This window comes from Onychomys torridus, chromosome 3, assembly GCF_903995425.1.
Source record: "Onychomys torridus chromosome 3, mOncTor1.1, whole genome shotgun sequence".
NCBI lineage: Eukaryota > Metazoa > Chordata > Mammalia > Rodentia > Cricetidae > Onychomys > Onychomys torridus.
Genome location: NC_050445.1, coordinates 136,832,657 through 136,976,835, shown reverse-complemented (window position 1 = coordinate 136,976,835; position 144,179 = coordinate 136,832,657). Strand labels below are relative to the sequence as shown.

The window sequence follows — 144,179 nt, the reverse complement described above, 5'->3', positions numbered from 1 at the left end:
CATGGTTGTCAATAACTATCCCCTGTGGATCATTTCATTAGATCTGTGTACATTGTTGATGTTGTCTTGGTAAGTCACATATACGCCTAGAAATGCATATACTTTATCAGTCATGTACATGCTTAGAAATTTATTATTTCCTCTAGACTTTACAATTTAGTGGAGTTTAATATTAAGATATTTCCCAACTATCATCCCCCATCCCCATATACTCTTCCTTCTACTGGAGGGCTCCAATGATATTTTGTTTCCCGAAACTAGCGTCATGTTAAAGTCTGCGTCCAGTGTTCTCTAAGGATCTAATTACTGCTTTCTCCTGAGTGTACACTTACCCTGATAAAGGTTTGAGGTCCTTTTAATGAAGAAACATTGACAGAGTACATGTTTGGGGTCACCAGGGTGTTTCCTCAAGGATGTCAGCCTCCCTTCTCTGTACACTGGCTGATGTCTGGGAATTGGCTTTGATGGACTTTATAATTCAGTCTAGAGTTTTATATACTTGACCTGAACTTTTCTGTTTATAAAAATCAAGGGAGGACTCAGTAGGTTTAGTTATATTATTAAATAGCCGATTCAGTGTGTGGGAGTCACATTATTCTGTCCCTGTGACTCTGCTGTTGATTATGATCCCAACACTGTCACAGACTCAATATTTGGAAGCCCTAATTCCCAACATGGTGGTATTGAGAGATGGAGGTCTTTGGGCAAAAATTAGATCATGAGGGTAGAGCTTTCCCACACAATTAGTGTCCTTTCAGAAAAAGCCCAGGGACCTAATTTGAAAACTACATCTGCATTTCAGCAGGTCAACTAGTCACCGAAAGTCATGGAGTGGGAAGGAGCATTTCCTGAAGCTACAGGTCCTGACTCCTGTCCAGCAATGCCATGGGCTGGACCACTGTTCCAGTATGGAATTAGTCCCTCTGTCTTTGGTAAGTTAAAGAGAATCAAACATTACACTTGATACATTATTGCTGCATTTTTTTTTATCATTTTATCATTCCACACTTATTTTCCTTTCCTTGTCTCTCTTCCTTTTGGCCATTTTATTTTATTCATCCTTTGAGAATTTCATATATTTATACAGTATATTTTGATCATATCATCCACCTCATGTTCCCCTCCCAACGTCATGTTCTCCTTCTCCTCCTCCTCTTCTTTTTGATTTTCTTCTTTTATAGTCCCCTGAGTCCAGTCAGAGCTGTCATGTGGGCATGGGGCCGTCCACTGGAGCATGTTGTCCATTTCTTACTTTCTTATATGGTGTTAATGAAAGAGCAGTACTTATATTTTAATCTTTGCTGCCACCCTGTAGTAACCTGGTTATCTTTCATTACTGTGCTGGGGGAAAAAGGAATCAGCTGCTGTGACCAGAACAGGAGCAAACAGGGAACACACACTAAACTACAACAGGATGCATAGAACCTGAGCCCTGCATGCAGCATTGCTCACACGTGTCTCACAACAGCATTCATTCTTTAAATCCCAGTCACCTGCACGTAGCCTAGATTGAATAGTCTCCTATTCCTAATTCCACCTCAAAGTAAGATGCATAATGCCTCTGGAAACACGCTGTTGACCCTGTCTCATTACAGAAGTGGATTCCAGAAGAGAAAAAATTGCATAGGCAGCTAGGTCTAATTTCTATTGTTAAAATCTCTCAGGAGAATTTAATTTTGTTTTAGAACTTATTGTATTGTCCCAACCAATTTTGGTTCCCTAAAAATTAAATAAAAATGCTTTAAGAAGTAGAAGCTTACTTGAGACAGACCAGTTGTGACCTTCCCAACACAGCTCCAGCCGCCATTGTTGTTATCCTACACCGCATCGGTTACACAGCCACTGCCTTTTTTGTTGGGTTTGGTTTTTGTTTGTTTGTTCTTCTGAGATAGAGTTTCTCTGTGTATCCCTGGCTGTCCTGGATCACACCAGGCTGGCCTCAAACACATAGTTCCACCTGCCTCTGCCTCCTGAGAGCTGGGACTTAAAGCATGGGCCACCACCATGAGTCTCATAACCCCTGCTTTTAAATGATCCCACCAGCTTCTACAATAAAATAAACCCTTGATAAATTAATCTCAACCCATATCTCCAGTCTCATAGTGGCATAAATAATCATTGCTGTTGTGTTTTTGTTAAGACAGCCTTTGTTACTGCACCAGTTGTCTGCCACAATCAACTTAGACAGGAGACTTTTCAGGTTGAGTCATTGACTGTTCCTGCTCTTTTAGGTCCTGTGGTGAGGGAGCACAGAGGTCACAGTGCATAACCAACCAAAGCAAAGGTAAGTAATGTACTTACCTCATGGGTATGAAAGAAAAAAGCCAGTGAGCAGGAGCCAGGTCCCACCAGCTCTATGAGGACACCATGAAGTTCTTAAAATTCCCATCACCTCCCAAAAGGCCACATTAGGAACTAAGGCCTTGAGAGGTGGGACCATGTGTTAAAGGCTTGGCCCTCAGCCTGTGGTGTAATTGGGAGGTGGTGGGACTTTTAAAAGGATTGACCAATGGGAGCAAGGAAGGTCACTGGGGGAATTATGTCCTTTTCTTTCTCTCTTTTGAATTCTACCTCTGAAGGTAGCCTTTAAGCCTTGCCACAGTCTTCAGAACAACAGGCTAACTGTAGTGGTTTGGAAGAAAATTGTCCACAAATGGAGTGGCACCATTAGAATGTGTGGCTTTGTTGGAGAAGGTGTGTCACTGTGTCGGTGGGCTTTGAGGCCCCTTTTCTCAAGCTTCACTCACTGTGACAGTCAGTTGACTTCCTGTTGCCTGCAAGATGTAGCACTCTCAGCTCCAGCACCACATCTGCCTGTCATGATGATAATGGACTGACCTTCTGAAACTGTTAGTGAGCCATCCCAATTAAATGTTTTGTTTATAAGAGTTGCTGTGGTCATGGTGTCACTTCACAGCAATAGAAAAAACCCTAATTAAGACACTAACTACTGGTAGGGCTTGAATGTTAAATGCCCCCAAGGGCTCATGTGTTTAAAGATCTGACCATCAGCTGGTGGTTCTCAGGTCAAGTGGATACAGCCTATCATGTCGTTTGGCCATCAGCTGGTGGTTCTCTGGTCAAGGGAATATAGCCTATCATGATGAGGAAAGCACAGTGGTCGGAATGCTTATGTCCAAGATGCAAGAATTTATTAAATGAATTTCTCATTGTTTATGGATCAAGAAACAGAAAAATCTTGACTGGGCTAGAATTGTCAAGCTTCACCCCTACTGCTATCTACGACCTGTATCCAAGAGATTTCACCAACTCACAGAATAGCACCAGCTTGGGACTGACCAATTGCTTTAACACCCAAGCCTGTGGGGGATATTTTGCATTATAACCACAACACCTTCCATTACATAAATCAACAGATTTATCATTATCATTAGGCATTTATTTACCACACATTTTCAGTATTTGTATTGCAGAGGCAAACAAAAATCACCATCTTGAAGGTTCCTGGGTTTGAGGATTCTAGCAATGTCTTGTCCTCAGATATGAATTTCAAGAATTTTGTTTCTCTGTGTATGTGGAGAGAAGAAAGCAGCATGTCAGATGATTCAATTCTAACTGGGTACAGACAGCACGATTTTCTGCAGGAAAGCAAACTGGCCATGGTAGAGAATGGCATCCAGTGGATTTTCTACCATAAGCTACGATATACTTTGGTAAGAAAGTTAGAGGAGTATTCCAGGGTTAGTGTGCCAATCCCAAGGTGTACCATGCTGTGTTTTCACACAGTGAGTGGGTTCTGAGCTCATCTAACAAAAGTTCTGGGTAGTTTTGAAGGGAAAGAGGTCAGAGGAAGGCTTGTGGCAAGGAGTACTAAGAGCTCACCTGAGCTGCAGGGGGCGCTGTATTCAGCAAAAACCATTTCATCTGAAAGACATGGAGAAAAAAATTGAGAATGGGAGTTTGGATGCTAGAGCACTTTGTGAAGCACAGTTGATGTGTTAGGACTGACCAGTTTCCTCCATCAGAACCTGGATGATTGCTGAAAAGTCTTCTCTCTGGGGACATCAGACAAACCAAGCAAAGGAAATATTCCCCTTGAAGCCAGTGGTTGACACCTTTACCCTGGGCTGGCAAGATGGCTCAGTGGGGAAAGGTGCTTGTTGCCATGCTTAGTGACCACAGTGAGTTCAGTCCTCAGGACCCACATGGCAGAGGGCAAGTAACCATTTCTCCTCATTGCCCTTTGACCTCCACAGGCACTGTGGCATGCCATTCTCTTAAGAAATAAATAAGCAAATGTGCAACAACACCAGAATAATTCACCCTATTGAGAATATTGAAGTGTGCTTATTCTACTGTGCTTAAGCAGAATACAGGGAGTGATCCATGGAGACATGTATCCTCTCAGATGCCTTTCTATAGTTCTGATTTTTTTCCTTTAGTATTTCTTGAACTCTTCTATTGTGAAACATTTGGCACAGAAACCCCCCATTTAATTCTCCAGCTCTGGCTTTGCTCTCTCTCTTTGGTTATCAATGACCACTCAGGCTACATTTCTCTCTCATCTTTTTATTCCTACTATAATTCTTTGTGTAATTCTTCATCTTTTCGTTGCTATATTCAGAAGAAGATTTTTGTCTATCTAAGTATAGACACTTCTATGTCAAACGTTTGGTCCCTTGAGTTATTTAGACATGTTTGGTCACATATGATTGTTTGGACAAACAGGTAGGAACAAGAAATCAGTGGCTGAATAAATTGAGATCTTATAAATGTTTGTCATACTCACATTCTTTTATTAAGAGTTTATTTGGCCAGTCTGGCACACATAATGAGTCTATGTATGAAAAATAATTGTTTTAAAACCTGTGTGTTATGATATATACAAGTAATATCTGCATTTTGGAGGCAGAGTCAGGAGGATTGAGAGTGTGAGGTCAGCCTGGGCTGCATATTGAGAAACTGTCTTTAAAAAAGGAAGAAAAGGAAAAAAGAAAAACTTCAAGTTGCTTCCTAATTCCTTGCTCACCTGTCTCATAGTAGTCATAGACTTTCACAATGGCAGGCTGCAGGTTCCTCACTGGGATGTCTTGTTGAATGATGAAGGAAAAGGCCAGTGTCTGATTGGTCACCTGGCAAAGAGAGAAAAGTAATCCAGAATCACATCACAGCAGTGGCCACTGTTTTTCTTCAGCATCACTCAGTCCTTGGTATTTGAGAAACAGTTATGCATGGATAGCATTTAACCTCACAGTCACTGTGTTTATAACTGCTCACATATGTGGACGATGATTGGACTTTAGAGTAGAGACATGAGGAACTGAAGAAGAGGCTCCTGGGAGTATAGGAAACTTTTCTGGCCTATTAAACTATTCCCCAAATCCATATTCCTCCTTAATGTGTGATGTAGGGCTTTGTCCATTGTGAGAGTTAAGACCTTTGACCTGATGACTTGAGACCCAATGAAAAGTCCAAGGAAAGCCAGTAATGTAGAAAGACAATTTCAAGGTTTGTAGATGATGATGATGATGATAATGATGAAGATTGTGTATGTATGCATTCATATACTATTGGAGGCCAAAAGCGGGAATCACATTCTCTGGAACTGGAGTTACAGGCAGTTATGAGTTGGTGTGGGTTCTGGAATTGTTCTCTGGTCTTCTTCAAGAGCAGTAATTGCTCTTAACTGCTGAGCCATGTCTCCAGGCCAGAGAAAGAAAATTTCAAACATCATCTAGTATGACAGAGGAAAGGCGCCTCCCTAAAATACTTCCCAGAGAACTGCTTTTCTTTTGCCTTAAGTTTCCCAAAGACCCATTTAGACATGTCTGAGGAGGCAGGAAGGCTGCTAACCTGACTTACATAGATCAAGGACTGTCCACTTAGACATAGTTAGGGAGGCAGGAAGGACCCTCATCTGACCTACATAAACCAAGGACTGTCCACCTAGACATAGTTGGGGAGTCAGGAACGACCCTCACCTGATCCACATATACTAAGACGTTGCTGTTGCTCACTTCTGTTCTGCTCACGTGCTCTGATCTTTCAAGCTGGAATGAGAGAAAACACCGTGTTACTAAAAAGGCAAAGGCCTTGGGGATGAAGAAGGCAAATGAACTGAGGCATGGAGTATGATAGACAGAGATGTCACCAGTTCCTTAACGTGAGTTGGAGGAGACTTTCCAACAAGAATGAAAATACATGCAGAAGACTGTGAATTCGACTCCAATAGAGGCCAGACAGGATACGACCTGACTTAGTAATCGGTATTTTTGACTTTCGTTAGAAGGTGAAGTGTTCCTGCATTTGATAGTACTCACTTACCTCACATTCTCTGTGCAAGTATCTTTCTGTGTACTCTGCCCTTGATCTTAGCTTTTGTTAATTTTCAAAGTTCTTCAAACACCACATCTACAATTTTGGTGTTTCATAATATTTTCCCCTGAATCATTATTGACAAGCTTCATTATGCCTTAAAAATTATTGTTAGCTAGATTGTGAACTCAATGAACTCAGACTTCTTCCTTATATTAATTCTGCTGGCCACTATCACAATTCATACCTACACTTAGAATTTTATAAATCCAATTTTGTCAAATTAGTACTAATGCTGCTTTGATTCAGGTTGGCATTATTGTGATGATGTTGGCACATTCCTGGTCTGAGGTTACAGAAAATCAAAACATTGTCTACCTACCTTTTTCACTGTTGGTTTCATTGGAATGAAACCAGAAACCATCTTCACATCAACAATCACCATGTTGGAGGATGGACGGCTGCCTGTGTAACTGCAGACCAGAGAATTGAATGGAAGGAGTATTTTTAATACTTTGAATCTTGCCTCTTTTGAGGTTCAGTAGTAATTTTTGATGTGCCCTGAGTGATTTTTCTATACTTTAACATATATGGCCTTTACTGTCAATATAAATAATTCTGAAAACAGACGGAATAACAATATCATCTGTAGAGTTCCTTAAAAATAGAGGGATCCATGGAATGTGCCATCAAGCCAGCATAATATGCTAAGTCCTAGACTATTAAGAGACCTTTTTCAAACAACTAATATGTATGGAACCTGAAAACTGCAGTTGACCTCTGTTTCTGTCTCTGTCCCTTTCTCTCTCTGTCTCTCTGTCTCTCTCTCTCTCTCACACACCCACACCCACACACATACACACCCACCAAAATTGTGGAATACTAGTTTAATGATGCAAAGATTTGCTGCATTCTATTATGTTGCACTTGTGTAACTCTGTAAAGCTGCATTACTTTGTCTGCCTGAAAACCTGATTGGACTAATAAAGAGGGGAATGGCCAATAGCTAAGCAGGAGGGAGGGATAGGTGGGGCTGGTGGGCAGAGAGAGCATATAGGAGGAGAAGTCTAGGCTTGAGAATAAGAGTGAGGGACAAGAAAAGCGGAGGAGGAGGAGGACTCGAGCCAGGGACCAAGCCACCAGCCACATAGCCAGCCACTGAATAAGAAGGAAAGCAAGATTTACAGAATAAAGAAAGGTAAAAAACCCAGGGACAAAAAATTGTTAAGGAGAAATGGGATGATTTAAGTGAAGTTAGAAAGAAGCCAAGCTGAGGCTGCGCATTCATAAAGTAAGAATAAGTCTCCATGTATTTATTTGGCAGCAGGGTGGAAGACCCCCAAAGAGTAAAAAACAAAACAAAACAAAACAAAACAAACAAACAACAACAACAACAAAACAAAACAAAAGCTACATTCCATCACACTGTGGTGAAACAAGATCATAAGTTACACTGTGGATGTCTACTTTCCAGGTAAGACCCTTCAGTTTTCGCAGTTAGAACCCATTGCTGGTTATATTTATACGAAGCTTTTGACTAGTGTCAGAAGAACAGAATATGTTTTTTTTTTCCCTCTAGAAAAATGGAATCTTAAAGGACCAGGAAGGCTTGCCTTTGTTGGTGAAGAACAGGCCACATTGTAGTATCATGGAAAAAAATAATCTATTATTTTACTATGATAGTGGGTAAGAAAGGAACCCCAAAGGTAGACTAATTAGAGATTATAATTCTACAATTCTTCATTGTTTGCCTTGCTGGAGTCAAGTATTCATTTTTTGACAAAGCAAAATCCTAATGAAGAGCCTTGTTATAGATATCTCTGAACCCATTCTGTGAAGAGTTCTAGGAAGACACCACTGTAGTAGCCAAGAGAGAGACAGAGGCTCATACCTGATTTCTAGTGAGATCTGGAAGCTGTTGTGGCCTTCGGGGTTATCACAAGTCAGAGGTACTGTCTGTACCCGCAGAGTGAATGCAGACTCCTGTTTCTCCAAGTGCACGTTGTATCTTAGCGTTGTCTGACAAGTAGTGAATAGAAATAATTTACCTCCATTGCACTGGATCCTTGGATGGATTTCTCCCAATTTGAACATAATGTGTGCAGGTAGACAGAGGGAAACTTTCCATTTGGGGGAAGGAGGGTCCCAGCTATTTATTCACAACTTCCCCAGAATCTTACCTGAGCATACACGCATCCTTCCCCTGACACATTGATGTCATAGTCTCCTGGGATGTCTGGTAGTGGGACCTGCTGTAGTAATAGGTGATTTCTGTTGTCTACTTGGAACTTTCTGGAAAATGTCCCTGAAGATTGGATGGTCACCAGAGGAGTTTTCTGGCTTCTGACAAAAGTAATTGTTTCATACTTGGACAAAGCATGAAGAGCCACCACCGTGTCCTGTGAGGGATGAGTGTGAAAGTTAATGATAGCTCAGGCTCTTCTCAAATCTGTGACAAAAGTGTCATGAGGTTCTCTCTCTAGTTATTTGATCTCCAGACTTTAATTTAGGAAATGTTAGCAAACCAAAACCATCCACATAATTTCCTTCCTTACACAGAGCACCCTTGCATATGCAAATTCCCCAAACCAGTACAAAGAATAAATACAACTTAGATTTTCCTCCTAGCATATTCTGGTTTTCTTCCTTTGTCCTTGATTCCCGAGAAGATGCCCAGCATCTTTCAACAAAATCACGTTCTTGCTCTCATCACCAAACTCTCTTCCGCACTGATGAACTCTGAAGAGACATCAACATGGTCGCCAAGTGCCAGTCACAATCCAATCTTATCAAATAAAGTAAAACTGTGATCTAGTGCAGCCCTTCCTCGCCTTGCTCCTGGGTAGCACACTCTGAGGGGATGTACTCCACGCTCTAGAGAGGATCTCTGCCACAGGATCCCTCCTTATCCCAAGTCAGCTCCAGACGCTATCCTGACTGCAGAGCTCAACAAGAGAACAGAAATGTGCAGTGAGGGTTGTACTGTTATTTCAGTGCAGACTACCTGTTGAGGTGAAAGAGAGGAAGAATTGAGTGCAAAGCAGGGTGACTAGGGTCATGGAAGGCTCCTGTTTGTACCTTATTCTCCTTCAGAGGGAACTGACCTCCTCACTATCCCTCTCTGGAGAGTAACTCTGCCATATATGTCCTGAATACCAGGAGCATCATTTATAGACACTATGGTAGGTGTATATTTTTGGAAAGTATCACCTCATGAATTATACTGACTAGCTGATAAAGCAAATGGTGTACATTCTTGATTGGTTCCAGCTATTGAGAGATAAAGCAGGGCAGCAGGAGTTTCTACTAGCTTGGGGAAAACCTGAGGGCAATTTTTCTACACATAAGATTAAAAGAGTTTGTCAGGAGAGAGGAAAAGGTCGTACCTATGGGCCATAGCATGATAAAGATGTCAGTTTAATTTAAGTACCATCTCTTAGGTATTCTACGTGCTATTATAGTTAGAGATTGTGTATAGGATTCTGTGCACTTGAGGGTTTTTGCCATTGTTTTCTATAAAAGTTTGGGTCTGCGGTAGAGTTCTTAGCAACATAAGCCGGTTTCACTAAATGTGGTATGAAGAGAATTATTGTGTCTGAACATAGGAACTAGAAGAATTTATATGGAATGTACCATCCCTCATTTCCTATAGACTTAAAATACCCATGAGTAACATGTCCTTGTTTTTTCTCCTTTTTTCTTATCCTGCATCTCTTGTTCAAATCCCTTCACTGCATCGACTCTTAAGGAAGGTCACCGACCTGTGTGGAAGAGAAGCCACCACGGGAATTCTGCTGCTTCGTGATCCACTTCACGATGCGCACTGCCAGTGATAGGTCCTCAGGGGCTGGGGCTGGCTGGGCAGTGAGGAGAGCAAGGAGGATATAGGCATTCATCTCCACTTCAGCAGAGGGAGCCTGTGGTTTGTACAGATACCTCTCGGATTTCCTGGGTTTTTGAGCTCTTTCCCAATGGATGGAGTTGTCTTAGGGTAAAAATAGAGAAATAACTAGATGGGGGAGAAGCCAATAAATGACCGTATGTCTCTATCTAGAAAGAAGGAAATAGAAGGTTGCTGTAGTTTTCAAAGTTTTCACTCACAATATCCCCAGATTTATTATTACCAGTAAAAAAATCTGCTGTTGCTGTGATACTGTACAACTGAGAAAGATATGAAGACAGAAATTCCTAAGGTATTAACTAAACTACACCCTAAGTGATGCTCCAGCAGATTTGGTGAGAAGACAAGAGCAGACTTGATTGTTTCATTCATTAATTCCCTCACACCCTACAAAACATCACTTGTTCAGTGTTCAGTCCAAATGACTCAGGGAAGTTTCCCATTGGCTTCAGAACTGCAGTTGAAGGAGCAAAACCTTGAAACATCATTTCTTTTTTCCTGTTCTTTATAGTCTTTATAGACAGGTTTATGTGTATCAGAGAGGAAAGTTAAGTTTAGGTACATGTACCTTTGTTACAGTAGTTGGTATTGTGTGCATTCTACTGTAATATTACATTTGTTGATTTGGGTCATACCTGGAGAAAGTACTGAAGAGAAGTGTTTGTGTACAGAAGAAAGGCTAATTTCCTAATGTATCAGTCCAAGGAGAAACCTCAGTGTGCCATAGAGACAGAACTAAAATGTAATATTGTTTCCACACACTGTATACTCCTCTGTTTCCTGTCACTGGAACTGGTTAGAGACGAACACAATAACACACATCTGTACCTTCTTTTACAGCTTCAGTGTCAAGTGATTTTAGGATTTCATTTCTCTTGTCCTGGTTCCCTGCCAGAGCAAAAGCATAGGCCAGCAGTGCCTTGGTGTACACAAAGTTGCCATTTCCACTGTGCTCTATTGTCTTCCAGGATGACTCCAGGCAGGTCAGTGCTTTGGAGACAACAGGTTCCTGTTGGCAGAACAATGAATCCTGAGCAATATGAAAAAGTGTCCTAGCAGGCCTTGGAAGAACCATGGAGGATGTAGACATTTATGGTTTTCAAATGAATCCTTCCATTCCCCTCCACTCTTCTTTTTTTCTTTCTCCCTTCCTCTCTCCTTCCCTCCCTCCTTTCCTTCTATCTTCCTATCTTCTGTCATTGATCAACTGTCTATCTGTTTTCCATCTTTGGGAGCCATTCCTTTTCATAAAGTATATTCCAATTAAATATAGACTAATAAGTAAACAGTATTAGAGGCCATGTTTTTGGCTTGATTTTTGGAGCATATCCAAGATTTCATCGAGCAGGCAGATGCTCATTAATGGAATATTATAAATGCAAAAATATTGTTAAAATGCAACACGCCATCTGGCTTTAGAGAGGATAGGAAACACAAACTTTACACTAGTTTGGGAAGCTAGAGAAGCAATGTGGCACCTACTGTGTCTGGGAGTGAACTCTCCAGAAGGGCAATGGTTATATAGGCAGACAGAGTCACTTCATCTTCTACTCCACCCTGTAAACAAAAGGAATGAATTAGGTAAAGTATACAACAAACAATCCATCAAATATGTCTTCCCTGCTTATAGTTAATCCTTCATATTCAATGGAAGTTCTCACTACAGCCCCATTATGAAAAAGTACATCCCTAGGTTAAAGGGTTGTTCATCCCAGTGGTAAGGAGTATTGCCTGACTTTCAGATGTTATTATTAGGTCACCATGCTTATAAGTAGTTCCAAATACGTCACCTTCATGGCATTGTGGAACAGCGCTCCAGAGCTCCTGAAACAGCCATTGTCCTGCTGCTGCTGGGAGAGCCAGGTGAAGGCGTGGGTGATGTGTGTTTCATCGATGAAGATGAAGGCTCGAGCTTGGGCAAAAGACTTGAGCACAAAGGCTGTGAGCCTGATGGGGAGGGAGAGTGGGGAGATGAAGGCTTTTGTTCTGATGCAGGACCTTCACACAGGGGTTTCTGGGGGTCTAGGGGTCTGGATCACACTCATGAGTAATCAGTCTAAGCATCTCTGAGCGCATGAAGCTGACAGTGTCTCTTGCTCTTTCAAAGTAGTCTTCCATCCCTGGTCCTCTTGGATGTGGACAATGCATTGTGGTCCAGCTGCTTCCTGCTCTGCTCCTCATTGCTTCTCCATCACTCACTCTCCTGTTTTCCTAACACCTGCACCCTTAGCCTTCTGATGATTTTCTCTTGTAGATCAGAAAAAAACCTTCTCTTCTAAAATACCTGCCACATGTTTTCTGCCTCAAAATGTACATTTCTCTCCTTGGCTTACTTCCTGTTTCTATTGGTTTCTATGTCATTTTTCACCTGTAATGTCTGTGTGTTTTATCTCAAGAACACATTTTTATGCAATGCAAGGCCATATGAAGAGTGGTATCAGTTTTTAGAGACTCTGTTATGAACTTCTTTTGATGCTCAGCAATACATAGCTAGGTATTTACTGATGAAAGCTCCTATGGAGGAATGGAAAAGCCAGCATACTGAATTGAGTAAAACAGGTGGTACAGATTCAAGGCAGATGAGCCTTGAGACAATTTCAGTTCTGTTCTTAGTATTCCCGATACCTCAAACATGTGTGTCTCAAGCCCTGGCATCAGCTGTATCCCATGACATTAGATACATGTACAGTTGCCATGAGGACCAAGAGTGGAGCAAGCCTGACACATAGTGGACTTCTCTTACCAAGTGCTTCCTTCACTCTTGCCGCCTTGATCCCCGAAGGCACTGTAGGAGCCATCCTTGTGTTTGTAGTTCAGCTCCCTCTGGTAGCCTGGAATGGAAGGCTTTGGGTGTGTTTTGAAGAAACTGATGCTCAGAGAAGGACAGGATGTCAGTCTGAAGCCACAGAGGCCCTCACACTCTCTGGCTTAGAGGACTGACCAACTGAGGACCCTGCTCAGCTTTCCCCCTCCAGTGCTAAGCCCATTACTAGAGAGACCATTCACAAGAACAAAGTGGAGTTTCTAAGCCTTACTGACCAGTATTGAGGTAGCCGATGGCCTTTGACTTGGTCTTCTCAGTCAGCTGTTGGGTCTCATTCAGATATTTCAGTACATAGATGTTAGGAGCAAAAAGCACCATGTTCTGCTCCCCACAGCCAAAGGGCATTTCAAGAAGATTTTGTGTATTTTTTATGGCTGTACTCAAGATACCACCTGGAAGCGAGAGATGTAACATTATATGGTGATATTTTATTTGTACTGAAATGTGATATTATTTGTATGTTAATAAATAAAGTTGCCTGAGGGTCAGATCTAATAGCAATCCATAGGAGAAGCTGGGCGGTGGTAGTGCACGCCTTCCATCCCAGCACTTGTGAGGTAGAGCCAGGAGGATCTCTGTGTGTTCAAGGGTACAGCCAGCATGGGGACACACACTTTTAATCTCAATACCAACCTTAGAAGATCTGGAGGTCTGTATAGACAGTCAGTGACGAGGAGGTTATGTGGTTGGGTTTCAACCAATGAGAAGGTAGAACAGAAAGTCAATAAAAAGAACAGACACACAGGAAGCAGGCCTCTTTCTGAGGGGAAGGACGACAGTGACAGCTAAGGATAAGAAAGGCAGCTCTCAGCTATTTCTCTGACCTCTTGGGATTTTAACTCTGTAATTGGCTCTGTGTTTCTTATTTAATAAGACTGTTATCTACAGCATCAGATAGAACAGCCGTTATCATCAAGAACAAAATAACATCTCTAATAGAATCACTTCCCAATGATGTGAAGGAAGTTCAAGGGTGAGGTGTGCTGGGAACGCAGTGGCTATTGAGGGGTTAGAGATGGAAGAATGATATCAAAAAGTTCAAGTGTAGTAGTTCAAAAACTACACTTGGAATCACGGTGGGGATCAGGCAGTGGTAGTGACTATTGTCCCAAGTCCTCTAGGGACGGAATGACTCACCCAACACAGAGAAATGGGCTCTGGCTGAATCTTTCACTACTGTTGATGGGAGCATCAGGGACAATTTTTCAGATATGCCAGCATCTTAATAAACAAAACAAACAGTCACATGATTATTTCAGTACTCAGAACTTCTAAAATGCCCTGAGGCCAGTCGCTTAGAACTGTGTCTTAAGCTTTGACTTCTTTCCTCTCTAGAAAAGCGATCTTGTTGTAAATATCACAAATCCACATTTCCTGGTACTACTGGCTTGCCAAGCTGTATTGCATTTGCTGTCATCACTGATTGTATTGAAGCAAAGCATCTCCAAAAGGAATTTTGAGGCTCCTATTGATGCCTTACTAGATTATTTAATAAACACAGGAAAATAATTTTATTGGTTGAACTTTGGTTTAGGTATAATCTGCTTTGAGGTTTTTGTTTGTTTGTTTGTTTGCTTTGTTTTGTTTTTTTTTGTATGTGAACTTTGACATAAATTAGTGTTTTCTGAAAACAGGGATCTCCATTGAGAAAATGCCTCCATAAAATCAGTCTGTAGGCAGGTCTTGGGCCATTTTCTTTTTAATGATCGATGTGGCAGGGCCTAGCCCAGTGTGGGTGGTCCTCATCAGAGCAGGTGGTCCTGTCAGGTGTATAAGAAAGCAAACTGAGCAAGTCAGGGAAGACAAGCCAGAAAGCAGCACTCCCCAATAACTCTGCTTCAGTTCCTGCCTGCAGGTTCCTGTCCTCACTTCCCTCATGATGGACTGTATCTGTGTAAGATGAAATAAACCTCTCCTCTACAAGGTGCTTTTGGTCATGGTGTTTTATCTTAGCTATGGAAACCTAAAATAAGGCAATGTTTGAATAAACCTCCAACATGTCAGAATAAGTAAATGGATACATTCTGAGATGGCCTTTGTTATTCCTGGTTCCCCCTGATTGGCCTTAGGAGGTTTCACTGATCACTCCCATGCTGCTGTCATGGAAGTCTTTCGTATGGCAGGGGTGATGGCCAGATTGCCTTGTAAGAAATAAATATTAGGAGAACCAGAATTGATCAATGGGAAGAATAGGGTTTTTGTTACCTTGTCCTTTGTTTTTAAAAATTGATCTCCAGTAACCCTGTTCATGAACTTTCTTTCATGGAAAACATTTAAAGGATTTAGCATTATATGATAATTTTCTTCTACACACTTTATTAGTTACTGTTATATTAGTTTATCTCTTTTACAAATAAATTTGCTTTATTTCATCTCTTTTGTTAACTTTTCATATAATAATGGATTTTACATTAAATTTAAACTATTATTCCAATTTCTTTATTCTTTTGACAAATATATTTTGGACAAGCACTCCTCCACTCACTGGTGCAGGTGCTGGACATGTGGTCATTCCTATGAGTGGACAGTCTCTGCCTTTGTGCTTGTCCCTCACAGGGGACAGCAAGCTCCCTTTGTGTGACACATTGCTATATTCCTTTTGCAATAGTGTGTCCAGTGAGGAGCATGGATGAAAAGAACAAGTCATTGAAACAACTATTAAAGAAAAATGTTTTGTTTAATACACATCATGATTTAGCTTGGCTTATGTATGGAATTTATTTGGCCATAGAAACCTCTGTTTTTATTTATAACCTCATATAAAAGAAACGTTGTCCTTCCTAAGATGTTTTCTGTATTCTTTCTTTCTTTCTTTCTTTCTTTCTTTCTTTCTTTCTTCCTTCCTTCCTTCCTTTCTTTCTTTCTTTCTTTCTTTCTTTCTTTCTTTTCTTTTCTTTTCTTTTTTCTTTCTTTCTTTCTTTTTTTTAAGGAAAATTTTGATGGTATTCTCTTCTTAGCTATAACTTTCTAAGTACTGAGATTAGCTGGAGGAGAAGGTTCTGTGTTCTAGAAAAGGGCTACAGTGACCTCTAAAGTCCTAGCAGAAGCATGACTGCACTCTTGGTAGCTTCATCAGGTGAGTAATGATCTTGATAATTTGTGTGACTCAATTTGGTGATTTATTTTAGTGGCTATAAGGTATACAGTATCCTGATGTTCTTTAATTATTTTTTTCAGTTATTTTACATACCAACCATAGTTTCCCCTCCCTCCTCTTTTTCAGTTCCTTCCACCAAACTCCTGTCTACCCCCCAGCCACTCCTCATTCAGAAAGGGGCAGGCCTCCCATGGGAGTCAACAAAGCATGGCACATCAAGGTGAGACAGGAACAAGCCCCTTTCCTGGCATCAAGCCTGGGCAAGACATCCCATGGGGAATAGGGTCCAAATAGCCAGCTCGTGCACCAGGGACAGGTCCTGATCCCACTGCAAGGGGGAAAAACAGACCAAGCTACTCAACTATCCTGGTTTTCTTAGAGAAATATTGTAAGAGATCCAAGTAGATGATGTAAGTTATTATCTTATTACTGTTCTAAAGGACACTCACCTGAGGCACAGAGCAGTGAACTGAAGGTATGTTCTTTCTTAATTCCTTCGGGCTGGGACAAAAAGATAGAAAGTCCAGACTCAATAAATTACTGAGTGTGTAAACATAAAGATGTTCGAGACATTTTTTTATTTTTATTTTTTGGCGAGGTGAGACAGCTTTTCTTCTTTAGGAGCCAGAACTGGAATTAGATGGTCTAACTTTCCACTGTTTCAGGAATGGCATAAACATTTGAGAATTTGAGGATGCCAGGTCAAAATGAAGGTGACAAGGAAAGATAATAAAGACAAAATACAGGATCAGAAGAAAGAGGTCAAGCTTAGGAAGATAAACTGGCATAGGCCATCCCCTCCAGGCTCCAGTAAAGAGATTAGGAAGAGGAAAGAAGACAGAACACACTGATTTAAAGTATGAGCTTGCCATTTGCTATGAGATAGAGTCAATCTTGCACCATTCTCAGCACATGTCAATCATGAGATGTCACTCACCTCCACTATCAGGACTTTGACAACTGTGTCCTTCTTCCCAGTTTCAGGAACAGTGGCCACCTCAGAACCACAAGGCTCTGGGGACTGCCGTGCTTCCGCAGTCACAGAGAAATTCACATTCCCTGAAACATATGGCCCATAGAGCTGAGCTCAGATGTGCCAGGAACTCGGCACCCTACAAACCCCAAGATCTGCAAAGTATCCTCAGTTCTATGAGTAGTTCAAGGGTTTTGTCCTGTGTTTAAGAAGGTGGTAAGCATGGGCCAGAAGTAGCCATGACCCAGAGCTTGAGGGTCCAATGAGAAGAAAGTAACTAAAGAAACCTTTTTGCATTCAGTCTTTCTGCACAGTGTCCCCTTACAGAGTCTTCACTCACCTAAGGATTTGGGAGTTACCAACCAGGATGTGGTGTGCCTCCCATTGGCACAGAGGCAGTAAGAATCTTCATCTTTTGCCACTGGGACAGCTGTGAAGTCAGGGGAGTCTTCCAGCAGCACACTGACCTGTGGCCCCACATGGCAGAGAAATAACAAAGATGTCACCCCAGGAGGACTACATATTATGTGTGGATGAAGGTAGGTGGAAGGGTGTGGAGGGGATTTGTGTTAAAAAGAGAGTAGGAGCTTTTGAAATTCATGTGCCTAGAATGTCACATAAGGTGATACAGAAGGCTTGCATGTATTTCATATGCACATACATGCCTAGAGTTTTACTTAGCTATCATCTATGTATTGTCTAAAAACATAATTAGATGGTTAATTATAAGTTTATTTTTATTTGCTTTATTTTAATGGGAAAGATGTATTTATTGTACTATATTGTTATCTACTGTGTGTTGTTGGTATACATCTAACAAAGAAAATTCACTATAGAACATTTTGCCATTTTATCCCAACAACACCCTAATATATCTTTGTGGACCATATTTTTTTATTGTATTTAGAGGCCACACAGGACATCCTGTATCTGTCAGTACAGTTTGTACTATTTCAACAATGGCAAAATCACCTAATACATTTTATGTAGTATCCTTATTGTTAAACTACTCTTTGTTGTATTTGTAACTAGAGTCTGGCAATTTTTTAAGCCTTTAGAACCATTGTTGATTGGGCCCAATACAATCCCTTTATTCCTTTATTCCTTCTTTTCATTTAATTCTTAGTTAAAGTTTATACACTCTAATTTCCCTCTTCCCTGGTCATGCTTTATTCAGAAAGGTCTTCACCTGGATGCATGTAGGGAGGTAGTTCAGCACGGTGGCCTTGAGTGTGAAGGCTTCTCCACGGATCACAGAGTAGGGCATCGTGAGCTCCACAAAGAAGGGCTGGAAGGCTTGGAGAGACACCGCAGGGGAGAGGCCAAGTCCAGTTTCACTGGAAAGGCAGAGGGCTCCAGCCTTCCACTCAGTGATGGTGTCAGGGACTGTCACATCCACTTCAGCTACTCCTGATGAGCTGAGAGAGTGAGAATGTGAGGTACAGAAAGTGAGCACACGAATTAGTTATTTCTGAGATGGTCACTATGAGTATGATCTAATGTTATCACCAAGGAGTGTGACTTCAGGCCACTCCTTTGGGTTTTTTAAAAGACTTACAGGAAGTGAACAGTGTAAACAGGACTCCAGGTGGAAGAATAAGTGTTTTTTTGAAGCCTTGTTTACTCAGTTCAAATCATGGCCTCATGACACTTCCAAGTCTTTGTGTTACTGGAAATTTGAACATAGATTTGAAGTTGTCTCTGAACTCCCATTTCTAAAATACCATAGGACAATTTTATGACTTATATGGTCCACTCTATGTACAGTCTAGTAGTCTACTCCATGTAGGACCGCCTTACTTCCTACTTAATATGGCATTCCTGAATGGTTCTAAGCATCAGAAAGTATGTGATAAATTTTTGTATGAATTTTCTAGGAGTGATAGAAATAAATGTATTTTATAATTGATGGGTTGATATGTAATGGTCTTTTAAATTGGTCATTTCCATTGTTAATGATAGATATTAATTAGAAAACAACTAGAAAACAAAGAAATAAAATTTTCATACCCAGCCCGAATTTTACAAATGGAAATTACTTACTTTACTGTGACTAAATCCCAGATCCAGGTTTCAGGGAAGTATTTTCTAATGGTCTCAGTAGGTGGATCTTCACGTGGTGGATCTTTACTAGGTGGTGGATCTTTACGTGTTGGTATGCTTTTGATTTCTTTATGTTCTCTGTTAGTCCCATCATCATATGCCTTAGCAGGCACTATGTGGTTACAATAGAAGAAATGGACATACTTCTGAGTACAATGGAAACAATGTACAGGTTAAATGTAGCTTAATTTTCAGTTTCTTCTTGACTGTTAAATGCTATCAAAATGACACTGGAAATGATACATTGAATCTCTCACTTTGTGGGAGAGTGGGTAACATCTTTGCCAAAAATAGAAATTATGAAATCCTGGAGAAAACATCACCTAGTGTTGTTTGAGTTGTAATGAAGCACAGTGCATGTTTTTTTGGTTAGTCAGTGAATGCTTACAAATATAACGTTTCCCATAGGAGGATTAAAGATTCATAATACTATCTCTGAGGCAACAGATCCTGTGGCTACAATGAGCATCACTCTAGCCCAGAGCTGAGTGATGGCTACATTATCAGGAGAGACATTCTTGGAATGCTTTTCTTTCTCTAGATATCTAGATTTATAAAATGAATGCAATATTTTCATAGTTTCCATTTATATAAAAACTGAAAGAGGTATAGGTACAAACTCTTGGATAAAAAATACATACAATAGAGAAGTCTTTATCAAGGTTGTGTTTTGTTTTTTGTTTTATTTTGGTTTGTTTTTTGGGGGGGGTAATGCAAAGTAACTTTATAACTCAAGAATTATAACACTGGCTTAGGTTTATACTAGCAAGAAATGCAAGATTTGAAGGTGGTGACAGAGGGTCTGTGCCCTTCTCTTTCCAAGAACAAGTATACGTGCAGATTTAGTTAGGGCTTTATCTAAGTATTTCCAAACTGAATCTCAACTTTGGAAACCTGTCCCAATATTAAACACATAGACACACAGACAGCTTCATTTCCACAGGTCCTTCTCTGTAAAGACCACAACCTCTAACTTGTGTTTCTATTTACCTTTAGTTATTTGGTATTTTCTATCAAGTAAGTTCTTCAGTCATTGCCTTAAGCATCTACAGGGATAGTTGCCCAATTTATCCACAGTCTAGAGTACTCATAGTGCCTTAGGTCCTGTTGCTTGTGGTGATATTTTTATCATTATTCAAATCAGTATGAGAAAAATTAATACAGTCCAGTTAGAATTATGTTTCATTTTATGTTAACACACATTTATAATTAAATTTTACTATTTAGAATATAAATAATAATGAAGAGAGGGATTCATGATTTCAAGTTATATTGCAGAGGTATAGTAATAAAACCAGCATGGTACTGGCACAAAAATAGACATATAGATCAATGGAACAAAATACAAGTTCCAAACACAGATCATCTGATAGTTTACATAAATGCCAAAACACACACTAGAGGAAAGACAGCATTTTCAGCAAATGATGCTCTGAAAACTGGCTGCTCGATACAGAAGAATGAAAATAGACCTACATCAATGACCCCACACAAAATCGACTCCAAATGGGTCAAGAACCTCAACATGAAACCTTAAACTGCTATAAAGGAAACATAAGCAGTAACTCTACAAAATAGATGTGCAGGAAAGGAGTTTTTAAATAAGACCCATTCACTTAGAAATTAAGGTCAATAATTGACAAATGGGACTTCACAAAACTAAAATGTTTCTACACAGCTAAGGAAACAATCAATAGAGTGAAATGGAAGCCCACAGAGTGGGAGAGAATCTTTGCTGCCTGTACACATGATAGAGGATAAGTATCCAGAGTATATAAAGAACTAAAAAACAAAGGGTCAGGAAAACAGCCCAACTTACAAATGGGATCTAAACAGAATTTTCAAAAGAAATAAACATGGCTAAGAAATATCTTTAAAAAGTGTCCATCATGCTGGTAACTCAGGAAATCTAAATTAAAACAACTTGGAGATTTCATCTCACCCCAGTCAGATTAGTCAACAAGATAACTGACAACCACCTGGAGAGGAACGGGAAAGGGAAACTCTCTTGCTGATGGTGGGGATGCAAACTGGAGCAGCCAGTCTGGAAGTGGCTTCCATGAAGGAAGAGGGAAAGGTTACACATGGTTGGTATTTGATGAAGAGAGAGTGAGTGTGACCTTTGACCTGAGTGCTTTGCTTTTCCCATCCTCCCCTCTATCTGCAATGCCTGGTTTTTTCCTTCTCTTCTTTGTCTCTAATACACAGGAAATTCTCTTCACCTCTCTGACATGTCTACAAAAGTTCTCCACACTTCTCACAATGATTCTCTATTACACTATTGCACTTTGTCTTATCTGTCTCCTTAACATTGAAGGAAGGGCCTCCAATCTCTAACTTCCTTGTAGTACCAGCATACATTTGGACACATTTTGCTGAGGTAAATTTGAGCTATTTTTCTAGTATTTGGATATTATACATGCTCTCCAATTGTATTTTAGCACCCTTGATAAAAAATTCACATTTATTTTATTCTTAAAATACATGCTAATTTGCTATTTTTACCTTGCATTGGAAGAATCTTTTCATCTTCAGGACATACTTTAGGATATTTGATCTTCAAGTTGGTGAATGCCTTTAAGCCCATGTCCTGGAAAGAAAATTAGCACTCAAGAAAAATATCTCAAAATTCTGAAAAAACTCAATGTTTATAAAAATTATTGTAACTGATTCATATATAGGTTCACATGTTCAAGCAGAATCCCTATCCAAATTGTATTTTTCATACTCTTTAGAGAGTGTGGTAAGGAACACAGAATTCATAGTGAGGCATATGTGCTGGTCTTCTTTCTGATACAAAGCCCTGTGGTTTAAAAAAGTCACTTACAGCCATGCACAGTGGTGCACGCCTTTAATCCTAGTACTTGGAAGGCAGAGGCAGGTGGATCATTGTTGAGAGATATTTGATATCACTGTGTAAAGATCTGTCACTGTGATTGGTTTAATAAAAAGTTAAATGGCTAATAGCTAGGCAGGGAGAATGGGCAGGGGACTTTCTGGCAGGGAGAGCAAGTAGGAAGAGGAATTTAGATTGGGGTGAGGGGGAGAGAGAGAAAGTGAGTCCAGGGTCTAGTTAGATAGAGGAAGCAGGAAAGTAGCACATATAGAAGGAAATAAAGGTCAAAAGCCCAAGGCAAAATGCAGATGAATAGAAACAGGTTAAATTAATATATAAGAGCTAGTGGGACTGACCTAAACTAAGGCTGAACATTTATGATTAATAATAAGCTCCATGTCTTTACTTGGGAGCTGGCTGGTGGGACAGAGAAAAACTTGCTACAAATTTCTGTGAGTTCTAGGCCAGCCTGATCTAAAGAGTGAGTGCCAGAAAAGCCAGAGATACATAGTGACAATCTGTTTCAAAAAACTAGAATTAAAGAGAAAATGCCATTCATCTACTCTGTGCCTAGACTGGTCACTTTCCAAGATGCAGATTTTATAATGCTCAGGATTGAATTCATGGACCCGCAAGGCGGTTAGTCTGCTAGTTATTCACATCCCTGGCCTGACTCTAAAATTCTTTACCAATATAGCATTTCATGAAACCTAAATAATTCCTAGAGCATCCTGTTAATGGGTGGCACTGCTTACCTCCACGTAACTGTAGACATCCCTCTCTTCTGGTCGTAAGAGTGGGAGTCCACCCTTATCGCTAACCAACCAACATGGTTGCATGTCTTCAGGTAGTTGGTGTGAACCTGGGATGGAGCTGCTGGGCTGCACATCTGGCAGGTTGTATATCTGTGAGAAACAGGAGACAACGGAAGCTCTTTCTTGGGTGTTCTTGGAAGATTCTCACAGAAAGAAAAGAATCAGTGTGATCACTGCAAATCATTTCTCAACTGTTCAATGGTCCCCAAACAAGGTCTTCTGAATATTTTCTGTTGAAGAGTGCTTTATTCTAAAATTGTTCACAATATTTAGAAAAAGGCTAAAAATACTTCACATATTTTTAAAAAAGTATGAATGTAAATACTGCATATTATATTTGAGAATGATGTAATTTTAATATAATTTAATATAAAACATCAAACAGAAATATATTTACACTACATAAACCATTCAATAAATATAAAACATAGGTTGTGTATTTCAGCTTACTGATAAAAACAAACAAACAAACAAAACCAAAATTGTGTTAGTCAGTATAAATAGCCTGAAGAGATCTGAATGAGATTTCTCTACATATTTCTTTCCTAAGATTCAGGGGAAAAAATTCAAAACAAAGCAAACAAATCCAAGCCACCTTTGACAGAAGGATGCATTCAACCCTCCAAACTGTAGTGCGTGGAATTAGAAAGACAGAGAGAGACTGCAGGTCATGTGTTCAAATGGACACACATCATGCTTTAGGGGACACAGGAGAAGCTGATGATGTACAAGCAAGTTTGCCAGACTGCACCCGACCCAGCCTGGGCACTGGAGGTCAGGAGTCCACAGAAGGCAAGGCTAGGGGAATGAGTGAGGAAGACAGGAAGCAAAGTCTCCTCAACCCAGGATGCTGAACCTGGGACTCTGAGACATGAACGTGTTCTTGGGATGGGCGGTGACTGGGTAACAAAGCTCACGAACTGACTTTTGCCTTTGGTGGCTCCCTCTGAGAGAACATACTGGCTTGCTCTAAAGTAGCAACACGGCCAGTCATGTGACAGATAGCATCACCCAAGCTCAGACCACAGAGCCAGCTTAAGTTCCCAATGAATTGATTTGTAATTTTTCTACAGATTTCCAGTGTTAATGACAGAAACCAACATGATCAAAGATAGGAGCGTTAGGGAAAGAATGATAATTAGACACCAAATAATAAAACAAAAAAACCTCCAAAGTACAAAGAAATAAAATAAACAAACAAAAACTATAAAATTCTCACAGAGGTAGGGCACATTATGTATCCATGCAGCTAACTCAAGGCTTTTCCAAATATAGAGCAGGAAAAAATAGGTTTTGACATAAAGCTAATTTGCAACAAAATATTTCAAAATATGTCAGGTACATCTGAAGGAAATGCTCAGAAAACAGAAAACCCAAGGGTGACTGGAGTAAAAGAAAGACAATGTGAGATGATTTCCTCAAGACACTCACTATCTGCCTAACAAGAGCAATAGACTGAGAGAGAAGTCAGAAGTGAAAAAATCTTAGAAAAGAAGCAAATTAACCTCTCCATCAAGGTTTTTAACTTATAATCCCCATGATCACAAGGGACTGTGAATTTAGGAATCTGGATATTTGGGTAGGAAAATTCATATCCTCACTTTCTTAGGCATCTAACAGATATTTAACATTGCTTGACTTATGTATCAATAAGCAGCCACATACACACCTATTAGGTAGATTATGACTTTTGATCAATATCAGAGCTGTTTTCACATTATATTTGTGTTATTCAGGTAGCCTGAAATGCTGTCTGCATCATTATTCATCAGGACTTGAGTGGATTAACAAATGGCAAGCTTGACCCACATGGCTGAACAGGGCAACCTTTGCAAATGGGTACTCAAGAACCTCCTGCTTCTGGACAGGGAACTCCTATTTTCTCAGTGCAGAGGCCCTGTCTGGAGGTGGGCTCCACTGTTCCCTATCTATGCCTGGTTGACAACCAGTGTGTGGAAAGATGTGAGTTAAGATGGATCATAGTAAACATAGGAGTGTTTATGTGATCGCTGCTTCAGCCCTTTCTGTTTTTAATTTGCTTGATGATGATTTGTATTGATATTGTAGCTTAATTAGGCTGTTATTTCATACAGGGTATAGCTTTTTTTTTTCAATTCTTCTCTCTGGTATTCTTACATATTTTATCTCATGCATTTAAAAACAGTATGTCAGAAATGATACACAGGCTCCCCAGGACACAGTAAGAGCCCACGGCCTCACCTGCTTGTGAATATTCTGGATATCAGATATAAATAAAAGATCTTAAAAATTCCAGAGAGAAAACATGGAACAAATAGAATGATGCAGAATTAGTGACATTGAGCATCTTAGCACTAACTCAGGAAGATATGAATCCACACACCCAATGTCTCCAGACTTCTGAGGGAACACGATTTCTCAGCTGATGATTTGCCCCATTTCAAAGTATTAATTATCGATGTAGTTACAGACACTGATAGCTGCAAAAGAAGTTTGTCACTGACTCCCTCTTTCTCAGGACAGCACTAGCACATGCTGAGTGCCCCAAGGGAGCAGCAACCTGAACAGAAGTCCAGAAGTCAGCAAACAGTGAACCAAACGTGGGGAATTTTGAAGGGACTCCTCAAACTGGAGTGAATCCCTGTGTTTCAGAAGTCAGCCAGGTGATAGCAGGGTGACAGAAGGCAGGGTGACAGAGGGCTCTGTGGGGACAGCAGCAGAAAACAAAAGAGAGGAAATATGACCCCAGCTCACTATCCGACTTAAAAATGAAGCACATGTGTTGGTTATAGAAATGAAAACTGTCTAAGGATTTCACACAGTAATCATATTGATTTGTAGGCAAGGTGAAGACCGGAAGGGTCTGCACAATCAGCTTTCATATGCTGCTGTGTAATAAGAAGAATGAACAGATGATGCCAATAATGAACAAAGGCCAATACTTTCAAAGAGTAATAGAGAATGTGGAATGAAATAGTAAACAAGTAGCTGTAATCATTGAAAGTACAAGCAGCCAAAGCATGGCTAGGGCAGGGTGGTGGGAGGAAGGGAACTCTGTTCATGATTTTTCTTACAACTCTCTGGGCAGTGCATGTGTTTGTTTGTTTGTTAACTAATTGCTTGTATTTGTCGGCTAAAACATTAGCTCAAGAAATCTCTTATTTAATGGATTGGGGAAAAGTTGAAATCTAAAAGAAGCTTTCCTAAGCATTTTTTCATGTGCATCAAAACACTCATCATTAAAACTAAGCTAAAAACTGGTTTAACTTACACATTAGTTGAAGATAATAATAATTCCCATCATTATCTGGACTAAAGATTACTGTTTTTAAATTTAAATTCCTTAAGCACCTTACATCCATTTTAAAATATGCTATTAGCCAGTGGCAATAATAATTTTTAAAACTATTATAGTGATCATGTAATATTTCCTAGTAAACATCATTCTTAATATGATAAGAAGAGTTTAGCTCTTGTTAACTTGGCTGAGACTCCAGTAAATAGTTTATGCTTGGAGTTACGCTACTGAGAATTTTTAGAACAAGTTGAGAACCTCCTTGTACTCTGCTTTTAAATTTTAAAGCATTCTGTCTTTTTCTGATTTGGGGAACTCTTGAGATGTACAAGATTCCATTCATATAAACCATTTCATTTGGCTCCCCAGACAGCGTCTCTCTGAAAAGCTCCATCCTGAGCGTGTTAGGGGACAAGCCACTCCTGGGGTAGGAGAGGCGCAGTAAGGACACAGAGGGCCTGGGTCACACACAAGCTTCACAACTCACTGAGTGCTTGACTTCAGGCTTTGTCTTGAGTTTATTGGCTGAGTTTTTGGAGCTGTTCTTCGGGAATATATAATGAAGAGCTCTGTTAATGACGTCTTTAGCATTAAATGAAGTATTTTTAAGTTAAAGAGCCCTAGTGTCTGAATGATTACTACTTTCTTAGAACCAGTGTCTCAGAGCCTCAGCACTGGCCTTTCTTGGAAAGAGGATGATGGGAACTCACCCAGGAAGGGGAAAGCTCAGCTTCAGGCCTCAGGAGCAGCACACTTTGGTCCACAGCTCTTAGGCCACAGAGGGACTGAGGAGAAGCTGTGACATGCAGATGGGCCTGTGAGGCGGGAAGACTTTGGGCTGGGGTGAAGGTCAGGTCCACCTGCGGGAAGGGAAATCAAGCTTAGCCAGCTTCCTGCTCTTGCAGCCAAGAAGCCTACCACGCGAGTCACCCTGTAACTCTGCATGCACATCTGTTTACCAGATTATGACCGTGAGAACTCAGCCGAGGCTCTTTGCTTCCTTTTCACCACTGGGATTGAGTTAGGAAGACAGGAGATGTGTCAATCCAACTCTGAAGCCACAAACGACTAACCCAGCTCCCTGAAAGTCTTACAAATGGCTCATTTTTTGGTATGTGAGTGTGGTGTAGTGCACACTTGTGTGCAGGTACATGTTTTCATGCACTCAGCAGAGGCCAGAGGAGGGTGTGTGTGCCCTGCTGTCACTGTCTATCTTATAGACTTGAGACTGTTTCTCCTGAACCTGGAGCTAAACTGGCAGGTGGAAAGTTCCAGCCATTCTCCTGCCTCTGGCCTGCACAGCAGTGGGGTTGTAAAAGCTGCCAGTCATGCCTGGCTTTTCACATGAGTGCTGGGATCTATGATACAGCACACATTTAACAGTGTTGTATCATAACATTTAATAACAGCAAGGCTCTCTTATCTATGTGTCCTTATCACACATAGAAAAACATAATGAAAAATAAGAAGGAAACTAAATACACTAACCATTGATAGCCTGGATTCTATTACTGGTCTTGAATGAAATGATGTGACATGAGGGTCTATGAGATGGCTCAGTGGGTAAAGGCACCTGCTATTGACCTCATGACCTGACCTTGGTCTCTTGGACTCATGTTGGAGGAGACAGCCATGTGAACATTGTTCTCTTTCCCCCACATGTGTGCATTCATGTGCACATGCACCTGGCATAAATATATTAATATTTAAGTTACAGGACTTGGAACTCGCTAGCCAGTTATTAAGTGTTCAGGTCCCCTCTCTCCCTCCACTTCCTTGCTTTCTTTCTTGTCACCCTCCAGCCATTTTGGGGGTTTGTGAACAGAAATCTGGCACTCTCATGCTGTCTGTATCTTTGCCACTGAGGCACACACCAATTACTGGGGTTAGTTTATCTGTATCCTTAAGACTTTTTTTTCTCTTTTCCAATAGAAATTTTAAGAAATAAATCACTCACTTTGTTGAGAAGACACTTTTCAACTTCAAATTTTGCAGAATCTGCAACCACTTCTCCATCAGGCAAGATGGTATAGATGAGTATTTTAGCCTCAGGAGCCATGCTGAAATCCACAGGGATTTCCAGGGCAAAGCTGCCTTTCACTGGAACTGAAGGGAATGGAAAGAGACAGTTTGGGTCAGAATATTGACAGAAAACCACAAATAATTAAACACAGGGTGTGGGTGGACTGTATGTGGAAGACCTTCTTACATCTAGGCTGTTGTGTGGTTAATTGTTTGTATGCTAATGATCTCAGGAGATTATGGGACACTCACAGCAAGATACTTTCATCCAAGATGTTCACCATGGAAAGTTATATTGGTGATTTATAGTTAATCACATACTAATCTCTTATCTCTATTACATTTTAACATTCCAAACAGCATCTGTTAGATACTCCTGTTATAAAAGTGAGTGAAACAACCTTGACTAATGTTTTATTTATTATTTAGATAAGAGGGAGAAAAATATAGATGATAACCTGGTACTCAGAGAGCTGATATTTAATGATTATCTCAGAGGAGTAAGCTACATTTGAAAACAATAAGCACATCTTTGTAGTCAATAAAATGCTCACAGTATTTACATTTTTTGAGAGAAAATTATGCAATTTTAGAAGTCTCTTAGATTATTTCTGGTGTACCTGAGGTGATTCATAAACCTCAAGATGAGTGCTATGATTCCTGTTTAATGTTTATAGAAGAACTAACTGGATATTTTATTAAGTAGCCAAATAGTTTTTATAATTGACAAGGAAGCCCTTCTTCAGTAAGTTTGTTAAGCATCTAACAAGTACGTACCACTTTTAGAAATCACTTGCAAGACTTCTATGAAACTACATATTTAAATTTATGTTTTTCATGCAGTCAGTACTGTAATGGAGATAAATGGATACTAAATAGTTAAATTATAGAAAATTTATTTGTATGTGGTAAATGATCTTTGGAAAGGAAGATGTGAAGTAGATGAATACTGAGAATACCAGGATCCAGTGGTAACTTGGGGTTTTAATAGGAGCGGGTGGAAGAGGCCCCATTAAGAGAGTGACAGTTGAGCCAAGTAGAATGGAGCATTGTCAACAGGATAGGACAGAGTGATTTCATTCCTTAAGTCACAGCAGCTATTGATTCCTGCCCAAGACCTTTGCAACATCAAGCCCATCAAAATTCCAGCATGGATGGGGAGGGTTTCATGGAGACCCAGTCTTAGCTAAGGAGCTGTTGACAGTTGATGGCTGCTGAGGGGAAGATGAGTCAGATTTCTTCAGGGATGCAGGCCCTGGTAAACTTCCCATGTTTCAGTGGATGGCCCCATATTACATGTACGTATTGTTAGCACTAACTGAACTCAATCAGTTAAAAAAAAAGGATGGGAATTAGGGAAGGGGCCTGGTAGAGGTAGTCAGGGAGGAGTTTGAGGAGATTAATGAGGAGTAGGTATGACTGAAATATTTTGTACATGAAGAAAGAGTGCATCTTCAACCAATGGTGCTGGCATAACTGGATGTTGGCATGTAGAAGAACACAAATAGACCCATATCAGTCATCCTGCATAAAACTCAAGTTCAAGTGAATTAAAGACCTCAACATAAATGCAGTTACACTGAACTTGATAGAAGAGAAAGTGGGAAGTAGCCTTGAACACGTTGGTGTGGGTGGTTGTCTGTGCCATGCCCTGAAGCAGAGGCTCTACTGAGGCAACAGGTAGCTACTAGGTACCTGCTCCTTGGGCTTTCCCTGGATGGTAACCTTAAGACCTGGGATGCACGTACATGTGTGCGCTCTTTTCCCTTTGCTACCTTATGGTCTTGGATCCTGGTGTGGATGAGTGCAGAGCTTCCAAAGAACAGTAATGAACTGTTCTTCACCTTTCCAGGATCCTGCTGTAATCACTATTTCTTGTATTGTGTGTTTCCTGTATCAGGAGTTAACACCTCAACAAATTCCTATAATCATTAAACTATTTTTGTGCATTGGTAGTGATTTAATCACATTAAGGCAATTCCTGAATAGAACACCAGTGAAAGCAGACACTACCATCAATAATTAATAAATTAGACCTCATGAAACTGAAATCTTCTGTAAGACAGGAACATGATCAGTAGGGCAAAACAGCCAGCTATGGAGTGGATAAAGCTTTTCACCAACTCCACATCCAACAAATGGCTGATCTCCAAAATATATAAAGAATTCCAGAAACTAGACATCAAAAAATTAAACAATTGAATTAAAAAATTGCATACAGATCTAAACAGAGAATTCTCAACAGAAGAATCTCAAATGGCCAAGAAACACTTAAACAATTTTTCAACATCCTTAGTCATCAGGGACAGGCAAATCAAAATGACTTTGAGACTCCATCTTATACCTGTAAGAATGGTTACAATCAAAAACACGAATGACATCTTATGCTGGAGAGGATATGGAGTAAGAGGAGGTCATGGCCAAGGGCAGAATCACTCCTCCATTGCTAGTGGGATTGCAAACTTGTACAGCCACTTTGGAAATCAATATGTTTTTTTTTTCTCAGAAAACTGGGAATTGATCTACCTCAGGACCCAGTTATATCACTCTTGGGCATATACCCAAAGGATGCTCAACCATTCTACAAGGACACATGCTCAACTATGTTCATAACAACTTTCTACGTAATACCCAGATCTTGGAAACAACCTAGATGTCCCTCAACTGACAAATAGATAAAGAAAATGTTGTACATTTAAACAGTGGAGTATTACTCAGCTGTTAAAAACAATGACATCAAAAAAATTGAAAGTAAATGGATGAAACAAGAAAAAAATCATCCCGAGTGAGGTAACCCAGACCCAGAATGACAAATATGGCATGTATTCACTCATAAGTGGATATTTACTGTAAAGCATAGGATAACCATGCTATAATGCACAGACATAGAATGGCTAGGTAACAAGGAGGGCCCAAAGGAGGAGGGATACATGGATTTCCCTGGGAAGAGGAAATAGAAAAGATCTTTCAGGTGGACTGGGGCTGGTGAGAATGGGAACTTGAGGGATCATGTTGGAAGGTGGAGATTACTGTAAGAGATGACTGAAAAGGGGACATATTTTAGAGTCAGGTAAAAACCTGATACAAAGAAAATTCCCAGGAATCTACAAGGATGATCCCATTTAAGACTTCTAGCAATAGTTGATATGTATCCTGAACTGGCTTTCTCTTGTAATCAGATTGGTTATTACCCCAATGGTCATCAGAGAGTCTTCATTTAGTAACTGATGTAAACAGATGCAGAGATCCACAACCAAACATTTGGCTGAGCTCAGGGAATCCTGCTCAAGAGAGGGAGGAAGGATTGTAGGAGCCAGAGGGCTTAAGGAAATCACAAGACCACAAACCACAGAACCAACTAATCTGACTCATAGGAACTCACAGAGTCTGGACCAATAACTAGGGATCCTGTGTGGGCCCAACCTAGTCCCTCTACACATATGCGAGAGTTGTATAGTTTGGTTTAGCTGTAAGACTCCTAACAAAAGGAGCATTGACTGTCCCTAATGCTTTGGCTGGCTCTTGGAAACCTATTTCTCATACTGGATTGCCTTGCCCAGCCTTAAGACAGGGAGAGGAACTTAGTCTTACCACAATTTGATGTACATGCTTTTTTAAATAGCCATGTGAGGCCTGTTTAACAGACAGAGGAGGAGTGGATTAGGGAATGGGTTGAGGGAGTGGGAGGAGAGGAGGGAGGAGAAACAGCAGTCAGGATGCAAAATAAATTAAAAAATACATTGTACAAATATATGTAACTTACAAAGAATAAGTAAAATGTCTTTAAAAATAAAAACAAAGGACTGGAGAGATAGCTCAGAAGTTAAGATCACTTGATGCTCTCATAGTGGACCAAGCTTGATTTCCAGCACCCATATCAGGCTGCTCAGAAGTCTATAACCCCAGCTTCAGGGGATCTGATATCATGACTTTGAGGGCACCAACACTGATATGCACATCCTTACACACACACACACACACACACACACACACACACACACACACGCACACACACAATTTAAAAAAAATAAAAATGAATCAAATTGATGTACCTAGAGTGTTTTAAAGACCAAGGATGGAACCCTTCATTTTTTTTTTTTTTGGATGGACACTAAGATAACACATTTTGCCTTGTTGGTGATAATCTGTGTGTGAATGCATAGATTCATCACTTGGAATATTTTGTGTTTTCATGTGTTACATCTTCAAAACAGATAGTTCCTCATGTTGAATGATACCTAGTTTATAAGTCTGAGACTTTTCCATCCTGAAGTTATGGTATGAGTGATAACCTACATTAGATGGCAGAACCTTGACTTCCTGCTGTGGAGAGTGTTTGCCATGACATACAACCATCATGGCATCCTTAGTTGCTCAGTGGTGAGACCTCACTGGTGAGTATATGGGGAACTCAGTTGGAGATGTGTTACTAGGCAGATGGGAAATACTCACATTCTCCTGGTTCCATGTGGTGAGTGTGGCTTCCAGTCTGGATAATTCTGCCCTTGGCCATGACCTACAATAGAAAGTGTTTTCCAAGCTTACATCTATATTTTACAAGGCTTTCTTGTAACTGACCTATCTATTGTTTGAGACCCAGACAGAAATACCCAGCCTAGAACCCAACATGTCAGAAGGAGAGACATGGTCAGGAGATGAATGACTCTTTGTCGTTGTCAACATGGTGGTAGAACTCACCAGGTAATAAAAGATAAGCTCTCCCATCACTCTTAAGATCGGCCCCTGCAGAATGAAATGTGCCCGAACCGTGTGATTCTGACTGCAGAGCCAGACCCCGGCCTCTGTCTCCAGGTGGACGTAGCTCCTGCTGAAGGAGTACACACTGTGAGCCACATGATGTATCTCTGCATGCTCTTCTGCTGTACAAGGGTGATGGATACATGAATTTTCCTCCTTGTGGTAGACCTGGAGAAACAATAAATTTTGTCATTAGTCATCAATACCAAAGCAAAGTGGATATATGAATATAATTTAAAACAATTAAAAATTCCTGTAGTGATATTTTATCTATGCTGAAATGTCATGATATTTGATTGGTTTGTTAATAAATAAAGTTTGCCTGGAAATCAGAGGAAATAGCAAGCCATTTTATGTGAACACAAAGGTCAGGCAGCAGTAACACACGCCCTTAATCCTATCACTTAGCAGAAGGTCTCTGTGTGTTCAAGGACACATTAGGGAACAGAGCCAAGCATGGTGACACATGCCTTTAATCCCAATATAAACCATAGAGACCTGAAGGTCTGTATAGACAGGCAGTGACAACAAAGTGAGGTATCTGTGCTAAGATGGCCAATGAGAGGGAAGAACAGCAAGGCAATAAAGGTGTGGGTAGACAGGAAGTGGCTCACATTTGGAAGCTGCATCATGGTGAGGTAAGGTTGGCTGGTGGCTATTCCTATATCCCTCATCTCTAGGGCTTTCATCCCATATTTGGCTCCTTGTTTTTTTTTTAAATCAATTCTTTAAAAATATTTTCATTTTATAATTAACTTAATTTCACATATCAGCCACAGAATCCCTCATCCTCTCTCCTCCCACCCCCCAGCCCCCCCCCCAAGCTCAGCTCCCATTCCGACCTCCTCCAAGACAATGTCTCCCCTGGGGAGTCAGTCCAGTTTGGTAAACTCAGGCCCTCTGGATAAGTAAGACAGTTGATTAGCTTGAACTGTTTGGCTCAGTGTTTTTTATTTAATAAGATTGCTTAGAAATTTGTCTACAAATACCCACTATACCCCCATTTCCAATGAACAGAAAAGGGAAAATATACTGAAGTTAGACACTTTGGTTAAAAAACAGAGGGAAGAGCCTCTTGGCCTGGTGGTCTCACCGAGGACAGCCACAGGTCTACCCCAGGCCTCTAGACTTGGGGCAGGAAGAAATCAACCATGAGCCTGCTGGGCACCAACCATTATGGTGAGCGAATACAAGGTGGGGAAATAGGAGAGAGAGAGAGAGAGAGAGAGAGAGAGAGAGAGAGAGAGAGAGAGAGAGAGAGGCAGAATGAATCGTGTGCTAGGGAGAGAGGCAGATCTGAAGAGGGCAGTGAGGAACAGGCTGATGTAGATGGCCTGCTTGCCACACAGGGCCTTGGTGTTGTTCCTGCCTGGGCTGCTGCCAAAGGCCATGAACTTGGTCCATGGTCCTGATGCAGCCTTGTGGGTCTGTATTGTTGTCCATGGTGTCTGTTACCACTGAGGGTCCTGAGGATGGGCCAAGCCACCACCTGTGACCATGTTCACAACCAAGGGATGTGCCCCCTGTAGGAGCCATGCCAATCAAAGAGGCCTATGCTACCACCCTGGAGTATTGAGCCAGACTGCTGCTAGGGCCCATGTCTGGGTCTGTAACCCAGCTGTGGCCTGAATCTGAGTGGATGACTATGGTTCCCATTGTCCAGGATGGCTATGCAGAGCCCTACAGTCTGGGTCAACTCCTGAGGCCATGTTAATCTTTGAAGGTCAAGCTGTTGCTGGGGTCCTAAGACTTGGGTGGCCTGTGCTGCCACCCAAGGCCATGGTATCAAACTGTGGGTATGGGGCATATCTAGGTCTGTGACCCTACCAGAGCCTGAGTCTGTGTTGATGTCCATGGCTCCTGTTACCATTGAAGCCTGAGTAGATGCCAGAGGGATTGCCTGCCACCCGGGGACATGCTGGTGTTTGAGGGCTACACTGCCACTGGGGACATGGTGATCTGGGTGATCTGCAATGTCAACTAGGGCTATGGTGACATCTGGGCCAAGAATGCTGTCAAGGACCATGTCTGGGTCAGTGGTGAAACCACAGCTGGGGTCTGTATTGATTTATGTGGCCTGTTATCACCTAAGGCCATTTTAGTGTCCAAGGACTGAGCCTCTGATTTGGCCATGAAGATCTGAGAAACCCTTGCTGCCACCCTGGGCCATGCTGTTGTCTGGACCTGGGCTGCTGCTAAGAGTCTTGTCTGGAACTGTGGCCCTGCTGCAGCCACAGTCCATGGCTCCTGTTATCACTGATAGCAGTGGGGATAGGCTTGCACACAATCGGCCCAGCCCCTCCTCGGCTACACCACTAGGGAGAACTAGCGCTGGCCCTCACTGACTGCAGCACTCAAGAGAAGGAATGGGCCTTGTACCTCCCCAGGGCATACAGTAGAACTGTCCCTGCTGGTGAGGGCGTGGGAGATCTGGTCCTGAAGATGTCAGAGTGGGAGAGCTAGCCTCATGGTCTGTCATGTGGTGGCATGGGGAAGGGAGAGATACCCACCTGCCCCTCTTCACTCACTTCTCACCACCTACTGAGGCAAGAAAAGCTGGTCCTGGGGTCATGAAAGTGGGAGAGCTGATCCTGCCCCTCATCAGAGACAGCATTTGGGTGAGTGGTCCCTGTACCTAGCCCTGGCAGCACACACAAGAGAGATGACCTTGTTGGCGGGGTGCAGAGGTGACCCAGGTCTGTGGATGTGAGATCAGAACAGCCCAACACCCTCCTGCTGAGAGCTGCTAGTAGCAATGGCTTTACCTGAAGCCATGGGTGTATACAGCAGGTAAAAAAACTGTATAAATCAGGTTGACCCACCAGATGCAGTGAATGCTTACAAGGTGTGTGGACTATAGGCTGCATTGTGTGAGTCACTGGGCAAGACTACATCTTCTACACTGATAGGATTTTGTTTTTTGGTGGTTTTTTTTTTGTTTTGTTTTACTTTTACATTTTTAGGTTTTTTTTGGGGGTGGGTATTGCAAGGTCAGAGGGCAGAAGTGAGGGGATTAGGAGATGAGTGGGATTGGGATACATGATGTAACATCCACTAAGAACCTATAAAAAATTTCTTTTAATGAGAAAAGAAATAGAGATAAATTGGTTACTAAAACAGCAAAAAGGGAGTCTGGGGAAAGGAAAGAGAAGCAAGATCAGAAAGAAAGGATGGGAGGCCCAAGGATGAGAAAGAAAGTCAGGGAACAACAGACTAGAAATCTGAAGTGTGTGATGTGAATGGAAAGAAGACTATTGGGGGCAGAAGTGTAAGAGTGGGAGAAGTTCAGGGAGATGGAGAGATAATTGGGGAGGAGGGTCGAGAAAATATGTATAAGAATGACATAGCGAAACCTGTTACTTTCTATGCTAATTAAAATCAAATAAAAACAACAAACTCAGAGGAGGAGGAGGGAGAAAGAAGTGGGGTGGGCAGGAAGGTGAGAAGGAAGGAAAATCTGAAGTAAAACCAGGAAAGTATAAATAAAACTAATTCTCCTGACTTAGGTAGAGATGAATCTTTTCTAAGGCCTTATTTCTAGGATCCACCAGGAATCTGAGGAAAAGAGAGTACAGTGATGTGACTTGTTCCATCTGAGACCCAGTCAAGCAGATCAAGGTCAAGGACAGGCCATCAGAAGAGCAAGGAAGACGGCCATCAGAAGAGCAAGGAAGACAGCCATCAGAAGAGTGAGTCCCAGCCTGAGTTACCAGCTTAGCTAAGACATTTTCAGAAGCACTGCAGGGCTGACTTCAAGTCACTGAGTCTATGTATGTGCTTATGTTGGGTTGGGGGGGGCTGTTAAGCAATGACAGTGTGATCTCAACAGGTAAACCTATCTTCTGACTAGCTGAGTTTCTCCTTACATCAGAGGAACCCTTTCTCTCTCTCTCTCTCTCTCTCTCTCTCTCTCTCTCTCTCTCTCTCTCTCTCTCTGTATGCCTTCCAAAGCAGGAACTAGTATAGCATCAATCATATTCAGTTACACATTAACTGTCTCTTGTTTGATAGGCACAGCATATTTGGATAATGAATTTGAGAATACACAGCACCTCTTCTTGACTGAATTGATAAAAAATATACTTTTAATCATTTTTGCTTGAAGGTCCTGACTTAAAATATATAGAAGACAAACAAAATAAGACAGACTATGAAAATATTGTATTTAAAAGAATGTATTCATAATGTGTGCACTTATTTCTTTAGCCCTTCACTCATACATTTATCAATGATCAAAACCTTTATTTGTTTTTCCCTAAAATAAGAAAGTTTGGCATGGGAATATTTTTTCATGAAGGTACACATTATTGAGTTCAAGCTGTTAGAAAGCTTCACCCCGTGTCTTATGCTCTCATTTCTGACTTACTTTGATAGTGAGGGAAGACCCCTCGATGTTGGTGGTGTTGATGGAGAACTCCGCCAGGCCATGCTGATCAGTGGTAGTAACATTGGTGTAGTCAAGTTCATGTGCTTTGATGAAGACTTGCTCATTTGGCATGGGAGCTCCTTTGATATCCACTAGGCGGACCTAAATTGAACAAGGAAGAAAAGCATAGTGTAGGTATAATGATACCATACAGAATAGAAGAGAAAACCTGTTTCAATGTTATATAATATCACAAAAGATGCACCAACTAATTTGGTATGCAAAAAATTATTTTACAAACATCTAACACTTTAAGATCTATACCAGTAAGACTGGTAGTGCCGTGAAAACCAGAGGCTGAAGGTGTCATAGTCTTAATATGACTCCATAAAAGATTTTGATACTTAGCTGCTATTCACAGGAAACCATCAAATTCCTTGTATGAAGTAAGGGAGGTAGAGGCACTGACACAGTCAAAATAAAACCTAGTTAGGTCCCTGAGGCTAACGGAGAGTGGGGGTTGGTCATGAACATGCTGCATCTCTGGCTTCATTGTGGAAACACAGTGACACTTTGGGGTTTAAGACAGTAAGTAGTTCAAGGACAGTAGTTATAAATAAAATTTTGTTCCATATGCTTTAGGTTTGGGGCTTCTTGATAACTTTTTAAGTTCTCAGTTTAGCTCTGGGAATTTAACTCATGCACTTGAGCATGTGAAGTATGAAGTCTACCACTATGCTAAATTCTTGTATTGCAATGGCTGATGTCAGAGAAGTTTAACACAGAGCAGAATGGCCTAGGTTGTGATATCACAATACAGCCCAACAATCTATGAATTAAAAAATACTTTACTTTCACTATGAATGGAATTCCGCTTTTAAAGTGTGAATCTGCTTTCACAAATATGAGTTTGGTTGTGCTTCTTTCAAATTTAGATGTCCCAGATCCCATGAACTTGAATCCTGAAAAAGAAAACAGAAACAATATTGAAAGTCAAAGACAGAGAAGAATCGCTTGTTTTCTACATCCTGTTTCTGTTCTGTTCAAACCACCATTGACATGAACAGGTGTGAATTTTCACAGCTTCTTTTTCTATATTCTCAGGTTACTCACGTACCTGTCCCTTCTTCTATAATCGTTGCCATCACAAAAAGACGCTGGACTTCATAATATCTTTCCTTTAATTGAAACACAGCGATGTTCGCTTCTTGTGTGGTGCAGCCATTGTTGTCTAGCTGTTATGCAAGACAAAAATAAGGTAATATGGCATACTGTTCAGATTGAACATGGTCAACTCAAAGCCACACATGAGGACTTCTTTGAGAAAAATGAGTGCTTGCCCTATACAGCATGAAATTCTGGTCATAAGCATGGGACTCAACTCACACACTGAGCTGATGTGTGCCATGATCATGAGGCAGTCACAAAGTTGCGTTGGCTTAGTCATCCATCAAAATGATGGTTAAATTTATAGATGCATAAGGATTATTAAGTAAATTCACAATTATAATGTAATCAGTGCCACTAGGACTAATAGAAACCACAGGCTTGGATGTAGCCCATTGGTACATTTCACTAGTAGACATGAAACTGTTGGCTTGATACCAAGTTCCAGTAAATGGATAAAGTGAAATCTATTTCCAGAGTGTAATGGGGGCTTAGGAGCTACCTCTGTGTGGTTCTGTGAATGAGAAAAGTCTTCATAAGAAAGAACTGACATTATTCTGAAATGTGAAAGAGAAGAGTCCCCAGAATCACATTACTTTGTTTTTAATTCAGTTTTACCTTCACAGCTTACTTTACACTGTTTGCCATTCTCTTTTGAGGCTGATGGCTGGCATCGTAGTGTGCATTATTTTATTTAAACTGTGTTGCTCTATCATCTTTGGTTTTCTGGTGTTATTGCATTTTGTTTTGTTTGTTTTATTTATTTTCTGAATGCTAGAGGTGAATGAGCTGTTAAGTGGAAACTGCTTCCTAAGAACTACAAGAGGGTATGACTCCTTACTCTAAATCCCAGAAATCTGAAATTGTGCTGGTGCTAGACAAATAATTTAATTGTCTGGCTTTGGAAATGGCTAGTGACCTCAAAGAGGATTCAGACAAGCAGATGAAGGTATTAATGTTATCAATTCATGACAAGAATAAGAAAGTCAGTAACAGATGACATGGTTAATAAAAGATAAATAGCATGTGAATTAACCAGAACATCAAAAAAATCATAGGAAATAAATAAATAAATACCAACAAATAGACTTAAATATAAAGGATTTTAACTCTCTTAAAAAGAGACATGGGGCAACTAATTAGACTACAAAAATGAAAGGATAGTGTGGTAGATTGAATTTACTTGGCCTCCATAAGCTCATAGGGAGTGGCACTATTGGGAGGTATGGCTTTGTCAAGCCACACCCACTATTGTTGACCACTTCCTGTTGCCTGCACTAGATGTAGAAATCTCAGCTATCTCTCAAGCACTATGTCTGCTTGCATGCTGCCAGGCCCCTCCATGAAGATAATGGGCTGAACCTCTGAACTGTAAGCCACCCAATTAAATGTTTTCCTTTATAGGAGTTGTCATGGTCATGGTGTCTCTTCACAGAAAAAAAAAAACCAAAACCAAACAAACCAAAAACAACCCCTAACTAATGAGATAGGAAAGGATAGTTCAAGAAAATCCAAAGCTGATAAGAAGGACAAGTATCAATATTTATATTTGATAAAATAGCCTTTGTTGAAAGTTAGTTACAGGAAATAAAAACATCACTACCTATTAGTGAATGGAAATAACCAAAAAAAGAATATTGAATAAACATGTCAATGCATCCAATTTCATGAAAGAAATAATACTAATAAAAGGATACATAGGTTCAGATGCAATAATAATGGGTGTCTTAAGTACTACACACTCATTAATTGCCCATCTGGACAAAAAATAATAATTTCCAGAGTGTTATATGAGATTTTCATCTGAATTTAAAATTTCCATCTGTAAGAAGGCTCACTAATACTCAGGATGTGTACAAGGCTAACAAGTCTCAGAAGTTTCTAAAACTGGTAAGATTATAAGGTGACAAATAGGCTAAAAGAATTCATGTTCACCAAAACTAGCCATACAGAGAATACTAGAAACAATACTTTGGACTGAGGAGGAGAAGAAGCACAGTAAGAGGCTACAGAAAGAAAAAAAATAATGTTATAATAATAGAAACATGAGATAGGATTAAATACAAATAGCAACAAAATAATAAAGTGACAGTAACCAACACACACCTTTCAGAGATAACTTTAAATATTAATGGCCTCAACTCTCCAACCAAAAGACACAGGATAGTTGAATGGGTAACAAAATCAGTATTTTTGTTGTTTACAAGAAACTCATTTTATCTTCAAGGATAGGTATAACCTTACAGTGAAAGGATGGAAAAAGTATTCGAAGCAAATGACCAGAAAGCAAGCAGGCATTGATATTCTGATATCTAACACAATTGATTTAAAACCAAAATTAATCAGAAGAGATAAAGAGGAACTCTTTCTTCTTATCAAGAGGACAATTAATTGAGAAGACACTACAATTCTAAACATATATGAACCAAACTCTAGCACACACACCTTCATAAAAAGCATACTACTACACTTCAAGACACAGATGAAACCAATTCAGTAATTATAGAATTATAATTGGTTTCAAAACCCTAATTTCTCCAATAGAGCTTCTGGACAGTATCATCAGAATTAAATGACATCATACATTAAATGAAGCTAATATATATCTTTAGAATACTCCACCTAAATACCAAAGAATATTTATTCTTTGAATTAACAAATGGAAATTTCTCTGAAATAGACAAAATATTGGGACACAAAACAAATCTGAACAAATATAATTGATGAAAATTGAAATAACCTAGTGTGTCCTATCTGACCACAATGCAATAATACTTAGAATCAACAACAAAAGAATTTCTAGAAATTACACAAAGTCATGGAAATTAAACAGCCCAATACTGAATAATTAATGAATCAAATAACAAATCAAGAAAGGAAAAAATTATAAACCCTGATATTAAGTGAAAATGAAAACACATCACAACAAAACCTCTGGAATCCATTCAGAGCAGTCCCAAGAGGGACATTTATAAGTCTGAGTATTGATATAAGAAAGAAAAGAAATAACACAAATAAATGACTCAATGACACAAGTCAAGGATTTGGAAAAAGAAAAATCAAGTCAAACTCAATATTAGTAATGGGAAGAAATAATAAAGACTGGAACAGAAATGAGTGGAACAGAAATAAAGAATACAAAGAATCAATGAGTCCAAGAGATGGTTATTTAAGAAGATAAGATCAACAGATCTTTGGCACAATTCACCAAAGAAAGAAAGAAATTACCCAAATTGAGTGAATCAGAAATTTACGATGAAACATTACACAGACATTAAAGTAATTTGTGATATTATAAATAAATACTTTAAAAACCTATACTGCATTAATTATTTAGCAAACCTAAAACACATAGACAAATTTCTACATTCATCCAAACACAAATGTTAAACCAACAAGAAATGGACAACTTCAACAGTCACATAGACTCTAGAGGGCAAAGCCACCATCATCATTTTCCTAAACCAATATAGTTCCTTATTATAATCCAAAGACTTATCCTTACAGATAAGCATAGATCTCACCACCCATCAAATAATCTTATTTTTCAATATATAGTGCCCATATAGAGATTCACAACTTACCCACTTGCAGAGAATAAATGTCTATGATGTGCTCAACCCCACCTGACATATCTCCAACATAACCACTGTGTCAAAGGACCAGGAAAAATCATGGAACAAAGATCAGAAAGATTATAAAGGACCAGAATGCCTCTTGAAAAATAGTGCTATCCAGATACAACAGGGAAAACACATGCATAAAAATCTCAAGAATGTGACTTCCTAAACAAGACTTACATAATGGTAACACCAGTTAACACACCATGTGGAGGATGGGGTAATTTCATAAAGCCCCATTCCAAGATTAAGAGCTACAGGTGATCAATGGCTGCTGAGAGAGAAAACCATTCTTCTCCAAGGAGTCTGTTGTTAGGTTATTTAATCCAGCATGTTCATCGTTATGTACATGTTCATAGCAGCAATACTAAATGGACTCAACAGGTTGATTATGCACACACACTCACACACACACACACACACTCATACACAATTAATTTAAAGTATAACAATAATAGTTCCAGAATAAGAGGTCATGAATTTCAGAAAGAGTTGAGGGAGACATGGGAGGCGTTGGAGAGGAGGAAAGAGAGGCATAAATGACAACCACATTTACCATGAAATGCTCAAAAATATTTAAAAGTTAAGAAAAATGTATATAAAAATGTAAAATATGTAAAACCAATAAAACGAACTCATTCCATGGCTAATGATGTGATTTGAAGAAACAGTTTGCAAAAGCAATACAAACCTCTCAAAATACATGAAAAATAAATTTAACATCCTTAGATACTGGAAAATGCAACCCTGAAACTAGAGTTCTTTCTCACCATAGACAGAGTGGCTACTGTAAAGAAAGCAAAAATCAGTGCTGGTGAGGTTGTGAGGAGAAGACCCTCATTGTGGGAGTCTCTGTAAACACCAGGACCACCAGAGTAACAAACTGTGTGAGGCAAAAGAAAAAATCCAGTTTAACATGACTCAGTAGTCCCTGTTGGCTCAAACTGCTAGAGCCTGATACTGGACAGTTTATTATAGACATATTTAAACACAGTACAAATTTGGAAAAAAGTTTCCCAATGAAATCAACTAAATCCCATGTACAAACAAGAAAGCTTGAAACATGTTTACAATGAAACTCTTTACAAAGTACATGGGACCTCTTCCATAAAGATGGGTTCTATCGACTGAAAAAGAATGCTCAAGATAAGGGTCTGGGGAGAGTGAAGGAGGTAAACATAAAAGTCTGTGGAGTCAAGTGTGACCTGCCCTACAGGTGACACAGAGGTCACCTAGGCTCTGCTCATTTCTTAAGTATGTGTGACATCTCCCATTAAGATGGGTTCTATTGAAAAACACTGCTCAGCTAAGGGTCTGTGGAAAATGAGTGATATAAACGTAAGAGTCTGTGGGAGTGAGGAGTGGCCTGGCCCTACAGATAGCCCAGAGGTCACCTGGGTGTTCTAAAGTACTGTGACATCACCCATAAGGGAGGGTTCTATAGACTGAGAAATAAGACTCAAGATAAGGATCTAGAAAGGAAGAGTCTCGCATAAATGTAGTAGTCTGGCAGATTCAGGTGTGTCCTGGCCATACAGATAACACAGATCACCAGAATGTTAACTACATCCATTCCCAGCTTTCTGGGTGGAAAACTGGTATACACCTCCTCCACTGAGGAGACAACCCTGCATGTTCTAACATTCCTGGTTTCCCTAATGCTTATCTATGAGCACAAGGACCTTGTATTCTCTACACCTCAGGCACTGGGTGAACCTACAACCTAGTACAGCCACTGCCATGTTGGTATAAATGCTCCTCATAGATTACAAGGTCAAAGTACCATATGATCATCTGTCAGGAATACATAAAAGGAATCTGTGTCAGTACACCAAGACATGTGTCCACAGGCATGCTGGTCATTTATGGGACTCACAATCTAATGAGCCCATCAACTGATGAATGGATAATCAAAATTGAGTCAGAGAATGTTATGGGCATGGAGAGTGTCACCTTTCATAAGAATGCCAGACTCAGACACACATCAGGGCACGGTTTCTGTCATGTGTAAGGGTAAAACAGAAACATTGCCAAGTAGATGTTGTTCCATTTGGGAAGAGGAAGGGCCTGGCAGGAGAATGGATAGAGAGAATAGGGCAGGTAGTGGAGGAGACAATCAAGACATGATACGTGTGTGTGAGTACACTGTAAAGACGCCTGTTGTTTTGTGCAATTTACTCCCATTCTCTATGAGCCAATTATGTTTCAAAGACTAGTCTATAAGTCACAAAAGTAGTGAGTGATATATAGGAAGAGCAGGACAAAGGAATGAGGACCCAAGAGAGCAGATGTGGCAATGGGACTAGGAAATATGGTTAAAATACATGATACCCATGTATGAAAATATCATAAAACTATTACTTTGTACTATGAATATATAATAAAATTAAATTTAGTGGCCAAATTTGGCTGTAAACTTGTTGAAATATTCCTTTAATAACAGTAGGTCCCAGGACTATCACTTTTGTTAGTGTGTGTGGCGGGCCATGCTGGGGATTGTACACATGCCTGGCTTGTGTTCCACCACAGAGCTACACCACACAGACCCAAAGTCCCAGAACATCCTCTTTTCAGTACCTGGGTGTGCATTTCCTCTCAGCTTTGCTATCTGTATTTCTGTGATAGTTAACCCTCAATATTAAAAATGGGATTTTGAGCAGTTTTTACTCACCTGGTAACTGACTGGTATGCATGCACCCTCTCCCTTTCCACTAGAATCCTGGTAGTCACAGCATATGTGCATCTTTACCTGTCCTGGTAAAGGCTTCCCATAGGTATAGCTGTTACAAGACAAATTCAGAAAGTCCAAGGGTCATCCTAAAGCAGAGACCCACAGTCGTCCCACCCATAGTCCACACTGTCAATCTGTAATAGTAGATTAGCTCTGTGTATTTTCACAATGACAGCAAATAGGGCCCATTACCATTGCTTGGCATGTTCTCACTAGGTATACTAATAATTTAGCCATATTAAGAACCATCGGAAGACAATATTTTCTCCTCTTCATAGTTCTGAAATGATTAAGTGACCCAATCTGAATCCTCAGTTACTAAATGATGGGGCTTGATGAATGGAGACCATGGTGAAAAGACTCAGGACTATTCTAACTGACCTACTCAGTCTTTTGCCTTCTTCCTATTCATTTTCTCTTGAGCATGTTTATTTTAATGACAAGCATATGTGAGCTAAGGTGTGTCTCTTCAGTTTGATTCAGGCACATTTGCAAATTCCTTCTAGCACGATTTGACCTACTGCAGTTCCAGACTTTAATAGCAACTTAGTTGCTGTGACACAGGATCCACATTTATCCAGTACAGAAATGCAAACAGAGAAGTGAGATGTTTAAAAGTTAAACTTAGGCAGCAGTGGCTGGAACAACAGCCAGACTGGGAGCCCTTGTTTCTCTGTTCTTTCTGTCAACCCATAACAGGTCAGCAGAATGCTGTGTTTAGTGCCTGTGTTCTCTTCTCATGGGTCAGGGGATCTTTGTAGGTTCCTTCCTTTTCCCAAAGGCAGGAACTCTCTACTGCCTCATACAATTGATTTATCACTGGTGTCATCAGGATGAAGATCATCAACACAGGCAATGAATGATCAATCAGTAATGGATGCAGAGCAATGGGGACGTGAGGAAAAAATGGGCACCATAGGGGAACATTCTAGGAGGAAGGACAACCTTAGCATTAGATATTCTACAATGACATGTTATCCCAGGTAGCTTTTGTGTCCAAGTACATTCTGAAGGATAGAAGATTAAACACAGGTAACTCACACTCCACACACAGTCACATTTATTTTTTCATCTTGCACAGTGATGACCTTTGGGACCTTTACTTGAACTTCAAACCTGGGAAGCACTATTGGGAGAGAGAGAGGAGAAATTTAGGTGGAAAATTACTTTTCTAGTTGTCTAAACAATCAGCCTCTGCCAAGAAATGGTGACTTCACATTAGTAAGGTTACCTCCCTCCCTCCAGTAATGTTAGAATGTTGAGTGGTGATAGATTGTATCAGAATATAAAAACCACAGAGTTATCTACTTAAATAAGAAAACCCAAATAATTTACTTGTGAAAATCCCAGAAATTTCTGACAGTTCCAGGTTGCTAGGTGGATAGCCATAGTTAGAGTCAGATGAATCCTAGCCTTTCCATTGAACTCAACATGTTCAAAACAGTTTTTCCTATGATAACCAGAAACTTACAAGATCTACTTTCCCTTTTCAATCTTCCCAAGCCATACCGAATTCCTCCACGGTGAAGGAGTGCTCTGTCTTCAGTCCTGATTTTTTCACTATCACTATCTTGTAGAGGCCCCGAATAGGCTCTGATGACAGGCTGAAGGACAGCTGCTTTAGCCCATGCTCTGTGTTAATATCCCGCCACTGCATAATTCGATTCGTCTTTGGATCCTGTGAGACAGGTTGAAAATTTTGTAAGTAAATAGAGTTTTAATTACATCAACACATCTAAGACCACGTGTTCATGATGGAAACATTAGGGTAGGGAATGTGATATAATGAAGCAACTATCCACAATGGTGGAAGGCTGCTGACCCACAGTCCTGCTACAACATTCCAACATCAAGTTGCTTTCAGCAGATTGATTTCTCTCTGAACATGAAACAGTTAAGTTTCTTACCTCAATGTAAGCCAGAGGAAACTGGAATGAAAGAGAAAACAGTGTTAGTTTAGAACAGTGGTTCTCAACCTGGGGGTCATGATCACTTTGGCAAAGCTTTATCTCCAACAGTATTTACATGATGATTCATAACAATAACAAAATTGTAGTTATGAAATAATAATGAAAATAATTTATGGGGATGCATCCTGAGCCTTTACAGTATGGAGATTACAGAATTTATTGTTCAAATCAGGAATATTTTTAGTGTGAAATAGGGTTACAAGTTTTAAATATATCCAGCCAAAATGTTTAACTTGGGGTAGTCCTGGGAAGCTATATATATATCCCCAGTCTACCCAAGGCACTGCTTCCCATTCCTCATCTAATGAGATACAAAGGCATTAGCACATGAACTCAATCTACACCTCCTGAATGTAGTTCAACAGAGCAAGCCACTGTCTAACCAGTGCCCAGAAATGCAAAGAAAGAAAGGAATCAACAGCTGCTTTGCTCTAAGAGCTGCCGCTGACTAAGGCGAGGGCTGCATGTTCAGAGGTTTTACAGGCAAAGTGTTTCTGATCCAGCAGATGAGGAATACAGTAAAGACAGACAGTGACAAGGTCATTTAAGGTTCTGTAATAACTGAGCTGTCTGAAGAGGCGAATTTCCTTCAGGTTGAGGAAAACATAACAATTTCCAGCAGTGGAAGAGAGAGCAAGCAGTGTAAGTTGTAAGGGAATTTTAGTGAGATTGAACTTGTTTCTGAAAGTCTAGAAAAATAAATCATGATAGTTGATTATGAAACTGTGGTACATGTGTACACCATGAAAGTTTATTCAGCTATGACAAATGGAATCACAAAATTTGTAAGCAAATGAATAAAACTCGTAGAAATTATAATGGTAAGCCAGGCTCAGAAAGATAACTGCTGTTTGTTCTTTCTCATGTGTGGCTCCTCACTCCAAACCTGGAGTACTTGTGGAGTCAAGGTACCTAGAAGAGGACCACTGAGTTGGAATCCCTCAGGGCAAGGGGCACAGCATGACATAGAGGATTTCAATGCACAGGTGTACCTTTGGGGAACAGAACATTTATTGGGGATAAGGGTGTGGGATGGGAGAGACAAGAGGGAAGGATGGGAAGGTTAATCCACACTGAGGATCTGTGAAAAAGCCACGTGGAAGCTTACTGCTTTCTAAGCCTATTAAGAAGCATAAGTTATAAAGACAGTCAGAGGAAGATGTACTGCACGTCTAGATAATGCTGCTCCTGAAGGCCAAGGGTCACTAAACAAATGTCCCAGTTCTAGGCATGAGATAGCGCCTTATAAGTTGCTGGCCAGTTAGGCCCTAGACCCCCCAAAGCAATACAGAATCTTGAAGCTCTTCTTGATTGCACACAATAACTAGTTGATAATATTCTATTGTGGAAGACACCACACACCTTGGTGGAAGGGTGTAGAGAAATCAAGCTGGTGCTCTTCTAACACCCCCTGCTGACCAGCTTTCATAACGCCACAAGGTGCTGTGCAGATTGCTGCAGGAGAGGAGATGCCAATGGTCTCATCCAGCTGAGAACCCTAGGATGTCTAACACCAACCTGCCATGCGGGATGTGCCCATTGGTGCAAGAGTGGCACAACTTTTATGGGGGTAGAAAACTGTTCTCTGATTGAATTTGAATCCTGTTCTGTAAAACAGAATTCATACTGGGTGCTGAAAACCCGTCAACAACCCGTGACTGTGGAAGTCTTAGTTTACGTGGATAGATGACCTGTTTGTTTAAGTAAATTGTCATGGTACCAAGTTGCCTTTCTAATTTATGCAAATAGTCACGGACAAATACTACACGCAGCTTGAATGAGGGAGGCTTCTCTTGGCATTGTAACCTGTGTTGATGAGACTAGGCTCTCCTCATTTTCATCTGATCTCTCCTTTTGTGCCTTACTTCCTCATCTTTTGAACTAAGTGGGTTTCACAACAGAAGCTTATCCTTTCTGTTCTTTTCAAGTGCCATGTCTTCATGTGTCATCGACTTTCACCTCCAAATACTGAAGATGAGGGTGCAGACACTGCCCTTTTGGAAACAACTACTGAGGTTTCAGTTTACAATATGAGTATGAAGCAAGAAAAGGAAGAGCCACCTGCTGACTTAACAGACTTTAAAGGCATCAGCTGAGCCAGGCGACAGTGGTGCACATCTGTAATCCCAGCACTCAGGAGGTAGAGGCAGGAGGATTTCTGTGTGTTTAAGGCCAGCCTGGTCTACATAGACAGTTTCAAGACAGAGAGAATTACATGGAGAAATCATGTTTGTCTGTTTTCTTTCTTTCTTTCTTTCTTTCTTTCTTTCTTTCTTTCTTTCTTTCTTTCCTTACTTATTCATTCATTCATTCATTTATTTACTTACTTATTTATTTATTTATTTATTTATTTATTTATTTATTTTATAAAAGTCAGTTGACACTGCAGAGTAAGTACAGTTGTGAAAAAGGAAATTTTCACAAAAGTCCTATGTAGTGGGTAGCCATTCCAGCCTTGGCCTGGAAGTTCCAACCCCCAGTGAGGCTTCGGTAATGGTCACACCTACAAGGCGGGGCTGAGAGAGGCTGTTGAAGGCCCAGGATCCAAATGATAAGGATCCCTGGTGCCTGGACCCTGGACGCTGGAGGTAGACTGAGCAGAGTTCTCCTGAGAACACTGCCGGACTGTGCCATACCTTTGCCAGACCCTACAACCTACCTATCCCTTCATTTGTAAGTTATGCCACAAAATAAACCTCCCTTTTAACTATGTGGAGTGGCCTTATTAATTTCAACAATTTCTTGCGCCCAACATGGGGCAAATTCCAAAGGCCTGGGCGGCTCCCACCCCCAGCCTCCTCCCCAGCTAGCTGGTACCTAAACTTGCCTACAAAGTTCCATATAACCAGGGAACGCCTACAAGTTCCATTCCCAAAAAGGGGAGCAGCTAGTCCAGTCTCAGTTCCCTAGCTTAGCCCCCAGACCAGCGAAAACCCACTGTGACTGAGGCCTTCCCACTTCTCCCTGATTGCCAACTCCCCGCCATCTTGGCTCCTGCCTTCAGCAGCTGCCAGCCAAGGTCGCCAGCAGGCCCTGCTTTGGAGCTATACCAACGCCTCCTGCTGGCTGAAAAGTGCTACTGCGCCTCCCCAAACCATGGAAAGGTAAGCTAGGTGAACAAGTGTCTTATTTCAAGTAAAAGTACTTGATAATTTTACACCTTAAAACTGACTAACAAATTTTGAGATTTTGAGTAATTCTTGTAATATGGCTGAAACATTACCTCATAAAAATTTAAAAATCTTTTTGCATGTATGATGAATGACATTTTTTCTGGAAATATATGACCTCCCTAAGGCATATCTGGCCTGCACTATTTTGTTATAGTTACAACTTAGTATATATATATATATATATATATATATATATATATATATATATATATATATATAATCTTGGATAGAATATATGAAGTATTAGACTCAGGTTCTTTAGGATTGGACACATTTTGAGTGATCTTTGTAACATGCTACCTACCCATGCTCTAGACTTCCCTGGATTTTAGTATGTGTTTCTTGCTTGATATTGTTTGCATTGATTGTAGTTCCAACTTATCTAGGTCATTATCCCTCATTACTCCTAGACAATATTTGATAACCAATTCTTTGTATATAGTCTTGTATTAGGTTAGAACCTTCTTATTTAGACAAAAGGGGAAGATGTAGTGGGTAGCCATTCCAGCCTTGGCCTGGAAGTTCCAACCCCTACTGAGGCTTTTGTAATGGTCACACTTACAAGGTGGGGCCTAGAGAGGACGCTGAAGACCCAGGATCCAAATGAGAAGGATCTCTTGGTGCCCGGAACCTGGATGCTGGAGGTAGACCAAGCAGAGTTCTCCAGAGAACACCACCAAACTGTGCCATACCTTTGCCAGACCCTACAACCTACCTATCCCTTCATTTGAAAGTTATGCCACAAAATAAACTTATCTTTTAACTTCGTGGAGTGGCCTTAATAATTTCACCAATAGTCCCACATGTGATTTCTTATAATATCATCCTGGATGACCTAGTCTACATGGCCAGAAAAGGAAACTAAACTATAAAACCTGTGAGTAAAGAAGGAGAATTGTTTCTATCAGCTGAGGAACTAATACTTAGACCATCCCTGGGAGGTAAACAGACAGGAAGAGAAGCCACAGACAGATAATAGAAACAGTGAAATCCTGGCTTCTTCCTCACACTCCTGACCCATGACGTAGGCCTAAAGGCCACAGGAGGGCTCCCCCTCTAATACTAGGGCACCTCTGCAATGGACCAGCCTGATACATTCAAGGACAAGACCAAGATGAGGTCACCTGCATTTGTATCTGCCTCTCTGTCTTTGTTCTAGCTGATCAACCCAAATTTAGTGAACGCAGACCCCTCAAATATCCTCAAAGACCCTAGCCCTCAGGGAAAGGCAGGGCTCCCCAATCCCCCTCTGCAGAGGGTCCTCCCACGCATGTGCCTGCTGTGTGTGTTTTCTCAACTCTAATAAAAGCTTTTCTTTATTGTCTGACTCTGTCTGCTCTGCTCAAGATGTTTCCTGCCTTTTAATTCTTTAACTTTCAAGGAAATGACCCTACAATGTAGTAGCAAGATCAGTTTATAACTGGCACAAAAACCATTGAAATCTAAGATAAATCATTTTGACTAAGGAATTCAGCAAGATCAACATGATAAAAAGTAATGGGGTACTTAGAAAAAAATCTTGATTGCATTGAAAATGAAGACAACAAATTATAAATTCTATAAACACCAGTCATTAATGAAAATAATGATTTGGGGGAATAAGTCAAATAAGAAATTCAATAGACCTAAGAAGAACATTGCAAACCATTATGTAATTCATAAAAGGAAATCTAAAATAATGGTTAGATACATGTGCAATAGACAGAAACATTTGTCATTTAATGATTTATGCTCTTTCCAATCAATATATATGTTATTAATATTTCAATCACATTTCCAAGAATGATTGTAGAAATGCAACCTGATAGTAAAATTTAAATAAAACATTCAGGGGTAGTCGTTGAAATACTGAAGCATGGATTAATTCAAGGAAGTGAATTTAACCTAAATAAAAATGAAAGTGCTGTTATCCTTATGAAACCAGGAGGTAAAAGACAGGAGGGAGAGGCAGTTGGTAAAATGCTAGCTGCTCAAGCAGAAAGACCCAGGTTCCATTTGCAGAATCCACACAAAAAGTGGGTACATGTACTCACTGTAGTCCCGGCTGGAAAGCACAGCTGTCACCAGATGACTGACCAGGCTGCCAACCTGATCATCAAGCACCATGCCAGCCAGAGACTCTGACTCAAAACCCATGATGTTTTGCACCCAAGAAATGAAATCTAAGATTGTTTTCTGGCTAGCACATTCATGCGTGCACACACACACGCACACACACACACACACACACATATGCACACACATATGCACACAGAATGAACATGTATTACACAGAGACACACAAAGTGCTTGCAAGTGAATGAACAGTCTGCACTGGAAATTTTAGTGTCATCAGCCAACAGAGATAGGTAAAAGGGATGAAGAGATTGCCCTGCAGAACCATACACATGTGTGTATATATAATGAAAGAGGGAACTAGAAAAAAAATCATCCTGAGTAAGCAACACAGACTCAGAAACACAAACATGACATGTACTCACTTATAAACAAATGTTAGCTGCTAAGTTAAAGATAAGCACACCACAATCCACAGACTCAGAGAGGCTAAGTAGCAAGGAGTGCTTTAGGAAGGATGCATGAATCTCCCTTGGAAGATTTTACAGGTGGACTGGGGGCCAGTGGGGATGGGAACAGGAGGGATCAGATAGGGAGCGAGGGATGGAGAAAGAGATAGCTGGAACAGGGAGTATTAGAGATCCATGTAAACCTAGTGCAGTGGAAACTTCCTGGAACCTATGGGGGTGATCCTACTGAGGTCTCTTTCTAATGACATATATGGAGTCTGAACTGGTCATCTTCTATAAGGAGGCAAGGCTCCCATTTGTGGGACAGGGACACCTACCCAAACACTAAACCTTCTATCTACAACTTGTCCTGCCTGAAAGATGTGCTGAGGCAATGGTGGCTCAGAGCTTGTGAGAATGGCCAACAAATGACTAACAACAAATGAAAGCAAATGGTCTAACTCAAGGGCAAAGCTACTAGAGGCAGCCCATGGCCCACATTGTCTCGATGACCAGTAACTGGAAGCCAAAGAGAGACCTAGGGTAGAACCAATCAAGACCGATGTCCCCAACCAAAACAAACAAATAAATAAATAAGCAAATAAATAAATAAATCCAAATGATATTCTACTATACTCACAAGATTGGTGCCTAGCCAATTGTCATCAGAGAGGCTTCCTCTGGCAGCTGATGGGAACAGATACAGAGATCCACAGCCAAACTTTAGGCAGAACTCAGGGAACCCCACAAAAAGGGGAGGAAGAATGGTAGGAGCCAGAGGGGTCAAGGACACCAGGAGAACATGGCCAACAGAATCAACTAAGCAGGGCTCATAGTGGCTCACAGAGACTGAAGGGGAAATCATAGAACCTGTGATTTCTGTGGTCTGAGCTAGGTCCACTGCATGCATGCAGTGGTTATTTGCTTGCAGTTTTTGTGGGACTCCTAACAGTGGGAATGTGCATATCTCTGACTAATTTGCCTGCTCTTGGGACACTTTCCTTTCTACTGGGTTGTCTCATCCAGCCATGATAGGAAGGTTTGTGCCTGGTCTTATTGCATCTTGTTATGCCATATATGGTTGATATTCCAGGGATGCCTGCTCTTTTCTGAAGGGACATGAATCTAGATGAGGGAGGGAGACTGGGAGGAGTGGAGGGAGTGGAAGCTATGGTCATGATGTACTGTGTGTGAGAACAATAAAAAAGATAAAATATCCTTGATAGAATTATACAACAGATTATTGTGATAAGATAGAATCTTTACTCGCCACCAAATGATGTCTATTGTAAATTGTTATCTGTAAAGAGCACATTAAATAAAATAGGATCACTATTTTATTTTTTGTTTTAAATTTCAGCTAGTTCTTTGAGAGTTTTGAACAGTGTTTTCTGATGAAAACTTCCCCTAACTCATCCCAGATCTACCTCCCTTCCTTACCCAACTGTCTTAGTGTTTTTTCTCTCTCTTCTTTTTCACCAATTAACTCCAATATATGCTGCCCATATATTCTTGGATATGTGGGCTTCCACTGGAGTGTAGTTGACTTACCTGTATCTATACACTAAAGAAAACTGAAATTTGCCCAGTAGCTATCAGTTAGCAATAGTGCCTCAGTTAAGGGTGGGATTTCATGTACATCTCCCCTGTCCATGCTAAGGTTTGGTCTGGCTTGGTCTTGCATGGGCTTGTGCATATGTGTGGCTGGCATGCTGAGTCTAGAGGACTGTCTCCTTTTGTTCATTCACTACCTCTGGCTCTTACAGTCATTCCTTCCTCTCTGACACAATAATATATGTTCCTTGGTTGGAGAGGATATTATTTAAATGTCTAGTTTGGGCGTTCACATTCTACAGTTAAGCTGCTGATGACTGGAACCATCACTACTGGCTAAGTTTCACCAAGCAGGAAGGTGCTATCCACACTACCAGAATTGCCAGTATCATCAATCTCACCCAGCTGTGAACACTATCAACCGTGAGAACCACTGGTCTGGCAAGACACGCCCACTGTGCAATAGTAGCACAAATGTCATGGAAGTAATCAACCACTCTCTGACTGGATTTAGGTCCTACTACACAAGATGAAATCCACATTAGACATCATTATAGGGCCCAGAGTCTGTGGCTAAACATGCCATAGGTCCTAGAGGAGAACCCATTATTATTCTGCTTCTAAAGGACATAGTGTTAAACCTACTAATATTGTTGTATCTTTATACTTATAGATCAAATATTCTCTCAGCAATTGTCAGAGAAGCCTCTACTTGCAGTAGAGTGTGATTAGTACAGACACCCTGCTGTGGATATCACTCTGTATGCTGTGAGTGTGTTGCTTGATTTGGTTGATAAATAAAACACTGATTGCCCAGTAGCCAGGCAGGAAGCATAGTATAGGCAGGTTTAAGTAAAGAGGAGAATTCTGGAAACAGGAAGGTGGAGTCAGGAGTCATCAGCCACACAGAGGAAGTAAGATGTAAAAGTACCAATAAGCCACAAGCCACATGGCAACTTACAGATTAATAGAAATGTGTTAATTTAATATTTAAGAAGTCAATTGCAAGAATCCTGCCACGGCCATACAGTTTCTAAGTAATATAAGTCTCTGTGTGTTTACTTGGCTCTGAGCAGCTGCAGGAGCAGGGTAAACACAAGAAAACTCCAGCTACAACACCCACCACTTGCTGAATTGCAAAGGACAAGAGACTCTGGAATGCTATTTTATTCTTAATAGAGTCCATTTAGGGAAGAATCTAAATATTAAATACAAGGCAATATGTGAGAAATGGACTTCTTAAGGATGGCTTGAAGTAACAGAAACTACAAAAGAAATGACTGAAAAACATGATCAAGCCCAAAGTTTTATACAGTAACAGTCTTCATGAAGTTTAAAGAAACCCAGAGACACTTAGCCAGTAATGGATTGCAAGATATAAGGAAGACATAGCATGGCCAATGGTAACTGAGCAAGGGCTATAAATAGTCAAATGAACAGAGTAGAGAACAAAACCAACCTCATACTTTAGCAAGGGGCTAGAAATGAGACTATTCCAGTCACATTATGTCTTCACAACCCCCACTAATACCCACATGTAAAAGACTCACCAACTCATTCAGGGGGCGTAGGTTTTTATCCATAGAGACAATCCGAAACTTGACTGGAGAAAAAGAGAGAGAATTTTCTAATGAGGTCCAGATACCCAGGCCTTCTCTGTGCCATGTTCAGAATGGCTTCTTCATTCCATAGCCCGTTATGGAGCTTCTTACCTGACTGTCCTGATTTGTACACGGGTTTGTCTGTCTGGACAAAGACAACACTTTCTTGGTTCTTCACCAGTACCATACTCGTTTTGTTGAATTCATGTGTTGGTCCTTTGATGTGGACAGAGAGGGACACCTTCTCATCCGAAGCTGAGACTCTGGGGAGCTGAGGATGAGAGGAACACAAAACCTTTCACCATGACCCTTTGAAGTTCTTAGATTTCCTTTTTACCTCCTGTACTTCCACACTATAGGAAAGAGATTGGGGTCCATCAGTTTCTGTTTAGGTATTATGTGAGGAGGGTATGTCAGGAACAAAGTATGAAAAGAAAAACACAACATTTCATATGAGTCAATGGAAGCCACAAAGACACAGTCATTTTTATGGAGTAAATATTATCTTGATGGAAAATTAGATAGAACTCTAGAACTTAGGTAGAGTGGAAACTAACATATTGATAGTGGTAGGAATTTCATCTTGAGGATAGGTACAGAAGAGGAAACCCAGCAGGATGTCAATTACACATAGGAAATTCTGTGTAGCTGGAGTGCTAACTGAAAGTTTATAACTTACTAGCAGCAACTACTACACAGTGGCAAAATCCTTCTTTCTCTGGGTACTAGGGTCTTTGAAGATCTTCAGTGGGAAAGTAGCACATGCACAAGCATTGGCTCTTCCTATTTTGGGGTGGGATAATCTATGCTATTTGTTTATTGGGTAAATGTTCTAAGTGTCTATTGTTTTGAAGTAGTAGCTGTGTTTCTAGATTAATCTCTTAGAAATATGTAAGTATATTACATATGCATCTACACACATGTGCACATAAATATAGAAAACAGATGGGTCAGGCATCTAGTACTCACAGTGAAGGAGTCACAGTGGAAATAGTCCTGGTCAACCACAAACTCATTGGACAGACTTCTGGTTCCCCAGCTAGACTGCAAGGAGGCCCTGACAGTCACTGTCTCATTCAGATCGTACAGATGGAAGCAGATTTTCTCAGGGGACTCAGTGTAGAGCAGGGAAGGGACCAGCACCATGTACTTCCTGGAAAGGGAAAGTTGAGACCAGCTGGGGACAGATATCCTTGTCCATGGCTGTAGTTTCAATTCAGAGCAGCATGATTCACAAATGCTATACCAGATCAAATACCAAAGAATATCTGCAGGAATTGTTCTCTACATTTTTCTGGCATTAGAGTTTTTTTTTTTTTTTTGTATCCAAACTGTCCCAAAATCTAATCTGTCACCACTACATCACATAATAGAAAAAAATCAAAAGAATGCTTTTATTTTTATCACTTTAAATATATTTTTCTTATCAAAAAATGACAAGGAAAGTCACTCAACAATATAATGCTGATAATGTGGTTATTCTGGCACCAAATGACAAGTTCTACTTGCAGTTTAATCCAAGGTCTGTGATCCTAACAAGAGTGTTGTTTTCAGACACAAACATCCATAGAGTTGCAGTGTGCTTGAATCCTTATACATCCCAAGGTTAAACTATAGGATACACATTTCCAACACAAAGCAGGGAGGAAGAAAGTGCCAACAATGTAGATATTTATCTTCAAAGAGATTAAATGGTTTCAACACATAAAAATGTCTCTGACCACTGGGATTTTAGATATTAGTGGTACAGTCAAAAGAGGAATGCTATTCTAAATTACATCACACCTCAGTTTAGTAATTGCTTAAGAATTGGAAAAATGATAACATAGAATCATGTAATACTAAAGTTGAAAAGCATACATGTAATTATCATATGTTAATTGAAAAACAAAAAGATATAGAGAGGTTTTTGGGAGAAGGGACTGTGAAAGGAAATGGGTGATTTTGATTTGAAGTGGAACAACATGGCCTTGGTGGTACTCACGGTTGTCCAGGTGATAAGGAAGCAGATGTCAGGAAGGCAAGAAGAACTGAAATCAGACATTGTAGAGCCTGCCTGTCCTTCCACATGGTGTAGGAAGAAAGGACAAGGGGACAGGGCCCACGGTGTCCTCTTCTTTAATACAGTTTCCAGAGATGCCCCCAATCCACAGAGCTTTATTTATGAGTGCACTGTGTAAACAGGAAGCTCCGCCCTAGGTGTCCAAACAGACAAGTGGAATTTTGCAAGAGTTTTCTGTTAGTGTCACTGTAGTACAACTCAGCACAACTCAAATAAGTTGCAACAGTCTCAGGAACGGTGCCAGAGTATCTTGGGTGGTGCTGATCAAGGATCAAGGGCAAAGAATCTACTTAGTTTGAGTTAGAGCAGACTTTCTCAGTCTTCCTACTACCCTCCTGTAAATCTTTGCAGTGGTGTCTGTGCTGTGATTGTGTGACATTTGATACCTCACTGCTTCTAGTCACCTGGAATCTAGCAGCACTCCCTGGGAGGTGACACCTCACTTTCTCTCTTTCCTCATGTGAGAGTCACTAGAGTAGTCCAGGTTGGAGATTTTCAGTTCTCCTGTCTAGTTATTCAAGTATCTACCTTCATGGGTGTTGTGTGTAAAAGGGGGACTGTGGATACTGGGCAAGCTAGAAAACTCACCTACTACAAGTAAACATGCCCGTCCCTTCTATGTTAGAACAGTACTTCACCAAGCTCCTCTACAGGTACAGTTGAGAAGTCTTAGATCTATGGTCTTCTAGGAAGCCAAAAATACCTCTGTGCAACAAAAGGTAATTGCTTTAAATGATTTAAATACATCAATACTTTGTATACAACTGACTTTCTTTGGAAGGATATTAAGGTTTGAGTTGGGAAATACATTAGCATTTCTATTCTAGATCATGGGACTGTTTATTTTTGCAAAGAACTTATGGCATTGGCTTGAGAGGTAGGAATATCATAAGCTAGAACAACTATAATCTTGAGGCATTAAGTAAAAAGAAAGAACATTGAATCCTCTTGTACACTGTAAAGATTTGTCACTTGAATTGGTTTAATATAATGTGGATTGATCTCTAGCCAGGCAGGGAGTATGGGTGGGGTGACCAAACTAAGAATGATGGGAAGCAGAAGGGCTGAGTCAGAAGATGCCAGCTGAGGTAGAGGGAGCAGAAGATGATTTGCCATGCTAATAAAGGTACCACCATGTGGCAGCGCATAAATAAGAAATATGAATTAACTTAAAATATAAGAGCAAGTTAGTAATAAGCCTGAGCTATTGGTCAAGAATTTACAGTCAATACAAGCCTCATAGTGGTTATTTTGGAATAGGTGGTTGGGACAAGAAACTTCCAATTATAGAACATGCTGAAAAGGGGATGTAGGAGAAGCATAGAAAGGTTGAAAGAGAAATAATAATTTTGTATTTCATTGATTGACCTCTGAACACCAATTAATCATCAATAGGAAGCCTCAGCAACTACTGAACTGATCCTTTTTGTCCAAATTCCACTGAAACAATAACTTCAGTTTTTCACCTTCACTTCCTGGTCTTTGTTTTGGAGCATGACAATGAATGGCTTTCGATTCCTCAGATGATGCTAGACGCAGCAGATATGGAAATATCAATGGGTACTAACAATGCAGGATAATATCAGATGGCAGGGCTTGTCTGAGATCATGCATAACCCAGGCTCAGAACTCACAGATGACTTCTTGTTACAGACAGACAGGCTACAATGATTTGATTGAAGTTTCAAGTCAGAGAAAAAGTGGGCTACAGAACTGAGACTTAAAAAAGCCTGTGAAGAGGCCTGGAGACCAGGAAAGCATTGACATGTCTTAAATGGAAGTTTTTCATTGGAATATTTATGCTGCAATAAAGCTAAGCTTAAATGAAGAGGGAAGGAACTTGGAGTAAAACCTAACATGACTTAAATAATGAAAGGATATAAAAGCTTTTCTGTTGAGCATGATAACTTATATGGTGTCTTGAGGATGACTGGAGTAGTTATCTAGACATGCTGTGATGGTGTTTCAAACAGAGAGACTAGGAGTTAGACAGACTCCCTGGTAGGTAGACAGATAGGGAGATGGGTTTTCACTAGGAAATAAAGGTGGCAAACGTCCAAGATGACTGACATCTTCCTTACTGTGATGGTTGAATAAGAATGGCCCCATAAGCTCATATGTTCTAGAGCTTTGTCACCAGAGAGTGAACTGTTTAAAAGGAGTAGAAAGTGTGACCTTGTTAGAGGAATGTGCCACTGGAGGTGGGTTTGAGGTTTCAAAAACTTATGACACCAGAATCTCCTCTCTTTGCCTGTCTGTCTGTCTGTCTGTGTCTCTCTCTCTGTCTCTGTCTCTCTCTCTCTCTGCCTATGGATCAGGATGTAGCTTTCAGTTACTTCTCCAATATCATGCCTCATTCATGTGGCCATGTTCCTTGCAATTATGTTAATAGCCTAAACTTCTGAAACTGTAAGCAATAAATGGATACCAGGGATTGGGATACATCTGTGATTAGCCTGGCCATGCCGAGTTGGCATAATGTAAACATTGGGACTTTAGACTAGAGAAGTGGTTGAACAATTTAAGTGGAGCTTACTGGGATACCATAATAGGAACATGTGCTGAGGGCAATGTAAATTATGGCACTCTAGGTTAAGAAGTTCCAGTGGGGAAGAATATTAGTAAGTGACCTAGAGACCATTCTTGTGATATTTTGGAAAAGAATAAGGCTGCTTTTTGTCTCTGTCTCTAAAATCTGCCTGAGGCTAAGTTTAAGCGTTTTGAATTAATGGTGTTGGCAAAGGATATTTTAAGATAGCCTAGTATTGACTCTGTCATGTGGTGAACAGTAATTACTCTTATGCAGACCTGTCATGAAAAGGAGAAAGCTGGACAAAGAGAAAATACTTTGAGGAGAAGAAGAGCGCCAAGGAATGTAATGGAACAAAATCCAGTGCTCAAGGAGAAAAAAAAAATCACAGAAAACCTGGTGCTAAACAGTATAAGGGGACTAGTGACTTCAGGGCAGTACCCTGCCCAGTTAAACTTCCAACCAGTGAAAAGGAATTAAAGAAAACCTTAAGCAGTGAAAGAAGCTATAACAACAGAAAACAGATGCAAACAGAAGTGAAAGAAGGGACCCAAGTGCCTTGATTCTCATCAAGCAGCAGAATCTGGTAGCATCAGTCACACGGTTTGATCTCTAGAGTCAAGAATACAAGAAAGAGGCTGTAGAATCTTCCTCCATGGCTAAAGAGAGCCACTAAGTCCAGGCATGTGTCAGGGGTGTCCCTGCATGGATGCCTAGAGAGGCCATTGTGTGAAGCTGTGAAGGCAAAGCCTGGATTGCCTTGGAGACACCTGTTACAGAGTTCAAATACACTTGGAAAAGACCAAAGACTTGATTCAAATTATCAGTAAATGAATTGAGTAATTACTGCCAGCCAGTCAACAACCTTTAACTCAAATCTAAGACATGTTATACAGATCTGTCTAGAGGAAGGGTTCTTAAAGGTGCACAACACAACTGTCTCAATTGTGTGAAGTGTGAAGCTGAGGGAGAAAATGCTTTTCCTCCCCTCAGCTTTAAAACCTCTCTCTAGCACCCTGTGTATGCTGATAAAGGAGCCCTATCACTTGATGGTACATATCCAAAAGTGGATTTTAAAAACTAGTGTAATTGATTAATTACCTCATAGCATTTTTACAAGGTTAGGGAAGGGGCAATGAGTCAGAGTTGCTGGAAGCTCATCTTTTAGAAAATTAGAATGGGTTCTAGCATGAAGTGAAATTTCCCTCTTTTAGAAATTTAGAATGTGCTCCTAGTTCAAAACGAGTTTTATTTAGCCATGACAAACCAGGATGTTGGTGATGTCAGAGTCATGGGTACCTGGCAAGGAGAGGTGCACACCTGATGTGAAACTAGCCCAAGACAGAAGTGTGTTGTCATCAATAAAGCTGAAATGGGTTGGAGACCTGAAGAGCACATTGACATCACACATGGAGATTCAGAATTTGGAGATGGTCCTCCTGGTTTTTGGTTGTACTTTGGTTGAGTATTTCCTCACAGTGCCCCCTCCCTCTCTTTTGGAATCACAGTGTGTATTCTGTGCCATTGTATGTTGGAAGTATGTGGTCGGCTTTTTGATTTTCATTTTGGGAGGATAACAGTCAAGAGATTTCCTTGAATCTCAGAGGAGACTTTGGACTTTTAAACAGTGTTGGGATTGTGATAGATTATGGGGACCTTTGAAATTTCACGGAATGCATTGTTGCATTATGATATGACTACAAGTCTACGGAGGCCAAGGAGTAGAAATGTGGTGGTTTAATAAGTAAGAATGGTCCCTGTAGTCCCATATATTTGAATGATTAATCACCAGCCACTATTTGAAAGGATAAAATGGATTAGGAGGTGTGGTCTGTTGGAGGAAGAGTGTCACTGGGGTGGGCTTTGAGGTTTCAAAACCCCATGCCAGGCCCAGATGTGCCCCACCTCCTGTGTGTGTGTGTGTGTGTATGTGTGTGTGTGTGTGTGTGTCTGTCTGTCTCTGCATTTGTCTTCCGGTCTGCCTATGTATCATGATGGAGCAATCATCTATTGCTCCAACACCTGCTTGTGCGCTGCCCTGCTTCTCTCCATGATAATAAGGGACTAAGCCTGTGAAACTGTAATCAAGATCCTCATTAAGTGATTTCATTGATAAGAGTCGCCTTGGTCATGGCGTCTCTTCACAGCAATAGAACAGTGACTAAGACACTAGCCTTTGACTTTCAACCTTGATGTCTGAGCTAAGATCTCGTACTGAAAAAACAAAAACCCTCAAAGAACACATCTCAGAATCAGAGAATGGCACCGTCTGCCTGCCTGAATCTAAGAATGTTGTACATCTAACACCTATAAAAGTGAAGTCCCCCACCTTGTTGCAGCTGCCCACAGATGGCCCACTTTATATTCTGGGAAGTATATTCCAATCACTCTTCTCATTAATGTGACAAACACCTGAGAACAGCAGCATGAGTAGGGTTCTTTTGGCTCACATTGAGGGCACAGTCTGTAAAATGAGAATCCGCACCCAACTGCTGCCATTGACCATCCTTCTCCTCTCACAGGTATCACCAGGCTGAATCCTGTCTTGAAATCAAAGATAAGAAGGGAGCCAGGCTCTGCCATGCAGGCCCTGATTCCTGTCTTCAGAACTCTCACTGTGCTGTCTGTCTCTGCTGTTGGGCTTTCACTCTCCTCAGAGCTTCTGCAGTGTCATTCACTGTCTGTCTGTCTGTCCATGGTGTCATTAACTCTTTCACTAAACTCCCACCGGCCCCCACAATCCACTTTAGTGACCCCCTTGAGTCTGTATCTGAGAACTTTCAGTTTATCATGGAGGGGAGGCCTAGGGGCAGGAGGGGGCGGGGCTTATCCCATTGTCTCTGTAGCCAGAGCAGGCAGAGAGCAAGGAGTGCTGGTGCTCAGCTGGCTCTCTCTGTATTATTAGTCCAGGATTGCAGCCCTGGGTTGACGCCACAGCACATCAACAACAGTCTTTCCACCTTACACCCACACCATCTCTTTTGGGTAATTCTGGGCAGATGACCAGTAAATTTACTTTGCAAATTCCCTTCACAGTACCACCTAGACTTTTGTTTAATAGTGTGGCTCAGGAGACTTGTGCAGCCTCAAAAGGGCCTATTTTGCTCTTCTTCCCAGGAGGGAGCAATCCTTGAAGCATGTCCTAGTGAGGACATAATAGGAAGGAAATTCTAGACAGATTAGTGGAGCCATGGTGGCATGACAAGGACTATCTGATGTGGAACATGCAGCTTTGACCAAATGTGGTTTTCTTCCCCTTTGGTTTTGGTTTTTACACTGATTTGTGGAATCACACCATGGCATATATACGGAGGTCAGAGGACAACTTGAAGGAGTAAGTTCTCTTCTTTCTTGGGGGTCCTGGATATTGAATCTGGGTCATCAGGCTTGCTAGCTAGCACCATTTCACTGTTAGATGCAATGTGCTGCCTGAAGTCCTAAAATGACAGTTTGTGTTCAGGGCAGGGTGGACTCTGACCTGGTAAACACATGGATTGCTAGTGGATAAACAAAAGTCTGAAATCAACACTTCTTAGAAACGTGTGCAGAGAGTTTCTGTATTTCAGAAGGAACCATTACTTCCCTTATCTTCACATATATGACCAGATGTCAAAACTACAGCTTGAAGCCCTGTCCACTACAGGATAACTGGACACCCTGGATCCTCAATAGAACAGCATCTCAGGTCTCTATTTTTTAAAGTTGTTCATGGGGTATCCAGGAGGAAGAGCATATAAAAAGCCTCTAGACACTTGAGGTTGATGAACACCACCCTGGTATCCTCACGTGTAAGAGAGCCTGCATGCATACTCTTGTAAAGAGATATAGTCAGTGTCAACTTGTATCTTTTCAATTCCCAGGAGTGTTTTCCTACAATTTGCTTTCAAATATTCTCATGAAAACAAAGACTTTATAAGGCTAGTTTGTAACTTATGATTATACAGCATACTTCTGCATGGTGGTATAACAGGCAAGCACCATGACACCATTCCCATCCCACCTGATGGACTTTACCTGGCAGTATCAGAGTTAGGACTGTGTGTCACTGGATATGTACTGGTGGCTTTGGTGTGAGCATGTGGCCCCTCGTGGTCCCTCCATGGTGGAGGACATCCAGGGATATGACTCTCCTGCCAGACAGATGGTCTCTCCCAGCTCTCCTATGGACTCCACATGTCTGCCTTGTAGATGTAACCGGCTTGTTAAATAAGAAAGACAGAACCAATTGCAGAGTTAAAAACCACGAGGTCAGAGCAAGAGTGGAAAACCTCACCCTTCACTGCTTCTGCTGTTCTTCCTCTCTCATCTCATTCAGCTCTGCAAACAGAGGAGAAATTATTTCCAATAAGCCCACAGAGGAAGGCCTTGTTGGGATTTTTTCTTTTCTTTTCAAATATAGTGGCTGAAATATCCATTCTTGAGATTTCTTTGGACTCCTTTTATAAGATTTGAGGATCATTTTGGTGATGAAAAAAAATCTTCATGGCATGCAGCTCAGAACGAGGCTCTCCCCCTTTTCTAGTTCTGTAGCTGCTGTGCCCAGGGACCAGATGTCTGCCTTCTGATCTTAGTGACCTCTGGGTACCACCTAAAAAGATGTGTCCAAGAAAGTTTTTCTTCTATCTAAGTATCTGCCAGATGACCAGCCATTTCCAAATTTTTCACTTCATTTCTTTGTTCAGACAGCAGAACATTGACCACTTTTAAGACTTCTATGGATTTTCTCTTGTAAACATAATCATGTCCTTTAGGTATTTCTCTTAATGTGGTAGCAATATGATCTAGAGACCAATTTGTATAGATCCTCCATCAAGATATTTCACTACAAACTAGTATCCTCCAGATGGAATCCATTTATGTAAACGACTTCACTGTGAGCACAGTGATTTCTTTTGCAACGTTCTCTGTCTCACCTTTAACTTCTTTCAGTTAAGAATTGTTAGCAATTACTTTCAGACTCCTGTCCTCAGTATTTTTTACCTCTTTCCTGAAAGCCTCTTGTCAGTTTTTCTCTAGCTGTTGAGAAGTTCCTTGGGGTCTGCTTTTAGGTTCTGTATGGCCTGCACTGAGAAGGAAACTCTGGAGTTCAGAATAGCCACTTCCTGGTCACAGATGGCCAGGCCACAGCAGATGGAAATCTGCACAGCTGCTTGCAGCTCTGGAGCAGCAGTGTTGACTGATGTCTGAGGTCATCACACACCAGGAACCCTGGCCAGCAGCGTTCTGTGGTGGAGGTGGGACTGTGTCTCCACATACCAGGCTAAGGAGAATTGAAGGGATATGGGGCCTTGTGTGCACCCCAGCACTGCTGTGCTCTGTTTGAGTGAGGTGGTTCTGCTTACTCTGGCCCCCTGGAGCTGGAATGGGCATGCAGAACTGGCCACACTACTGATCTGATAGAAACAGCCAGGAAAACCCATGCCACCACATGATCACTGCAACCATTTTCTATTGCTGTTCTTATTCAACACACTACTAGAAATTTAATGCAGAATAATTAGACAATAAAAAAAGAATTGAAGAAGTTAAATGACCCCTATTTGTAGATGCAATGCTTCTACACAAATAAAAGCCATTGAACTCTACTGAGTCAATTAGAACAGATAGATCTATTAAATAAGTAGCTTTTCAAAATACTCCTAGCTCACTGAGAAAGAAATAGAAAGTCAGTCACAGTCATAAAGCTACAATAAATTCCTAGGAATAAACATTGCCAAGAACATAACGTCCCCCTGAAATGAGAACTATATGACACTGAAGAAGGAAACTGAAGAAGACACTGAGGGAGGAAAGGCTTCCCATGTTCATGGATTGGGAGCGATAAGAGTTTTAAATAGGTGCTATGGGAGGGAGACTAATTTTTCTTGGGGAGCCATTGGAGAGTCACTATGCTCCAGTAGATAGCCCCACACCCATGCTCTTACAGGCGACCTTAGTTACATTAAATGGATCATTAAAAATAAAGGGGAGACATGATAGTAGGAGGATATTTGTTGAGAAGGGGAAGGGTGTAGGAATGAATAGGAGATGATATTAGCTTAGCAATATTTCTCAAATGTGGTCAAGCTTTCCTTCGTGGGACCACTAGGTCCCAGTAATGATATGTACACTTATTATTCATTATGGAAACTTGGCCTTTAGCTTAGACTTGTTTCCAAGTAGCTCTTATATCTTAATTAGCCCATATTTTTAATCTACGTTCTGACACATGGCTCAGTTACCTCTCTACAGTACAACATGTCTGACTTTTCCCAAGTCTGCTGGCAAAATTCACACACCTAGATTCCTGCACCTCTTCCTCTTTCTGCCCAAAATTCCTCCTATCTTCTCCTGCCTAGCTATTGGCCATTCAGCTCTTTATTAAACCAATCAGAAGGTGCCTATGCAAAGACAGATCTTTACAGTGTACAAAACAATTGTCACACAACCATGGGGGGGGCTTTGATATGGTTAAAACATTATATACACATATGATATGTCAGATAATAAGTTAAACATATTAAAAAATCCAACTACCCAACAGTATTTCAGATCATGATTCTTTTGGAAATACCATTGACATATATATATATATATATATATATATATATATATATATATATATATATATATATATATAAAAATAACATTCTTCACAGAATTAGAAAGAATAACCAAGCCCCAAAACTCATGTGAAAGCACAAAGACCTCCAATAAGCAAATATATTTTGAGCAAAACCAGTAAATTTAGAGGCATTATAATGCTGACTTCAGGACAATACAGAACCACATAAACAAAACCAGAATGATAAAAATGGAACTGAAGTCTCAGACATAATGCCAACAGCTTTCAACAAACTTAATTTAATAAACTAATTTAATTTAATAAAGTTTGAAAGTGTACTTTGCATTAAGGACAGTCTCTTTAATTAATGAATGCAGGGAGGAAAGCTGGATATCCACATGCAGAATACTGAAGTGACTTCTCCCACCCTGGAAAGAAATCAAACAAACTGCACCAAAGATTTGAATGAAGGACCTGAAAGTTAGAATCTGCTGGAGGGAATCATTGAAGAGAACACTTCAAGGCAGAATTCCTGCAGCCCAGAAGCAGGGGACACAGAAACAGGTGACCAATGGGAGAACATGAGACTGAAGAGCTGCACAGAAAGGAGACAGGCATCAGGGTGGAGACCGCCTACAGGTGGGAGAAAATCTTTGCCAGTTGTCCATTCCAGAGAGGAGGAGCATCCTGAGTGTAGAAAGGAACGGACAGCAGCAATAACAAACCAGCCAGAGTCATCCAATCAATAATGGAGAAATGACCTGAATAGATACCTTCTCAAAAGAACAAATATGAATGGCCAAAAGTAAGTGAAAATATGCTCAATAACTCTTAGCCACCTTGGAATTGCAAAGCAAATCTATGATGATATTCCATTTCACTATAATTATAATGACAATCACTAAAATAAACAACCCCAAAGTGTACACAAACTACTGAGGTTGTGAAGAAGTGGGAGCCCTTGTAACTTATTGGGGAAAATATAAAGCAGTATAGTCATGTGTATGGAAAACAGCACAGATGTCCCCTGTGCCCCCTTATCCACTTATTAGAACTCCCATGAGATCTAGGTAACCCACTCCTGGGTGTATATATATGTGAATGGAATGAAGTCATCATTCCAGAACACTTCACATCCATGTCTATTATTGCATTTTTAAAAACGTTTTTAAATTTATCACACACACACACACACACACACACACACACACACACACACACACCAGGGCTGTTCAGCCATGAAACCCTGTGACTTGCAGGAAAACTGGTAAAACTGAAGGTGATGATGTAAAGTGCAATAAGCCAGATGCAGAAACACAACAGTGATGTGTTTCCTTACATCTGTGGAAGACAAAGAAAAATCAATAGGTGGCCGGCAATGGAAGAGGGACTCTAGTAGCCCTAAAAAGAAGTTTGCAGAGGGGGTAGAGAAGTAAGGAAGGAGGGTAGAAAGAGCATGATTGGGTAGGATGCTATTAATTTGTACAATGAACATGCATTTACAATTACAATTAGAGGCCACAGAAAGCAATTGACCTGTAACATGGACATTTGTGTAAGTATACCCTGTAATGTTTGTACAAGGATAAAATCAAAGCCAGTCATGTTCTCATAGTCTGTCCCCATCTCTAAGTGACACATGATTATTTTACTTCATTTTTCGTTGATACTTATACATGAATTTATTTCTTGAGTTTTCTTTAAAAAATGCTTTGTCCCTTATTGGAGAGCAGTTGGACATAGTGGGGTCAGCACCATGTTGGGTTCACTAAGGTAGTCTTTATGGGAGGGACTGGAAATATAGCTCAGTGATAGCACATGGAGGTCACGGGTTCAATTCTTATCCTGCAAAACAAAACAAAAGTCTCCAAACTAAGGACAAAACCACAAGCCATCAAAACAAACAAACAAAGAAATAAACCTGTTGCAAAATGGTTAATATCTATAAAACTATCTGTAGGCCAGCATTGCCTAGTTCCTTGAAAGGTCATAATGATATTATGCTGTGTTCATCATTATTAAAATGGCCCTATTTCATTTTGTTTTGTCACTCTGCAGTGAGTCTAGGTGTATCCCTAGGCTGGTCTCTTGGCCTCAAGATAGTCTCCTACCTCAGCCTTCATGTAAGTGAGAGTATAATCCTGTGCCACTATGCCCGGCTGCCTTGTTAATCTTTTATGTGGCTGGATTGAGGGCATTTTATGGCTTTACAATATCTTTGTCTCTCAGTATAGGCTTAGATACTTTCCTCTTGTGCCTGTACAAAGAGGTATTTTAGGACTCAATTTTCCAAGATGTAGTTTTCGTATATTTTTAGTGCTTGTACATTGCTAAGTTGTTCTCTGTAAATCAAGCTCATACCAGCAATGAGAGGGAATTCATTTTCTGTCCACCTGCTTATACACAGTTTAAAAATATTTTATTTTATTTTTAAACACACACACACATTCAAGTTTCAAAAAACTTCCCCTGGAATACCCCTCCACCGTTGGTGGGAGTGCAAATTTATACAGCCACTTAGGAAATCACTATGGCAGTTTCTCAGAAAATTGGGAATCAATCTACCTCAAGACTCTGTGATACCACTCTTGGGCATATACCCAAAGGATGCTCAATCATACCACAAGGACACTTGCTCAACTATGTTCATAGTAGCATTATTCTTAGGAGCCGGAATGTGGAAACAACCCAGATGCCCCTCAACCAAAGAATGGCTAAAGAAAATATGGTACATATACACAATGGAGTATTACTCAGCTGTAAAAAACAATGACATCATGAAATTTGCAGAAAAATGGATGTAACTAGAAAAAAAATCCTCCCAAGGGAGGTAAACCTGACCCAGAAAAACAAACAAAGTATGGATTCACTCATAAGTGGACAGTAGATGTAAAGCAAAACACAGCCAGGCTAGAGCCCACAGCTCTAGAGAAATTAGGTAACAAGGAGGACCTTAAGAGGGACACCCATGGATCACCCTGGGAAACACTGGGGTGGGAGGTAAAGTGGGGCGGGAATGGGGATGGTAACATGAGGGATCAGATTGGCTGAGTTGTGAAAGAGATGGAGAGGGAGAGCAACAAAGGAGATATTTGATAGAGGGAGCCATTATGGGGTTAGGGAGAAACCTGATGTGAGGAAAACTCCCTGGAATCCACAAGGATGACCCCAGCTAAGACTCCTAGCAGTAGTGGAGAGGGTACCTGATCATACTAATTAAATTCCCACTAACAGTGCAGAGAGTCACATTTCCTCCACCTCCTCACCAACATCCATCGCATTTATTTTTTCACAGTAGTCATTAAACCTTGGAGCGTAACATTCTAGTTATATTTTTGATTTCCATTTCCTTAATGAGTGAACATGGTGAACATTTTCTCACATAATCTAAAAATTGCTCTATTAATTTTTGTGTTTATTAATGGGATTGTTGGGTACTTTGCTGTTGATTATGATCCCTGAACTGTCACAGACTCATTGGTTGTGAGCCTTCAATATTTGGAAGTCCTAATTCCCAACATGGTGGTATAGAGAGATGGAGGCCTTTGGGTGATTATTAGGTCATGGGGGAAGAGCTTTCACCACATAATTAGTGTCCTTTTTATTTTATAATTTAATTTAATTTTACATATTAGCCACGGATTCCCCTGTCCTCCCTCCTCCCGCACCTCCCCACCTTGTACTCCCAGGACACACCCCATTCCCATCTCCTCTATGGCAAGGACTCCCCTGGGGATTCAGCTCAGCCTGGTAGATTCACTTGAGGCAGCTGAGGCAGGTCCAGTCCCCTCCTCCCTATACTCAGGCTGAGCACACTGCCCCTTCATAGGCCCCAGGTTCCAAACATCCAGCTCATGCACTAAGGACAGGTCCTGGTTCCACTGCCTAGGGGGTCTCCCATACAGTTCAAGCTAGTCAACTGTCTCATTTCCAGAGGACCTGATCCAGTTGGCGCACCTCAGCTATTGGTTCATGGTTTATGTGTTTCCACTAGTTTGGCTATTTGTCCCTGTTGTTTTTCCAATCATGGTCTCAACAATTCTCACTCATACAATCACTCCTCTCTCTCTGATTGGACTTCTTCTGATTGGCCCTGGATCTCTGCATCTGCTTCCATCAGTCATTGGATGAGAGTTCTACCATGACTGCTGTGGGATGTTCTGTAAGTTACATGTGGTGTGTTGCTCAGATTGTGTAATAAATAAAACACTGATTGGCCAGTAGCCAGGCAGGAAGTATAGGTGGGACAAAGAGAAGATAATTGGGGGAAGAGAAAGCAGAGGTGGAGAGACCTGCCAGCCGTTGCCATGACAAGGAAGATGTAAGGTACCAGTAAGCCACAAGCCTCGTGGCAAAGTATAGATTAATAGAAATGGGTTGATTTAAGATAGAAGAAGTAGATAACAATAAGCCTGCCACAGCCATACAGTTTATAAGTAATATAAGCGTCTGAGTGATTATTTTATGTGTGGCTTGTGGGACTTCAGGGGCTGGAGGGACTTGGAGAGAAGCTCTCCAGCTACACAGGACAGTTAGTGTGTTTGGCCATCCGCTCACCAGAGCAGGTCAGTTCGGGCTTTCCCTCCACCATTGCCATTAGTCTATTGTGAAAGTCTCTTTGTGGATTTCTAAGGTCAAAAACACTGAAGACAGCTTATGCTGGAGAGGATGTGGAGCATGGGGAACTCTCTTCCACTGTTATTGGGAATGAAAGCTTGTACAGCCACTTTGGAAATCAACATGGTGCTTTCTTAGAAAATTGGGAATCAATCTTCCCCAAGACCCAGCTATAGCTCTCTTGGGCATATTCCCAAGGAATGCTCAATCATACTACAAGGGCACTTGCTCAGCTATGTCCATAGCCCCATTATTTGCAATAGCCAGAACCTGGAAACAACCGAGATGCCCTTCAACTGAAGAATGGATAAATAAAATGTGGTACATATACACAATGGAGAACTACTCAGCAGAGAAAAACAATGACATCATGAGGTTTGCAGGCAAATGGATGGATCTAGAAAATATCATCCTGAGTGAGGTAACCCAGAGTCAGAAAGATAAACATAGTATGTACTCACTGATAGGTGGATATTAGATTTAAAACAAAGGGTGACTAGACTTCTACTCACAACTCCAGGGAGGCTACCTAAAAAAGAGGACCAAAAAAGACACAGGGATCGCCCAATGACTGAGAAATGGATGAGATCTACATGAGCAACCTGGACATGAGGGGTGATAATGAATGGCAAGGGTCAAGGGAAAGAAAGCTTAGGGGAGCAGGAGACCCCTTCTGGATCAAGAACAGAGAGGGAGAACAAGGAAAACGAGACCATGATAAATGAAGACCCCTTGGGAATAGGAAGAAGCAAAGTGCTAGAGAGGTCCCCAGAAATCCACAAAGATTCCTTCACTATAGTGTCCTTACAGAAAAAGCCCAGGGACCTAATTTGAAAACTATGTCTGCATTTCAGCAGACTAGTCACCAAAAGTCATGGAGTGGGAAGGAGAATTTCCTGGAGCAACAAGCCCTGACTCCTGTCCAGCAATGCCATGGGCTGGACCACTGTTCCAGTATGGAATTAGTCATTCTGTCTTTGTTAAGTTAAATAGAATCAAACATTACACTCGATACATTATTGCTGTATTTTTTATCATTTTATCATTCCACACTTATTTTCCTTTCCTTGTCTCTCTTCCTTTTGGCCATTTTATTTTATTCATTTTTTGAGAATTTCATATATTTATACAATATAGTTTGATCATATCATCCACCTCATGTTCCTCTCCTAACATCATCTTCTCCTTCTCCTCTTCCTTCTCTTCCTTTAGATTTTCCTCTTCTATAGTCCACTGAGTCCAGTCAGAGCTGTCATGTGGGCATGGGACTGTCCACTGGAGCATGTTGTCCATTTCTTACTTTCTTATATGGTGTTAATGAAAGAGCAGTACTTACATTTTGACCTTTGCTGCCACCCTGTGGTAACCTGGTTATCTTTCATTACTGTGCTGGGGGAAAAAGGAATCAGCTACTGTGACCAGAACAGGAGCAAACAGGGCACACACACTAAACTACAACAGGATGCACAGAACCTGAGCCATGCATGCAGCATTGCTCACACGTGTCTCACAACAGCATTCATTCTTTAAATCCCAGTCACCTGCACATAGCCTAGATTGAATAGTCTCCTATTCCTAATTCCACCTCAAAGTAAGATGCATAATGACTCTAGAAACATGCTGTTGACCCTGTCTCATTACAGAAGTGGAGTCCAGAAGAGAAAAAATTGCATAGGCAGCTGGGTCTGATTTCCAGAGAAGTTCTCATTGTTAAAATCTCTCAGTAGAATTTCATTTTGTTCTAGAACTTCTTGTACTGCCCCAAACAAGTTTAGCTTTCCCTACAAATTAAATAAAAATGTTTTAAGAAGTAGAAGTTTACTTGAGACAGAACTGTTGTGACCATCCCAACACAGCTCCAGCCGCCATTGTTGTTATCCTACACCTAATCGGTTACACAGCCACTGCCTTTTGGCCTTTTGTTGTTGGGTTTGTTTTGGTTTGTTTGTTTGGGTATTTTTTTTTTTTTTTTGGAGCTGAGGATCAAACCCAGGGCCTTGAGCTTGCTAGGCAAGCACTCTACAACTGAGCTAAATCACCAACCCTTGTTTGTTTGTTTTGAGACAGGGTTTCTCTATGCAGCCCAAGCTGTCCTGGAATTCACTCTGTAGATCTTGTGAGTCTCAAACTCACAGAGATCCTCCTGCCTCTGCCTTCTGAGTGCTGGGATTAAAGGTTGATGCCACAGTCTCCCGGCCCATATTTATTTCTCTTTTCACCCTACAGGTCCTTTGCGTATCCATCATGGCTTCCTCATTACTGTTTTATGGGATTCCTGACTGTGTGAACAAGTGGGACTCTGTTTCTCATGCTTTTCCTTGGCTCACTTCCTTCTGTTTGTTTTCTCTTATTCTGATGTGTTGGTTTTGCTTTATCACCCTATCATATTATATTATATATTACAATTATCCCTTAGAAGGCTGCTCGTTTTCTTTTTTTGTTTCTTTTCGTTTTTTGAAGTATCTCTACGGACCAGGCTGGCCTGGAACTCACAGAGATCTGCTTCCCTCTGTCTCCTGACAGATGGGATGAAAGTTGCGCACCATTACTGCCTGCCTGCTGTTTGTTTTCTAATGAGAGACAGAAATGAGGTGGATGCAGGTGGGAGAGGAGGTTTCTGGGGCAGCAGGGGGACTGGGAGAAGTAGAGAGAGGGCAAAGAGTAATCAGTATATATTATGTGAGGCAAAATCAATTTCTATTTTCAATAAAACAGGAAAAAAATTACAAAAAAGAAGAAAATGCTGGTCAAATATTCTACCATGGAGCTATAATCCCTGCCTTTTGATGCTTTAAGACACTGTCTGCTTATGAAGCCCAGGGTCACCTGGAACTTGCTAGACAGCCTAGGTTGCTCTTAAATTTGCAATCCTCTTGCCTCGCCCTCCAGAAATGCTCTGAATGCAGGCTTGAATCACCACTTCTTGCTTGGTTAATAGTCTTGGTTCACTAGCATACCCAAGGTGATTTTCCTTATGGAGGAAAGGTTGCCATGTGCTAATCTTCATCCTCTGAGGGTCTGTAATATTGAGCAATTGTAAAGGGTTCCCCATTTTCACAACACATGTTCTTCTGTTCGAACGTCATTTCTGGTCATTGCAAACGTGGGGTACAGAGCAAGGCTCTAAATGAGCATGAAGTAAATTTGGATTAAGTGAAGAAAGAATCAAAGACAGAGACTCTCTAGAAGCATGCATTTATTTTTCACACTTGTTCAGTATTTGTATTGCAGAGGCAACAAAAACCACCATCTTGAAGGTTCCTGGGTTTGAGGATTCTAGCAATGTTTTGTCCTCAGATATGAGTTTCAAGAATTTTGTTTCTCTGTGTATGTGGAGAGAAGAAAACAGCACATCAGATGATTCAATTCTAACTGGGTATGGACAGCATGTTTTTCTGCAGGAAAGCAAACTGTCCATGGTAGAGAATGGGATCCAGTGGATTTTCTACCATAAGCTACGAGATACTTTGTTAAGGAAGTTAAGGAGTATTCCAGGGTTAGTGTGCCAATCCCGGGTGTACCATGCTGTGTTTTCACACAGTGAGAGGGTTCTGAGCTCATCTAACATAAGTTCTGGGTAGTTTTGAAGGAAAAGAGGTCAGAGGAAGGCTTGTGGCAAGGAGTACTAAGAGCTCACCTGAGCTGCAGGGGGCGCTGTATTCAGCAAAAACCATTTCATCTGAAAGATATGAAAAAAAAATGAGAATGGGAGTTTGGATGCTAGAGCACTTTGTGAAGCACAGTTGATGTATTAGGACTGACCAGTTTCCTCCATCAGAACCTGGATGATTGCTGAAAATTCTTCTCTCTGGGGACATCAGACAAACCAAGCAAAGGAAATATTCCCCTTGAAGCCAGTGGTTGACACCTTTACCCTGGGCTGGCAAGATGGCTCAGTGGGGAAAGGCGCTTGTTGCCATGCTTAGTGACCACAGTGAGTTCAGTCCTCAGGACCCACATGGCAGAGGGCGAGTGACCATTTCTCCTCATGGCCCTCTGACCTTCACAGGCACCGTGGCATGCCATTCTCTTAAGAAATAAATAAGCAAATGTGCAACAACACCAGAATAATTGACCCTATTGAGAATATTGAAGTGTGCTTATTCTTTATGCTTAAGCAGAATACAGGGAGTGATCCATGGAGACATGTATCCTCTCAGATGCCTTTCTATAGTTCTGATTTTTTTCCTTCAGTATTTCTTGAACTCTTCTATTGTGAAACATTTGGCACAGAAACCCCCCATTAAATTCTCCAGCTCTGGCTTTGCTCTCTCTCTTTGGTCATCAATGACCACTCAGGCTCCAATGCTCTCTCATCTTTTTTTCCTACTATAATTCTTTGTGTAATTCTTCATCTTTGCGTTGCTGTATTCAGAAGAAGATTTTTGTCTATCTAAGTATAGACACTTCTATGTCAGACGTTTGGTCCCTTGAGTTATTTAGACATGTTTGGTCACATATGATTGTTTGGACAAACAGGTAGGAATAAGACTTTAGTGGTTGAATAAACTGAGATCTTATAAATGTATGTCATACCCACATTCTTTTATTAAGAGCAGATTTGCCTATTCAGGCCTATATAATGTCTCAATGTCCAAAAAATAATTGTTTTAAACACTGGGTGTGATGGTATATACAAGTAATATCTCCATTTGGAGCCTGAGTCAGGAGGATTGAGAGTTTGAGGTCAGCCTGGGCTGCATATTGAGAAACTGTCTTTAAAAAAGGAAGAAAGGAAAAAAGAAAAACTTCAAGTTGCATCCTAATCCCTTGCTCACCTGTCTCATAGTAGTCATAGACTTTCACAATGGCAGGCTGCAGGTTTTTCACTGGGATGTCTTGTTGAATGACAAAGGAAAAGGCCAGTGTCTGATTGGTCACCTGGCAAAGGGAGAAAAATAATCCAGAATCACAGTAGTGGCCAATGTTTTACTTCAGCATCACTCAGTCCTTGGTATTTGAGAAACAGTTATGCATGGATAGCATTTAACCTCACAGTCACTGTATTCGTAACTGCTCAAATATGTGGATGGTGATATGGATTTAGAGTAGAGACGTGAGGAACTGAAGTAGAGGCTCCTGGGAGTATAGGAAACTTTTCTAGTCTGTTAAACTATTCCAAAAATCCATATTCCTCCTTAATGTGTGATGTAGAGCTTTGTCCATTGTGAGAGTTAAGCCCTTTGACCTGCTGACTTGGGAGCCTATGGTAAGTCCCAGGAAAGCCAGCAATGCAGAAATAGAATGTAAAGGTTTGTATTATTATTATTATTATTATTATTATTATTATTATTATTATGTATGCATGTATATACTAGTGGAGGCCAAAAGAGGGAATCAGATCTCCTGGAACTGGAGCTACAGGCAGTTCTGAATTGGTGTGAGTTCTAGGAAGTGAACTCTGATCTTCTTCAAGAGCAGTAAGTGCTCTTAATGTTGAGCCATGTCCAAGGCCAGAGAAAGAAAATGTAAAATATCATCTAGTATGAGCTGAGGGAAGGTGCCCCCCTAAAACACTTCCTTTAGAGTTGATCTTCTCCTGCCTTATGTTTCTCACAAAGACCCACCTAGACAAGTCTGGGGAGGCAGGAAGGACCCTTATTTGAACTACATAGACCAAGGACTGTCCACCTAGACATAGTTAGGGACGCAGGAAGGACTCTCACCTGACCTACATAGATCAAGAACAGTCCACTTAGACATAGTTAGGAGGGCAGGAAGGACCCTCACCTGACCTACATAAACTAAGGACTGTCCACTAGACATAGTTGGGGACTCAGGAACGACCCTCACCTGATCCACATATAATAAGACGTTGCTGTTGCTCACTTCTGTTCTGCTCACATGTTCTGATCTTTCAAGCTGGAATGAGAGAAAACACCGTGTTACTAAAAAGGCCAAGGCCTTGGGGATGAAGAAGGCAAATGAACTGAGGCATGGAGTATGATAGACAGAGATGTCACCAGTTCATTAACGTGAGTTGGAAGAGCCTTTCCAAGAATGAAAATACATGCAGAAGACTGTGAATTCTACTCCTCTAGAGGCCAGACAGGATACGACCTGACTTAGTAATTGGTATTTTTGACTTTTGTTGGAAGGTGAAGTGGTCCTGCATTCATAGTACTCACTTACCTCACATTCTCTGTGCAAGTATCTTCTGTGTACTCTGCCGTTGATCTTAGCTTGTTGTTAATTTTCGAAGTTCTTCAAACACCACATCTACAATTTTGGTATTTCATAATATTTTCCCTGAATCATTATTGACCATGTTCATTAGGCTTTAAAAATTATTGATAGCTAGATTGTGAACTCAATGAACTCAGACTTCTTTCTGATATTTCTTCTGCTGGCTGCTATCACAGTCCACACCTATACTTAGAATTATATAAGTCCAGTTTTGTTAAATTAGTACTAATGCTGCTTTGGTTCAGGATGGCATTATTACAATGATGTTGGCACATTCCTGGTCTGGTGTTACAGAAAATCCAAACATCTGGTCTACCTACCTTTTTCACTGTTGGTTTCATTCCAATGAAACCAGAAACCATCTTCACATCAACAATCACCATGTTGGAGGATGGACGGCTGCCTGTGTAACTGCAGACCAGAGATGGGAATGGAAGGAGTATTTTTAATACTTTGAATCTTGCCTCCTTGGAGCTCGATCAGCAATTCCTGATATGCCCTGTGTGATTTTTCCATACCTTAAAATATATGGCCTTTACGGTCAATATAAATAATTCTGAAAATAGATTGCATAACAATGTCAACTGGGAGTTCATTAAAAATAGGAGGATCCATGGGGTATACTGGCCAGCCCTCATAGTCTTATTAACAAGCCTGGGGCAGTAAGAGACCTTATCTCAAAAACCTAATATACTTGGAACTGAACACTGGGAGCTGAGCTTGTCCTATTTCTGTTCTTGTCGATGTGTCTGTCTCCTTCTGTATCTCTGTATTTCTCTCTCTCTGTGTTCTCTTTCTCTCTGTCCCTTTGTTCTGTTGTGTCTGTCTGTCTGTCTGTCTCTCTTTCACATACACAAACAGACACACACACAGACATGTAGTAGGAATCTTAAAGAGTTCTTATTAATAAGAACAAACCTGAGGCCAGTTATTGGGGTGAATGATGGAAGATCAGAGAAGCAGAACAAGCCACAGCTATCTCACCTTGCTAGTTCCTCAGGTGATCCTGTTTCCTCAGACTGTAAGCTTCTGAGTCCTCCTCCACATGAATCTCAGCTGAACTGTGGAGCTTAAACTAACTACATGCTTTTTTTCCTCCTTAGTTCCTGGTCCTCACGCCTTATATACCTTTTTCTTTCTGCCCCGACTCCCTGGAATTAAAGGCGTGGGTCACCATGCTTAGCTGTTTCTAAAGTGGCCTTGAACTCAGAGATCCACCTGGCTCTGCCTCCCAAGTGCTGGGATTAAAGGTGTGTACCACCACCGCCCAACTTCTGTTATGGCTTACTCTTCCCATTTTCTAGCCACCATTTCTGGCTCTGTTCTAGTGGCTGTCTGTTCTCTGACCCCAGATATGTTTATTTCGGGGAACACACAATATATCAGGGAACATAATACCCACCACACAGACACACACAGACACACCACCGTTGTGGAATATTAATTTAATGATGCAAAGGTGTGTTGCATTCTTTTATGCCGCATGAGTTTAACTCTGTAAAACTGTGTTACTTTGTCCACCTAAAGCACCTGATTGGACTAATAAAGAGGGGAATGGCCAATGGCTAGGCAGGAGAGAGGGATAGGCGGGGCAGGCAGGCAGAGAGAACATACAGGAGGAGAAATCTAGGCTCAAGAAGAAGAGTTAGGGGCAAGAAAAGTAGGAGAGGATAACCGGCACCAGGGACCAAGCCACCAACCACAGAGCCAGCCATGGAATAAGAAGGAAAGCAAGAACTACAGAATAAAGAAAGGTAAAATGTCTAGGGACAAAACATAGTTAAAGATTAATGGGATGATTTAAGTGAAGTTAGAAAAGCTGTTTAGAAACAAGCCAAGCTAAGGATGGACATTCATAAAATAAGAATAAGTCTCCATTATTTATTTGGGAGCAGTGTGGTAGGCCCCCAACGAGTACAAAAACAAGCTACTGTAGTGAATCAAGATAATAGGTCACACTGTGGATGTCTACATTCCAGGTAAGATCCCTTCAGTTTTTGCAGTTAGAACCCATTACTGGTTATATTTATATGAAACTTTTGACTAGTGTCAGAAGAACAGAATATCTTTTTTTCCCCTCTAGAAAAATAGAATCTCAAAAGACCAGGAAGACTTGCCTTTGTTGGTGAAGAAGAATAGGCCACATTAAAGTATCATAGAATAAAGAATAATCTATTATTTTACTATGATAGTGGGTAAGAAAGGAACCCAAAAAGTAGACTACCTGGAGACTGAAATTCTACAATTCTGTTGTTTACTTTGTTGATGTCAAGTATGTTTGTTTTTGACAGAGCAAAATCCTAATGAAAAGCCTTGCTTTAGATATCTCTGAACCCATTCTGGGAAGTTCTAGAAAGACACCACTGTAGTAGCCAAGAGAGAGACAGAGGCTCATACCTGATTTCTAGTGAGATCTGGAAGCTGTTGTGGCCTTTGGGGTTATCACAAGTCAGAGGTACTGTCTGTACCCGCAGAGTGAATGCAGACTCCTGTTTCTCCAAGTGCACATTGTATCTTAGCGTTGTCTGACAAGTAGTGAACAGAAATACTTTACCTCCATTGCACTGGATCCTTGGATCGATTTCTCCCAATTTGAACATAATATGTGCAGGTAGACAGAGGGAAACTTTCCATTTGGGGGAAGGAGGGTCCCAGCTATTTATTCACAACTTCCCCAGAATCTTACCTGAGCATACACACATCCTTCCCCTGACACATTGATGTCATAGTCTCCTGGGATGTCTGGTAGTGGGATCTGCTGCAGCAACAGGCGATTACTGTCCTCTATTTGGAACTCTCTAGAAAATGTCCCTGAAGATTGGATGGTCACCAGAGGTGTTTTCTGACTTCTGGCAAAAGTAATTGCTCCATACATGGACAAAGCATGAAGAGCCACCACAGTGTCCTGTGAGGGTGAGTGTGAAAGTTCAGGAGAGCATCAGTGAGGAAGGGCTCAGGCTCTTCCCGAGGCTGTGACAAAAGTGTCATGAGGTTTTGTCTCTAGTTATTTGATCTCTAGACTTTAATTTAGGAAATATTTCAGAACCAAAAATATCCACTTAATTTCTCTCCTTACACAGAGCACCCTGGCATATGCACATCCCCCCAAACCAGTACAATGAATAAATACAACTTAGATTTTCCTCCTAGCGTTTACAGTTTCTCTTCCTTTATCCTTGATTCCCGTGAAGATGCCCAGCATCTTTCAACAAAATCACGTTCTTGCTCTCATCACCAAACTCTCTTCTGCACTGATGAACTCAAGAGACATCAGCATCATGGCCAAGTGCCAGTCACAATCCAATCTTATCACATAAAGGAAAACTCTGATCTAGTGCAGCACTTCCTCACTTTGCACCTGGGTAGCACACTCTGAGGGGATGTACTCCACACTCTAGAGAGGATCTCTGCCACAGGATCCCTCCTTATCCCAAGTCAGCTCCAGATGCTATCCTAAATGCAGAGCCCAACAAGAGAACAGAAACATGCAGTGAGGGTTGTACTGTCATTTCAGTGCAGACTGCCTCCTGAGGTGAAAGAGAGGAAGAATTGAGTGCAAAGCAGGGTGGCTAAGGTCATGGAAGGCTCCTGTTTGTACTTTATTCTCCTTCAGAGGAACTGACCTCCTCACTATGCCTCTCTGGAGAGTAACTCTGCCATATATGCACTGAATACCAGGAGCATCATTTATAGACACTATGGTAGATGTATATTTTGGAAAACATCACCTCATGAGAATTATACTGACAAGCTGATAAAGCAAATGATGTACAGCTTTGATGGTTTCCAGCTGTCATGAGATAAAGCAGGGCTGCAGGAGTTCTCCTAGCTTGGGGGAAAACCTGAGGGAATCTCTGCACACATAAGATGAGGAGAGTCTGTCAGGAGAAGGGGAATGGCCTCACCTAAGAGAAGCAGGATGATAAAGATGCAGTTGGGTCCAAGTAGCATCTCTTAGGTATTCTATGAGTTATTCTAGGGTGAGGGATTATATAAACATTCTGAACATTCCAGGGCTTTTTTCCATTGTTTTCTATCAAGGTTTGGTTCTCAGTCAGATGTCCTCAGCAACTTAGGCCTGTTTCACTAAATGTGGTAGGAAGAGAATTCTTGTGTCTGAATATAGGAACTAGGAATATTTATTGTATAATTTATCATCCCCCACTTACTATAGACTCAAATTTTGCATGAGTAACATGTCCTTCTTTTTTCCCCTCCTCTTCCCCTTTTTCTTATCCTGCATCTCTTGTTCAAATCCGCTCACTGCATCGACTCTGAAGGAAGATCACCGACCTGTGTGGAAGAGAAGCCACCATGGGAATTCTGCTGCTTCGTGATCCACTTCACGATGCGCACTGCCAATGACAGGTCCTCAGGGCCTGGGGCTGGCTGGGCAGTGAGGAGAGCGAGGAGGACATAGGCATTCATCTCCACTTCAGCAGAGGGAGCCTGTGGTTTGTACAGATACCTCTCAGATTTCCTGGGTTTCTGAGGTCTTTCCCAATGGACAGAGTTGTCTTAGGGTAAAAATAGAGAAATAACTAGATGGGTGAGTAGCCAATGAATGACTGTATATCTCTATCTAGAAAGAAGGAAATAGAAGAAGTTTGTAGCAGGTTTTAAAGTTTTCACTCACAATATCCCCAGATTTATTAACAGTAAAAAATCTGCTGTTGCTGTGATACTGTACAACTGAGAAAGATATGAAGACAAAAATTCCTGAGGTATTAAAAAACTACACCTTCAGTGATGCTCCAGCAGATTTGGTGAGAAGACAAGAGCAGACTTGATTCTTTCTTTCATTAATTCCCTCACACCCTACAAAACATCACTTGTTCAGTGTTCAGTCCAAATGACTCAGGGAAGTTTCCCATTGGCTTCAGAATTGCAGTTGAAAGAGCAAAACCTTGAAACATCGTTTGTTTTTTCCTGTTCTTTATAATCTTGGCTCCTCCTGACAGGTATATGTGTTTCAGAGAGGAAAGTTAAATTTTAGCTACATTTCCCTTTTTAATGGTAGGTTGAACTTTGTGCATTCTACTCTGATAATACATTTGTTGATTTGGGTCATACCTGGAGAAAGTACTGAAGAGAAGTGTTTGTGTACATAAGAAAGGCTCATTTCCTAATGTGTCAGTCCAAGGAGAAACCTCAGTGTGCCATAGAGACGGAACTAAAATGTAATATTGTTTCCACACACTGTATACTCCTCTGTTTCCCGTCACTGGAACTGGTTAGAGACGAACACAATAACACACATCCCTACCTTCTTTTACAGCTTCAGTATCAAGTGATTTTAGGATTTCATTTCTCTTGTCCTGGTTCCCTGCCAGAGCAAAAGCATAGGCCAGCAGTGCCTTGGTGTACACAAAGTTGCCATTTCCACTGTGCTCTATTGTCTTCCAGGATGACTCCAGGCAGGTCAGCGCTTTGGAGACAACAGGTTCCTGTTGGCAGAACAATGAATCCTGAGCAATGTGAAAAAGTGTGCTAGCAGGCCTTGGAAGAACCATGGAGGATGTAGACATGTATGCTTTTCAAATGAATCCTTCCATTCCCCTCCACTCTTCTTTTTTCTTTCTCCCTTTCTCTCTCCTTCCCTCCATCCTTTCCTTCTTTCTTCCTATCTTCTGTCATTGAACATATATCTATCCTTTATCTTTTGGGATACATTTCTTTTATAAACTATATTCCATTTAAATACAGACTAATAAAGACAGTATTAAAGGACATGTTTTTAACTTGATTTTTGGAACGTAGTCAGGATTTCATTGACCAGGTGGATGCTCATTAATGGAATATTACAAATGCAAAAATCTTGTTGAAAAGAAAGCTGCCATCTGGCTTTAGAGAGGATAGGAAGCCACAAACTTTATACTAGTTTGGGAAGAAGGAGAAGCAATGTGTCACCTACTGTGTCTGGGAGTGAACTCTCCAGAAGGGCAATGGTTATATAGGCAGACAGAGTCACTTCATCTTCTATTCCACCCTGTAAACAAAAGGAATAAAATAGATAAAGTATACAGCAAGCAATCCACTAAATATGTCTTCCCTGCTTATAATCAATCCTCTGTATTTAATGGAATTTCTCATTTATATCCCCATTATGAAAAAGTATATTGTCAGCCTAAAGGCTTTTTTGTCCCAGTGGTGAGTAGTAACGCCTGACTTTCAGATGTTATTATTACGTCATCATGCTTATAAGTAGTTCAGAATAGGTCACCTTCATGGCATTGTTGAACAGCGATCCAGAGCTCCTGAAACAGCCATTGTCCTGCTGCTGCTGGGAGAGCCAGGTGAAGGCGTGGGTGATGTGTGTTTCATCGATGAAGATGAAGGCTCGAGCTTGGGCAAAAGACTTGAGCACAAAGGCTGTGAGCCTGATGGGGAGGGAGAGTGGGGAGATGAAGGCTTTTGTTCTGATGCAGGACCTTCACACAGGGGTTTCTGGGGGTCTGGACCACACTCATGAGTGATCAGTCTAAGAGTCTCTGAGCGCATGAAGCTGACAGTGTCTCTTGCTCTTTCAAAGTAGTCTTCCATCCCTGGTCCTGTTGGATGTGGACACTCCAGTGTGGTCCAGCTGCTTCCTGCTCTGTTCCTCATTGCTTCTCCATCACTCACTCTCCTGTTTCCCTAACACCTGCTCCCTCATCTTAGCCTTTTACCCCGTTCAATGAATTTCTTTTGTAGATCAGAAAAACCTTCTAGCCTAAAACCCTTGCCATGTGTTTTCTACATCAAAATGTACATACCTCCCCTTCCTTACTTCCCGTTTCTATGTCATTTGGCACCTGTAAAGTCTGTGTGTTTTATCCCAAGAACACATTCTTATGCAATGCAAGCCCACATGAAGAATCAGCTTTTTAAGACTCAGTTATGAGCATCTTTGGATGCTCAGGAAAATGTAGCTGGGTATATACTGATGAAAGCTCCTGTGGAGGAATGGAAGAGCCAGCATATTGAATTGAGTAAAACAGGTGGTACAGATTCAAGGCAGATGAGCCTTGACACAATTTCAGTTCTGTACTTAGGATTCCCGCTACCTCAAACATGTGTGTCTCAAGCCCTGGCATCAGCTGTATCCCATGACATTAGATACATGTAGAGCTGCCATGAGGACCGAGTGGAGCAAACCTGACACATAGTGGACTTCTCTTACCAAGTGCTTCCTTCACTCTTGTCGCCTTGATCCCCGAAGGCACTGTAGGAGCCATCCTTGTGTTTGTAGTTCAGCTCCCTCTGGTAGCCTGGAATGGAAGGCTTTGGGTGTGTTTTGAAGAAACTGATGCTCAGAGAAGGACAGGATGTCAGTCTGAAGCCACAGAGGCCCTCACATACTCTGGCTTACAGGACTGACCAACTGGGGACCCTGCTCAGCTTTCCCCCTCCAGTGCTAAGCCCATTACTAGAGAGACCATTCACAAGAACAAAGTGGAGTTTCTAAGCCTTACTGACCAGCATTGAGGTAGCCGATGGCCTTTGACTTGATCTTCTCAGTCAGCTGTTGGGTCTCATTCAGATATTTCAGTACATAGATGTTAGGAGCAAAAAGCACCATGTTCTGCTCCCCACAGCCAAAGGGCATTTGGAGAAGATTTTGTGTGTTTTCTATGGCTGAACTCAAGATATCACCTGCAAGTGTGAGATGTAACATCAGACCAAACAGCCGTTATCATCAAGAACAAAATAACATCTTTAATAGAATCACTTCCCAATGATGTGAAGGAATTTCAAGGGTGAGGTGTGCTGGGAACGCAGTGGCTATTGAGGGGTTAGAGATGGAAGAATGATGTCAAAGTGTTCAAGTGTAATATTTCAGAAGCTACACTTGGAATCATGGTAGGGATCGTGCAGTGGTAGTGACTATTGTCTCAATTCCTCCAGGGAAGGAATGACTCACCCAACACAGAGAAATGGGCTCTGGCTGAATCTTTCACTACTGCTGATGGGAGCATCAGGGACAATTTTTCAGATATGCCGGCATCTTAATAAACAAAACAAACAGGTACATGATTATTTCAGTACTCAGAACTTCTAAAATACCCTGAGGCCAGTCGCTTAGAACTGTGTCTTAAGCTTTGACTTCTTGCCTCTCTAGAACAGAGATCTTGTTGTAACTATCACAAATCCACACTTCCTGGTACTACTGGCTTGCCAAGCTGTATTGTATTTCCTGTTATTACTGATGGTATTGAAGCAAAGCATCTCCCAAAGGAACTTCTGAGTCTCCTATTGATGCCTTACTTGATTATTTAATAAACATATGAGAATATGTTTATTGATTGAAGATTGGTTTAAGTATACTCTGCTTTGAGGGTTTTTTTTTTTTTGTGGTTTGATTTGTTTTATGCATGTGTGAACTTTGACATTAGTTAGTGTTTTATAGGAATAGGGATCCCAATTGAGAAAATGCCTCCATAAAATCATCCTGTAGGCAGGTCTTGGGGAATTTTCTTTTTATGATTGATGTGGCAGGGCCTAGCCCAGTGTGGGTGGTCCTCATCAGAGCAGGTGGTCTTGTCAGGTGTAAAGAAAGCTAACTGAGCAAGTCAGGGGAGACAAGCCAGCAAGCAGCACTCCTCCCCAGTTCTGCTTCAGTGCCTGCCTGCAGGTTCCTGTCCTCACTCCCCTCATGATGGACTGTGTCTGTGTAAGATGAATAAACCTCTCCTCTCCAAGGTGCTTTTGGTCATGGTGTTTTATCTCAGCAGTGAAAACCTAAAATAAGACAATGTGTGAATAAACCTCCAGTAGGTCATATAAGTAAATGGATACATTCTGAGATGGCCTTTGTTATTCCTGGTTCCCTCTGAGTGGCCTAGGAGGTTTCACTGATCACTCCCATGCTACTGTCATGGAATGCTTTCCTATGGCAGGGGTGATGGCCAGATTGCCTTGTAATAAGTAAGTATCAGGACAACCAGAAATGTCCGATGGGAAGAATAGTGTTTTTGTTATCTTGTTCTTGGTTTTTAAAAATTAATCTCCAGTAACACCGTTCATGCACTTCCTACCATGGAAAACATTTAAAGGACTTTAGAATTACATGATGATTTTCTTCTACACACTGTATTAGTCACTGTTACATTAGTTTATTTCTTTTACAGAGAAATTTGCTTTATTTCATCTCTTTTGCTAATTTCCATATGATAATGGATTGTACATTAAATTGAAGCTATTGTTCCAGTTTCACCTATTCTTTGGACAAATACATCTTGGACAAGCACTCCTCCACTCACTGGTGCAGGTGCTGGTCATGTGGTCATTCCTGTGAGTGGACAGTCTTGCCTCTGTGCTTGTCCCTCACAGGGGACAGCAAGCTCCCCTTCTGTGACACTTTGCTATATTCCTTTTGCAATAGTGTGTCCAGTGAGGAGCATGGATGAAAGAACAAGTCATAGAGACAACTATTAAATAAAATATTATGTTTGGTCCACATCATTATTTAGCTTGCCTTATGTATGGAATTTATTCAGCCATAAAATCCTTTGTTTTTATTTACAATAGAATATAAAAGAAATATGGGCCTTCCCAAGATATTTTTTGTATTTTTATTTTTCTTTAGGTAAATTTTGGTTGTATTCTCTTCTTAGCTATAACTTTCTAAATACTGAGACTGGCTGGATGAGAAGGTTCTGTGTTTTAGAGAAAAGGGCTACAGGGACCTCTGAAGTCCTAGGCAGAAGCGTGACTGTACTCTTGGTAGCTTCATCAGGTGAGTAATGATCTTGGTAATTTGTGTGACTCAATTTGGTGATTTATGTTAGTGGTAATAAGAAATGCAGTATCCTGTTTTTCTTTAATTAATTTTTTTCTTTTATTTTACATATCAACCACAGTTTCCCCTCCCTATTCTTTTTCAGTTCTTTCCACCAACCTCCTGTCTACCCTCCAGCCATTCCTCCCTCATTCAGAAAGGGGCCGGGCTCCCTTGGGTGTCAACAAAGCATAGTATGTCAAGGTGAGACAGGAACAAGCCCCTTCCCTGGCATCAAGGCTGGGCAAGGCATCCCATGGGGAATAGGGTGCAAATAGCCAGCTCATGCACCAGGTACAGGTCCTAATCCCACTGCTAGGGGCCTCATAAACAGACCAAGCTACTCAACTATCCTGGTTTTCTTAGAGAAACATAGTAAGAGATCCAAGTAGATGATGTAAGTTATTATCTTATTACTATTTTAAAGGATTCTCACCTGAGGCACAGAGCAGTGAACTGAAGGTATGTTCTTTCTTGATTCCTTCGGGCTTGGACAAAAAGATAGAAAGTTCAGACTTGAGAAATTACTGAATGTACAAACACAAAGATGTTAGCGACATTTTATTTTATTTTATTTATTTTTTTGGTGGAGACACCTTCTCTACCTTTGGACCCTGGACTGGTATTAGATCATCTAACTTTCCACCATATCAGGAATGGCATAAACATTTGAGAAGTTAGGCATGCCAGGTCAAAAAGAGGACAACAAGGAAAGATAATAAAGACAAAATATAAGATCAGAAGAAGGAGGTCAAGTGTAAGAAAATAAACTGGCATAGCCCATCCCCTCCAGGCTCCAGTAAAGAGAATAGGAACAGGAAAGAACACAGAATACACTGGTTTAAAAGCGCGAGCTTGCCACTTGCTGTGAGATATCCTAAGATTACACGTTATTATCTTCTATTTTTAATCTAAACACAGTCAACCTCGATCCTTTCTTATCATACTGTCAATCAAGAGAGGTCACTCACCTCCACTATCAGGACTTTGACAACTGTGTCCTTCTTCCCAGTTTCAGGAACAGTGGCCACCTCAGAACCACAAGGCTCTGGGGACTGTTGTGCTTCCGCAGTCACAGAGAAATTCACATTACCTGGAACACATGGCCCACAGAGCTGAGCTCAGATGTGCCAGGATCTTGGCACCCTACAAACCCCAAGATCTGCAAAGTATCCTCAAGTTCTATGAGCAGCAGTTCACTGGTTTGTCCTATGTTTAAGAAGGTGGTAAGCATGAGCCAGAAGTAGCCATGACCCAGAGCTTGAGGGTCCAATGAGAAGAAAGTAACTAAAGAAACCTTCCTGCATTCAGTCTTTCTGCACAGAGTCCCCTTACAGAGTCTTCACTCACCTAAGGATTTGGGAGTTACCAACCAGGATGTGGTGTGCCTCCCATTGGCACAGAGGCAGTAAGAGTCTTCCTCTTTTGCCACTGGGACAGCTGTGAAATCAGGGGAGTCTTCCAGCAGCACACTGACCTGTGGCCCCACATGGCAGAGAAATATCAAAGATGTCACCCCAGGAGGACAACATATTATGTGTAGATGGAAGTAGGTGAAAGGATGTGGAGGGGATTTGTGTTAAAAAGAGAGTAGGAGCTTTTGGAACTCATGTGCCTAGAATGTCACATAAGGTGACACAGAAGGCTTGTATGTATTTCATATATGCACATACATACATGCCTAGAATTTTATTTATCTATCATCTATGTATTATCTACACAAATAAGTAGAGAAAAAATTATAAATTTATCTATTGATATTTGGTTTATTTTGATGGCAAAGATGTATTTACTGTACTATATTGTTATCTACTGTGTGTTGTTGGTATACATCTACCTGTAACAAAAGAAAATCCATTGTAGAACATTTTGCTGCTTTATCCCAACAACAGCCTAATATGTCTTTGTGGACCATATCTTTTGATTGTACCCAGAGGCCACAGAGAATATCCTGTGTCTGTCAGTACAGTATATACTATTTCAATAATGGCAAAATCACCTAATACATTTTATGTAGTGTCCTTATTGTTAAATAACTCTTAGTTGTATGTGTAGCTAGAGTCTGGGCTTTTTTTTAAAGCGTTTAGAACCAGTGTTGATGGTTCCAATACAACCCTTTCCTCCCTTTATTTCTTCTTTTCATTTAATTCTTAGTTAAAGTTTATACACTCTAATTTTCCTCTTCCCTGGTCATGCTTTATTCAGAAAGGTCCTCACCCGGATGCATGTAGGGAGGTAGTTCAGCACGGTGGCCTTGAGTGTGAAGGCTTCTCCACGGATCACAGAGTAGGGCATTGTGAGCTCCACAAAGAAGGGCTGGAAGGCTTGGAGAGACACTGCAGGGGAGAGGCCAAGTCCAGTGTCACTGGACAGGCAGAGGGCTCCAGCCTTCCACTCAGTGATGGTGTCAGGGACTGTCACATCCACTTCAGCTACTCCTGTTGAGCTGGGAGAGTGAGAAAGTGAGGTACAGAAACTGAGCACATGAATTAGTTATTTCTGAGATGGTCACTATGAGTGTGATCTAATGCTATCACCAAGGAGAGTGACTTCAAGTCATCACTTAGAGTTTTTTAAATGAGTTATAGGAAGTAAACAGTGTAAACATTACTGCATGTGGAAGAATAACTGTTTTTGTTTTTGTTTTTTTTTTTTTTGAAGCCTTGTTTACCCCACTCAATTCATGGCCTCATGACACTTCGAAGTCTGTGTGTTAGTGGAAATTTGAACATAGATTTGAAGTTGTTTCTGAACTCCCATCTCTAAAATACCATATGACAATTTTATGACTTATATGGTCCACTCCATGTACAGTCTAGTAGTCTACTCCAAGTAGGACTGCCTTACTTCCTACCTAATATGGCATTCCTGAATGGTTCTAAGCATCAGAAAGTATGTGATAAATTTTTGTGTGAATTTTCTAGGAGTGATGGAAATAAATGTATTTTACAATTGATGGGTTGATATGTAATGGTCTTCTAAATTAGTCATTTCCATTATTTATGATAGAAATTAATTAGAAAATTACTAGAAAACAAAGAAATAAAATTTTCATACCCAGTCTGAATCTTACAAATAGAAATTACTTACTTTACTGTGACTAAATCCCAGATCCAGGTTTCAGGAAAGTATTTTCTAATGGTCTCAGTAGGTGGATCTTCATGTGATGGATCTTTACTTGGTCGTAGATCTTCATGAGAAATTGTTTTCACAGTTTTTTCAAGTTCTCTGTCAGTCCCATCATCATATGCCTTAGCAGGCACTATGAGGTTACAATAGAAGAAATGGACATACTTCTGAGTACAATGGGAATCAACATACAGGGTAAATGTACCTTAATTTTCAGTTTCTTCTTGACTGTTAAATGCTATCAAAATGACACTGGAAATGATACATTGAACCTCTCACTTTGGGGGACAGTGGTAACATCCCTGTCAAAAACAGAAATTATGAAATCCTGGAGAAAATATCACCTAATGTAGTTTGAGTTGTAATGAAGCACGGGTGCATATTTTCTTGGGTTGGATAGTCAGGGAATGCTTACAAATATAACGTTCCCAGTAGGAGGATTGAAGATCCATAATACTACCTCCCAGGCAACAGATCCTGTGGTTACAATGAGCATCACTCTAGACCAGAGCTGAGTGATGGCCACATTATCAGCAGATATTCTTGGAATGGTTCTCTTTCTCTAGATATCTAGAGTTGTAGGATTAATGCAATTTTTCATAGGTTTCCATTTATATAAAAACTGAAAGAGGTTTAGGTACAAACTCTTGGAACAGACATACATACAATAGAAAAGTCCATATCAAGGTTGTGGTTTTTTTTTTTTGTTTGTTTGTTTTTTGGTGATGCAAAGAAACTTTATAACTCAAGAATTATAGCATTGGCTTGGGGTTATACTGGCAAGAAATGCAAGATTTGAAGGTGGCGACAGAGGGTCTGTGCTCTGCTTTTCCAAGAACAAGTATACATCAGATTTAGTTAGGGCTTCATCTAAGTATTTCCCAACTTAATCCCCAATATTAAATACATAGACACACAGACAGCCTCATTTCTAGAGGTCCCTCTCTGTGATGACATCAAACTCACACCTGTACCTCTATTTGCCTTTAATTATTTGGTGTTTTCAATCAAGTAAGTTCTTCGTTTAAAGCCTAAGGATACAAGGAGAGTTGCCCTATTTATCCACAGACTAGAGTAGTCACTGTGTTAGGTCCTGTTGCTTGTGGTGATATTTCTATACTTTTCAAATAAGTAAGGGGAAAGTTAATAGTCTGTAAGGATTCTATCCTTAATTATGTCACCAGCCTGCAACGGCGTCCCAGCCGGGCAGGCCCTCTGAGTGTTCCTTTTCTCTTTTCTGAACTCTCTCCTTCCATTCTCTTCCCTCCATGCAGTCTCTCTGTTTCTCTCTCCCTCTCACCCTCTCTCTCCCAATAAAGCTCTAGAAAGGTAACTATAGCTCTGGACTCCCCTCCAGCACTCTTCTCCATTGGCATGGCCGCCACGAGTGCCACCACCAACACAGTCCAGTCAGAATTATGTTTTATTTTATGTTAACACACATAAAAATAAATTTTAGTATTTAGAATATGGATAATAATGAAGATACGGATTCATGATTTCAAGTTATATTGCAAGGTATAGTAATAAAACCAATATGGTACCACCACAAAAATAGACATGTAGATCAATGGAACAAAATTCAAGATCCAAACATGAGCTCGTCTGATAGTTGACACAGATGCAAAACAAACAAACAAACAAACTACACACAGTAGAGGAAAGACAGCATTTTCAGCAAATGAAGCCCTGAATACTGGCCGCTCCCATATAGAAGAACGAAAATAGACCTACATCAATGACCCCACACAAAATCGACTCCAAATGGGTCAAGGACCTCAACATGAAACCTTAAACTGCTATAAAGGAAACATAAGCAGTAACTCTACAAAATAGATGTGCAGGAAAGGAGTTTTTAAATAAGACCCATTCACTTAGAAATTAAGGTCAATAATTGACAAATGGGACTTCACAAAACTAAAATGTTTCTACACTGCTAAAGAAACAATTAATAGAGTGAAATGGAAGTCCACAGAGTGGGAGAGAATCTTTGCTGCCTGTACACATGATAGAGGGTAAATATCCAGACTATATAAAGAACTAAAAAACAAAGGGTCAGGAAAACAGCCCAACTTACAAATGGGATCTAAACAGAATTTTCAAAAGAAATAAACATGGCTAAGAAATATCTTTAAAAAGTGTTCATCATGCTGGTAACTCAGGAAATCTAAGTTAAAATAACTTTGAGATTTCATCTCACCCCAGTCACATTAGTCAACAAGACAACTGACAACCACCTGAGAACGGGAAAGGGAAACTCTCTCTTGCTGATGGTGGGAATGCAAACTGGTGCAGCCACTCTGGAAGTGGCTCCCACGAAGGAAGAGGGAAAGGTTACACGTGGTTGGTATTTGATGAAGAGAGAGTGAGTGTGACCTTTGACCTGAGTGCTTTGCTTTTCCCATCCTCTCCTCTATCTGCAATGCCTGGTTTTTTCCTTCTCTTCTTCATCTCTAATACACAGGAAATTCTCTTCACCTCTCTGACATGTCTACAAAAGTTCTTCACACTTCTCACAATGATTCTCTATTACACTATTGCACTTTTTCTTATCTGTCTCTTTAACATTGAAGGACGAGCCTCCAATCTCTAACTTTTTTATATTACCAGCATACTTTTGGACATATATTGCTCAGGGAAGTTTGGCTCCTTCTCTTTTATTGGATACTATACATGCTCTCCAGTTACACTTTATCACATTTGGTAAACAATTCACATTTGTTTTATTCTGAAAATAAAAGCTGATTTGTTATTTTACCTGCGATTGGAGGAAATATACCATATAAAATACATAGTCTAGGATGTTTGATCTTCAAGTTGGTGAATGCCTTTAAGCCCATGTCCTGGAAAGAAAATGAGTAATCAAGAAAAATATCTCAAAATTCTGAAAAAACTCAATGTGTATGAAAATTATAGTAACTAATTCAGATACAGGTTCACATGTTCAATTAGAATTCCTATTCAAATTGTATTTTCATACTCTTTAGATAGTGTTGTGAGGTACACAGTATTCATAGTGAGGCATACGTGCTGGTCTTCTTTCTGATACAAAGCCCTGTTATTTTTAAATGTCACTTATAGCCTCACACAAGTGCTGCATACATTTAATCCTAGGACTTTGGAAGCAGAGGCTGGTAGATCTCTGTTGTGAGATACTTGATAGTACTGTGTAAAGATATGTCACTGTGACTGGTTTAATACAAAGTTAAATGGCCAATAGCTAGCCAGGGAGAATAGGCAGGACTTTCAGGAAGGGAGGGCAAGTAGGAAGAGGAATTTAAAATGGGGTGAGGGGAGGGGAGAGAAAGAGAAAGAGATGCCAGGTTCCAGCTAGCCAGGGGAAGCAGGAAAGTAGCACGTACAGAAGGAAATAAAGGTCAAAAGCCCCAAGGCAAAGTGTAGGTGAATAGAAACAGGTTAAATTAAGATATAAGAGCTAGTGGGAGAAGCCTAAGCTAGGGCTGAACATTCATACTTAATAATAATCTCTGTGTCTTTACTTTCTCTGGGGGACAGAAAAAGACTTGTTTCAAATCATGTGAGTTTGAGGCCAGCCTGGTCTACAGAATGAGTGCCAGCACTGCCAGAGCTACACCGTGACAATCTGTTTCAAAAAACTGGAATTAAGAAAGTGTCATCCATCCACTCTGTGCCTAGACTGGTCACTTTCCAAGATGCAGATTTTATAATGCTTGGGATTGAATCCATGAACCCGCAAGGTGGTTAGTCTGTGATTCATATTCCTGGTCTGACTCTAAAATTCTTTACCAATATAGCATTTCATGAAATCTAAATAATTCCTAGAGCATCCTGTTAATGGGTGGCACTGCTTACCTCCACGTAACTGTGGACATCCCTCTCTTCTGGTCGTAAGAGTGGGAGTCCACCCTTATCCCCACCAAACCAACACGGGTATTTGTCTCCATCTGGGATGGAGCTGCTGGGCTGCACATCTGGCAGATTGTATATCTGTGTAAAACAGGAGACAAGGGAGATTCTTTCTTGGGTATTCTTGGAAGATTCTCACAGAAAGAAAATAATCAGTGTGATCACTGCAAATCATTTCTCAGTTTCTCAATGATCCCCTAACAGAGTTTTCTGAATATTTTCTGTTGAAGAGCACTTTATTCTGAAAGTGTTCACAGTATTTAGAAAAAGGCTAAAAATACTTCACATATTTAAACAATAAGTATGAACATAAATCCTGCATATTATATTTGACAATGATGTAATTTTAATGTAATTTAATAGAAAACATCAAACACTTAGAAATATGTTTATACTACATAAACCATTCAATAAATATAAAATACAAGGCTGTATATTTCTGCCTACTGGTAGGTACACTATAAAAACAAACAAAACAAAAATTGAGTTGGTCAGTGTGCAAATAGCCTGTAGAGATCTGAATGAAGAATTCTCTACATATTTTATTTCTTAAAATTCAGGGGAAAAATTTCAAAACAAAACAAACAAACCCAAGCTACCTCCCTCTTTGACAGAAGGATGTATTCAACCCTCCATACTGCAGTGCATGGAATTAGAAAGAGGGAGAGATACCGCAGGTCACGTGTCCAAATGGAAGCTGTCATGATTAGCAGCCACAGGAAAGCTGACAATGTACAAGCAAGTTTGCCAGACTGCACCCAACCCAGCCTGGGCACTGGAGGTCAGGAGTTCACAGAAGGCAAGGCTAGGGGAATGAGTGAGGAAGACAGGAAACAAAGTCTCCTCAACCCAGGATGCTGAACCTGGGACTCTGAGACATGAACATGTTCTTGGGATGGGCGGTGACTGGGTAACAAAGCTCACGAACTGACTTTTGCCTTTGGTGGCTCCCTCTGAGAGAACATACTGGCTTGCTCTAAAGTAGCAACACGGCCAGTCATGTGACAGATAGCATCACCCAAGCCCAGACCACAGAGCCAGCTTAAGTTCCCAATGAATCGACTTGTAATTCTTCTACAGATTTCCAGTGTTAATGACAGAAACCAACATGAGCAAAGATAGGAGAGTTGAGGAAAGAATGATAATTAGACACCAAATAATAAAACAAAAAACCTCCAAAGGACAAAGAAATAAAATAAACAAACAAAAAGTATAAAATTCTCACAGAGGTAGGGTACATTGTATCCATACAGCTAACTCAAGACTTTTTCAAATCTAGAGCAGGAAATAATAGGTTTTGACATAAAGCTAATTTGCAACAAAATATTTCAAAATATGTCAGGTACATCTGAAGGAAATGCTCAGAAAACAGAAAACCCAAGGGCGACTGGAGTAAAAGAAAGACAGCGTTAGACGATTTCCTCAAGACACTCACCATCTGCCTAACAAGAGCAATAGACTGAGAGAGAAATCAGAAGTGAAAAAACCTTAGAAAAGAAGCAAATTAACCTCTCCATCAAGGTTTTTAACTTGGAATCCCCATGATCACAAGGGACTGAGAATTTAGAAATCTGGATATTTGGGTAGGAAAATTCATATCCTACTTTCTTAGGCATATTATAGAAATGTAACATTGCCTGACTTATAAATCAAAAAGTAGCACATACACATGTATTAGCAAAATTATGACTTTGTCCTGATGCAATATCAGAGATGTTTTCACATTATATTTGGATTATTCAGGTAGCCTGAAATTCTGTTTGCATCATTATTTGTCAGGACTTGAGTGGATTAAAAAATGGCCAGCTTGATCCACATGGCTGAACAGGGCAACCTTTACACAATGGGTACTCAGGAACCTTCAGCTTCTGAAGGGGGAACTCCTATTTTTTCAGTGCAGAGGCTGCACCTGAAGGTGGGCTCCACTGTTCCCTTCCATACTTGGTTGACAACCAGTGTGTGGAAAGATGTGAGTTAAGATGGATCATAGTAAACATAGCAGTGTTTATGCGATCTCTGCTTCAGCCCTTTCTGGTTTTAACTTGCTTGATGATGATTTGTATTGTTATTGTAGCTTATTTAGACTGTTATTTCATACAGGGCATAGTTTTTTTCCATTTCTTTCTGGTATTCTTACATATTTTATCTCATGCATTTAAAAACAGTATGTCAGAAATGATACACAGGCTCCCCAGGACACAGTAAGAGCCCACGGCCTCACCTGCTTGTGAATATTCTGGATATCAGATATAAATAAAAGATCTTAAAAATTCCAGAGAGAAAACATGGAACAAATAGAATGATGCAGAATTAATGGTATTGAGCATCTTAGCACTAACTCAGGAAGATATGAATCCACACACCCAATGTCTCCAGACTTCTGAGGGAACACGATTTCTCAGCTGATGATTTGCCCCATTTCAAAGAATTAATTGTGATGTAATTACAGACACTGATAGCTGCAAAAGAAGTTTGCCACTGACCCCCTCTTTCTCACAACAGCACTAGCACATGCTGAGTGCCCCAAGGGAGCAGCAACCTGAACAGAAGTCCAGAAGTCAGCAAACAGTGAACCAAATGTGGGGAATTTTGAAGGGACTCCCCAAACTGGAGTGAACCCCTGTGTTTCAGAAGTCAGCCAGGTGAGAGCAGGGTGACAGAAGGCAGGATGACAGAGGGCTCTGTGGGGACAGCAGCAGAACTGAGCACTGCCACAGATGCTAGAGAACTGAAGTCTAGTGAGGAGGACGATGGCCTTGAAGTAAATATAAGAAGGAACAATTAAGTGTCAGGACAGAGGAAAACAAATGAGAGGAAATATGACCCCAGCTCACTATCCGACTTAAAAATGAAGCACATGTGTTGGTTATAGAAATGAAAACTGTCTAAGGATTTCACACAGTAATCATATAGATTTGTAGGCAAGGTGAAGACCGGAAGGGTCTGCACAATCAGCTTTCATATGCTGCTTTATAATAAGAAGAATGAACAGATGATGTTAAAAATGAACAAAGGCCAATACTTTCAAAGACTAATAGAGAATGTGGAATAAAATAGTAAAAAATAGCTGTAATCATTGAAAGTTCAAGCAGCCAAAGCATGGCTAGGGCAGGGTGGTGGGAGGAAGGAAACTCTGTTCATGATTTTTGTTATATATCTTTGGGCAGTACATGAGTTTGTTTGTTTGTTAACAAATTGCCTGTATTTGTCGGCTAAAACAATTGCTCAAGAAATCTCTTATTTAATGGATTTGGGAAAAGTCAAAATCTAAAAGGAAAACATATTGATCATATACTTTCCTAAGCATTTTCTGCATGTGCATCAAAAACATTCATCATTAAAACTAAATTAAATGCTGTTTTAACTTACACATTAGTTGAAAACTGGGTAGATCCTAGCATTATCTGGAATAAAATTTACTATTTTTAAATTGCATTGGCACCTTACATACATTTTAAAATATGCTATTAGCCAGTGGCAATAACAATTTTTAAAATGTATTACAGTGTAGTTGGAGAGCTTCTTTCCAGGTGCCACCAAGGCCCTGCAGTCCCACAAGCCACATATAAAATAATCTTATGGACACTTATATTTTTTAAACTGCTTGGCCATTAGCTCAGGCCTACGATTGTCTAGCTCTTACTCTTATATTCAGCCCATTTCTATTAATCTATACTTTGCCATGTGGCTTGTGGCTTACCAGTACCTTATGTTTTTTCTCTCATGGCGGTGGCTGGCGATGTCTCTCCTCCAGCCTTCCACCTCCCAGAATTCTCTTCTCTCTTGTCCTGCCTATACTTCCTGCCTGGCCACTGGCCAAACAGCATTTTTATTTATACAGAGCGATATCCACAGCATTACAGTGCTCATGTAATTTTTTCCTAATAAACATCATTCTTAATGTGATAGGAAGAAGAGCTTTGCTCTCCTTAACGTGGCTGAGACTCAAGTTTATGGTTTGAGATAGGCTACTGAGAATTTTCAAAACGAATTGAGAACCTCCTTGTACTCAGCTTTTAAATTTTAAAGCATTCTGTCTTTTTCTTATTTGAGGAACTCTTGAGATGTACAAGATTCCATTCATATAAACCATTTCATTTGGCTCCCTAGACAGCGTCTCTCTGAAAAGCTCCATCCTGAGCGTGTTAGGGGACAAGCTACTCCTGGGGTAGGAGAGGCACAGTAAGGACACAGAGGGCCTGGGTCACACACAAGCTTCACAACTCACTGAGTGCTTGACTTCAGGCTTTGTCTTGAGTTTATTGGCTGAGTTTTTGGAGCTGTTCTCCGGAATATATAATGAAGAGTTCCGTTAGTGACATCTTTAGCATTAAATGAAGTATTTTTAAGTTAAAGAGCTCTAGTGTCTGAATGATTACTACTTTTTAGAACCAGTGTCTCAGAGCCTCAGCACTGGCCCTTCTTGGAAAGAGGATGATGGGAACTCACCCAGGAAGGGGAGAGCTCAGCTTCAGGCCTCAGGAGCAGCATACTTTGGTCCACGGCTCTTAGGCCACAGAGGGACTGAGGAGAAGCTGTGACATGCAGATGGGCCTGTGAGGCGGGAAGACTTTGGGCTGGGGTGAAGGTCAGGTCCACCTGCGGGAAGGGAAATCAAGCTTAGCCAGACTCCTGCTCTTGCAGCCAAGAAGCCTACCACACAAGTCACCCTGTAACTCTGCATGCACATCTGTTTACCAGATTATGACCGTGAGAACTCAGCTGGGCTCTTTGCTTCCTTTTCACCACTGGGATTGAGTTAGGAAGACAGATGTGTCAGTCCAACTCTGAAGCCACAAAGGACTATTCCAGCTCCCTGAAAGTCTTGTTAATAGCTCATTTTTGGTATGTGAGTGTGGTGTAGTGCACACGTGTGTGCAGGTACATGTATTCATGCACCCAGCAGAGGCCAGAGGAGGGTGTGTGCGCCCTGCTGTCACTGTCTATCTTATAGACTTGAGACTGTCTCTCCTGAACCTGGAGCTAAACTGGCAGGTGGGAAGTTCCAGCAATTCTCCTGCCTCTGGCCTGCACACCAGTGGGGTTGCAAAAGCTGCCAATCATGTCTGGCTTTTTACATGAGAGCTGGGATCTATGATACAGCACACATTTAACAGTGTTGTATCATAACATTTAATAACAGCAAGGCTCTCTTATCTATGTGTCCTTGTCACACACATAGAAAAACATAATGAAAAATAAGAAGGAAACTAAATACACTAACCATTGATAGCCTGGATTCTATTACTGGTCTTGAATGAAATGATGTGACATGAGGGTCTATGAGATGGCTCAGTGGGTAAAGGCACCTGCTGTTGACCTCATGACCTGACCTCCTGGACTCATGTTGGAGGAGACAGCCATGTGAACATTGTTCCCTTCCCCCACATGTGTGCATTCATGTGCACATGCACCTGGCATAAATATATTAATATTTAAGTTACAGGACTTGGAACTCGCTAGCCAGTTATTAAGCGTTCAGGTCCCCTCTCTCCCTCCACTTCCTTGCTTTCTTTCTCGTCACCCTCCAGCCATTTTGGGGGTTTGTGAACAGAAATCTGGCACTGGTGTTGGTTATATTTTTTGCCACTGAGGCACACACCAATTACCAGGGTTAGTTTATATGAAATCTGTTTCCTTAAGCCATTTTTTGTCTTTTCCTTTAGAAATTTTAAGAAATACAACACTCACTTTGTTGAGAAGACACTTTTCAATTTCAAATTTTGCAGAATCTGCAACCACTTCTCCATCAGGCAAGATGCTGTAGATGAGTATTTTAGCCTCAGGAGCCATGCTGAAGTCCACAGGGATCTCCAGGGCAAAGTCGCCTTTAACTGGAACTGAAGGGAATTGTAAGAGACAGTTATGGGCCAGAATATTGTCTGGAAAACCCAAATAACTAAACACGGGGTGTGGGTGGACTGTATGTGGAAGAACTTACATCTGGGCTGTTCTGTGATTAATTGTTTGCATGCTAATGATCTCAGGATGGTATGGCATGTTCACAGCAAGATACTTTCTTCCAAGATGTTCACCATGGAAAGTTATATTGGTGATTTATAGCTAATCACATACTAACCTCTTATCTCTATTACATCTTAACATCCCAAACAGCATCTGTTAGATACTCCTGTTATAAAAATGGGTGAAACAACCTTGGCTAATCTTTCATTTATTATTTAGATAGGAGGAAGAAAAATACAGATGACAATCTGGTACTCAGGGAGCTGACAATTGATGATTATCCCAGAGGAGAATGCTACATTTGAAAACAATAAGCACATCTTTGTAGTCAATAAAATGCTCACAGTATTTACATTTCTTGAGAGAAAATTATGCAGTTTTAGAAGTCTCTTATATTGTTTCTGGTGAACCTGAGGTGATTCACAAACCTTCTGAAGATGAGTGCTATGATTCCTGTTTAATGTTTATAGAAGAACTAACTGGATATTTTATTAAATAGCTAAATAGTTTTTTTTTAATTGACAAAGAAGCCCTTCTTGAGTAAGTTTATTGAGCATCTAGCAAGTCCCTTACACTTCTAGAAATCACTTGTAAGATTTCTGTGAAACTACATATTTAAGTTTATGTGATTCATGTAGTTGATACTGCACTGATGATTAATGGACAATAAATAGGTAAATTATAGAAAATATATTTGCATGCGGTAAATGATCTTTGGAAAGGAAAGATGTCAAGAAGTTGAATACTGAGAACACCAGGATCCAGTGGTCACTTGGGTTTTAATAGGAGCAGGTGGAAGAGGCCCCATTAAGAGAGTGACAGCTGAGCCAAGTAGAATGGAGCATTGTCATCAGAACAGGACAGAGTGATTCCAGATCTTTCTTTTTCTTTTCTTTTTTTTTTAAAGTGGGTAATAGGGATTTATTAAGATATAATTTGAGGAAATACACTCACAAATACAGAACCAAGTAAACAGTTGAAGTCGTTCTCTATTCTGTGTAGCAGAAATTTTAAAAGTTCTTATTAATAAAAACAAACCAGTGTAGTTGGAGAGTTTCTCTCCAGCCCCCGCCAAGCCCTATTAGTCCAACAACCCACTTATAAAATAAACACACAGACATTTATATTATTTAAACTGCTTGGCCCTTAGCTCAGGCCTACCATTGTCTAGCTCTTACTCTTATATTTAGCCCATTTCTGTTAGTCTATACTTTGCCATGTGGCTTGTGGCTTACTGGTGTCTTTACATGTTGCTTCTCATGGCAGCAGCTGGCAGTGTGTCCTCCCAGACTTCCTGTTCCCAACCTTCTCCTCTTCCTTGTTCCGCCTACCCTATCCTTCCTGTCTGGCTACTGGCCAATCAGCACTTTATTTATACAGAGTGATATCCACAGCAAACCGGAGCCCAGTTATTTGGATGAATGTTGGAAGATCAGAGAAGCAGAACAAACCACAGCTATCTCACCTTGCTAGTTCCTCAGCTGATCCTGTTTTCCTCAGACTGGAAACTTCTGTGTCCTCATCCAGACTGGGTCTCAGCTGAACTGCTGCTTGAAAGCCTGAGTGCTTAACCAGCCAAATGCTTAACCAGCTAAATGCTTCTAGTTTCTGGTCTTAACGCCTTACACATCTTTCCCTTTCTGCCGTCACTCCCTGGAATCAAAGGCTTGCTTTCTGGGATTAAAGGCAAGTGTCTCCATGCTGGCTGTATCATTGAACACACAGAGATCTGCCTAGCTCTGCCTCCCAAGTGCTGGGATTAAAGGCGTGCACCACCACCACCCAGCTTTTGCTATGGCTTGCTCTAATCCATTTTCAGGCCACCATTATTGGCTCTGTATCTGGTGGCTGTCTGTTCTCTGACCCGAGATAAATTTATTAGGGTACACAATATTTTGGGGAACACAATTCTGACTAGGAGTGAATCTACCTGGCAGTCTAATCATGCCAGGAAGCAGGAAGCAGGTGTCTCATGACAACTCTGTTTTTCTTTTTAAAGAGGAGAGAGATGCTCAGTGGTAAAGAGCACTGACTGATGTTCCAGAGGACCCAGGTTCACTCCAGGATAAAAGAAAAGGAAACATATGACCCCTCTCTCCTCTCATTTTAAGAGGTCTCCTAGGAAGGTGAGAAGCACTGCCTCCTTCAGGCCATATACCCCAAGGTCGTGTGTGGAGCAAATACCACTGCATCCATTTATCCATTGATGAGCATCTAGTTTTGAAGATGAAAGAAGACTGATATATCTCAAAGCATAAAAGTGGCCTCAAGAAGCTGAGAATCTCCTCAGCTAATAGAAAAGAGACAGAGGTTTTCATCTTTCAATGTAAAAAGACCAAATTCTTGCAAAAACTGCAATAAACAGGGAGTGATTTCATTTCTTAAGTCACGCAGCAGCTGTGATTATTGCTCAAGAACTTTGCAACATCAAGCCCATCAAAATTCCACCATAGATGGGAAGGGGTTCATGGAGACCCAAACTTAGCTAAGGAGCTGTTGACAGTTGATGGCTGCTGAGGGGAAGATGTGTCAGATTTTTTCAGGGTTACAGGCCCTGGTAGACTTCCCATGTTTCAGTGGATGGCCCCATACCACATGCACATATGGGTATCACTAACTGAACTTAATCAGCTTTAAAAAAGGACAGAAAGGAGGGAAGGGGCCTGGTGAAGGTAGTTGGGGAGGAGTTGGAGGAGATTAATAAGGAGTAGGTATGAGTGAAATATTTTGAACATGGAAAAAAGAATGCATCTTCAACCAATGGTGCTGGCATAGCTGGATGTTGGCATGTAGAAGAACACAAATAGACCCATATCAGTCATCCTGCATAAAACTCAAGTTCAAGTGAATTAAAGACCTCAACATAAGTGCAGTTACACTGAATCTAATAGAAAAGAAAGTGGGAAGTAGCCTTGAACACACTGGCACAGGAGACAATATAGTAGGTGGTTGTCTGTGCCATGCCATGAAGCACTGGCCCTAGAGAGGCAGCAGGTAGTTGCTAGGTACCTGCCCCTTGAGCTTTGACTGGACAGGTACCCTTAAGACCTGGGGCGCTTGTACATATATGCACTCTCTTCCCTTTGCTACCTCATGGTATTGGATGCTGGTGTGCATCAGGGCAGAGCTCTCTGCAGAACAGCAATGAACCAAGCCTCACTATTCCAGGATCCTGCTATAATCCCAATTTCCTGTATTGTGAGTTTCCCGTGTCATGAGTTAACACCCCCAATACATTCATATAATCATTAAGCTATTTTGTGGATTGGTAGTGATTTAATCACATTAAGACAACTTCCTGAATAGAACACCAGTAGAACAGACACTAAGATCAATAATTAATAAATTGGACCTCTTGAAACTGAAAGCTTCTGTAAGACAATGGACATGATCAGTAGGACAAACAGCCACCTTTGGAATAGAAAAAGATCTTCAAGAATTCCACATCCAACAAAAGACTGATCTCCAATATACATAAAGAATTCCAGAAAGTAGACTTCAAAAAATATAATTCAATTTAAAAATAGGGTACAGATCTAAACAGAGATTTCTCAACAGAAGATTCTTAAATGGCAGAGAAACACTTAAAGAATTTTTCAACAACTTTAGTCATCAGGGAAAGACAAATCAAAATAACTTTGGGATTCCATCTTATACCTGTCAGAATGGCTAAGATCAAAACCACAAATGACATCTTATGCTGGAGAGGATATGGAACAAGAGAAACACTCCTCCATTGCTAGTGGGAGTGCAAACTTATAAAGCCACTTGGTTTTTATAAAAAATCAATATGGTTTTTTCTCTGAAAACTGGGAATTGATCTACCTCAGGACCCAGTCATATCACTCTTGGGCATATACCCAAAGGATGCTCAACAATACTACATGGACACTTGCTCAACTATATTCCTAACAACTTTATCCATAATACTCGGATCTTGGAAACAACCTAGATGCCCATCAAACAAAGAATAGATAAAGAAAGGTTGTACATTCACACAATGGAGTATTACTCAGCTGTTTAAAAACAGTGACATCAAGAAATTTGAAAGTAAATGGATGAAACTAGAAAAAAAAAATCATCCCGAGTGAGGTAACCCAGACCCAGAATGACAAATATGGTATGTATTCACTCATAAGTGGATATTTACTGTAAAGCATAGGATAACCATGCTATAATGCACAGACACAGAGAGGCTAGGTAGCAAGGAGGGCCCAAAGGAGGATGGGATACATGGATTTCCCTGGGAAGAGGAAATAGGAAAGATCTTGCCAGTGGACTGGGGCAGGTGGGGATGGGAACTTGAGGGATCATGTTGGGAGGTGGATGGAGGGAGAGTACTGAAAGAGATGACTGGAAAGGGGGCATATTTTAGAGTCAGGTAGGAACCTGATGCAAAGGAAATTCCCAGGAAGCTACAAGAATGACCCCAGGTAAGACTTCTAGAAAGGTAGAAATGTAACCTGAACTGGCTTTCTCTTATAATCGGATTGCCGACAACCCTAATGGTTATCAGAGAATGTTTGTGGTACTATTGTGTTCCCCAAAATATTGTGCACTCTAATAAACTTATCTGGGGTCAGAGACAGAACAGCCAGTAGATACAGAGGCTACAAAATGGTGGCACTCACACCTAATCCTGTTACTTAGGAGGTAGAAATCCTTCTGGATCTCTGTGAGTTCAAGGCCACATTGGAAACAGCCGGGCATGGTGATACATGTCTTTAATCACAGAAAGCAAGTCTTTAACTCCAGGGAGTGATGGTAGAAAGCAGAAAGGTATATAAGGTGTGAGGGCCAGAAACTAGAAGCATTTGGCTGGTTAAGCTTTCAGGCTTTGAGCAGAGCAGTTCAGCTGAGATTCATTTGGATGAGGACTCAGAGGCTTGCATTCTGAGGAAACAGGATCAGCTGAGAAACTGGTGAGGTGAGGAAACTAGGGTTTGTTCTACTTCTCTGATCTTCCAACATTCAACCCAATACCTAGTTCAGGTCTGATTTTATTAACTAGACCATTTAAGATTCCTGCTACAAATCTTCATTTAGTAACTGATGGAAACAGATGCAGAGATCCACAACCAAACATTAGGCTGAACTCCGGGAATCCCACTGAAGAAAGGGAGGAACTGTAGGAGCCAGAGAGCTCAAGGGCATCACAAGAACACAATCCACAGAATCAACTAACCTGACTCATAGAAACTCACAGAGTCTGGACCAATAACTAGGGATCCTGTGTGGGCCCAACCTAGTCCCTCTACACATATGCGACAGTTGTATAGTTTGGTTTAGTTCTAAGCCTCCTTACAAAAGGAACATTGACTGTCCCTAATGCTTTGGCTGGCTCTTGGAAACCTGTTCCTCATACTGGATTGCCTTGCCCAGCCTTAACATAAGGGGAGGAACTTAGTCTTACCACAGTTTAATGTGCCATGCTTTTTTAATAGCCATGTGAGTCCTGTTTAACAGACACAGGAGGAGTGGATTGGGGAGTGGGAGTAGAGAACGGGAGAAGAGGAGGGAGGAAAAACTGCAGTCAGAATGTAAAATAAATAAATAAATTAAAAATACATTGCAAAAATACATGAAACTTTCAAATAATAAATGAAATGTCTTTAAAAATAAAAACAAAGGACTGGAGAGATAGCTCAGAAGTTAAGATCACTTGATGCTCTTGTAGAGGACCAAGTTTGATTTACAGCACTCACATCAGGCTGCTCAGAAGTCTATAACTCCAGCTTAAGGGGATCTGATGCCTTGACTTTGAGGGCACCAGCATTGACATGCACATACTTATACACACACACACACACACACACACACACACACACACACACAATTTTAAAAAATAAAAATGAATCAAATGAATCAAATTGATGTACCTAGAGTGTTTTAAAGACCAAGGATGGAACCCTTCATATTTTTTTTGGATGGACACTAAGATAACACATTTTTGCCTTGTTGATGATAATCTGTGTGTGAATGCATAGATTCATTACTTGGAGTCTTTTGTGTTTTCAGGCATTACATCTTCAGAACAGAGAGTTCCCCATGTTGAATGATACCCAGTTTGGAAGTCTGAGACTTTTTCATCCTGAAGGTCCTGGTATGAGTGATAACCTACATTAGATGGCAGAACCTTGACTTCCTGCTGTGGAGAGTGTTTATGGTGACACACAAGCACCATGGCATCCTTAGTTGCTCAGTGGTGAGACCTCACTGGTGAGTACGTTGGGAACTCAGTTGGAGATGTGCTACTGTGTGGGCAGAAAACACTCACATTCTCCTGGCTCCATGCGGTGAGTGTGGCTTCCAGTCTGGATAATTCTGCCCTTGGCCATGACCTAAAATAGAAAGTGTTTTCCAAGCTTACATCTACATTTTACAAAGCTTTCTTGTAATTGACAAATCTATTGTTTGAGACCCAGACAGAAATACCCAGCCTAGAACCCAACATGTCAGAAGGAGAGACATGGTTAGGAGATGAATGACTCTTTGTAGTTGTCAACGTGGAGGCAGAACTCACCAGGTAATAAAAGATAAGCTCTCCCATAACTCTTAAGAGCGGCCCCTGCAGAATGAAATGTGCCCGAACCGTGTGATTCTGACTGCAGAGCCAGACCCCGGCCTCTGTCTCCAGGTGGACGTAGCTCCTGCTGAAGGAGTACACACTGTGAGCCACATGATGTATCTCTGCATGCTCTTCTGCTGTACAAGGGTGATGGATACATGAATTTTCCTCTTTGTGGTAGACCTGGAGAAACACAAATTTTGTCATTAATCTTTGTTGTTGTTGTTGTTGTTGTCAAAATTCAACTTTCATTAACTCAGGGTAGGGTATCAGTCCAAGGAATCCCCAGCTCGGCTGCTCAGCTAGTGATGCACACGCCTGTGCGGTGCCGCAGCCGCCCGGCCAGGGCCGCCTTGGGCAGGATGGCCTGCAGCTGCTCCTGTACCAGCATCTCCACAATCTGCTCCTTGGTGCGGATGTCGGGCCGCAGCCACTGGCGGGACAGCTCCCGCAGCTGCCGGAAGGCTTCCCAAAGACCTGCCACATCCTGGTAGCATTAATCATTTTAAAACTAGATGTCTAAAATTATTTATATAACATTTCATATGATTCAATAGGTTGTAGCTGGAGACCTTATCTCCAGCCCCCGCCAAGCCCAGTTAGTCCGGCAACCCACTTATAAAATAAATACACAGATGCTTTTATTATTTAAACTGCTTGGCCATTAGCTCAGGCCTACCATTGTCTAGCTCTTACTCTTATATTTAGCACATTTCTATTAATCTATACTTTGCCACATGGCTTGTGGCTTACTGGTACCTTACATCTTCCTTGTCCTGGGGGCTGCTGCAGTGTCCCCTCCTCTTCCTCTTCTCCCAGTTCTCCTCTTTCTTAGTCCTGCCTATACTTCCTGCCTGGCTACTGCCCAATCAGTGTTTTATTTACCAATGAATCATCCACAGCACTTCCCTATTTCTTTTCTTTATTTTTTTTCCAAAAAGAAAGGTTTTAACTTTTACATAGTAAGATTACATATAAACAAAACAATTATCAAGCAAGAATTACAGTTACAATATTAAGGAAGCTATCCTATCTATCTTATATTTGTGAGTCTAAGGTTTTATATCTAACTTATCTTTTATCATAACTAAGGAAAATTGTAACTATCTAGCTTCAACTACATCAAAAACCTCAGAAGGATATATTACCTGAGAAACGGGGTTATGGATGATGGTTATAGGGCTGGGGTGGAAGAAAATATTAAACTCAGTATTCTCCTTAAGAAAAGAAAAAGTGTCCCCCCCCCAAAAAAGGGAATAGAAGAAATGGAATGGATAGGTATAAGATATTATGGTAGATTATTGTATATACTAGTAAACAAATTTAGTAAAATAGCAGCCTTAGATAATTTGCACTGTTATGAATTCTTATATGTTGATACAAATGTAAACTATTTTTATATTCATGTTTAAGATAATTTGTATATTGATACAAATACAGAACTATATTTGTTATAATGTACATATATTTCTGCTCTTATTTGTAATATTTGTATATTGATACAAATGTAAATTTATCTGTCATACAGTATGTATGCTCTACTTCCATTTAGGATATTCTGTATATTGATATATATTTAAGATTATTGTCACATTGCACATTACACCATATATTCCTACCACTGTTATAAATATTTTGTGTATTCTCACAATTTTAAAGTCATTGTCCTTTACCGTACATTTGCTTATAGACTGTTTACCTTGTTTACATGAAGCCTTAGTCCTTAGGTTGTTTAGGTAGATAAGACTTATAGATTTATTGTCACCTATGCTAGTCATCACTATAGTTACGTTAGTTAGGTTATCCAGATTTACAGATACATAGGTCGGATGGACAGGTAATCTTCAAATACTTTATAGACCTAGAGAATATGGCTTTTAAATAACTTAGAATTCTGTTGACATGTGACACAATTGCTCCTGGCAGCACCGATTTGATCCCGAGAGAATGTTGGGCATCTAAGTCATTTCCATTTGGAAGTTTGTCTTCTTGGCACAAAATGGCCTATTGGGCAAAGGGACTGCCCTTGCCTCAACTGCTGACAATGTGAGTGCTGTCCTTCTGGACAAGCGGGACGCAAAGAAAAGTGACTTCTGAACTCTGCCAAAACAGGGTAAGATGGTCTTTCAGAATTCCTGCTTCTGAGCTGGGCGGTGGTGGCACACACCTTTGATCCATGCACTCAGGAGGCAGAGCCAGGTGGATCTTTGTGAGTTTGAGGCCAGCCTGGTCTACAGAGCCATATCCAGGAAAGGCGCAAAGCTACATAGAGAAACCCTGTCTCAAAAAACAACAAAACAAAACAAATACCCTTTTTGCCAGGCGGTGGTGGCGTATGCCTTTAATCCCAGCACTCAGGAGGCAGAGGCAAATGGATCTCTGTGAGTTCGAGGCCAGCCTGGTCTCCAAAGCGAGTTCCAGGAAAGGTGCAAAGCTATACAGAGAAACCCCATCTCGAAAAACCAAAAACCAACCAACCAACCAAACAAACAGAATTCCTGCTTCTGAAAATGGTCTGTCAGATACTCTAGGCCTGTAGCCAATTTGTATGCACCAACAATGCTGAGAAACATTAGGTGACTGTCCAGGCTGCCAGCTATCTCTGTCTACTCTTGCAAGGTTCTTGAAAGTTGCTTGCATCCATCTTTCATTTCTCAGGTACCATTATATTCCTTCTCAGGTCTTTGATGGGACTGAAGACTAGCAGTTACAATTACAACTTAGTGTGTGTGTATATATATATACTCTTAGATAGAACATATTAAGTATTAGATTCAGGTTGTTTAGGATAGGACACCTTTTGGAATGATCTTTGTAACATGCCATTTACCCATGCTCTAGACTTCTCTGGATTTTAGTATGTGTTTCTTGCTTGATATTGTTTGCATTAATTGTACTTCCATCTTATCTAGGTCATTATCCCTCATTACTCCTGGACAATATTTGATAACCATTCCTTTGTATATAGTCTTGTATTAGGTTAGAACCTTCTTATTTAGACAAAAGGGGGAGATGTAGTGGGTAGCCATTCCAACTTTGACCTGGAAGTTCCAACCCCCATTGAGGCTTTGGTAAAGGTCACGCCTACAAGGCAGGGCTGAAAGAGGACACTGAAGACCCAAGATCCAAATGAGAGGGATCTCTTGGTGCCCGGACCCTGGATGTTGGAGGTAGACCGAGCAGAGTTCTCCAGAGAACACTGCTGGACTGTATCATACCTTTGCCAGACCCTACAACCTACCTATCCCTTCATTTGTAAGTTACCCCACAAAATAAACCTCCCTTTTAATTATGTGGAGTGGCCTTAATAATTTCACCAATAATAGGTTTAAGTCCAGTTACTGGAAACCTCCTAAGGCCACTCATTGCCTCAATCTGTGAGGATGAATATAGGACATCTACTATTACAAGCAAATTTTCTTAATGCATAGCCTTCTATGAAAGGCTTGATCTCCAATAATCTTCAGGAGCATGGAGGAAATTTCCAAAAGTTCATCAACACCAAAGCAAAGCAGAGGTATGAATATAATTCAAAACAACTAAATATACCTGTGGTGATATTTTATTTGTGCTGAAATGTGGTGATATTTTAATGGTATGTTAATAAATAAAGATTGCCTGGAGATCAGTGGAAATAGCAAGCTGTTTTAAGTAAACACAAAAGTCAGGCAGTGGTAACATTCAAGGCCACACTAAGGAACAGAGCCAAATGTGCTGACACACACAACCATAGAGACCTGGAGGTCTGTACAGACTGGCAGTGACGAGGAAGTGAGGACACGGGTAGTCAGGAGGTGGCTCACATTTGGAAGCTGCAGTGTGGTGAGGTAACATTATCTGGTGCCTAATCTTATTTCCCTGATCTCTAAGGCTTTCACCCCATATTGGCTCCATGTTTTCTATTTAATAAGACTGCTTAGAAATTTGTCTACAAATCCCGCTATACCCCCATTTCCAATGAACAGAAGAAAGATATACTGAAGTTAAACACTTCGGTTAAAAAACAGAGAAAGGAGCCTCATGGCACTTTTAGGCCTGGTGGTCTCACTGAGGACAGCCACAGGTCCACCCCAGGCCTCTAGACTTGGGGCAGGAAGAAATCAATCATGAACCTGCTGGGCACCACCATTATGGTGAGTGAATACAAGATGGGGAAATGGGGGGAGAGAGAGAGAGGCAGAATGAGTCATGTGCTAAGGAGAGAGGCAGATCTGAAGAGGGCAGTGAGGAACAGGCTGATATAGATGGCCTGCTTGCCACACAGGGCCATGGTGTTGTTTTAGCCTGGGCTGCTCCAAAGGGTCTTGAACTTGGTCCATGGTCCTGATGCAACCTTGAGAATCTGTATTGATGTCTGTGGATTCTGTTACCACTGAGGGTCCTGAAGATAGCCCAAGCCACCACCTGTGACCATGTCCATAACCAAGGGATGTGCCCCCTGTAGGAGCCATGCCAATCAAAGAGGCCTATGAAACCACCCTGGAGTATTGAGCCAGACCACTGCTAGGGACCTTGTCTGGGTATGTAACCCTGCTGTTGCCAGAATCTGAGTTGATATCTGTGGCTCCTGTTGTCCTGAAGGGACCTGCAGAGCCATACAGTCTGGGTCAACACCTGAGGTCATGTTGGTCGCTGAAGGTCAAGCTGTTGCTGGGGTCCTACAGACTTGGGTGGCCTGTGCTGCCACCCAAGGCCATGGTATCATCAGAACCCAAACTTTGGCCATGGGCCATGTCTAGGTCTGTGACCCTACCAGAGCCTGAGTCTGTGTTGATGTCCATGGTTCCTGTTATCATTGAAGCCTGAGTAGATGCCAGAGGGATTGCCTGCCACCCAGGGACATGTTGGTGTTTGAGGGCCACACTGCCACTGGGGACATGCTGATCTGGGTGATCTGCAATGTCAACTAGGGCTATGGTGACATCTGGGCCAAGGATGCTGTCCAAGGGCCATGTCTGGGTCAGTGTTGAAACCACAGCTGGGGTCTGTATTGATTTATGTGGCCTGTATTGCCACCAAGGGCCACACAGACATCATGAGCTACCACCTAAGGCCATTTTAGTGTCCAAGGACTGAGCCTCTGATTGGGCCATACAGATCTGAGTAACCCTTGCTGCCACCCTGGGCCATGCTGTTGTCTGGACCTGGGCTGCTGCTAAGAGTCTTGTCTGGACCTGTGGCCCTGCTGCAGCCACAGTCTGAGTTGATGTCCATGGCTCCTGTTATCACTGATAGCAGTGGGGATAGGCTTGTACACAATTGGTCCAGCCCCTCCTCGGCTACAGCACTAGGGAGAACTAGCCCTGGCCCTCACTGACTGCAGCACTCAAGAGAATGGGCCTTGTACCTCTCCAGGGTATAAGGTAGATCAGTCCCTGCTGGTGAGGGTGTGGGAGATCTGGTCCTGAAGATGTCAGAGTGGGAGATCTACCCTCATGATCTGTCACATAGTGGCATGGGTAAGGGAGAGATACCCACCTGCCCCTCATCACTCACTTCTCACCACCTACTGAGGCAAGAAAAGCTGGTCCTGGGGTCATGAGAATGGGATAGCTGATCTTGCCCCTCACCAGCCACAGCATTTGGGTGAGTGGTCCCTGTACCTGGCTCTAGAAGCATAAGAGAGCTGACCTTGTTGGTGGGTGCGGGTAAGCTGGTTTGGAGGGCATTAGAGCAAGAGCAGTGACCCTCCCCCATAAGACATGTGGTGGACTTTGTAAGGAACATGCCCTCCCCCCTTGACCCTTGCCACCAGATCTGTCCCCAGGGTCATGAGAGTGGGAAAGCTGGGCCTGTCATTCACCCACTGCAGCACAGTGGAGAGCAGGCCTTGCATCTTGCCTGGGCAGCACACTAGAGCTGACCTTATGGCAGGGGTGCAGAGGTGAGCCAGGTCTGTGGATGTGAGATCGGAACAACCCAACACCCTTCTGCTGAGAGCTGCTGGTAGCAATGGCTTTACCTGAGGCTATGGTTGTATACAGCAGGTAAAAACTAGTATTCAACAGGTTGACCCACCAGATGCAGTGAACATTTACAAGTAAAGATGTGTGGACTAAAGGCTGCATTGTGTGAGTCACTGGGCAGGACAACAACTTCTACATTGATAAGCTTTTGTTTTTTGGTGTTTTTATTTTTCTGTTTTGATTTTTGTTTTACTTTTAAATTTTGAGGTTTTTTTTGGGGGGTGGGTATTGCAAGGTCAGAGTGCAGAAGTAAGGGAGTGGGGAGATAAGTGGGATTTTGATACATGATGTGAAATCCGCAGAATCAATAGAAACCTTTTTTAAAAAATGCAAAAAGAAATAGAGTTAAGTTTCATTACGAAAGCAGCAAAAAGGGAGTCTGGGGAAAAGAAAAATGAAGCAAGATGTGAGAGAAAGGAAGGGAGGCCCAAGTCTGAGAAAGAAAGTCAGGGAACAACAGACTAGAAATCTGAAGTGGGTGGTGTGAATGGAAAGGAGACTATTGGGGGCAGAAGTGTAAGAGTGGGGGAAGTTCAGGGAGATGGAGAGATAATTGGGGAGGAGTGTCAAGAAAATATGTATGAAAATGACATAGTAAAACCTGTTACTTTCTATGCTAATTAAAATCAAACAAAAACAACAAACTCAGAGGAGGAGGAGGGAGAAAGAAGAAGTGGGGTGGGCAGGAGGGTGTGAAGGAAGGAAAATCTGAAGTAAAACCAGGAAAGAATAAATAAAACTAATTCTCTTGACTTAGGTAGAGATGAATCTTTTCTAAGGCCTTATTTCTAGGATCCACCAGAGATCTGAGGAGAAGAGAGTGCAGTGATGTGACTTGTTCATCTGAGACTCAGTCAAGCAAATCAATGTAGACATCCAACAGAAGAGCAAGATAGACCAGCCATCAGATCAAGGTTGACGGCCATCAGAAGAGCAAGGTAGACAGGCCATCAGATCAAGTTAGACAGGCCATCAGAAGACCAAGGTAGACAGGCCATCATATCAAGGTAGACAGACCATCATATCAAGGTAGAAAGGCCATCAGGAGAGCAAAGTAGATAGGCCACCATAAGAGTGAGTCCCAGCCTGAGCCACTAGCTGAACTAAGACATTCAGAAGCACTGCAGGGCTGAATTAAGGTCAGTGAGTCTATGTATGTGCTTATGTGGTGGGGGCTGTTAAGTAATGACAGTGTGAGCTATGTGTGATCTCACCAGCTAAACCTACCTTCTGACAGGCTGAGTTTCTCCTTACATCAGAAGAACCCTCTCAGTGTGTGTGTGTGTGTGTGTGTGTGTGTGTGTGTGTCTGTGTGTGTGTCTGTGTGTGTGCGTGTGTGTGTGTGCCTTCCTAAAGCAGGAACTAGTATAGCATCAATCATATTCAGTTACACATTAACTGTGTCTTGTTTGAGAAAATAGGCACAGCATATTTGGATAATGAATTTGAGAATATACAGCACCTCTTCTTGACTGATGATGAAAATATACTTTTAATCATTTTTCCTTGAAGGTCCTGTCTTAAGATGTATAGAAGACAAACAAAATAAGAGAGACAATGAAAATATTATGTTTAAATGAATGTATTCATAATGTGTGCACTTAATTCTTTAGCCTTTTGCTCATACCTTTATCAATGATCAAAACCTTTAAATGGTTTTCCCTAAGGTAAGAAAATTTGGCATGGGAATATTTTTTCATGAAGCTACACATTATTGAGTTCAAGCTGCTAGAAAGCTTCACCCCGTGTCTTATGCTCTCATTTCTGACTTACTTTGATAGTGAGGGAAGACCCCTCGATGTTGGTGGTGTTGATGGAGAACTCTGCCAGGCCATGTTGATCAGTGGTAGTAACATTGGTGTAGTCAAGTTCATGTGCTTTGATAAAGACTTGCTCATTTGGCATGGGAGCTCCTTTGATATCCACTAGGCGGACCTAAATTAAACAAGGAAGAAAAGCATAGTGTAGGTATAATGATACCATACAGAATAGAAGAGAAAACCTGTTTCAATGTTATATAAAGATCTGAAAAGATGCGCCAACTAATTCAGTATGCAAAAAGTATTTTACAAACACCTAACACTTTAAGATCTACACTAGTAGACCAGTAGGACTGGCTGTGCTGTGAAAGCCAGAGGCTGAAGGTGTCATAGTCTTAATATGACTCCATAAAAGATACTTGATACTTAGCTGCTATTCACAGGAAATCATCGAAGAATTCCTTGTATGAAGTAAGGGAGGTAGAGGCACTGACATAGTCAAAATAAAACCTAGTTAGGTCCCTGAGGCTAACGGAGTGTGGGGGCTGGTCATGAACATGAAGCATATCTTGCTTCATTGTGGAAACACAGTGACACTTTGGGGTTTAAGACAGTAGTTCAAGGACAGTAGATATAAATAAAATTTTGCTCCATATGCTTTAGGTTTGGGGCTTCTTGATAACTTATAACATTATAACTTGATAACATAGTATGCTACTATGCTAAATTCTTATACTGTAACCACCGATATCAGACAAGTTTAACACTGAACAGAATGGCCTAGGTTGAGGTATCACAATACAGCCCAACCACTTATGAATCAAAAAGTACTTTACTTTTGTTATGAATGGAATTCCACGTTTAAAGTGTGAATCAGCTTTTACAAATATGAGTTTGGTTGTAGTTCTTTCAATTTTAGATGTTCCAGATCCCATGAACTTGAATCCTGGAAAAGAAATTAGCAACAACATTGACAGTCCAAGACAGTTAGTGAAGAAATGCTTTTTTTCTACATCCTTTTTCTGTACTGTTCGAACCACCATTGACATGAACGGGTGTGAATTTTCACAGCTTCTTTTTCTATATTCTCAAGTTACTCACATACCTGTCCCTTCTTCTATAATGTTTGCATTCACAAAGAAACGATGGGCTTCATGTCTTTTTCTTAAAGGATTCACAGGGATGTTTTCTTCTTGTGTGGTGCAGCCATTATTGTCCAGCTGTCATGCAGGATAAAAATAAGGTAACATGACACACTGTTCAGATTTATGGTCAACTCAAAGCCAAACTGTAGCTGGAGTTTTCTCTCGAGCTCCCGCCAAGCCCCGGCAGTCTGACAGCCCACTTATAAGATAATCACACAGAGACTTATATTACTTATAAACTGTATGGGCGTGGCAGGCTTCTTGCTAACTGTTCTTATATCTTAAATCAACCTATTTCTATTAATGTATAAGTTGCCACACGGCTCGTGGCTTACTGGTGCTTTAAGTCTTCCTTGTCATGGTGGCAGCTGGCAGTGTTTCTCTGCCTCAACCTTCCACTTCCCCCAGTTCTCTTCTCTGCTTGTCCCACCTATACTGCCTGCCTGGCTACTGGCCAATCACTGTTTTATTTATTAACCAATCAGAGCAACACAGTTGACATACAGAACATCCCACAGTACCACACATGAGGACTTCTTTGAGAAAAATGAGTGCTTAGTGCTATACAGCATGAAATTCTAGTCACAATTATGGGACTTGGCTCACACAATGAGCTGCTATGTGCCATGATCATGAACAATTCACAAAGTTGCCTCGGCTTAGTCATCTATAAAAATAATTATCTTTATAGACACATTAAGAGTATTAATTAAATTCACAACTATAATGTAATCAGAATACTTACTTGTATGCCACTAGAACTTAATAATCACTTTGTATTATGTAAAATATAAACCACAGGCTTGGATGTAGCCCAATGGTACATTTCACTAGTAGACATGAAACTACTGGCTTGATACCAAGTTCCAGTAAATGGATAAAGTGAAATCTATTTCCAGAGTGTAAATGGGGGCTTAGGAGCTACCTCTGTGTGGTTCTGTGAATGAGAAAAGTCTTCAAAAAAAAGAACTGACATTATTCTGAAATGTGAAAGAGAAGAGTCACCAGAATCACATTACTTTGTTTTTAATTCAGTTTTAACTTCACAGCTTATTTTACACTGTTTGCCATTCTCTTTTGTACCCTGATGTCTGGCATCATAGTGCGCTTTATTTTACTGCTCTATCATCTTTGGTTTTCTGGTGTTACTGCATTTTGTTTTGGTTGTTTTATTTATTTTCTGAATGCTAGATGTGAATGAGCTGTTAAGTGGAAACTGCTTCCTAAGAAGACCACCAAATAAAACTGGAGGAGAGATTCATCATAAGAGATCTGCAGATAACAATGGAGAAATACAGGAAACATGACACAAGACAGTGTGAGAACTACAAGAGGGTACGACTCCTTACTCTAAATCCCAGAAATCTGAAACTGTGCTGGTGCTAGACAAATAATCTAATTGTCTGGTTTTGGAAATGGCTAGTGACCTCAAAGAGGATTCAGACAAGCAGATGAAGGTTATCAATTCAGGACAAGAATGAGAAAGTCAGTAACAGATGACATGGTTAATAAAAGATAAATAGCATGTGAATTTACCAGAACATCAAAAAAATCATGGGAAATAAATAAATAAATACCAAAATATAGACTTGAATATAAAGGATTTAAAATCTCTTAAAAAGAGACATGGGGCAACTAATTAGACTACAAAAATGGAAGGATAGTGTGGTAGATTGAATTTACTTGGCCTCCATAAGCTCATAGGGAGTGGCACTATTGGGAGGTATGGCTTTGTTGGTGTAAGAGCAGCCTTATTGGAGGAAGTGTGGCACTGTGGAGGCAGACTTTGAATCTTTATGTGATCAAGCCACACCCACTATTGTTGACCACTTCCTGTTGCCTGCACTAGATGTAGAAATCTCAGCTATCTCTCCAGCACCATGTCTGCCTGTATGCTGCCAGGCCCCTCCATGAAGATAATGGGCTGAACCTCTGAACTGTAAGCCACCCAATTAAATGTTTTCCTTTATAGGAGTTGTTGTGGTCATGGTGTCTCTTCACAGCAAAAAACAAAAAACCCTAACTAAGGTAGATAGGAAAGGATAGATCAAGAAAATCCAAAGCTGATAAGAAGCAGAAGTATCAATACTTATATTTGATAAAATAGACTTCAGTCCAAGGTTGTTACAGGAAATTAAACATCACTACCTATCAGTGAAGTGAATAAACCAAAAAAGAATACTGAATAAACATGTCAATTCATCCAATTTCATGTTACAAATAATACTAATGAAAGGATACATTGGTTCAGATGCAAAAATAAAGGGGGGCTTTAGTACTACACATTGATTAATTGAACATCTGCACAAAAAAGTAATAATTTGCAGAGTGTTATATATGAATTTCATCAGAATTTAAAGCCTTCATCTGTAAGGAGGCTCACTAATACTCAGGACATATACAAGGCTTACACGGCTCAGGAAGTTCCTAAAACTGGTAAATTACAAGGTGACAAATAGGCTAAAAGAATTCATGTCCACCAAACCAGCCATACAGAGAATACTAGAAACAATTCTTTGGACTGAGGAAGAGAAGAAGCACAGTAAGAGGCTACAGAAAGAAAAAAAATAAAGCTATAATAATAGAAACATGAGATAGGATTAAATAGAAATAGCAACAAAATAATAAAGTGACAGTAACCAACGCACACCTTTCAGAGATAACTTTAAATATTAATGGCCTCAACTCTCCAATCAAAAGACACAGGATAGCTGAATGGGTTACAAAATCAGTATTTTTGTTGTTTACAAGAAACTCATTTTATTTCAAGGATAGGTATAACCTTATAGTGAAAGGATGGAAAAATATTTGAAGTAAGTGACCAGAAAGCAAGCAGGCATTGATATTCTGATATCTAACACAACTGATTTAAAACCAAAATAATCAGAAGAGATAAAGAGGAACTCTTTATTCTTATCAAGTGGACAATTAATTGAGAAGCCACTATAATATGAACCAAACCCTAGCACACACACTTTCATAAAAAGCATACTACTGCACTTCAAGACACAGATGAAACCAATTCAGTAATTATAGAATTGTAGTTGTTTTCTGAACCCTAATTTCCCCAATAGGGTATCTGGACAGAATCATGAGAATTAAATGACATCATGCATTAAATTAAGCTAACATATATCTTTACAATACTCCACCTAAACACCAAAGAATATTTATTCTTTGAAGCAACAAATGGAAATTACACTAAAATAGACAAAATATGAGGACACAAAACAAATCTGAACAAATACAATTGTTGAAAATTGAAATAACCTAGTGTGTCCTATCTGACCACAATTCAATAATACTTAGAATCAACAACAAAAGATTTTCTAGAAATTACACAAAGTCATGGAAATTAAACAGCCAAATTCTGAATAATTAACTAATCAAAGAACAAATAAAGAAATCCTGAAATGAAGTGAAAATGAAAAAAAAAAAAAAACCACAACAAAACCTCCGGAATCCATTCAGAGCAGTCCCAAGAGGGACATTTACAAGTCTGAGTATTAATATAAGAAAGAAAAGAAATAACACAAATAAATGACTCAATGATATAAGTCAAGGATTTGGAAAAAGAAAAAAAGAAGTCAGACTCAATATTAGTAATGGGAAGAAATAATAAAGACTGGAACAGAAATGAGAAGAACATAAAGAATCAATGAGTCTAAGAGATGGTTATTTAAGACGATAAGATCATCAGACCTTCGGCATAATTCACCAAAGAAAGAAAGAAATTACCCAAATTGAATGAATCAGATATTTACAGGGATACATTATACAGACATTAGAGTAATTTGTGATAGTATAAAGAAATACTTTAAAAACCTGTACTGCATTAATTATTTAGAAAACCTAAAACACATGGACAAATTTCTACATACATCCAAACACAAAAGTTAAACCAACAAGAAATGGACAACTTCAACAGTCACATAGACTCTAGGGGGCAAAGCCACCATCGACATTTTCCTAAACCTATATAGTTCCTTATTAAAATCCAAAGACTTATCCTTACAGATAAGCATAGATCTCATCACCCATCAAATAATCTTAATGTCAATATATAGTGCCCATATAGAGATTCACAACTTACCCACTTGCAGAGAATAAATGTCTATGATGTGCTCAACCCCACCTGACATATCTCCAACATAACCTCTGCATCAAAGGACCAGGAAAAATCATGGAACAAAGATCAGAAAGATTGTAAAAGACCAGAATGCCTTTTGCAACATAGTATCATCCAGACACAACAGGGAAAACACATGCATAAAAATCTCAACAATGTGACTGCCTAAACAAGACTTACATAATGGTAACACCAGTTAACACACCATGTGGAGGATCGGGTAATTTCATAAAGCCCCACTCCAAGATCAAGAGCAACAGGTGATCAATGACTGCTGAGAGAGAAAACCATTCTTCTCCATGGAGTCTGTGGGGAGCTTATTTAATCCAGTATGGTCATCATTATGTACATGTTCATAACAGCAATACTAAATGGACTCAACAGGTTGATTATGTGTGTGCACGTGTGCAATGTGTACACACACACACACACACACACACACACACACACAAGTTATTTATATATGTAACAATAATAGTTCCAGAATAAGATGTCATGAATTTCAGAGAGAGTTGGGGGAGACTTGGGAGGCACTGGAGAGGAGGAAAGAGAGGCATAAATGACATAAACACATTTACTAGGAAACGCTCAAATATATTTAAAATTAAGAAAAATGTATATAAAAACTTAAAATATATAAAACCAATAAAACAAATTCATTCCATGGCAAATGATGTGATTTGAAGAAACATTTTGCAAAAGCAATATAAACCTCTTGAAATATATGAAAAAATAAGTTTAACATCCTTAGATACAGGAAAATGCAACCCTGAAACTACAGAGATCTTTCTCACCATAGACAAGAATGGCTAATGTAAAGAAAGCAAAAATCAGTGCTGGTGAGGTTGTGAGGAGAAGACCCTCATTGTGGGAGTCTCTGTAAACTCCAGGACCACCAGACTAACAATCTGTGTAGGCAAGTAGGAAATCCAGATTAACATGACTCAGTGGGCCCTGTCGGCTCAAACTGCTAGAGCCCGATAATGGACAGTTTATTTTAGACATATTTAAACACAGCACAATTTTGGGGAATAAAAGTTTCCTGATGAAATCAACTCAATCCCATGTACATACGACAAAGCTTCAAACATGTTTACTTTGCAACTCTTTACAAAGTACATGGGACCTCTTCCATAAAGATGGGTCCTATTGACTGAAAAAGAATGTTCAAGATAAGGGTCTGGGGAGAATGAAGGAGGTAAACATAAAAGTCTGTGGAGTCAAGTGTGACCTGCCCTACAGGTGGCACAGAGGTCACCTAGGCTCTGCTCATTTCTTAAGTATGTGTGACATCTCCCATAAAGACGGGTTCTATTGAAAAACACTGCTCAGCTAAGGGTCTGTGGAGAATGAGTGATATAAACATAAGAGTCTGTGGGAGTCATGAGTGGCCTAGCCGTACAGATAGCACAGAGGTCACCTGGGTATTTTAAAGTACATGTGACATTTCCATAAGGATGGGTTCTATAGACTGAGAAATAAGCCTCAAGATAAGAATCTAGAAAGGAAGAGTCTGGCATAAATGTAGTAGTCTGGCAGATTCAGGTGTGTCCTGGCCATACAGATAACACAGATCACCAGAATGTTAACTACATCCATTCCTAGATTTCTGGGTGGAAAACAGGTATACACCTCCTCCACTGAGGAGACAAACCTGCGTGTTTAATATTCCTGGTTTCCCTAACGCTTATCTATGAGTACAAGGACCTTGTGTTCTCTACACCTCATACAGTGAGGGTGAACCTACAACCTAGTACAGCCACTGCAATGTTGGTATAGAAGCTCCTCATAGATTACAAGGTCAAAGTACCATATGATCATCTGTCAGGAATACATAAAAGGAATCTGTGTCAGTACACCAAGACATGTGTTCACAGCTATGCTGACATTTATATGACTCACAATCTAATGAGCCCATCAGCTGATGAATGGATAATCAAAATTGAGTCAGAGAATGTTATGGGCATGGAGAGTGTCACCTTTCACAAGAATGCCAGACTCAGACACACAGCAGGGCACGGTTTCTGTCATGTGTAAGGGTAAAACAGAAACACTGCCAAGTAGATGTTGTTCCATTTGGGAAGAGGAAGGGCCTGGCAGGAGAATGGATGGAGAGAATAGGGCAGGTAATGGAGGAGAAAATCAAGACATGATACGTGTGTGTGAGTACACTGTAAAGACGCCTGTTGTTTTGTGCTATTTACTCACATTCTCTATGTGCCAATTAAATTTCAAAGAATAGTCTATAATGCACGAAAGTAGTGAGGGATATACAGGAAGAAAAGGACACAAGAGTGAGGACTCAAGAGAGCTGAGGTGGCAATGGGACTAGGGAATATGGTTAAAATACATGATACTCATGTATGAAAATGTCATAAACCTAATACTTTGTACAATGAATATATATTAAAAATATATTTGGTGGCCAAGTTAGGTGTAAAATTGCTGAAATATACCTTTAATAATAGTGGGTCCCAGGCCCACCACTGGACACAGGCCACCCCGAGAGGACCTGACCAACTTGGCCCAAGTTGCCTGCCAATTGGCAGGCCCTGCGTGAAGGCTCCCCCTTTCCAAGACTGCAGGCAGACACTGCACTCTCCATACCCTGCCCCCACACCCATCTGCTGGATACCCAGCCACTTCCTGAGACTCAGAGACCAGCCCCAGCTTCCATCCTGCCCTGGAACTCCCATCTGGACCAGAGACCAGAGGAACTCCCATCTGGACAAGAGGAGCTCCCATCTGGACAAAATAAGGAGACATCAGGGACTTCCAGAGACTCAGAGTCCAGCACCCCAGCGCCTATCTGGCCAGCACTCTCATCTGGACCAGCATTCCCATCTGGCCCAGAGCTTCCATCTGGACCAGAGAGAGGCTCCCTAAATCTGTCAACTCTCTCTGGACCAAATACACTGATAAGACCAAGAACGAACACAAGAGGAGATGGGCAGACGTCAAGGCAGAAGTACATACAACAAAATAAAGAGCAATACAGCATCACCAGAATCTAGCCCTTCTCCAACAGCTAGACCTGAACATCATGGAATGGAAGAAGAAGAAAACAACCTTATAAGTAACATCATGAAGAGGCTAGAGCCTTATATAGAAGAAATCAAAAAGAAAGTAGAGGAACAGACAAACAAAAAATGGGAAGAATGCTATAAAAAACTAGAGGAAAGGACAATTAAAGCAGAAGAAAACAATAAATCCTTGAATGAAAATCATGAAATAGAAAGGGAGACAATCCAAGACCTGAAGAGGGAAATAGAAAAAATGAAGAAGACACTAGCAGAAGGAATGTTGGAAATAGAAAATCTGAGTAAACAAACAGGAACTTCAGAGGCAAGTATAACCAACAGAATGCAAGAGATGGAAGAGAGGATCTCTGGTGTTGAAGATATGGTAGAAGAAATAGATTAATCAGTCAAAGAAAACACTAAAACCATCAAAGTCATGACCCAAAATGTCCAAGAAATTTGGGACACCATGAAAAGACCAAACCTACAAATAATAGGGATAGAGGAAGGAGAAGAATACCAACTCAAAGGCACAGAAAATATATTTAACAAGATCATAGAAGAAAACTTTCCCAACTTAAAGAAGGAAATGCCTATGAAGATACAAGAAGCCTATAGAACACCAAACAGACTAGACACCCAAAAAAGTCCCCTCACCACATAATGATTAAACAACTAAATATACAGAATAAAGAAAGAATATTAAGGGCAGCAAAGGAAAAAGGCCAAGTGACTTATAAAGGCAAACCCATCAGAATAACACCCAATTTCTCGATGGAGACTTTGAAAGCCAGAAGGACCTGGACAGATGTAATGCAGACACTAAGAGACCATGGATGCCAGCCTAGACTAATATACCCAGCAAAACTTTCAATCAGCATAGATGGAGTGAACAAGACCTTCCAAGACAAAACCAGATTGAAACAATACTTATCCACAAACCCAGCCCTACAGAAAACACTAGAAGGAAAATTCCAACCTAAGGAAGGCAGATGCACCCATGAAAACACAGACAATAGATAACACCACAGCTGTAAAGCCCAAAGAAGAGAAGTACACACACACTACCACCAAAAAAAAAATAAAAATAACAACAGGAACGAACAACCACTGGTCATTAATATCCCTTCATATCAATGGACTTAATTCACCTATAAAAAGACACAGACTAACAGAATGGATACAAAAACAGGACCCATCTTTCTGCTGCATACAAGAAACACACCTCAAATTCAAAGACACACACCTCCTAAGAATAAAAGGCTGGGAAAAGACTTTCCAATCAAATGGTCTTAAGAAGCAAGCTGGTGTATCCATCCTAATGTCCAGCAAAATAGACTTCAAACTAAAATCAATCAAAAGAGATGATGAAGGACATTACATACTCATTGCAGGAAAGATCCACCAAGATGAAGTTTCAATTCTGAACATTTATGTCCCAAACACAAGGGTACCCACATATATAAAAGAAACATTACTAAAGCTTAAATCACATATAAAACCCCACACATTAATAGTGGGAGACTTCAACACCCCACTTTCACCTCTGAACAGATTGGCCAAATTGAAACTTAACAGAGACATAATGGACTTAACTGATGTTATGGCACAAATGGACTTAATCGATATCTACAGAACATTCCACCCAAACAAAAAAGAATATACCTTCTTCTCAGCACCCCATGGAACCTTCTCTAAAATCAACCACATACTTGGCCACAAAGCAAATCTCAACAAAAAATTGGAATAACTCACTGTGTTCTATCAGACCACCATGGTTTAAAGTTAGATTTCAACAACAACAACAACAACAACAACAACAACAACAACAACAACAACAAAACCCTACAGAAATCATAAAACCTCATGGAAACTGAATAATGCTCAACTGAATCACCAATGGGTTAAGGAAGAAATAAAGAAAGATATTAAAGACTTCCTAGAGATCAATGAAAATGAATACACCACATACCCAAACTTATGGGATACTATGAAAGCAGTGCTAAGAGGGAAATTCATAGCACTGAATGCCCACATAAAGGAGCTGGAGAAATCTCACGCTAGTGACTTGACAGCACACCTGAAAGCCCTTGAACAGGAAGAAGCAAAGTCTCCCAGGAGGAACAGACACCAGGAAATTATCAAATTGAGAGCTGAAATCAATAAAATAGAAATAAAGAGAACAATACAAAGGATTAATGAAACAAAGAGTTGGTTCTTTGAGAAGATCAACAAGATAGACAAGCCCTTATCCAAACTAACCGAAAGACAGAGGGAGAGCATCCAAATTAAGAAAATCAGAAATGAAAAGGGGGACATAACAACAGACAATGAGAAAATCCAGAGAATCATCAGGTCATACTTCAAAAACCTCTACTTCACAAAACTGGAAAATCTAAAAGAAATGGATAATTTTCTGGATAGGTACCACATACCTAAGTTAAATCAAGACCAGATAAACCATTTAAATAGTCCAATAACCCCTAAGGAAATAGAATCAGTCATTAAAAGTCTCCCAACCAAAAAAAGCCCTGGACCTGATGGTTTCAGTGTACAATTCTACCAGATCTTTAAAGAAGACTTAATACCAATACTCCTTAAATTATTCCACACAATAGAAGAAGAAGGCATATTACCAAACTCCTTCTATGAGGCTACAATTACCCTGATTCCCAAACCAAACAAAGATGCAACAAAGAAAGAGAACTATAGACCGATCTCCCTCATGAACACTGATGCAAAAATACTCAATAAAATTCTGGCAAACAAACTCCAAGAACACATCAAAACAATTATCCACCATGATCAAGTAGGCTTCATGCCAGGGATGCAAGGGTGGTTCAACATAGGAAAGTCCGTCAATGTAATACACCATATAAACAAACTCAAGGAAAAAAACCACATGATCATCTCACTAGATGCAGAAAAGGCATTTGACAAAATCCAACACCCCTTCATGATAAAGGTCTTGGAGCAATCAGGAATACAGGGAACATAGCTAAACATAATAAAGGCAATCTACAGCAAGCCAACAGCCAACATCAAATTAAATGGAGAGAAACTCAAAGCAATACCACTAAAATCAGGAACAAGGCAAAGCTGTCCCCTCTCCCCATACTTATTCAATATAGTACTTGAAGTTCTAGCCAGAGCTATAAGACAACATAAAGAGATTAAGGGGATACAAATTGGAAAGGAAGAAGTCAAGTTCTCCCTATTTGCAGATGACATGTTAGTATACATGAGTGACCCCAAAAATTCAACCAAGGAACTGATACAGCTAATAAAAACCTTCAGCAACATAAGAGGATACAAGATCAACTAAAAAAAAAAAAACCAGTATCCCTTCTATATACAGTAGACAAACAGGCTGAGAAGGAAATCAGAGATACATCACCCTTTACAATAGCCACAAATGTTATAAAATACCTTGGGGTTACTCTAACTAAGTATGTAAAGGACCTATGTGACAAGAACTTTAAGTCCCTGAAAAAAGAAATTGAAGAAGATGTCAGAAAATGGAAAGATCTCCCATGCTCATGGATAGGCAGGATTAACATAGTAAAAATGGCAATCTTACCAAAAGCAATCTACAGATTGAACGCAATTCCCATCAAATTACCAACACAATTCTTCACAGATCTGGAAAGAATAATACTCAACTTCATATGGAAAAACAAAAAACCCAGGAGAGCCAAAAGAATCCTGTACAATAAAACAACCTCTGGAGGCATCACAATACCCGACCTCAAGCTCTACTATAGAGCTACTGTAATAAAAACAGCTTGGTACTGGCATAAAAACCGACATGTGGACCAATGGAATTGAACTGAAGACTCTGACATTAACCCGCACACCTATGAACATATAATTTTTGACCAAGAAGCCAAAAATGTACAATGGAAAAAAGAAAGCATCTTCAACAAATGGTGCTGGCATAACTGGATGTCAATGTGTAGAAGGCTGCAAATAGATCCATATCTGTCACCGTGCACAAAACTTAAATCCAAGTGGATCAAAGACCTCAACATAAATCCAGCTACTCTGAACCTGATAGAAGAGAAAGTAGGAGGTACTCTTGAACACATTGGCACTGGAGATCACTTTCTAAATATAACACCAGTAGCACAGACACTGAGAGAAACAATCAATCAATGGGATCTGTTGAAACTGAGAAGCTTTTGTAGAGCAAAGGACATGGTCAACAAGATAAAGTGACAGCCTACAGAATGGGAAAAGGTCTTCACCAACCCCACATCTGACAGAGGGCTGATATCCAGAATATATGAAGAACTTAAGAAATTAGACATCAAAATGCCCAACAGTCCAATTAAGAAATGGGCTATAGAATTAAACAGAGAATTCTCCACAGAGGAAGTTCAAATGGCTGAAAGACATTTAAGGAATTGTTCATCATCCCTAATTATCCAGGAAATGCAAATTAAAATGACTCTGAGATACCACCTTACACCTGACAGAGTGGCTAAGATCAAAAGCACAGAAGACAGCTTATGCTGGAGAGGATGTGGAGCAAGGGGAACTCTTCTCCACTGCTGGTGGTAATGCAAGCTTGTACAGCCCCTTTGGAAATCAATATGGCACTTCCTTAGAAAATTGGGAATCCATCTCCCCCAAGACCCAGCTATAGCACTCTTGGGCATATACCCAAGGTATGCTCAATCATACCACAAGGGCATTGGCTCAGCTATGTTCATATCAGCTTTGTTTGTAATAGCCAGAACCTGGAAACAACCTAGATGCCCTTCAACTGAAGAATGGATAAAGAAAATATGGTATATATACACAATGGTGTACTACTCAGCAGAGAAAACAATGACATCATGAGGTTTGCAGGCAAATGGATGGATCTAGAAAAAATCATCCTGAGTGAGGTAACCCAGACTAAAAAAGACAAACACAGTATGTACTCACTCATAGGAGGATACTAGATGTAAAACAAAGATGACTAGACTGCTATACAACTCCAAGGAGGCTACCTAGAAAACGGGACCCTAGGAAAGACCCGGGGATCATCCAATGATAGAGAAATGGATGAGATCTACGTGAACAACCTGGATGACAGTGGGAGTAATGAAGGGCAAGATTTGAGGGAAAGAAAGCTTAGGGGATCAGGAGATCCCAGCTGGATCAAGAACATAAAGGGAGAATGAGGAATAACAGACCATGATAAATGAAGACCACATGAGACCAGGAATAGGCAGAGTGCTCGAGAGGTCCCCAGAAATTCACAATGATATATCCTCTGTAGTCTGCTGGCAATGGTCGAGAGAAAGCCTGATCTGACCTAGTCTGGTGATGAGATGGCCAAACACCCTAACAGTTGTCTTGGAACTCTCATCCAATAACTGGTGGAAGTGGATGCAGAGATCCTCAGCCAGGCCCCAGGTGGAGCTCCGGGTGTCCAACTGTCGAGAAAGAGGAGGGTCTGCAAGAGCATGAATTGTTGAATCCAAGATTGCAAAAAGCACAGGGACAGATAGCCAAATGAATGGAAGTACATGAATTATGAACCAAAGGCTGTACAGCCCCCAGCTGGATCAGGCCTTCTGGATAAGTGAGACCATTGAATAGCTTGATCTGTTCGGGAGGCATCCAGTCTGTGGGACCAGGATCTGTCCTTAGTGCATGAGCTGGCTGTTTGAAACCTTGGGCTTACACAGTCTGGAAGGAGGTGACAGGACCTGCCTGTACTGAATCTACCAGGTTTAAATGAACCCCCAGGGGTGCCTTGATCCTTGAGGACATGGGAATGGAGGGGAGGGGCTGGGGAGAAGGTGGGGTTGGGGGCAGGAGTGGGGAGGACAGGGGAACCCATAGCTGATGTATAAAATTTAAAACACATAATAATAACGAAAAAAATTATTAATTAAAAGAAATAGTGGGTCCCAGGACTAACATTTGTGAGTGGGAGGGGTGGTCATGCAGGGGATTGCACACGTGCCTGCCTAGTTTTCCACCACAGAGCTAAACCAGAGGTCCCAAGGTTCCCCAACATCCTCTTTTCAGTAACTCGGTGTGCATTTCCTCTCAGCTTTGGTATCTGTATTTCTGTGATAGTTAACCATCAATAATAAAAATGGGACATTGAGCAGGTTTTACTCACCTGGTAACTGACTGGTATGCATACACCCTCTCTCTTCCCTCTAGAATCCTGATATTCATAGCATATAAGAATCTCTGCATGTCCTGGCACAGGTTTTCCATAGGTATATCTGTTAGAAGACAGATTCAGAGAAACCAAGGGTCATCCTAAAGCAGAGACCTACAGTCTTCCCACCCATAGGCCACACTGTCAATCTCTAACAGCAGATTAGCTGTGTGTATTTTCACAATGACAGAAAATAGGGCCCATTACTGCCACTTGACACATTCCAACTAGATATATTAACAAAGTTAGCCTTGTTAAGAACCACTGAGAGACATGATTTTCTCCCTTTGATTCTTCTGAAAAGATTAAGGATCCTCAGTTTGTAAATAATGGGCTGTGATGAATGGAGACCATGGCGAAATGACTCAGGAGTATTCTAACAGACCTACTCAATCTTTTGCCTTCTTTCTATCAATTTTCCTTGGAGCATGATGTTTATTTTAATGACAAGCAGATGTGAGCCAGGTGTGTCTCTTCTGTTTGATTCAGGCACAGTTGCAAATTCCTTCTAGCAGGGTTTGACTTACTAGGGTACCAGACTTAATAGCAACTTAAGTTGCTGTGACACAGGATCCACATTTATCCAGTACAGAAATGCAAACAGAGAAGTGAGATGTTTAAATGTTAAACTTGGGAAGCAGTGGCTGGAACAACAGCCAGACTGGGAGCCCTTGTTTCTCTGTTCTTTCTGTCAACCCATAACAGGTCAGCAGAATGCTGTTTAGTGCCTGTGTTCTCTTCACATGGGTCAGGGGATCTTTGTAGGCTCCTTCCTCTTTCCAAAGTTAGGAACTCTCTACTGCCTCATACATTTGATTTATCACTGGTGTCATCAGGATTAACATCATCAACACAGGCAATGAATGATCAAGCAGTAATGGATGCAGAGCAGTGGGGACATGAGGAAGAAGTGAACACCATAGGGGAACATTCTAGGAAGAAGGACAACCTTAGCATTATACATTCCACAATGACACGTTATCCCAGGTAGCTTTTGTGTCCAAGTACATTCTGAAGGATAGAAGATTAAACACAGGTAACTCACACTCCACACACAGTCACGTTTACTTTTTCATCTTGCACAGTGATGACCTTTGGGACCTTTACTTGAACTTCAAACCTGGGAAGCACTATTGGGAGAGAGAAGAGAAATTCAGGTGGGAAATAACTTTTTTAGTTACCTAAACAATCAGCCTCTGCCAAGAAAGGGTGACTTCCCATTATCATGGTTACCTCCGCACTCCCAGTAAAGTTAGAATGCGGAATGGTGATAGATTGTATCAGGATATGAAAATCTCAGAGGTATCTACTTAAATAAGAAAAGCCAAATAATTTGCTTCTGAAAATCCCAGAACTTTCTGGAAGCACCAGGTTGCTAGGTGGATAGCCTTAGCTAGAGTCAGATGAATCATAGCCTTACCCATTGAACTCAACATGTTCATCAATTTATCTTATGATAACCAGAAACTTACAAGATCTACTTTCCTTTTTCAATCTTCCCAAGCCATACCGAATTCCTCCACGGTGAAGGAGTGCTCTTTCTTCACTCCTGATTTTTTCACTATCACTATCTTGTAGGAGCCCTGAATAGGCTCTGATGACAGGCTGAAGGACAGCTGCTTTAGCCCATGCTCTGTGTTAATATCCCGCCACTGCATAATTCGATTCGTCTTTGGATCCTGTGAGACAGGTTGTAAATTTTGTAAGTAAATAGAGTTTTAATTACATCAACACATCTAAGACCAGGTGTTCATGATGGAATCATTAGGGTAGGGAATGTGATATAATGAAGCAACTATCCACAGCGGTGGAAGGCTGCTGACCCACAGTCCTGCTACAACATTCCAACATCAAGTTGCTTTCAGCGGATTGATTTCTCTCTGAAACAGTTAAGTTTCTTACCTCAATGTAAGCCAGAGGAAACTGAAACAAAAGAGAAAACAGTATTAGTGTAGAACAGCGGTTCTCCACCTGGGGTCATGATCACTTTGGCAAAGCTTTATTTCCAACAGTATTTACATGATGATTCATAACAATAATAAAATTGTAGTTATGAAGTAACAATGAAAATAATTTATGGAGATGCATCCTGAGCCTTTACAGTATGGAGTTAACAAAATATATTGTTCAAATCAGGAATATTTTTAGTGTGAAATGGGGTTACAAGTTTTAAATATATCCAGCCAAAATAACTTGGGGTAGTCCTGGGAAGCTATATATCCCCAGTCTACCCAAGGCACTGCTTCCCTTTCCTCCTCTAATGAGATACAAAGGCATTAGCACATGAACTCAATCTACACCTCCTGATTGTAGTTCAACAGAGCAAGCCACTGTCTAACCAGTGCCCAGAAATGCAAAGAAAGAAAGGGCTCAGCAGCTGCTTTGCTCTAAGAGCTGCCGCTGACTAAGGCAAGGGCTGCATGTTCAGAGATTTTACAGGCAAAGTGTTTCTTATCCAGCAGATGAGGAATACAGTAAAGACAGACAGTGACAAGGTCATTTAAGGTTCTGCAATAACTGAGCTGTCTGAAGAGGTGAATTTCCTTCAGGTGAGCATCAGCTTGAGGAAAACATAACCATTTCCAGCAGTGGAGGAGAGAGCAAGCTGTGGCAGTAGTAAGGGAATTTTAGTGAGATTGAACTTGTTTCTGAAAGTCTAGAAAAATAAATCATGATAGTGGATTATGAAACTGTGGTACTTGTGTACACCGTGAAAGTTTATTCAGCTATGACAAATGGAAACACAAAATTTGTAAGCAAATGAAGAAAACTCAAAGAAATGATAATGGTAAGCCAGGCTCAGAAAGATAACTGCTCTTTGTTCTTTCTCATGTGTGGCTCCTCACTCCAAACCCGGAGTTCTTGTGGACTCAAGGTACCTAGAAGAGGACCATTGAGTGGGAATCCCCCCAGGCAGGGGAAACAGCATGACACAGAGGATGTCAACACACAGGTGCACTTTTGGGCACAGAACATTTATGAGGGATGAGTGTGTGGGATGGGAGAGATGACAGGGAATGTTGGGAAGGTTAACCCACACTAAGCACCCATAAAAAAGCTGCGTGGAAACTTACTGCTTTCTAAACCTATTAAGAAACTTCAGTTAAAAGGTGAGTCAGAGGAAGACATACTGCATGTCTAGATAATGCTGCTCCAGAAGGCCAAGGGTCACTTAAAAAATGTCCCAGTTCTAGGCATGAGATAGGGCCTTATGAGTTGCTGGCCAGGGTGCCCTAGACCCCCCCAAAGCAATACAGAATCTTGATGCTCTTCTTGACTGCACACAATAACTAGTTGATAATATTCTATTGTGGAAGACACCACACAACTTGGTGGAAGAGTGTAGAAAAATCAAGCTGGTGCTCTGCTAACACCCCCTGCTGACCAGCTTTCACAATGCCACAAGGTGCTGTGCAGATTGCTGCAGGAGAGGAGATGCCAATGGTCTCATCCAGCTGAGAACCCTAGGATGTCGAACACCAACCTGCCAAGCAGGATGTGCCCATTGGTGCAAGAGTGGCACAACTTTTATGGGGTAGAAAACGGGTCTCTGGTTGATTTGAATCCTGTTCTGTAAAACAGAATTCATACTGGGTGCTGAAAACCCGTCAACAACCCGTGACTGTGGAAGTCTTAGTTTAAGTGGATAGATGACCTGTTTGTTTAAGTAAATTGTCATGGTACCAAGTTGCCTTTCTAATTTATGCTAATAGTCACGGACAAATACTACATGCAGCTTGAATGAGGGAAGCTTCTCTTGGCTTTGTGACCTGTGTTGATGAGACTAGGCTCTCCTCATTTTCATCTGATCTCTCCTTTTGTGCCTTACTTCCTCACCTCTTGAACTAAGTGGTACTCAGGACAGAAGCTTCTCCTTCATGTTCTTTTCAAACTCCATGTCTTTATGTGTCACCCACTTTCACCTCTAAATACTGAAGATGAGGGTGCAGACACAGCTCCTTCGGAAACAACTATTGTGGTGTCAGTTTACAATATGAGTATGAAGCAAGAAAAGGTAGAGCCACCTACTGACTTAACAAACTTTAAAAGCATCAGCTGAGCCAGGCAGACAGTGGTGGCACATCCTTTAATCCCAGCAATCAGAAGGCAGAGGCAAGAGGATCTCTGTGAGTTCAAGGCCAGCCTGGTCTACATAGACAGTTTCAAGCCAGACAGAAATACATGGAGAAATCATGTTTGATTGTTTGTTTTTTTTAATATATTTTTTAAAAAGTCAATTGACACTTTACACAAAGTTGTGAAAAAGGAAATTTTCACAAAAGTCATACATATGATTTCTTTTAATATCATCCTGGATGACCTAGTCTACATAGCCAGAAGAGAAAACTAACCTATAAAATCTGTGAGTGAAAAAGGAGTATTGTTTCTATCAGCTGAGGGACTAATACTTAGACCAGCCCTGGGAGGTAAACAGACAGGAAGAGAAGCCACAGACAGATAAGAGAAACAGAGAAATCCTGGTTTCTTCCTCACACTCCTGACCTGTGACGCAGGCCTAAATGCTACAGTAGGGTTCTCCCTCTAATACTAGGGCACCTCTGCAATGGACCAGCCTGATACATTAAGGACAAGACCAAGATGAGTTCACCTGCATTTGTATCTGCCTCTCTGTCTTTGTTCAACCAGATCAACCCTAATTTAGGAAAGGAAAACTCCTCAAATATCCTCAAAGACCCCAGCCCTCAGGGAGAGGCAGGGCTTCCCAATCTCCCTCTGCAAAGTTTCTTTCCACCCATGTGCCTGCTGTGTGTTCCCTCAACTCTAATAAAAGCTTTTCTTCACTGGCTGACTCAGTCTGCTCTGCTCAAGATGTTTCCTGCCTTTTAATTCTTTAACTGTCAGAGAACATGACCCTACACTGTAAAAGCAAGATCAATTCGTAACTGGCACACACAATCTACTGGAATCCAAGATAAGTAATTTTGGCTAAGGAATTCAGCAAGATCAACATGATAAAAAGTAATGGGGTACATAGAAAAAAATCTTAATTACATTGAAAATAAGGCAACAAATTATAAATTCTATAAACACCAGTCATTAATAAAACTATGATTTAGGAAGAAGTCAAATGATAAATTCATTGTCCCAAAAAGAACATTGCAAATCATTATGAAATTCATAAAAGGAAATCTAAAATAATGGATAGATACATGTGCAATAGACAGAAACATTTGTTATGAAATGATTTATGCTCTTTCTAAATCAATATATATGTTATTAACATTTCAATCACATTTCCAAGAATGATTGCAGAAATGCAACCTGATAGTAAAATTTAAATAAAACATTCAGGGGTAGTCGTTGAAATACTGAAGCATGGATTAATTCAAGGAAGTGAATTTAACCTAAATAAAAACGAAAGTGCTGTTATCCTTATGAAAGCAGGAGCTAAAATACAGGAGGGAGAGGCAGTTGGTAAAATGCTAGCTGCTCAAGCAGAAGGACCCAGGTTCCATTTGCAGAATCCACACAAAAAGTGGGTACATGTACTCACTGTAGTCCCGGCTGGAAAGCAGAGACACATAGCTGTCTCTGGGTCACTGGCCAGGCTGCCAGTCTGATCATCAAGCCCCAGGACAGCCAGAGACTCTGACTCAAAACCATTGATGTTCAGCACCCAAGAAAAGAAATCTAAGATTGTCTTCTGGCTAGCACATACATGTGTACACACACACACACACACACACACACACACACACACACACACTCATGCGCACACACGTGCGTGCGTGTGCAAGCACACAGAATGAACATGTATTACACAGAGACACACAAAGTGCTTGGAAGTGAATCAACAGCCTGCATTGGAAATTTTCCAGTGTCAAAAGCCAACGGACATAGGTAAAGGGATGAAGAGATTGCCCTACAGAACCATACACATGAAGGAGGGCGTAGAAAAAAATCATCCCGCGTAAGCAACACAGACTCAGAAACACAAACATGGCATGTATTCACTTATAAATGAATGTTAGCGACTAAGTTAAAGATAAGCACACCACAATCCACAGACTCAGAGAGGGTAAGTAACAAGGAGGGTTTTAGGAAGGATGCATGAATCTCCCTTGGAAGATTTTACAGGTGGACTAGGGGCCAGTGGGGATGGGAACAGGAGGTATCTTGTGGGGAGCAAGGGATGGAGTGAGAGAATACAGAAAGAGATAACTGGAATGGGGGGCATTAGAGAGCAATGTGGAATCCTAGTGTAGTGGAAACTTCCTGGAACCTATGGGGGTGATCCTACTGAGGACTCCTAGTAATGACATATATGGAGCTGGAACTGGCCATCTTCTATAAGGAGACAAGGCTTCCAGTTGTGGGACAGGGACACCTACCCAGACACAAAACCTTCAATCTACAACTTGTCCTGCCTGCAAGATGTGCTGAGGCAATGGTAGCTCAGAGCTCGTGAGAATGGCCGACAAATGACTGGTCTGAGTTGAGGGCAAAGCTACTAGAGGTAGTCCATGGCCACACACTGTCTGAATGGCCAGTAACTGGAAGCTGGATAGAGTCCCAGGGTAGAACCAAACATGACCAACCACCCCAACAAATAAACAAATAAGTAAGTAAGTAAATAAATAAATAAATAAAAATTGAAATGATTCCTAATGATATTCTGATATATTCAGTAGATTGATTCCTAGCTCAGTTGTCATCAGAGAGGCTTCTTCTGGAAGCTAATAGGAGCAGATGCAGAGATCCACAGCCAAAGCTCAGGGACCCCACAAAGAAGGGAGGAAGTATGGTAGGAGCCAGAGGGGTCAAAGACACCAGGAGAACAAGGCCAACAGAATCAACTAAGCAGGGCTCATAGGCTCTCACAGAGACTGAAGGAGAAACCACAGAGCCTTGATTTCTGTGGGTCTGAGCTAGGTGCACTGCATGCATGCTGTGGTTGCTTGCCTGTGGTTTTTGTGGGACTCCTAGAAGTGGCACTGTGCATGTCTCTGACTAACTTGCCTGCTCTTGGGACCCTTTTCTTAATACTGGGTTGTCTCATCCAGCCTTGATAGGAGGGTTTTTGACTGGTCTTATTGCATCTTGTTATGCCATATAAGGTTGATATTCCAGGGAGGCCTGCTCTTTTCTGAAGGGACATGAATCTAGATGAGGGAGAGAGACTGGGAGGAGTGGAGGGAGTGGAAGCTATGGTCATGATGTACTGTGTGTGAGAACAATAAATAAAAAGAAAAAATATCCTTGATAGAAGTATACAACAGATTATTGTGATTAGATAGAATCTTTACTCTCTACCCAATATTGTCTATTGTAAATTTCTATCTGTAAAGAGCACATTAAGTAAAATGGGATGGCTATTTTATTGTTTGTTTTAGTTTTTAGCTAGTTCTTTGAGAGTTTTGTACAGTGTTTTCTGATGATATACACTCCTTCCCCTAACTCATCGCAGATCTACCTCCGTCCCTTACCCACCTGACTTAGTGTTTTCTCTCTTTATTTTTCACCAATTAACTCCAATATAAGCTGCCCATATATTCTTGGATAAGGGCTTCCACTGCAGTATAGTGGACTTACCTGCATCTATACTCTAAAGAAAACTGACTTTCCCCAAGTAGCGATCAGTTAGCAATAGCACCTCAGTCATGGGTGGGATTTCATGTTCATCTCCCGTCTCCATGCTAAGGTTTGGTCTGGCTTGGTTTTGCATGGGCTTGTGCATGCTAACAGAATTATAAGTTCATATGTGTGGCTGCCATGCTTAGTCTAGAGGACTGTATTCTTTTATTCATTCACTACCTCTGGCTCTTACAGTCATTCTTTCCTCTCTGACCCAATAATCTATGTTCCTTGGTTAGAGAGGATGTTATTTAGATGTCTAATTTGGGCGTTCACATTCTAAGTTAAACTGGTGCTGACTGGAACCATCACTACTGGCTAAGTTTCACCAAGCAGGAAGGTGCTATGCACACTACCAGAATTGCCAGTATCATCAATCTCACCCAGCCGTGAACCCTATCAACTGTGAGAACCACTGGTCTGGCAAGACACACCCACTGTGCAATAGTAGTACAAATGACGTGGAAGTAGCCAACCACTCTCTGACTGGATTTAAGTCCTAACATGCAAGATGAAGCCCACATTAGACATCATTATAGGGCCAAGAATCTGTGGCTACACATGCCATAGGACCAGAGGAGAACCCATTATTTTTCTGCTGCTAAAGGAAATAATGTTAAAACAACTGATACAGCTTGAAGTAACAGAAACTACAAAAGAAATGACTGAAAAATGTGATTAAGCCCAAAGGTTCTGTATAGTGAAATTCTCCATGAAGAATAAAGAAACCCAGAGATACTTAACCAGTAATGGAGTGCAAGATTTAAGGAAGACATAGCATGGCCAATGGTAACTGAGCAAGGGCTATAAATAGTCAAATGAACAGAGTAGAGAAGAAGACCAACTCATACCTTAGCAAGGGGCTAGAAATGAGAATATTCCAGTCACATTATGTCTTCATAGACCCACCAATACCCACATGTAAAAGACTCACCAACTCATTCAGGGGGCGTAGGTTTTTATCCATAGAGACAATGCGAAACTTGACTAGAGAAAAAGAGAGAGAATTTTCTAATGAGGTCCAGATACCCAGGCTTTCTCTGTGCCATGTTCAGAATGGCTTCTTCATTCCATTGCCCATGATGGAGCTTCATACCTGACTGTCCTGGTTTGTACACGGGTTTGTCTGTCTGGACAAAGACAACACTTTCTTGGTTCTTCACCAGCACTGTACTCTTTTCGTTGAATTCATGTGTCGGTCCTTTGATGTGGACAGAGAGGGACACCTTCTCATCTGAAGCTGAGACTCTGGGGAGCTGAGGATGAGAGGAACACAAGACCCTTCACCATGACCCTTGGGAGGACTTAGATTTCCTTTTTACCTCCTGTGCTTCCACACCACGGGAAGGAGATCAGGGTCCATCAGTTTATGTTTAAGTGTTATGTGAGGAGGGCATGTCAGGAACAAAGCACGCAAAGAAAAATACAACATTTCATATGAGTCAGTGGAAGCAACAAAGAAACTGTCGTTTTTATGGAGTAAATACAATCTTGATGGAAAATTAGATATAACTCTGGAACTTAGGTAGAGTGGAAACTAACATATCAATGATAGTAGGAACTGCATCTTGAGGATAGATACAGAAGAAGAAACCCAGCACTTATTCAGGATGTCAATTACACATAGGAGATGTGGTTCTGATTAGCTGGAGTCCTAATTGGAAGTTTATAACTTACCACCAGCATGTACTACAGGGTGGCAAAATCCTTCTTTCTCTGGGTACTAGGTTCTTTGAGGAACTTCAATGGGAAAGTAGCACATGAACAAGTATTGGCTCTTCTTATTTTGGGGTAGGATAATCTATACTATTTGTTTATTGGGTAAATGTTCTAAGTGTCTATTGTTTTGAAGTAGTAGCTATGTTTCTATTGATCTTTTTTTTTCTTAGAAATATGTAAGTATATTACAATGGATCTACACACATATGTACATAAATATAGAAAACAGATTGGGTCAGGTATCTAGTACTCACAGTGAAGGAGTCACAATGGAAATAGTCCTTGTCAACCACAAACTCATTGGACAGACTTCTAGTTCCCCAGCTAGACTGCAAGGAGGCCCTGACAGTCACTGTCTCATTCAGATCATACAGATGGAAGCAGATTTTCTCAGGGGACTCAGTGTAGAGCAGGGAAGGGACCAGCATCATGTACTTCCTGGAAAGGAAAAAATTGAGTCCAGCTGGAGACAGATATTGTCCATGGCTGTAGTTTCTTCACAATATCACCACCATCCAAGATTCTCCAGCCTGAGGTGGCAGGTGACAGCAGGATATGGCAGAGTGATCAATTATCAGAGTTTGTAATGGTAATAACTCAGCTTCAGGAGTGCTGTCCATCAAGGCAGCTTCAAATGGCATGCACTAAAGTCACTTAAGCAGCTAGCATTCAAGTGCTAGATGGCTTTAAAGTTTTTTAGATAAAAATCTGGGAGGATAAATTATTCTTTTCATAAAAATTCATCATGGTTGTTCTAGATTATAATGCTTAATTCATGAAAAATAACAGTACCCTGTTTTTATATTTGGGTACCCTTTACCTAAGCTGTAAAATGTGAATGTGCAATTCAAAGTAGTATCATTCACATATGCTATACTTGAATAAATACCAATTGCAATCTGCAGGAATTGTTCTCTACTTTTTTCTGGCATTAGAGTTTTTTTGTACCCAAAGTAGCCCAAAATCTAGACTGTCATGACTACATCACACAATCGAAAAACATCAAAAGTTTGCTTTAATTTTTACCACTTTAAATAGATTTTTCATAGGAAAAAATGACAAGGAAAGTCACTCAACAGTATAATCCTGATAATGTGGTTATTCGGGCACCAAATAACAAGTTCTACTTGCAGTTTAATCCAAGGTCTTTGATCCTAACAAGAATGTTGTTTTCAGGCACAAACATCCACAGAGTTGCAGTGTGCCAGGATCTGTACACATCCAAAGGTTAAACTGTATGCTGCACGTTTCCAACTCAAAGTGCCAACAATGTAAATACTTATCTCCAAAGAGATTAAAATGTTTCAACACAGAAAAATGTCTCTCACCACTGGGATTCTAGATATTAGTGGTACATTCATAAGGAGGAATACGATTCCAAATCACATCACACCTCAGCTTAGTAACTGCTTTAGAATTGAAAAAATGACAACATAGAATCATGTAATACTAAAGTTGGAGAACATACATACAATGATTATTTGTTCATTGAAAAGCAAAATGATACAGGGAGAATTTGGGGAGAAAGGACTGTGAAAGGAAATGGGTGGTTTTGAGTGTAGGAGGAACAATCCACAGAGGATCTTGGTACTCACGGTTGTCCAGGTGATAAGGAAGCAGAGGTCAGGAAGGCAAGAAGAACTGAAATCAGACATTGCAGAGCCTGCCTGTCCTTCCACATGGTGTAGGAAGAAAGGACAAGGGGACAGGGCCCACGGTGTCCTCTTTTTTAATACAGTTTCCAGAGATGCCCCCAATCCACAGAGCTTTATTTATGAGTGTACTGTGTAAACAGGAAGCTCCGCCCTAGGTGTCCAAACAGACAAGTGGAATTTTGCAAGAGTTTTCTGTTAGTGTCACTGTAGTACAACTCAGCACAACTCAAATAAGTTGCAACAGTCCCAGGAACGGTGCCAGAGTATCTTGGGTGGTGTTGATCAAGGATCAAGGGCACAGAATCTACTTAGTTTGAGTTAGAGCAGACTTTCTTAGTCTTCCTACTACTGTCCTGTAAATCTTTGCAGTGGTGGCTGTGCTGTGATTGTGTGACATTTGCTACCTCACTGCTTCTAGTCACCTGGAATCTAGTAGCACTCCCTGGGAGGTGACACCTCACTTTCTCTCTTTCCTCATGTGAGAGTCACTAGAGTAGTCCAGGTTGGAGATTTTCAGTTCTCTTATCTGTAGTCATTCAAGTATCTACTTTCATGGGTATTGTGTGTAAAAGGGGGACTGTGGGTACTAGGCAAGCTCAAACACTCACCATGACCATTCTTTCTTAGACCAGAGTTCACCAACCTGTTCTAAAGGTAGAGTTATCTCTGTGGTCTACTAGGAAGCCAAATATAATCTGTGCAACAAAAGGTAATTGCTTTACACAACTTAAATACATCAATATTTGGGATATAATTCGGTTTTCTGGAATGACATTAAAGTCTGAGTTGGGGAGTACATTCAGATTTATATTCTAGCTGATGGGAATGTTTATTTTTTGCAAAGAACTTATGGCAGTGACTTGAGAGGAAGGAATATCATAAGCTTGAACAACTATAATCTTGAGGCATTAAGTAAAAAGAAAGAACACTGCGGTGGAATAATCTTCTTATACACTGTAAAGAATTGTCACTTGAAGTGGTTTAATATAATGTGGATTGATCTCTAGTCAGGCAGGGAGTATGGGTGCGGTGACCAAGCTATGGATGATGGGAAACAGAAGGGCTGCGTCAGAAGTTGCCAGCTGAGGTAAAGGGAGCAGAAGATGATTTTGCCATGCTAATAAAGGTACCACCATGTGGCAGCGCATAAATAAGAAATATGAATTAACTTAAAATGTAAGAGCTTGTTAGTAATAAGCCTGAGCTATTGGTCAAGAATTTACAGTAAATACAAGCCTCATAGTGGTTATATTGGAATAGGTGGTTGGGACAAGAAACTTCCAATTATAGAACATGCTGAAAAGGGGATGTAGGAGAAGCATAGAAAGGTTGAAAGAGAAATAATACTTCTCTATTTCATTGAATGAGCTCTGAACACCAATTAATCATCAATAGGAAGCCTCAGCAACTACTGAACTGATCCTTTTTGTCCAAATTCCACTGAAACAATAACTTCAGTATTTCACCTTCAGTTCCTCGTCTTTATTTTGGAGCATGACAATGAATGGCTTTACATTCCTCAGATGATGCTAGACGCAGCAGATATGGAAATATCAATGGGTACTAACAATGCAGGATAATATCAGATGGCAGGGCTTGTCTGAGATCATGCATAACCTATGCTCAGAACTCACAGATGACTTCTTGTTAGAGACAAACAGGCTATAATGATTTACTTGAATATTTGAGTGAAGAGGCCCAGAGACCAGGAAAGCATTGACATGTTGAAATGGAAGTATTTCATCAGAATAATGATGTTGCAATAAAGCTCGCTTAAGTAAAGAAGGCCAAATGGGAAGAAATTTGGGGTATAGCCAAAAATGATTTAAATAATGAAAGGATATAAAAGCTTTTCTGTTGAGCATGATAACTTATATGGTGTCTTGAGGATGACTGGAAACCTAGAGACCCCACTGGAGGACTGGAGTAGGTATCTAGATGTGCTGTGATGGTGTTTCAACCTGAGAGACTATGAGTTAGACAGACTCCCTGGTAGGCAGACAGATTGGGACATGGATTAGAGCTAGGAAATAAAGGTAGCAAACCTCCAAGATGACTGACAGCTTCCTTACTGTGATGGCTGAAAAAGAATGGCCCGCATAGGCTCATATATATGAGTGCTTAATCACCAGGGAGTGATTTGTTTGAAAGGATTGGAAGGTGTGATGTTGGCAAAGGAAATGTGTCACTGAAGGTGGGTTTAGGTTTCAAAATCCTATGCCACCAGAATCTTCTCTCTCTACGTCTCTCTTGTCTCTGTCTCTGTCTAACTCTCTCTGTCTCTCTGCCCATGGATCAGGATGTAGCTCTCAGTAACTTCCCCAACACCATGCCTAATGCATGTGGCCACGTTTCCTGCAGTTATGGTAATGGAGTAAACCTCTGAAACTGTAAGCAATAAATTGGTACCAGGTATTGGGATATATCTGTGATGAGCCAGGCCATGCTGAGTTGGCATAATGTAAACATTGGGACTTTGGACTAGAGAAGTGGTTGAACATTTTTAGGGTGTTTACTGGGATTTCCTAGTAGGAACATGTGCTGAGGGCAATGTAAATTATGGCAGCCTGGGTTAATCAGTTTCAGCGAGGGAAGAATATTAAATTGTGACCTATAGACCATTCTATAAGGCTTCTTTTTGATTATGTCTCAAAAATCTGCCTGAGGCTAAACTGAAGTGTTTTTCATTAAAGGTGTTGGCAAAGGATATTTTAAGACAACCTAGTATTGACTCTGTCATGTGGTGAACAGTAATCACACTTATGCAGACCATCAAGAAAATGAGAAAGCCGGACAAAGAGAAATACAAAAGAACACCAAGAAAGGTAATGGAACAAAATCCATTCCTCAAGGAGATAAAGACAATTAAAGATGATAAATGATAAATGGTGTAAGGGGACTAGAGACTTCAGGGCAGTACCATGCCCAGTTACACATGCAATTTGTGACAAAGAATTAAAGAAAACCTTAAGCAGTGAAAGAAGCTATCAACAACAGAAAACAGATGCAAACAGAATTGAAAGAAGGGACCCAAGTGCCAGCCCCATCAAGCAGCAGAATTTGCATCAGTCACACGGTTTGATCTCTAGAGTCAAGAATACAAGAAAAAGGTTGTAGAACATTCCTCCAAGGCTAAGGAGAGCCACTAAGTCCAGGCACGTGTCAGGGGTATCCCTGCATGGATGCCTAGAGAGGCCATTGTGTGGAGCTGTGAAGACAAAGCTTGGATTGCCTTGGAGACACCTGTTACAGAGTTCAAATGCACCTGGAAAAGACCAAAGACTTGATTCAAATTATCAGTAAATGAATTGAGTGATCACTGCCAGCCAGTCAACAACCTTTAACTCAAATCTAAGACATGTTATACAGATCTGTCTAGAGGAAGGGTTCTTAAATGTGTGTACCACAACTGTCTCAATTGTGTGAAGTGTGAAGCTGAGGGAGAAACTGCTTTTCCTCCCCTCAGCTTTAAAACCTCTCTCTAGTGCCCTGTGTATGCTGATAAAGGAGCCGTATCAGTTGATGGTACACCTCCAAAAGTGTATTTTAAAAACCCGGTAATTGATTAGTTATCCCAGAGCATTTTACAAGGTTTGGGAAGGGTCAATGAGTCAGAGTTGCTGGAAGCTCATCTTTTAGAAATTTAGAATGGGTTCTAGCACAAAATGAAAATTTTCTCTTTTAGGAATTTACAATGTGTTCCCAGTTCAAAAGGATTTTCCTTAGCCATGACAAACAAGGATTTTGGTGGTGTCAGAGCCATGAGTACCTGGCAAGGAGAGGTGCACACCTGGTGTGAAACCAGCCCAAGAGAGAGAAGTGTGTTGTTGCCAATAAAGCTGAAATGGGTTGGAGACCTGAAGAACACTTTGACATCACACATGGAGATTCAGAATTTGGAGACGGTCCTCCTGGTTTTTGGTTGAGTATTTCCTCACTGTGCTCCCTCCTTCCCTTTTGGAATCACAGTGTGTATTCTGTGCCACTGTATGTTGGAAGTGTGTGGTAGGCTTTTTGATTTTCATTTTGGGAGGATAACAGTCAAGAGATTTCCTTGAATCTCAGAGGAGAATTTGTACTTTTAAACAGTGTTGAGAATGTGATAGATTATGGGGAGTTTTGAAATTACACTGAATGCATTGTTGCATTATGATATGACTGTAAGTCTAAGGAGGCCAAGGAGTGGAATGAGGTGATTTAATAAGAA

The 144,179-nt window shown here is 40.8% G+C and overlaps 2 protein-coding genes across 2 annotated transcripts; both read right to left on the bottom strand.

Moving 5' to 3' along the window:
• Positions 1 to 3,045: 3,045 nt before the first annotated feature.
• On the bottom strand, positions 3,046 to 57,635 carry LOC118580270 (murinoglobulin-2-like). The gene is made up of 35 exons (XM_036181942.1): positions 57,550 to 57,635; positions 56,535 to 56,718; positions 55,677 to 55,836; positions 55,515 to 55,567; positions 46,671 to 46,691; positions 46,273 to 46,441; positions 45,805 to 45,889; positions 44,704 to 44,812; positions 38,363 to 38,480; positions 38,098 to 38,207; positions 37,246 to 37,407; positions 32,820 to 33,047; positions 32,574 to 32,637; positions 28,057 to 28,205; positions 26,810 to 26,959; positions 22,766 to 22,915; positions 21,659 to 21,764; positions 19,115 to 19,286; positions 18,261 to 18,489; positions 17,412 to 17,538; positions 17,036 to 17,157; positions 16,548 to 16,599; positions 14,139 to 14,222; positions 13,217 to 13,393; positions 12,921 to 13,008; positions 11,968 to 12,124; positions 11,006 to 11,186; positions 10,038 to 10,261; positions 8,457 to 8,675; positions 8,168 to 8,295; positions 6,659 to 6,749; positions 5,943 to 6,011; positions 4,991 to 5,093; positions 3,844 to 3,885; positions 3,046 to 3,095 (listed from the first exon to the last, which is right to left on the bottom strand). Exons 1-35 carry the CDS (start codon positions 57,633 to 57,635, stop codon positions 3,046 to 3,048), a joined length of 4,419 nt encoding a protein of 1,472 aa, XP_036037835.1.
• Positions 57,636 to 74,875: 17,240 nt separating this feature from the next.
• LOC118580269 (murinoglobulin-1-like) lies at positions 74,876 to 139,998 on the bottom strand. The gene is made up of 35 exons (XM_036181941.1): positions 139,913 to 139,998; positions 138,572 to 138,755; positions 137,695 to 137,854; positions 137,533 to 137,585; positions 130,905 to 130,925; positions 130,513 to 130,681; positions 130,048 to 130,132; positions 128,958 to 129,066; positions 115,645 to 115,759; positions 115,376 to 115,485; positions 114,553 to 114,714; positions 106,769 to 106,996; positions 106,523 to 106,586; positions 99,973 to 100,121; positions 98,731 to 98,880; positions 94,228 to 94,362; positions 93,152 to 93,236; positions 90,355 to 90,526; positions 89,482 to 89,710; positions 88,615 to 88,741; positions 88,236 to 88,357; positions 87,701 to 87,752; positions 85,408 to 85,491; positions 84,963 to 85,139; positions 84,667 to 84,754; positions 83,728 to 83,884; positions 83,419 to 83,493; positions 82,771 to 82,951; positions 81,798 to 82,021; positions 80,191 to 80,409; positions 79,902 to 80,029; positions 77,825 to 77,915; positions 77,112 to 77,180; positions 76,097 to 76,199; positions 74,876 to 74,997 (listed from the first exon to the last, which is right to left on the bottom strand). The coding sequence occupies exons 1-35, from the start codon at positions 139,996 to 139,998 to the stop codon at positions 74,876 to 74,878; spliced, it is 4,485 nt and encodes a 1,494-aa protein (XP_036037834.1).
• Between the last annotated feature and the right edge of the window lie 4,181 nt (positions 139,999 to 144,179).

What these genes read in the sequence shown, in the direction of transcription:
- LOC118580269 (XM_036181941.1), bottom strand. Translation starts at nt 139,998, where the DNA reads ATGTGGAAGGACAGGCAGGCTCTGCAATGTCTGATTTCAGTTCTTCTT. An exon ending in CTTCACCGTGGAGGAATTCG is followed by an intron (nt 130,133 to 130,512) that starts GTATGGCTTGGG and finishes CTCTCCCAATAG; the next exon opens with TGCTTCCCAGGTTTGAAGTT. An exon ending in AGAGTTCACTCCCAGACACA is followed by an intron (nt 82,952 to 83,418) that starts GTAGGTGACACA and finishes TTCTGCCAACAG; the next exon opens with GAACCTGTTGTCTCCAAAGC.
- LOC118580270 (XM_036181942.1), bottom strand. Translation starts at nt 57,635, where the DNA reads ATGTGGAAGGACAGGCAGGCTCTACAATGTCTGATTTCAGTTCTTCTT. An exon ending in TCCACTGTGACTCCTTCACT is followed by an intron (nt 55,837 to 56,534) that starts GTGAGTACTAGA and finishes TCTCATCCTCAG; the next exon opens with CTCCCCAGAGTCTCAGCTTC. An exon ending in GCATACCAGTCAGTTACCAG is followed by an intron (nt 38,481 to 44,703) that starts GTGAGTAAAAAC and finishes CTTGCATAACAG; the next exon opens with CTAGACAACAATGGCTGCAC.